This window comes from Phragmites australis, chromosome 10 (assembly GCF_958298935.1).
Source record: "Phragmites australis chromosome 10, lpPhrAust1.1, whole genome shotgun sequence".
Classification (NCBI taxonomy): Eukaryota; Viridiplantae; Streptophyta; class Magnoliopsida; order Poales; family Poaceae; genus Phragmites; species Phragmites australis.
The window spans coordinates 24,695,456-24,839,634 of NC_084930.1; the positions used below are offsets into that span (position 1 = coordinate 24,695,456).

Consider the following 144,179-nt stretch of genomic DNA (forward strand, 5'->3'; position numbering starts at 1 on the left):
CGCCCTCTTAGGGGGCGGGTAGGGCCTGCTGCCCAGTGGGAGGGTAGTTAGCAGCCTTGCCGCCCTCCTAGGGGTGGTTATGATATTTTATTTTTAAAAGTTGCAAAATTTACTGTAAAATGTTGCTCAATATTTGAAATTGGTATTTTGCAAATTTAGAATTAATATGGTTGAAGAGACTGAAAATGGTATATTGGGGAAGCAAAATTTTGGAGTAGTTTACGTATTATTCGGAGGATAAAAAATCAATATTTATGAACAAATTGTATATGTGAAGCATTCGCAGCATATTATGTGGGAATGAGGTTGCGAACGGCGACAAACATAATATTAAACATATGGTGGAAAATATTACATGAGACTGTAACCCCGATGACACGATGAGAAAAAAAAGGTGGCATGTACAGTTCGCACAAAGACCTATTATTAGTGTGCCGCTCCTAATCATAATATGCCTTAGGGAGTGGAAACATGTTGGGTTACATTAGATACTCTCTACTGAGTGCACCTAGGATATTTTCCCTTTCGCAGGGCATCGGGACCTGCCGTCTTAGCACGACGGGCCCTCTCCCGCTTCCTTGCTCTCTCAGCCTCCCGAGCCTGAGCCGCGGTATGGTCGTGTATTTCCTTCCTCATGCGCTCTTCTTCCTGCCGCTTCAGGCGTAGTTCCTCTTGTTGTTGCTCGTACTCCCGACGTGCGTAAGCTTCCCTCCTCCACCTCATGGTCATGTCGACCCACCGCTTCTGGTCCTCATTTTGCTCAATGTCAAGCAATTGAATAAAATCACAGATCGGTGGAGGGGACTGAACAAATAGAACAAGATGAGAGGTTAGTAAAACAAGGTGTGAAATTGAGAAAGATGTGGCTAATATTTGTTGCTATACCGGTGGATACTCATACGGTTCATGTTGAGGCTTGTCGTATTGGTAGTTGGCACACATGAAGAAGCGCAACCCATAGGTGTATGAAATGTCTTGCGACTCGCGAAGCCTGCAACGGTCACCACAGAAGCATATCGGTGGTTCGATCCCTTGAGGGATGAAAATCCCTCGATGTTTCTTGGGTGGGTTTGGTGGAGCTGAGGAAGATATTGCAGTTGAGAGAACTGAGAAATGAGTGGTGCATCAATGTATGGAGGTTGGGTTGTTTATGGTGGGGGAAGGCAGGAGTATTGGATTCTCTCTTGAAGAAATGAGTGGGTGGAAGGGCTTAGAGGGCGGCTGGAGCATTGGATTCCATCTTGAAGAATGGGAAAGTTGTGGCATTTATGCTGGACAGAGATTCCATGTGTCAAGGTACATGTGTTGTCATTAAATTTTTGGTAAAAGCTATCCCGTGTTGTCAGTTCTTGTCGAAAGCCTGCGCAAGGAGAAATGTGTTGTCATTTCATGGTTAAAGTTGATCGGTCAATTCATTTCTGCAGATTTCGCTAGGAAAGAGGTGATGTCATTTAATGGTTAAAGTTCAGTAGTGTGATCACTTCGTCAGTAAAGTTAAACTCCTGATAGAGTTGTCGAGCGGTCACTTCGTGTATAGGTAGCTTTGTAAGATATATTTTTCTAGGTCTGTCGTGAATGGTTCATACATGGCCGAGGACGATAGAAAGTAGCATGTGGTCAACATTGGAATAAGAAATGCAGTTACGACATGTTAAGTGGACCATAAAGATTACACGCGTCCAAATACATAACAATACATCACGAATCGAATATGCATATGTAAGTTACAAAAATAAATGTACAATCCTACTGCTGTCTCCCCCGCTGCCGTCGGTCGTTCCCCCCATCATGATCCCACTGCCGCTGCCGCTAGTTGACCCTCACGTGGCTCCTAGAGTAGGTCAGGGGGCCGGGTGGACCAACCTGCCTGGTAGGTCTAGGTGGGAACACCGGTGTCAAGGCCTCCTCCTGCATGTGCTATGTCCGAAGTGGAGCACTGGGTACCTGAGACTGCTGGAGGATGTCGTAGTCTGGTGTGCCCCCGAAGAAGTCCCGCACGAGATCGTACGGGAGGTCCGGCCCAGGCTCATCCTCCTGACTAGGGTACGAAGACTGCGAAGGATCTACGGGCGTCTGTGTACTGGCTGGAGGGGCCTACGAACAGATAAATGTATTACATATGAAAATGTGAAAATGAAAGTAGTTGTACAAAATGCACTATTGTACCTATGTGGTATGCCGGTGTAGCAAAAGATGGCCAGGCGGGCGTGCCGTAGTAGGGGTCGAACAGTGATGGTGGGATCGGTCGTGGGGCAGCTGAAGACGGCCCGGCCTCATCACCGAAATAACATGTGGACAATATTAGATATACTGTTGAATATATTGAATACGGGAATGTAGTGTCGCCTAGTACCTGAGGGTGGAGGCATAGGACTCGGTCTACGTGGTTGCGTCAAGGCGTGTGTAGGTGCATCTAATATCTGTTTGAAAGCAATGCACCAGTAAGGAACGAATATATTTAAATGCCGTGCAAATAAAAAATCCGTACCTATTGGATCCGGGCATGCATGGCGTGGTAAAAGGGGTCGTGTGGGTGCCGACACCGATGAACGGCGGTGCACATCAGACCTCCTGGATGACTCGGCATGGACCCCACTCGACCTAGGAGGCACTCCTGCGACATCTGCGGTGGACCAGCAAGAGGTAAGCTTCAAGGCCCGTGCGGTCTTGTCGAAAACCCACTTGACGAACCCCGCTACATCCGACACACTGAGGTGCACCCCTTGCCTGAGGCGGTCCATGGTACCATCTGCGTCCCTATGGATATCATAAATGATAACGGCCTGTGGAAACAAATAAGAAATAATAATTTCAATTTATAGTCATTATTACGCAAGTATGGAGTACTGAAATGAGATGTAAATTACACATACCGCCAATGCAACGTCCTCGTCCCAATGGCCCGGGTACGGCTCCGTAGGAGACGCGACGTGGGGCCAGACACACTATGGGGTGTAGGTGACACGTGTACGTGTACGTGGCATGTAACACCGTAGGTAGTCCTCGAAGCTCCGCGCGTCGAAGGGACGCGCCTCCTCCATAACATCTTGAAGGGCTTTGGCCCATGCTGAGACGTACGAGGCCAAGTGATTTGCCCAGAGGTTGCCAGCTGGCTGGACCTTGCGTGTATACCTACAAGTGAACCATGTTAAATAGAATTGATAGTAAGACGAATGTTACGAATTATTCACTTCTTTATATTTACCTGCGGACGTCCACTTGAACAGTGTGAATGTGGTCGAGAGGGAAAGCCTGGTGGCAGGCCAAACTGCCGCATGACGCGGTGCGATGAGTACTCCTCGATATAGATGTCGAAGATAAGCGGTGTCTTTGTAAGCCAGTACTCCTCGTCTCGGGTACACAACAGAGACAGACCCAAGCCCGCACGGCCTTGGACGGCCAAGAAGCTGTATGGCGTCCATACCACGTCGTCCGAACGAAGCCGGTCAAACTGCGACCAAAAATACTCATAAGCGTTGCGAGGCTGCTCATGCGCCTAGTGTGGCTGTGTGACAAACATAGTTAGAATTCATTAGAAATACATGTGAAAAACATTATCTCCATCCATAACAATAACATGTGCCAATTAAAGTATTAAAAAAAGTATGTACCCGGCATCGACACCAAAGCAAGGCCATGGTAGGCGCGTCCTCCTCAGGCTCGCCGTACCATTCCTCAGGGTACGGGGAGCGGTCCACCACTGGCTGGCCTATGGCGAACCGCTCGTAGGACTACAACTGCAGAAGAAGTGGGCACCCAGCAAAAGTGGCAAGTGGCTCCTTCTTCGTGCACGCATCGCACAACACCCAATACGTCGCAGCAAGGACAGCAGATGCCCAACTAAACTACGGTACCTCCTCGCCAACAGTATCCGCTATCAATATAGCGTACGGCACAAGGGTCCTTGCAACTAGGTGGCCTTGGCCGCTAGTGAACATAACCCAGCCAAAGCAGATAGGCATTCAAATGCCTAAACACCGAGTACACGTTGGCCTGCGGGTGCATGTACGCCGACTGCAAGTATGACAAGTGATAATAAAGAACATAACTAGATACTCAAATAGTAAATTAGAGGTTGCATTGTACGGTACCTGGAACTGTAGGATCCACTTCTTCATGGGCCCTCGTGGATTGGATAAGAAGTCAGGAACGTAGGGGGGTGCGTCGTCTGTCCGCTCAACCGGGCCAAAGCGCTGATGCATGACGTTGATCCAGTCAGCATCTATGTCGATGACCCCAACCGCAGCTCCCACGCAAGGTAAGCCTAAGAGGTAGGCTACGTACTACAAGGTCGGGGTCATCTCGCCGCAGGGGAGGTGGAAAGTATGTGTTTCCAGCCTCCATCGATCAACAATGCTGCTATCAGCGAGCGGTCAAAATAGAAATGACGCGCCACTGCCTCAGGGTTCTCCGTCGATCGGGCCTCAACGAAACGACAAAGCGGTAGGAGTCTCGCTGCTGCCAACCTGCACCATTGCGAATAAAAATAAACTGGGGGATGCAATACATAAATGAATTGGCACATGCGTATGAAAGTATCGACTTACTTGTGCCGATCATTGACCGTAAGTAGCTCTCCAGGGCCATGTGGTCGGAATACTCCTAACTCTGTCTGATGCACGGTGGACAAAAAGCTGCGGTGCCTCTTGTACACTGCAGGGTCGAGAAGCTCGGGGGTCACAGGGTCCGTCATATCTGCATTTAAACGACATGTACATTAATATATTGCAACATGTAGACAAGAACAATATATATTGAATGGAAATTCACATTACAACGATATGCAACATGAATATATTGCGACATGTACTTACAAATGAAAGTTTAAAATGCTAGGCAGCGAAGTACAAATAAAATAGCAAGGTACGCTAAATACAATCACACTAGAACGCGCCGCAACACTCACTTACACAACAGGTGCATTTTTAGGAAAATACTTGTACGTGTGACCTGTTTCATTGCATTGGCTGCATCGCTTGACCCTAGGACCTGCCTCGGATTCATCCATATCGTTGCGAATCCGGTGAGTTTGTTGACGGCCCGGTGCGTTCTTCATCTTTTCTAAATCAAGCACATAGATTCGTGAAGGGTCTGGATTACTTGTAAAAGTGTCAACAATGTCGTAACCATACAACTCATGATTCCAGGTGTTCAGTATCTAATCCTTCATGAAATACTTTGAAACATATTGCCTGGAAAGCATATTGTGCTCCGCACACACAGCTATGACGTGTGTACAAGGTTTGTGAAGTAATTGTGGCTTCTGGCAAGTACAAATGCATGTCCTACTCCTAAGCACACACTCTTGCACATGCCACTCACGTCTTCCACCCCTATGACCCTTATCCCGGCACAGGACACTGAACCTATACTCCGCAGTCCCCTCTTGATTAGTGTGATGCATGTGTACCTTCTTTGTGGCCTTCTCCATATACTCACATAGCATCCGTCCATAAAGCACACGATTATCCTCCATTACATTTTTAGAAGCTACGTACCGATCAATAAAGTATTTACAAGTCCCATGCAAAATGTCTTCTACAATTCCAACGAGTTGGAGGGACCTCATTCCTCGCATGACCCAGTTATAAACCTCAGCAAGATTTGTTGTTATTACTCCATACCTTGCCCCACCACTGTCGTACAACAAAGCCCATTTTTCATTTTGCTCATTACATATCCACTGTGAAAAGCTCCTAATAGCTAACCCTAACCTCCTTACTATCTGAGGAGTATCTGTTGGGAGAGGTCCAAGAACTATTAGTTCATCACCAGTGGGTGCAACCTCTGCTGTCTGTTTCAGAGTTAGCTCGTCTAGTCTTGCCCATAGGGCATTGAACTTCCGTTGCTGGTTTTGACTGCACAATTTTTTGAAAAGCTTCATCACCTCTTTGTTTTTGAACTGTCTGTAGAAGTTTGCACCCATATGGCTCATGCACCACCTGCTTTTTAGGTCGGGCCACTGTGCTACAACACCCCATTGAACACTCCCATGTTGCATATCCAGCAAAGCCTGCAACAACCCTGCATGTCTATCATGAATCAGGCACACATTTGGTCGGTCAAGAACAATAGCATGTTTCACCCGCTCAAGGAACCAATACCAGCTGTCCCTATTCTCACTCTCCACGAAGGCAAACCCCAGTGGCAAGAATTGATTGTTACCGTCGACCCTAATTGCAGACAATATCTGTCATTTGTACTTCCTAGTCAGGAATGTCCCGTCCAGGCAAATGATGGGTCGATAGTACAGAAATGCTTTGATGGTTGCAGCGCAAAGAAAGCACGCTACAATACTCATTTCCCGCTATACTCCGTATCAGTGGAGGGGTAATGCTTGATATCATAGTAACTGCATGGGTTCCTTCCACATATTGTGGCTAATTGACGAGATAGATTGTGACATGAATTTTCATATGTTCCGAACCTCATCTCAATAGCCTTCTGTTTTGCCCTCCATGCCTTCGTATAGTTTATTGTATACTGGAACCTTTGCTCAATAATACGGATTATTGATCGTGGCTCATACCTTAGGTTGTCCACAATCTCCCCATACATAACATTAGCAATAAAAACAGATGACAGGTTCCGTTGGGTGAACTCTATTTCCTCAATGTGACAATTATGTTCCTTGACTATTGAGCACTGCCAGTAGTCTACCCATTTCCCTCTGAATGCGTGCACCCGCCAAGGATATTGAGGCACCAAACACTTCACATCATATTCCCTTTTACTGGATTTAACAACCTTAAATTACCTCCGAAGAGACAGCGACCAGAATTTAACTGCATCAATAACAACCTCCTTTGTAGGGTATATAGCACCCTGAGACACCTCGTTCTCATGATACTGCTACTGTGTCCGATCAGCCTCACTAACCACCAACTTTGAAAATTCATGATCCCTCCACTCTGGAGGCACTGGAGCATCACCCTCCTCGTCAGATAAATCCCATCGGCAACGGCTTCCTCCAGCTCTTGATCCTCCAACTCCATCCCTTCAATTATGCTAGGGATATGCTCTCCCTCATCGGCTACATCCATCGGTTGCATCTCAGGAATATCCCCAACATCTGCCCTACTCCTGACATTTACCGAATTTGATTCATTTTCCACTGCCTAACTTGGTCCCGCTACTGCTTCCGCAGAGTTTATCTCTGTTTGATCTTTCTGGTACGCCTCAGCTAACAAAATCAGAGGCATGCCACGTTCACAAGATATATCTATATACTACCTCCAAGTTGATGTGGCTTCGATCGGAACAAGCTCGCCAAAGTATCCCTGACTAGCACGGCTGAGGACAGCTTTCAGCTTAAGATCATGTTGTTCCGGATCCAGTTGGAAAAACTGCATTAGCCATTTGCACACACCCGCAATGGTCCTCTCATTAGCTTTACTAAGACCCTTCATGACATGATAAAACTTAGATAAATCTACACCGTTAGGACCATACCTAATTTCACTCTCACCATAATATATCTGAAAAATTAATTTTTCTGCCATCCCTGAAAACATCCGCAAATGTAACCAATGTTAAGACCGACGAACTGTATTTTTGAGTATCAGAACTAAAAAAATTATCGACAATGATTCATACCTAACAATAGGTTCTTCAATAATACCCCTAACCAAACTAACCTACAATTATTACTCTATACAATCTATATTTAATAGCTATCCTACCATATCAGAATTAATATTGGCAGTATACTATCATTTTCTAAACCCTAAACCCTAGGTCATACCGTTAAATGCTAGGTCATACAGTGCTAATTCCTATGTCACACAATGCTACCCTACAATTATTACTCTGTACAATTTACATATTCAAAACTACCATACTACAAATAATATTATGTATTTAATTGCTATCCTACCATGTCATAATTAATATTGACAATATTATACTAAATACAGCATTTTCTAAACCCTAGGTCATACATGACTAAACCCTATGTCATACAGTGCTACTATATTTATTAACAACAATAAAAGTATACAAGAAATTACCGAAAAGTACTCTTCAAATCCGCGGACCAAATGCAGCAGGGCTTCGCCGCGCTCTCTTCCTCTCCTCTCCTCTCTCCTTCAAAGCTTTCTTTTTTTTCGGATTAAAATGAGAATTTCTCCTCAATTTTCAGCCTTTTATAGAGAAGGGAAGAGATGCAGGTGGGCGGGCAACCTCTTACCACCCCTGAGAGGGTAGCAAGGGCCCCAACCGCTCTCTCAGGGGGCAGTAAGAGTAGCGCATGGGTGGCAAGCCCCTACCCGCTCTTTCAGGGGGCGGTAAGGATGCCTAACCGCTTTTTTAGAGGGCTGTAGCAGTCTCAAGGGACTTCAGGCACTTATTTTTGTAATTTTTGCGACGAGGAATCTATTTATTTAAATTTTTAATGAAAAAATATAAAAATAAGAAAAACTCGTGGAGCCAGCACTGTCGCAGCAGCCGATTTCGGACAACAACATGACACGTCTTCTTCTTCCTCTCTCTCCTCCTCTACCTCCCTCGGTCCGATGTGGGCCGTGGGCGACGGACCCCTCCACCACGCCTCACCCCGGCCACAAGTCCAGCGTCGCCGCCATCTGATCCCAAAAATAGAAAGATAACCCGATTTGCAAAAAACTTCTTATATTTTCAAAGCAAACTTTTGATTCGAAAACTTTCAAACGGATTAAAAAAACTTTCCAACTGATTCTAAGAAACTTTCAAATCAGAAACTTTAGGTCCGATTTACATAAACTTTCAGTCCGATTTACAGAAAGTTTTGATCCGATTTACAAAAACTTTAGAACCTTTCACTCACACACATGCCAACGCACGCACGCTTTATAGCCATTCTGGTCAATACAAAGCGCGGTCAGGCCTAGTTACCACTGTTCGAGACTTCATGTAGCAATAAGTTCATCACCGTCAAACCAAACTAGCTAAGTGTATTTCCAGAAGGAACTATGGTGGAGTTGTGAGAGTACTATTCTGCCCAAGGTTAAGATATTCGTGCCCAACATGTAGAGACGCGTATGGGCGTTTTCATTTGTGACGAGCTCATGCTATGCTTGTTACATTCCTGGGATGTGCGGGTGTAGTATGCATGCGTCTGTAGTGTGGTGTGCATGTATTTTCCTCGTAACCACTAACCAGAAAAACTTCCTTTCGTACATAACGGATTTTCTAACTGCTTAGCCACACGCTCCCATAGTGTGTAGCCTCAAGACATGCAAATAACATTGTATCAAGCGCCAGTTATGCCTCATCCATGTGCTGCCTCCTCTTTGGCGTTGCCTGCTGTCCTCTTTCCCATATCTGGATCCGCCATAGGAGTGCCAATAGGTGAACCTTATGATACTTTTGATCTTTTTTAGTTCATTTGTTTACATAAAGAATCCACATAATAGATAGATGGTCGACACTCTATCCATTTGTAGCAATCTAAAGAGGCTAGAGGGTCGAGCCTCTGGCACCATATTAACCTCTCATTATAGACTCCCACGACCAGCATAGTGCACGACCCACCTTGGAGCCATGGTCAATGGCGTCACCTTGGAGCAATAATTTTGTAAAAGTTATTGATAGTCAAAATTTCTTATATTTGATCAATCTTGTTTAAAACATCAGGTATTTATGACTGGAGGGAATAATACTTTGCTGAGTGGAAAAAAGTTTTCAGTAAAATACTATAGCATGGAAAAAGTTCAGTAAAACTCTCTCTTTTTTTATAATCGTTATCCGCTTTTATGCATTTTCGATGTTTGGTTGATGACCCTGTCGAGCTATTTCAAAATTTTAGCTATAGACAAAACCTAATCACGGCAAGATCCATAGAAAAGAATGTTGCTTATAATGACCAAGACATATGTCGGCGAGCCATTTTATCACCATCGAATGTGCATGCGTGGCATCAGTTTCATAGTATCACTGCTAATTATAACAAGGCTATTACTTCCGCTGAAGAGGTGTGCAGATTTTATGCTTTGAGTTGTGTAGGAGAGGTTCAAGATAATGCAGAACCTTCTAATTATAACAAAACTATGCGATGAAGTCACTTGAAAAAATGATACTTGGATTTAGTCAAATTGCTGCTATGCATGATCATGAACTTGGGCAATTAGATGTTAAAACTAAATTCGTATATGGGGAGTTAGATGGTGATATTTATATGAACCAATCTAAAGATTTTGTTATTTCTGAAAAAGAAAACCTTGTCTGTAGGTTAAAGAAATTTCTTTATGGGTTGCAGCAATTCCCTAGACAATGGTACAATAAATTTGACTCTTTTAAACTCTTTAATGGTTTTAAGTATTCTGATTATAAAAGCTATGTTTATTTGAAGATTGTTAATAGTTTAGCTATTTATTTGCTTTTCTATGTTGATGATATGTTGATTGCTGCAAAAAATAAATTACAAATAGCTAAATTGAAATCACAGTTGAGTAATGAATTTGAGATGAAGAACTTAGGTGCAACCAAAAAAAAAAATTCTTGGCATGGATATTATTATAAAGAAAAAAATTGGCAAGTTATATCTTAGTCAACAAAATTATATTGAGAAAGTCTTTCATCGTTTCAACATGCATGGTTCAAAACTAGTAAGTTCTCATTAGCTGCACATTTTAAATTATCTTCAGTTTTATGTTCTAAGTCAGATTATAATATTGCGTACATGTTTAGACTTTCATATTCTAGTATAATTGGTTCAATTATGTATGTCATGGTTTGTTCTCGTCCTAATTTATCTCATGCTCTGAATATTGTCAATAGATACATGGCGTAGATGATTGGTGAACCACTAATTTAATGAACTTATTGAGAAATTAGGGGATGTTTTGAATAGACGAATCACAAGGGGAACACACCTGTATTTTTAGGTAGATTCGGTCCTCCCTAAGGATAATAACCCTACATCATGTTTGTCTTATATTGATCTGAGCCTGTTACAAGGGGGGTGAGGTAGCTAGCCTAGATGGATCTAAATCTAGTCGGTGATTTCCTCCTTACCTTCTATTGGCTTGAATTGCTTATGTGCTCTCTCATGCCTTCTGTAGGACCCCTAGGCTCCGTATATATTTTGAGGGTGGTGTACGTCCTCTGAACTCCTCCTTCTTGTACTTGTAGATAAACCTTCTCAGGTTCTCTTTCTTTCAGGGATCCCCTTCTCAGAGATAAAGATATACCCCAAGAATTAGAGAAACCCTAAGGTGACCGGATATGATAACTATCCATTATTCACCGTTAAGCCCCCTATCAGTACGTAAAATGAGACTTCGATTGATCAAGTATATGGTCAGTAAAGATAAGATTTTTGACTAACCATGTTATTGAGTAGGACTCGGGTCCCCGATTAGGGTGAAGCTTATAACCGGGTTTTATGATCTTCTACTTGAGATTCCAAACTCCTCCAAATTTCCAAGAGAGTCATCGGAAGGTGTTCCATCTAAGTAGGTTTTCTGTTAGCTTTACCCCTTGGAAGGAAACAATTTGTCATTGGTGAATTTTTAAAACTAAAATATCGCAGTGGAGATTTCGAGTAGTGGTGAGAATCTTTCCATGCCATAGTGTCATGATTACAGTAGCAGCGCGAGAAGCCAAACTCCTCGAGGAATGGCACCAACTACCCCACGTGTGCCTAAAATTAAATGTGACATGATGATCAGAGGGAGATTGTGGCCTCGAGTCATGTCACATCATCCCAAACCGCCATTTCAAGGAGCCCTCGCTCTTCATAAAACAAAGGGAGACCCGCTTCAACATCCATTCTTCCGTCATTGACTACTTTCCTTCTCGCTCATCACTCTCCTTGCACCCTCGCTCTAGAAAAGCCCCAAAAACCCCTCTCCCATCAATCTCTCCACCACCATGAGCTAGAAAAAGATCGAGAAAGAGAGCTCCTCCACCAGCGAGATGGCAAGCGCGATCTCGGATTGGCAAGAATCCAAGATTATCGAGGAGGCCTTAGAGAAAGCCGAGAGCGAGGAGTTGATTCCTCGTTGGGTTCTGAGCCCCTGCACACTGGCGGTAGGACAGACGATCCCGAGCCTGGACACCCACAACTCGGTGACACCCACAACTCGGTGGTCTTGCTCGACTTCTTCTGTTACGGCTTTGGCTTCCCTCCATCTAGCTTCTTCCTTGAGGTGCTGGCTTTCTATGGCATGGAACTCATCCATCTGAATCCCAACTCCATCATTGTGCTGAGCGTCATCTGTGTGAGCAATTCCTCAGCTTCCGTCCATCCCTTGATCTCTTCCACTACTTATATGTCAAGAAGAGGCTCCAAAACAAGGTCGCTGGTGTTGTGAGTTAATCCTGCATGCCATTTTCTTTGCATGTCCATGGCTGTTACCATTTGCATTTGCGTGAGTTAAGTAGGAGTTTAATTCGTTGCATGTTGGCTGTTACTAGTCCTTAATTAGCTGTAATTAGCATGCATGATAGTGTGAGTTACTGGCTCTTGAGCCCATGTCTACATGTTATTCCTTTCATTATAAAAAATCAGAAAATGCTGCAGAGCAAGCCCAGTTCAGCGCAACACAAAAAAAACATTCTGCTCGTGTTCTCGTGTGTGTTCGACTCGGGATTTCCATCATTTGGTACCAGAGTTTGTGTTGTCAATCCAAGTGCAGCTATGTCACCGTGGCCTCCTAAGGGCGAGTAGTCGAGGACTCCTCCGTGCCGAGGCCACTGTAGCTCACTAACACCTCCTCCGCACCGGCCACGGCACCGGTGAGGATCACGAGCCTCACCAATAAACTTCGAGTACTGCGGGATGAAGTCACTGATGTTGAGGTGGTGCAAAAATTTCTGCAGGTCATTCCACAACGTCTCTAGCAGAGGTACAAGCTCGACTCTTCAAGCAGCAATGGCAGGCAGAAGCTACTCCTCATTGAGGAGGAGTGGCTAGCTCACATGAAGAAGCGCAATGGTGAGGGAGGATCCAGTAGCGGCAGCAATGGTGGCTCCTATCATCGTCATGGAAAGAACTGTGAGCGCGGCCGCGGCAACGGGCCGTGTGACGACAATGCCATCACGTCCAGTCCAGGAGGTGGTAGGGACAAATGTCGAAGCTGTGGCAAATTTGGCCATTGGGCCAAGGATTGCTGCAGCAAGCTGAAGCAGGTTGAGGCCCACCTGACACAGGGTGACAACAACGAGCCCATGCTTTTGATGCCCAAGGCTTGTGTCGCATCGCCCACCACATCCACTCCACAGCTGGTTGAGATGAAGGTATTCGCACAGTTGGATCGAGAGGATGACCACAATGATCAAATGTGGTACCTTGAAACCGGTGCTACAAACCATGTGACCGAGTCACGTGCTTCCTTCTCCGAGATTGACTCTAGAATCCGAGGCACCATGAAGTTTGGCAATGGCTCCATCATCGACATCGAGGGCGCACGGCATGATCTTGTTTGCATGCAAGACCGGCGAGCACCGCACGCTCACGGGGGTGTACTTCATTCCTGGCTCACCACCAACATCATCAGGATCGGCTAGCTTGACGAGAACGGCTGCTAGGTGCTGGTTGATGGCGGCGTCCCGTAGATCTGGGACACAGACTAATGACTGCTAGTGAGGGTGAGGCTCTCCCCTTGTAATGAGTCATTGACAAAGTTTAAGTTGAGTTAAGTTTGATTTGTATAAGCATATTTATGTATTACAATGCACGGTTATGATTATGACTAACCAGAGTTGGAAAGAAATGGAGTTGGAGTTTTTATTTTTGAGCCAGGAAAAATGCACTCACTAGATGCTCCGGTGTTTAGAAGAGTTCACACCGAAGCATTTTGAATTCAAAAGCGAAATTTGAAGAGTTCATCGGATGGTCTGGTGTTTGTGTGAAGTGCATACCGGACTATTTTTCAAGAGATGTTTTTCTTAGTGCCAGAATGAAATTGAATGCCGGATGGTTCGATGATGGGTAGTTGTGTACACCGAAGGCTTCACTGGAGCCTTTTCCAGGAGATTTTCTCTCGGCTCAGTAAAGAAAGGTTTTCTACACACCGGATGGTCCGATGCTCAGAAAGAGTATATATCTGATCATCTGGTATTCACGATTTTTCTGTGATGAGCTTTCAACTGAGAATTTTGATTATGACTAATTAGAGATGGAGTTGGGGAATCTTTTTTCATTGTCTTGTCATGTGTAGGTGATGGATGCAACTTGACGGTCGACGATGGGATGATCAGGGCTAAGTGGAGTGCTTGCTGCCAGATGATCAAGGAGACTGGGCAAAGTCAAGGGTGGTCCTAGCTGTACAGGTGGAGAGTGAGCAAAGCTTGATATGGTGAATGACGACAGCATGTTGACAAAGTTAAGGGAAAGGGATACCGGTGCAAGTGACAAGGCAGCTCGAGGGATTGGGAGCAGGAGAGAGTTGCCAGTAGTCGAGATCGCAAGACAGAGTATACACGTCGACATCATGTGGCTTGCTTAAGGTGTAAGCAAGTGGTGGTGAGTCATGCATTAAGAAGAGTGCAAGGCGGTTTTGCGGTTTGTCCTTAAAACCGTGGGGAGTTTGGAAGTGCACATGGCATCATCACAAAGCTTGTGTCGAGACAAAGCTACGTCATGAAAGCAATACAACCGTTCGATGGACGAAGAAAACGTTGAATGAAAATGCCCTCGGTGGTAGGTATGAGTGTATTGGAAAAGAGGGGTATTTTGAAAATCTAAGAAACTTACGGGCTAAGGAACCTCCCTAGACCTATAAATAGAGAGGTATGTCTCTGTGTATTCCTTGAGCTGACTATTTGAGAGTTGTGTGCTAGAGTTTTTGAAGTGACAGAGAAGAGAGCTTAGCCTATGTATTGGTTTAGAGCTTTGTGAGCAAAATACTTTGTAATCTGCCAAAATTAGGGTGTTCCTCTGTAAGTAATGAAGATGTTGTTTACTCTTATACTTGTATTCATCTACTTATAGTTTCTCTCTCTTGGATTCCTTGCTTTGTTTGCAAGTTCTTTGGTTTTTGTTATGATTTTCGTTTTTGTTGAAGACCTGAAATTTTCCATCATGTTGGAGTCATTCTTACTAGAGGCATAAGAATCTCATACAAGTTGATCTTGAACAATCATTTGCCTCTAGATCTATCAACATGGAAAATTTCTTCACCAGGGGCCTAGATCGAAGTATTTCCTATTCAAGTTGCAAGTTTTATGGCTATGACTCTTGAAATGGTGTTTTGTGAAACCTAAGGTTCAATTTCATATATGTGAGCCATGTTTTCTTTAGAGAATTACATTGTGACTAGCTTCTCTTATGTTGTTGCTTCTACTTATTGATTTGAGGCTTGTTGGGTGATTAAGTAAGATAGGCCATTCAAGAATTTGGTGAGGCACTTATTCACACCTGTCTAACTGTCTTTCTTGATCCTACACATATCAATGTAAGGCCCATTTTTTTAGCTCAGGAAAAATAAGTACAATCACTTCAGCCCACTAGCTCGTGAGAACATAGCTAATTAAAGAATTGAGCTGAGTACAGTGCTCAGTGCATAGCTGTTTGTCTTTAAATTGTTCTTTGTAAGTGTTCTACCAATTGAACATGATGCTTAATATCTGCAATGCCGAAATTATGATGTAAATGCAGTGGTCTCTGTCATTTCCAAAAGAATGAAATGTTGTAGCAAGTATATCAATGGTGCTTATGGGTACTCACAATCTTATCAAATTTGCTTGCTAAGCCTTTTACACATTGTGAATCAAGATACCTCATCAATTCAAACAAGCTGTTACTTTACACATCTAATAACCAATTAAAAATCAAAATCCCTAAATGTCAATTAATCTATTCTTCTCTGAATTGCAGTTGCCGGTCTTCTGACTATTACATTTGCAAAAGGAAAAGTAAAATAGAATGCATCAAACTTTATTTAGCAGTCTTATATTTGGTGAGCTCTCACCATCTATACCTGAGTAGTGGCTCAACTTGTTATTTGCTTGCTCCAGTAGATTAATTCCATAATTAATCAAGACCTAAATGTAAGAAACATGTAAAAGGAGATTAATGTGCCTCCTCGCTAGTAAGTAATTTGACTTCTAATATTATTTTTTCAATGATTAAATCTCCTCTCCACTAAACATCTACACCCGAAAACTGCATAGCAAATCACATGCGAAAAGATTTGATAAAGCAAACAATAGTTTAGGTAGAAAGTTGTAATTTTGGCTGTTTCAACTAAGCAAAATGACATGCGCCTTGCTAACATATTATGTCTCTAATACTCTAATACCACATGCAACTAAGCAAACACCAGTGCAATTTTAGTAGTTGGGAAGCTAGCATTGCAAGAATGAGACACGAAAGCTTATCCAAAGCGGCGAGGTTTTCGTATCTGTGAGAGATCCCTGGTGTCTCCAACGCGGGTGATTCTAACAAAGTTCTCGTCGGTGAACAACCTGTAATATGGATCAGCAACTATACATCAGTAAGCAAAAATGTAGAACAGGAATTGACGATGAAGCTGAAAGAAATACTAAAAGCACGATTCTGCACCCAAAGTCAAAAAGGGAAAGAACATCTGCTAACCTGCCTGTTTATTGTTTCATAAAATCAATGCTATTCGAAGATTCAGAACCAGCATGTGCCAAACTCAACTGGCAAATCGTATACAATAGAAATGTCCTGTTTTGAAGAACCGATTGATGGAGCTATTGCTTAATTTTTTTTTTGGGAAACTAGAGGGATAGAGCCCCTACAGATTATATATAAAGCCAAGAATTTACAGTTTGGAGTCTATCCATTGAGAAATATGTCCTATGTAGTTTTGCTTGGTCCTATGAGTTACCAATCTTAACTCATGGAGGAATCTAGACTTGCACCTCATAACAGTAGGGCCAATCTGATTGAAAAGCCAGTCATTTTAAGTGTCCAAATGCTCCAGTAATTGAGAATATAATTTCCCTTCCATGAAGAAGGGTTCATTCACTACGTACGAAACCATCAAAGAAGACACGTCATTAGTGACTGCTCCTCAGTAGCCGTCACTAGTACACTATTAGTGACGGATCCAGTGCTGACCCATCACTAATGTGTGGCTCGGGCCGCGATCCAGTCACGACCCATCACTAATGAGGGTTCATTAGTGACGGCAAGCGAATGGTTCGTCACTAAAGATATTAGTGATGGGTCACATTAATATCCTTCACTAATAATTTAGTCATTAGTAGTGGGTATATGGGGCACACGTCACTAAATGTAGCCTACTCATTAGTGACTGATCGTTATGAGACTCGTCACTAATATTACAGTAATTAGTGACGGGTTGTAGTTATTACCATCACTAATGACTGACTCATTAGTAACGGGAGTCCTTATAACCTGTCACTAATTTCTGCCACTCTTATTTGCTCGACCACTCTTATCTGCTCATTTCTCTCTCTCTCTCTCTCTCTCTCTCTCTCTCTCTCTCTCTCTACCACTCTCATCTCTGCTCACGTTCGCTCGTCTCCTCCACCCGCCGCCGCCGCTGTTCGCACCTCACCGCCGACGCTGCCGCCATCCTCCGCCCTCCACCACAGCCTGACCTACACCGCCGCCCCCTCTACCCGCTAGGGTTAGGGCGATAGATCAAGGTAGTAACGGGGGCCATTGCCATCGCCGTGGCAGACTTGGATGGATCCTGACAACTCCTCCATTGACTCATGCACCAGGTGTACACTACCCTCCAGACGTTCCCCCACTGGCTACGATCGAGACCGATCACAGTAACCTCTTTTTTTTTCTCCCTCATTGTTAGGATCATAGTAACACTCATTAGGACACAACAATTTAATTGACTTTATAGTACATTAGGTTCAATTCATATCATCCTATCATGTAGGTGTTGAAACCGATCTTATGGCTTAAGAGGTAATCCCTGCGATAGGTGGTATTGTACCTTTAGTACAATCCACTCTAGATAGAAGGAATTTTTTGAAGCTATCTATCTCTTTTGACATACGTTAAAGGGGAGAAAGTAGTGGGGATATCACTATTAGGGCATGTGGCAAGACATCACCGATTTCGTTGCATTCCCAAAAAACCGCCATTGAAGAGTGCGTGAAAGTGCTTGAGGAGCACGAGTTCTTTTTGCCTGACTACAACTATTTTCGAATAAAAGTGCTTGAGGAGGGTGAAGACGATTTGGCTTCGATTAGTGAGAGGCTTGCTTAGTTCGATGAATATGATATGGTACAGTAATATGTAATCCGGTTGTTTTGATATACATGATTGTTAGCGTGTATTATTTTCATAATTTTATTTTCTTTGCTTGTAGGATATTTTTGGTGACACCTTTGCGGAAATTAGCTTTCATGCTATCTTAGATCAAGCCATGGAGCATCTTGGGTTAAGCTTTTATGGCCCCGAGTGGACTTCACTGCTGAAGGCAACTTCCAGGCTGATATAAGGTTTCATTTAAGTGGAAATGAATCAACTAATAAGACCTTGTTTACCGTCTATGGTAAAGCATTGGGTCATCCATGCCAAGCGAAAGAGATTGCACTAATTCATGTGCTAATATATACCGATGAAGTACTAGGATACAATATTGTAGATTTCAACTATGTTAAATATCAGAGGTTATGTACTCTGGTAAATGCTCAAGTGTAACGGTATATGGATATTTGCATAAATAGTATGCATAACTATGTTGTATGACTGACTTGAGTTAAATTCAAGTTTCTTGATGTATATCTACATTCTTGAATGTGAAGATGGTTGCCAAATACTAACATTGCTTTAGGATGTCATCCATGGAAGTTCTGTTCTGTTCTGTTGAATGGGATGTTGAAGTACTCTCTATTTGCATGCATGTACTTCTCTTGTTTGTAGAAGTCGATCTCTGCATGTGTCATTAGTGATAGGTATCCTAATTACCTATCATTAATCTTAAATAATTAGTGACGGATGTCCTTATAACCTGTTACTAATATTAAGTCATTAGTGATGGGTGTCTTTATAACCCGTCACTAAATGTAGCATTGGCGGCTCCCTGCCGGGGCTACTCATAGAATATCAACCAACTCTGAAAGTTTCATTCATAAAAAAGGTAAATTACAGGTAAGTCAATTACATTCAATTCTATCAACTACTTGATTACATACTTTTTCTTTTCCATCTAATATGTGTGGCTAGTGCAATGTTGACAGAAAGTATTTGCCTAGCTCTTGCAAGCAGTGCAGGTTCTACTTCCCCTTGAATGAGTCGAGGAACCTTCTATACTCATCCCTCGGATGGTAGCTGATCGCGCCAGGGAGAGTGACCGAGGCGAAGACCCTACTAGAGCTGTTGACCGGCGGTTGTCAACGGAGAAGACGACCATACTCTCTCTGCCACTAGAGGTTCGAGGGCTTCATCACTGAAGACCTCGTCGGTAACCTGGTCGATGATTTCATCTAGATCACCACCATCTTCATCTCCATCCTACACGACTAGTGTCACTGATCCTTGTGTTGATCGTTCCGCGGTGTCGATGTCAAGGAGACTCCGGAGGTGGCAAGTAAAGGGTCGGCGACCTCCTACGGACGTTCTGTTCTTTCTCCTCTTGGGCCTTTCAATCGATTCCTCCTCGTCGGAAGAAACAATGATGATTTCTGGAGAACTATGGCGAGGGGCCTTGGGTGAGAGATCCTATCTCATCACTTTCTGGACCGGGCTTGGGAGACGACAGTGGAGTGGAGGCCATGGCTTCAAGCTCTTCAAGTTCTACTGGGCGTATAAGGAAAAAGGAGGAAGATGGGGTGATAAACAAACAGCCTCAAGTCCCCTCTATTTATAGCAGTGGGATCGGGTCACATTGTACACACATAGCCATCAAGATCCGATATTGCTAGGTGTGATAATGAGGCCACCTCGGTCACGTAGCGTGTCTGGCAAAAGTCGAGGCATCGCTGCGATATTATGACCTATCTAATCTCTGTAAAGAGGAGCGTATAGTCGTGATGATGTGTCAAATCAAGGGTTACGGTGAAAACGAGCACGAGAGGGAGCAAATTTTTAATTCTCACCTACCCACCTATTCGACTTTACTTGATGACTGTGGAATAGTCACAGCCATGAGCTTGGGGACTAGCAATCTCGAGCGTGTGGTTGAGAGTAATTTGTCGATGATAACGCTCTTTTTTCTGTTTTGATTATCATATCGACCAGAAAGCCGAGGGCCACATCACATTTTTTTTTTGTGCTTATGCTCTACTCTCCACTCGTTTCATTCATTGATTAGAGAGCCAAGGGCTACATCATATAATCTCAATTTTGATGCTTCTGGTTAGGTTATCGCACCATTCATAGAGCCGAAAGCCACATTGTGTGAATACTTATGCTCCATTCTATACTCGAATTCAGTCATTGAGCGAAGAGACAGGGGCCATGTCAGGTATATTTTGATGCATATTCTCTACTCTTTGCCTTGATTATCACATCAAGCAGAGAGGCGGCGGCTACATCGCATACTTTCTATGTCGCAGCTTTACTCTTCACTCGATTCCATCATCGAGTAGATAGTCGAGAGTTATATCAACACATATATTCAATGGTACATGTATGTCCTTTTTCTACTCTTAGATCAAGTACTCTTCTCCTTGACCATAGAGTCAGGGGATACATAATAATACCAAACTACCATACTTTTTATAAATTTTGCATATGATTTTTGCATAGTTTTATCTGACTTTGCATCGACTGCTTTGGATAAGAGCCAGTAGAGGCATATGTCGGGTTGATGACTAACAACTACACCTAATAAGGCATAATGACATAAGACATTGTCACACATCTCACGCCTAACGACTAAAAAAGGTTCTAAAGTTCTAGTCGATCCCATGTGTGTCCTATGTCAAGCTCATGTCCGAACGCTGGTTAAACACGTAAGTCAGTGAAAGTTTGCAAAAGGTCATCATGTGTTATGCTTATAGTTTTACACTAGTCTTTTCCTTATTATTACAGTCTTCTCGAGTATTCACTCGAGGGCTGCACATCTAATGGCTTGTTTTATCGAGTTTACATATATTAATGGATATTCGATCAATAAGTCTTAAAGGTGGTTACACCCCTACGGATCAAGATCGCATCTACTCATGCTAACTCTATTTCATCAATAAGGAAATAGTGACAATAGCATGTTAGATGGGCAAAATATCAACAACATTTCATTGCAATCATCAAACCAAGGCATACCAAAAATCCTATTACTCGACTAAGGAGGAAGTTTCGGTGATATCCATTTACAAGAACTCCATTTGAAGTTCCCCTCAAGGGATTTTATGGTCCTAGAAACATTGTTATGATAGGAAACCTCAAGCATATCATCATCGTCCTGGTGGTAAGTTGAGTTCACTCGGTGGAAGCTAAGAATTCGACTAAGGTTGGTAACTCCAGGTACTGATGTTATGGCTTCGGAGGTCATACCCAGCAGAATTGATCTTTCATTCGCCCAAGGAACAACCTCCCATTCTAGTGGCTCCCAAATATAATCACCGAATGCATGGAGAGAAACCGACGTCAATGCATCCTCTGCTGGATCATCAATTTGCTCGCCAACTTTGAGGAAAAACACGCAAGATTCAACCAGGAGCAGTCGAGAACCATTCAGACCAGGTCGTTAGATCACAAACTGAGGCATAGATTGTTCCAATGTCACCATAGCTCCCGATGGATCGTCTTAGGCCATTCCTTTAAGAAAATCAGAAATACACCACCAAAACTTGCCACTATAGATCTAAAACCACCATAGTGGTCTATTGATAAACATGCACTCCCTTCGTCATCTGAAGATAAAAGCACGACATCCTCGGAATAATGATGATGAATAATTTTCTATCTTTGCGCACTGCAAACCCCTCCAGGTTCACCCAGAACACATAATAGGAAAGCAATGGGAGATTACATAACTATGACGTAGGGTATTACTCCAACCAAAGGTCTGGACCTGTATACATTGTGTGCGCCTCGCTTCATGTTTGATCTCTGATTCATGAAGGTAATCCTATTATTTTCTGGACACATTGTTAGGAACAAATTCTTGATAGAATGCTGGCTTTCTTGAACATTTCCCATGCATTTGAAGGGCAAGACAACAGAGGAGGCAGCGAGGCTAAGACAATGACGGCGAAGTTCTCCTCTCAAATAATTAAATAGGCCTTGCTTCGAGATGAGACTCGAAAATTGTTTTCGCTTCGGATAAAAATTGTGACGCTTCGATCGATGTGAAAAGCAACATGATGATGACATGCAAATCTCTGCATGCCTATCTATATTCTATGAGCATTAAGTGCTTTTGTACCTATTATTTCAAATTTTGAAGGTTTTTTAACTTTACTCAGAGACAAATGTCGATAAGTCGATACTACTGGCCCTTATCGAGTCTCGAGTGCGGATAACAACAGGGCATTCGACCAAAAAGTGTTTCCACTCGATGCTCGGAGCGGAGCATCTTCTTGTTCGATTCTTTCAACTGTAAGTTCAGTCTACCTTACTCAACAAAGCTTGAACTTGGCGGTACTCGAGTAGGCGCTTGCAGAAATCCTCCCTGTTGAGTAGAGTTAGGGGGCTACTGTCGACTATCTAACTATGGGGTATATACGCATAAGAAGTGTATCACATATGGATGGGGTGCGCCGTGTGTATACTTGATAACTCCGGATATTACGGAATCGAATCTGTGGTACTTGATACTCCCGAAATCTAGAAGACGTATACTAGGAAAGTCCCGATTGCTTACCCAACTTGAGAAAATTAGTATCCATAACAGATTTATCTACTTAGACGACAAGAAGGAATCTCTATCGACTATGGATAGATAAGAGATGGTACATCATCCTTATATAAGGTGAGGATCTAGATCCCGCAGGGGATAGCTCTCTTTTTTCCCACTACTCAAGACAAGCATCAGGGCCTTGATACAGAAGTAACTCGGCAACTTTAGCCTTAAGTTAGACTAGATCCGAACTACTCCTTATAATATATCAACCATATTGCCTATACTCAAGTGAATACATATACATAATCATCCATACAGGATGTAGTATATTACTCCAACCGAGGGTCCGAAGTTGTATACATCGCGTGTGCCTCGTTTTATGTTTGATCTCTGATTCACGAAGGTAATCTCGTTATTTTCTGGATATATTGTTAAAAATAAATCCTCGACAGACATCATGCAGTAACAGCGAATTTCTACGAACTATCACAAAAACGCAAATAGAAGTCGATGTATCAGCTTCCGTTCAACAAAAAACTGACATCAATGTCAGTTTGATTATAAGTGTATAGCTCAATCAGTATGGGTTCAAAACCCAACACTAATGCTGATTTCGAACCAACACTTACCAGAGATTCTCTGGTAGAGGGCTAGAGGTTGCCGCTGAGACCTATTCTGGGCTTCTAGGGATACTTGAGCCAGTTAATCAAAGGCTCAAACTTTGGAACCCAATTTACACTAGGTGGACAAGAAGCTAGGGAAGTGACTCTAGCAGCTCTAAAAGTCTAAAGGCATGGAGCTTTTGACATTACTCAGAGATATAGAGAAAGAGGTGCAGCGAGTAGCAAAATAGTATATTGCTCTATTTAGGAGTGTAAGCAAGGAATGTGGTCGAACACCCTAAACTTTTTAGCTCAAGGACCGGCTGAAACTAGAGCCTGTGCTAGGGAAAAAGGGCCAAGGATAATTATCTTTGTGGGCTAAATTTTAGTGTGTGTAGGTTTAGATTAACAGAGAGAAAATGCAACTATGTAGCCATATATGTGCACTAGACTTATATAGCAAAATACAACTATTTTTACCTACCCTCGCAATTTCGTGCATGCAATTTCTGCTAGTTGTTACACACAAGACCAAGCTCCAGCTGCATGCCGGCGCTCGGGAAGACGACGTCCGAGCGCCGGAGATCGGCATTGCCGGCGAGAACGTGGTCAAAAACCTCGTTTCGGCGTGATACATGCCAAGTAGTATTAAACTGACGAATGGTCGCTGTGCTGTTTGGCTCGTGTTGGTAGCTGCCACCGACTAATAACGTTTTACATGTGCTTTTAGAAAATGTTCATCTGCTGTCCGATCAAAAAACAAAACGAGAAAATGGTTCTTCTGAGGTAATATATAGCAAGAGCCAAGATATATATTAAAAGATCAGAATACTTTAGGGAGATATAAGGATGCTTCACTGTTAGTTATACCTATGTTTCGATGAGGAATTTCACCGAATTCAGAATTTCAGATGCCAAATTTCAGAAAAGAAAGAAACACTATACTAAAGAAGAAGAAATCAATTAGAAAAGAGAAGCAGCATGTATTTCAGCCCATCATTTACACTGTTACATTACATATACACATTAACATTTGTGAGGGTCACAGTGGATAATACACACTGACAATCTGACATACAAATAACATGTCTGGTGATTGTTACAGACAAGGCCAAGCACCACCGACAGCATGAATACACATACATACAGAAGAACAGTTGTGACTATTACTTGCACGAGCATGCATGCAGTAGAATACAATAAACATGTCTGCTGGCCGGGTTATTACACACAAGAGTAAGCAAGCACAAGCTACAAGGATACAAATTGATGGAGCAGTTCACACGACAGGAGATACATGCAGTTGAACGGAGTGATGTTTCCAAAGGGCTGAAGAATGTCGATGATGATGTGCAGGAGCAAGGGCTGACCTGTTGCGCATTGCCGAGGAGGGAGGCGTCATCGGAGCAGAGGGTGATTGGGGTGTGTGTATACTTCCTCTCGCAACATATTTTTCTTCGCCAACTCAACACGAAAAATTGAAATCTCCCTGAGTTTTGGAAGATGCTTGATACCATTAATCCCTGATGTCAACTTGCAATGTGCAATGCTTATCCTTTCCATGTTAGGTGAGGTGCTCTCCTCAAATGTCACCTCCCTCAGTGCCTCAGCAAAACCAAGCTGTAGGACCCTCAGCTTTGGGAATGCATCCTTGCGGAACACTAATATCTGTGAACTATATGACCAATGATAAAGACGAAGACGCGTCAGGTTGGGCAGTACCGCAATTGCCTCCAACTCCTTGAGCTCACAATATTTGAAGTCAATCTTCACCAAGTTCCCACATTTACCAACCCAAGCAGGTATCTCCAGAAGATGCCCTTTTAGTTTCAACGTCTCAAGACAGGGGAGAGGGCATGAATAAGAAACTAACATATCCAGCGTCTCAGCATCTTTTCCCCGCTCCTTAGTACTCACATTGAGGGAACGGAGGGAAGACAACTTCTCCATAGCCTCACAAAATGTCTTGCACTTCTTCTTGGAGACTCTTCTCCCTCTCACAACTAACTTCCTCAGCTGAGTTAGTTCCCCTAGCTCTTTAATAGCTTTCCTGCTTGTTCGCTTAATATCCACTTTCTCTAGCACTTGTAACTCTTTTAAGCCTCCCACTCCTTTCGGCACTTTAATGCCAGATGAACCAGACCAACAGCTAGAGAAGCCCATGTGCAGGTCGGCAATTGCATAATCAGTATCTATTAAATCTAAGGCATCACACGGCCATTCTCCAAGTTCACTTATACTAAAATATGCACATTGTGTCCTGCTACACTGGAGACTGCGAAGATCTTTAAGTTTAGTGATTGCTGTCGGTAGGGTTGCAAAGTTTGATTTCCGTATGTCCAGAGTTTGCAAGCCATGTAGATTTCCTATGGATCCTGGAAGAGCATAAACACTTGACCTTCCAGGGAAATGCAAGTACTTCAAGTGTAGCAACAATACTATGTTTTGTATGTCTTGTTGCCTTACACTGAATTCAGCATTTTTGAGATCCAGAACCCTCAACATCTTGAATTTGGATGAACAAAGTGAGGCTATTGACTCCAAAGGTTCACTGAACAAAGTAAAAGAGCGAACTCGGTTTAAATCCATGCCAATGTTCCATTTCCTACTAGCAAATAATGATATATGACGGATGCTTTCTTTTGTTCCCATGGTGTTACTAGTTTGCTCATCAACTAGGAATACATGGTTCTCCTGCCTAGAGATTGTCACTGCAATATCACGCACGATATCATGAATTCTGCAGGTCTTTATATTTCCAAGAATATCTATCTTAGATGATTGAATCATGCTTCGACTGATGAGTTCGTAGAAGTAACTCTCAGCAACTTCTTCAAGTGTTCTCCGATCAGTACCACTTGTTATGAACCCTTCAGCTATCCACCTATTTACAAGGTGTTTCCTACTTATTTCAAAATCTTCTGGAAAGAGACTGAGATACAGAAAGCAAGGTTTGAGATGAGATGGCAAGTGGTTGTAGCTCAGGGTCACCACTTGCCTTAGAGCTTCAAGGCTTGCATTGCTGCTTGTAAGTTCGGATGGTAGTTGGTTACGCAAACTCTTCCACTCGTTTATGCCTTTGTTAGCAAGAAGGCCACCAATTGTTACAATAGCTAATGGTAAGCCTCCACATTTCTTCAGTATCTCATCTAATAGTTTATCTTCTTCTGGATCCCTGGGTTTATGTAGCTTTTTTAGGAGCAACTCTCTAGCATCTTCTTTTGCTAGGGCTTTGAGGTGGTGGATTAGTAGGTAAGGGGAACTACACACTTCAGCTACTTCACTATTTCGTGTAGTCACTACTACACAACCATCTTCACTGGAATGCGTTGGGAAAGCAAACCGGATGGAGTTCCATGCTTCAGTTGTCCACAAATCATCAAGAACAACAAAATACCTTTTCCCACGAAGCTTTTTTGTTAGGTGGTCGGTGAAATGTTGCACTTGCAAAATCATCCCTGGATTTTCCTTCAACAGATCTTTCAGGGACTCAGCCCCCAAAAGTTGTTTGATGAGATCCTTGAGGAGCTCCATGATGTTGAAGGACTGTGACACAGAAATCCAAGCACGATTAACAAATCTTTCATGGATCTCATTGCTATCGTATACCCTTTTGGCAAGAGTTGTCTTGCCAAGACCACCCATGCCAACAACTGAGACCACCTTCCGGCCATCAGTCTTGCTGTATATCATCTCTAGGAGCTCAGCCTTTGGCCCCTCAAAACCAACAAGTTGGGCTTCTTCGGTGTACAGAGCTGCAAAATTTCGTGCCATCTGGAAATCTCTTGTCATGTCATCAGAAATGGTGTGTGTGAGCTGGATCAGATTGTACCTCTTCCTTGTTTGGTTTAGCTCTTGGATCCTTTGTTTGACTGACCGTATCTGGACGGCAATATGATGGCGTGCTCGTAAGCTGAGGCACTGCTGCAAAAGGCTTTGATGCTTGATCAAAACCATGAACTCTTCAAGGCAATCTTCAGTGTCATATGCCAACTCACGGATTAGCTCCAGGTAAGCCTTCAACACCTCAGTGTTCCCCTCTGCCACACTGGCTGTCCTAAGAAAAGCTCTCATCATCTTCAGCTCGACATTGATGAACCTAGCAATAACAAATTCATAATTATTGGATTAAAAACAATAATCCTCGATAAGATTGCTATTTTTAAAGCATTTAACTAGGAGGCAGCTTATAATTCAGAATATGTGGTAGCAACGCTGAACAAACAATTTTTTTCTAAAGAAAAGCTGAGAAAAACAATTCCATGTTCTAGATTAATAGATCTTGTGGTTTAATCTTTTAAGCACGTATTTATAGTGAGGATATGGTGCCCTTATTCCCACTAGCACAAAGTTCACCATGCATTCTTCCAAGAAAATACCAAAACATTATGGGTGCAGTAAACGTAAATTTGAATGAACCAGAAAATTTTCCACTGTCAATTTTTTTTCGACTGTCAATAATTTTATAGTTATTTATATGAATAATGCATGATTAACTACTTATCTTCTTCTGGCTCTTGATACCAGGGCCGGACTTCTACATGTCTGTTGTCGCAGATTTAGAAGTGCCTTGCTGCTCTCTAAAGAAAACGATATTATTTTTCAAATCATCTGAAGGGTTCGATTAGTAACTGTATGCTATTACACTACTAATCATGCACACTTCAATTTTTAGGAGATAACAGATACACTACTCCTAGGATTCCTATAATCAAGAAGTAACGATATTTATTGATCTGTTTAAAATAAAGCTTAAATAATGTTGCTAGTTTGTTATTCAGAAGTCATTTCCGTTTTGGCAACGAACTTTATTGTGATACCTGATGTATATTTTTGCTCAATTCGATGGAATGGAGGTTTCACCTGTTTAAAAATGTTTTCCTATATTATAGGGGCTTGTGATTTCTATCGTGCGTCCCCCCTGCTAATTTGATCAATCAAGCACCCCTGAAATCGATTATGATTTTACTGGCCATTTTGGATGATTGATCAAATAGAACGGAAAGCAGTTCCATGCGTAGTCTATTGCCAAAACGAAAACAGTGAAAAACATTAATGTTGGAAAATTTTCCCTTACCTACTGCTGTCAAACAAAGCAATTTTAATCTGTTATGATTTCACAAAATATGGAGGTTGTTTGCAAAATATTTTGTTTTACCGTTATTGTAGTAGGTCCTCTTGATTATATTTGTTGGATTGACGTTAACGTCATTCAATGTATCAAGTTATCAAATGCACGAGTATTTCATATTCGCTCCAATGTGCAATGTACAGATGCACCAGGTTCTTGCACTGCTCTCTGTTCAAAATGACTTATTCTATTCAGCTTTTAATGTATCAGATGCTGAATGGCAAATTGTTTCAGCTTGTGAAGCATCATATTATGAATCAGTGGATGGATTTCCAGAGCAAACCTCGTCAAAACAACTCTTATAATATATATGTAGCATGTACTCTAACTTACGCTTAAATTAACCAATGGGACACAGCATTCTGAAACCCCAAAAAAATTTGGAACATAGCCTAAGACGAACAATGTCGTGTTGCTTTCATGTCTAGGCCATCAGATCAGTGTACGAACCAGATGTCATCCTGCACCCCAAGCAGCAGGCCCATCTCCTCCCTCGCGGCCGACGAGGCGACGCCGAGCGCGCTGCCCACCAGCGTCGTGGCCATGCCCAGCGCGGTCTCCGCCATGGCGCCGCCTTCCCTGCTTATCCTTCTTCACCAATATCTCTCCCTTAGTCCCTTATCTGTGCGAAACATATGCCTACGAGGTGATCGATGCAAGTATGCAGCTGTGCAAATGTAATGTGGTTATATGCTGGTAACAGGTGGGCGGTGGGCCTAAACGATTGGATGCTCCGGCCTCCTTTGCTCGTCCTTGAAGCAAAGCGATCACCAGCTTCCCCTTTGCCTTCGCTAAACATTCTTTGAGTCTCCTGAACCATGGCTACCAGATGCTAAGCCAAGAACCAATTCTTTCTAGCTTGTCGATCTGTGGGCTGTCTTTGGTGTCCGATCTTGGGCTATCAAGATGCCACCCTTCTGTAGCAATTTTTGTGTGCAAAACAGGACTAATTGACAATTTTCAGCCTCTTGCAACGTGCGCATGGAAGTCTTGTGGGTAAGTGGGAATAATGAAAGCAGTACAATGGCTGAAAAAGAAAAAAGAGAACATTTTGTTTATGGCAGCATTTGTACTCAACAGTTGTTGTATTTGCTTTTTTTTGACAATAGAAAATTCATTATTCGGATCTCTGCGGTATGCACTCAACCATTCATTATTACATATATAGTTTCTGCTATTAGCTGCAAAAGAAATGCCAACAAATAGCAAAATGTTCACTTGCTATATATGAAGAAACAATCTTTGTCTCACGGCCTCGTTGCTTACTTCCTGTGGTTCCTTGTTTGCACCATCAGATACTAATTTGGTCAGCTTGGTAATTCCTGCATATTTGTTCTTGTTTCTGCTTTTATCAAATTTACAGATAAAAGAGTTGTAATATTGAGACAAAGGAACGAATCCTACGTTGATTGCCTTGGTCTATCTAAGACGTGGTGGACAAAAACAGCTAAGCTTGCAAATGTTCACAAAGTAACTCATAAACATACTGAATCATGTAAAACAAATTGCAATCCATTCAGTGAAGTTTTATTGTTACGAACGCGAGGTTAGAACCCCAAACACCAAGCTTCTATTAAAAAAAATCTGCTACAAACAGTGGGCGGATCAGCGAAGCCCAGAGGGCACTGGTCTGTAATCAACCGGAAAAGCCCGCACAAAGTTGTAAGTTAGCCACTTATGCAGCATTGATCATCATTCGACTAATTTCTAAAATTATTTTTGTCCCTAGGTTATATGGTGAAAAAATGAGTTCCTTTGTAATGCTCCATTTATATGTATTTTTATAATTTCATGTGATATTCTTCTTTTAACTCTATTTGAATTCAAAAATTTAAAAACCTAGTGCTGAAATTAATTTTAGAAATTAGCTCATCATATAAGAAGAATATTAATGAATTTTTCTAGATTTTTGAGAATTTATTTGATGCCCTAACAATTCTAGAAGTTATAAAAGTACCCTTTTTTAGAGAAATTTAGTTTAAATTATACACATGATTTTTAAGTGAATCCAATTAAAACGGGTTGCACACAGATTATGGAACATGTACAAAAAATTTTAAAATTTTTGGAGTAACAGAAGATCACTATTTTAAACAGAGGAGATGAGAACAGAAAATTGAGCGCTGATTACCGTTCATCACCGTAACAGTATCCTACCCGCTCTCAGTTGGGTGCAAGGGCTAACCGCACTCTGAGAGAGCGGTAAGGTCTGTGTTTTCTACTGTGGTATCTTTACCGCTCTTTCAGAGGGCTGTATCTGAGAGGGCGGTAGGTGTCTATTTTTGTAAATTTTTTCATCCGGAAGTTATTAATTTAATTTTTTAAGTTAGAAAATGTAAAAAAAAAAAAACTCCAGTCGGGTGAGACCAGCCAGGTGGCCTTCATGGCCAAGCCCGTGTGGGCCTTAGGCCAGGTCGGCCTGGTGGCTTGCATGCGGCCTGGCTGGTACGGCTGGGAGACGCAAGGCCCGGGGGTGCGGACGCACGTGATGTGGTGCAGGAGTTCAGCTCAGCCGGAGCAGGTCATGTGCGGGCTGGCCGTACGGCTTGGCAAGCCGGCCTGGTGCGCGTGGGATATGTGGCTCGGCTGACGCGCGGGAGGACTCAGCCCAAGAGGGTCACGTGTCTACGCCCATACGTGCGGACGCGTGGTGCAGTGTCTTGGCAAGTGGCTCGGGCTCGGTCTCGGAGTTGGGCGCGGCAAGCGTGGCTAGGCAGTGAGCCAGTGACTCGTGAGCCGGACCTTGTTTGAGCAGGGCTGTGCGGAAGGGTTGGACAGGCGATGATATGAACCGGAGGATTCCCGCAGGGAAATTCAACGAAGACAGACGGGTTCAGTGAAGGACCTTGACATACAATTAGTGGCGAGTGTGAATAGTTTGATATTCGATAAGGTGAGATTAAGGTTTCAATCGGGTATCAGATGAATCGGCTTATATGTGATAAGACGTGTCGTGCAGGGTAAGTGCACGAGGTACACGGGTGTTGGAGTGCGACAGAAGGTCGCAGATATGAGATGCACATGTGCTGGAGTACGATAGGAGATCGCAGAGACGCTGATGAATATTATAACAGGCAAAGGAGGAGAGACAGTCAACTGGTTGGCCAGACCTCATACTAGTATTGTGTTGCTCGGTGATGAGTATGGGCTGTCGATGGTGTTTGATCATGACACGCATGGCGACTGATAAGAGTTTGACAGTGATGGTAGATAGTTTGGGGAAGGCCAACAAACAGTTCACTTGGAGGGTGAACATACCTTGGTGTAGAGCGAACAGGTTGGTAGCGACAGGTCAGTCATATCCTGGGTAGCAGAGATGAAGAGACTGACAATAACGACATAGGAGCGTGAGGACCGGTGGTGGTTATTCTCTGTGACATGACAACACGTGGCGTGAGCTCAAGATGCAAGATGACATTGGAGAGGGCTTGCGTGTTTCCAAAATAACAAGGGCACTGATGGATTCTAGTTGTACACAAGTTTTGAAGTGTGGATCGATAGGCGTGAAGAAGATTTAAGGGCTTAATTGGAAGAAAGTAGAAATTATGGAGATATTTACTTGCATCTGAAGTAATCTGGTTGGTCTGGGATGTTGAAGAATCGTAACCTAAATAGTCAGGTGAAAGAGCAATGCTAGTGTGGTGATTTCTATGTGTGACTCAAAAAGCAACAGTGAATTTTTTAGTATCAAGAAGCAGTCAATTGGGAGTGTAGATGTCGGATTTAGTTGGGTTTTTTCATGTGACACCTAACAGGGAGCGGTTTTTCTTTATGGAGTCGGATGATTATGATTTCATCTACTTATGTGACAACACAGGCTACCGTACTGTTGGATTAAGGTACTATCAAAATCAAGATTTATTATGGAGTTACGTGCTTCGGGGAGTCAGATATGTGTAAGGCTAAAGAGGAATCTGATTTCGCTCAAGGAGACTGTGTTGACAGAAGAGAAATATGCTCAGTTGCAGGTGGTCATAAAATCTGAAGTTGCAGGGATAGCAGAGTTTCTGGAAGGCGGTGAGTCTGAGTAAAACTCACTGGGTAACTCTCGTTGAGTGGTAAAAGCGACAACTCAAGTTGGGTGTATATGGAGGTTCACGCATGACGGCTTAAAGGTGGCAAATTATTCGTCAAGGTGGAGTTTTATTGAATATGTATCGAATAATTGTACGAAATTGATTATGTATAGGACTTTGTGTTGTATTAGCGATATATGGTAGAATTTCTAATATGACTCTTGTATCCAGACCTCCTTATAAATATGATAGGATGACCGCTGTTTGTAACTATGATGGTATAGCGATAGGTTCACAGAGGTCGGCAGTAAATCTGTTGGGATCCCAGAAAACGACTGGTGTTGCTAGTTGAGGAGGAACATCTGTAGTCATACTCTGGGGATATAGGCTTCGATTGAATCTCATTAACAAATATCGTGTCTCTAGTGTCATTTATAATGATGTACATTATCTCGATAAATCTATCCATTACTTCCGCTCATATTTAATTCTTCCTAACAGTAGACGTAGCCAAACAGATAAGAATCCTTCCACAAGAGGTCATGATCCGTTGGAAGTTGGAATTCCTATGAGAAGTAGGCCTCCCAGAAGAAAAAGAATAACCAAAGTCGCATTAGGAGAAGCGAAGTGGTCATCCGCGCGCCCCTCTGCCTCCGCGGCCAGGAGCCGGCGAACCAAGCCAAGGGACGTCCGGCCGGCTAGTGCTCCCGGCCGGGAGAGGACGACGGCGCGACATGGACGGGGGCAGTGTGGCTCGAAATGGACATACAACGTCAATGTTGTCCAGTGCCTACAAGATTCCTTTCACTTTGCTATGCCGTCCGATTCCATCGGTCCTCTCTCTCTCTCATCCATTGGACTGGACCGAGAATACTTGCACGAGGTAGAGTATCTTGGCGAGTCAATCATCTGCATGGATCCTTCGTTATGAGTGATTAGTTTGCTTACTTCGTTTCTTATTATTTCCCACTAGTGAAATTTTTCCCCACCCACCGCCGCATTGTCATATGTATACGTAGAAATCTCATTATACAAAATAATAGGGTGACACTATATTTCAATCGCTGAAAATAGTGTTAGCTTCAGTCCACAGATTTCCACCATAAGATCAAGATCTAACGAAAGTTGTTCCTTTTTTTCCAACCTTCGTCTTCTTCCTCTCGCTTCCTCCTGACCGACACACCACGGAAGCTCACTTGTTCCCCATTACATCACCCTCCTCTTGTCTTCAGTGGTATCCCTGTAGCTGCCGTCGCGCTAACCATCTTCGTTGGGTGGTCCACGTGCTGGCACCGTCGAACCAATGCTCCCTGCCACCTACGACTAGCACCACCTCTATGCCGACCTACTGCCCTGGCATCCCTCTGAACCTGGGAGCATCAGGCCCCCAAATACTTGCTGGCGTGTCAAAGTGAAGGTCTGTTTGTTTGAGTTTCTGTTTCTAGCTTTTCTGCTGCTAGAAGTTAGAAGACTAAATAAACGGGATTGCTGAAAAGTGACTTCTTGAGAAACTAAAAATCTGTTTCTGAAAAAATAAATTAGAAATTGAGAAGCTAGCTAAGAATAGTTTTTCTGAGAAGTGGTGTGTTGAGAAGTTAAAAATTTGTTATAAAATTCAACAACTAAAATTTAAAAATAGGTTTTCAGAAAAACTAAAAACATAATTTTTTAAAAAGGCTAAAAGAAAAACCCAAACAAACCGTTCTGAAATCGCTAGGAGGCGGGAAATTAATATGAGATCTGCTATTGGCCACTCAACTGAAATTTTCCTCCAAGATACGTTTCGTACTGCCGGATTTGTTGATTGCCATTGCATGGACTGAGTCGATCGAATGAAAATTATTTCGTTTTCGGTTGAGTGTGCTAAAGACAGTCTCAAGCAAATGTTTATCTTATGATTTCCAGTAATTCGCAAAAACCAAGCATTAATATTTTGCAAACGGACAAGTTCTTTTTTGTCCGGCAATTTTAGTTCCTTGGTAGGAGTTACCGGAGAATAACTTTCACATACTATGATTTGAAATTTCGGATCGACACATTATTGGCACATAAAAGAAAAGGATCTTCAAATCCGTAATAATGCGGGCTGACTTTTTACCTGACTAGTTGAGTGTTTGTATATTGTAACGAAAATAAAAATTACACAAGCAAGCATATGCAAAAGATACTGTTTACATCAACGAATCTAAGAGTAATTCTCTATTGTAACTACCTCACCACTCAGTAATTGATAATTTGGCATGAAATGAAACAAGAAACAAAAGATAAATTGGCAAACTTGTTCTATTGTGGTGTGATTGGGGCAGCAAGGGCAGATTTGCAGCGTCTCGGGTGACCTGGCATATTGATTCGTCATTGTCAGGACTCACCGGCAGTTCAAGGTGGCCCCAAACTGAATTCCTAAAGTGTGCTTCCAAGAGAAATGCATCTGTTACATCAATGCAGAGTAATCGCAGGTAAGGAAGAATTTGAGGAGGAAGGGGTTCATCGAGGACAACATTGAAATATGCAGTCTCCCCTAGCCCGTTTAGCTCTGCAATGTCAAGCTTGTCTCCATAAAATGAATCAGATGCAGAGATCTCCAGGGTCACAGTATATGAATCCCTTAGTGGATTTGATTCAATGAACCCGTAGTCAAGCGCTAATTCGGCATTACTCTTGTCCAGGTCGTACTGAATATATATCTGTCAAAGCAGAGGCAAAATTTCTCCTCCCTCCTCTCCCCTCTTCTCCTCCCTCTCTCGGCTGGGTTGAAAACAAATGAACAGCTGACGTCAACAGGGCCCGCGCGGCCGATTTAAATACCCAAAATGTCTTGTCCACTGTTCGGGTAACACTTTTTGGGTGGGACCGCCCGGCGTCGCAGCGAGGAAGATCTCACTCGTTCAATGGACGAGAGCAATGTCTCGCCCGCTAGCAAGACCCGTCAACACATTTAATATTTTCTGACCACCGCGGCCCACAAGGTGTCGCCTATTTATCAGGCCAAAGGTCTCGCTCGATGAACGAACGACGGTAGCCTATTATTAGAATTTTTTGAAACGGCCGTGTAATTTTGCAAATATTAATATATATGTAGGAAGCATGTTTGGTACTCCCGAGAGTATATACTCACATATACGTATTTCATAACATAGGGAGTATCTCATATGATAAATGATATGTATATGGAGCATGTGAGTATATAAGATTATTCAAGTAATATGTATTTTTTTTTTAGTGGTTTGCACATATTTTTTTAGTATATTACATTTTATATACAAATATAAAGGTATTATCAAAATCTATTAAAATTGATGAAATTATTTTCAATTTTTCATATAATTCACATCGGAGTATCTTAAAACGAGTATATAAGTATACTTATAGTGATAAAAAGGAGTATATCTAGTTTATTTATATGATATATTATAGTAGAGAGTATGTACTCCGAAGTATAAACTAGTTTATATATATATATATATATATATATATATATATATAGGAAAACTAGTATGTACTCCTGGGTGTATGTACTCCCACCTCTCATATACCACTTTTACACGTGTGTTATACTTCTTTATCACTTTAAATATACTTTATTAGTAATTATAAGATACTACAATACAAATCCCACGAAATTTTTTATGAAATTCCATGATTTTTATCATAATTTACGTATATACTTCTTTTATGTATAAAAAAGAGTATATAGCAAAAATGAAAGGCTAACATTAATTTTTTTTTCATACAACTTATATTGGAGTATCTTAGAATTAGTATTAGAGTATACTAAAAATGATAAAAGAGTATAAAGTGTTTGTTTAGGTGGTATATTGCATGTGGGAGTACATACTCTTAGGAGTATAGAATAGGTGTCCTATAGGAAAACTAGTATGTACTCCTGGGTGTATGTACTCCCACCTCTCATATACCACTTTTATTCAAGACATACCTGCCTCTGGTACGAATTGGTGCACCCAAAACCGACCATGGGTCCGTAGTCCAAGTGCCTTGCCACGGCCTGGGCTAAGCTCTCTTCGCGGCCTGCACCATGGTTCTAGATCAGATCGGCGATACGGCCACTGGGAGACGAGACGCAGCCGTGCAAGAAAATCTCTGGGCTTTATAGAAGACCGTTATAGTCTCATCAGAGCACCGGGCCCGGAAGAGGAGAGTGAATCCATGCCAATCCTCACCTGCGGGCGTATCTGCCTTGAACGCAATCGCCCGATATTCAAGGACGAACATCTTCACTCACACAAGGTTCCGAAAAAGGATCCAAGATGAAGAGTACGCTGAACAGTGGTGGACTCAGGAATTTTGGGTTAGGTATGCAAAATTACGACGGAGTAATTGGGCTAGTGAGTGACTAGTTGCGTGCGTGCGTGAGCCGTTGGCCGATGGGAGCATGTGAAAGTAAGTATAGGCCGACAACAGACGTCCGATAGAAGGCTAAGGTTGCGAGTTTTAGATCTAATTAGTTGTATACTATATGTATGTCTAATATATACTATATATAATCGATTTTTTCCCGAAAATTTGAGAATGCAACTGCATACCCATGGACCAATGTAGGTCCGTCACTGACGCTAAAACACTCATATAACATAGAGGCTCATATCAGACACCTAATAACAAGTAGCTTAGATATGAAGGTTCATATTACAGATCATAAATGCTCCATTCGTCCAAGAATACAAGACGTGTTTTATTATAGCTCGATCTTCAAAATTAGATTTTGATTATGGTTTTATTTTAAAATATATATTTTATAACAACAAAACTAATATGGTATAAAAGTATTTTGAAATATGAATCTAATTGTATAATTTTCATATACTAGACATATTTATAATTTAACTAATTGATGATCTAAACATACACAATTTGACTTTTCAAAATGAAACACGTCCTGTATTCTTAGACAGAGGGAGTAGTATATAACTTGATTACAACTAAGTCACACAAAATATATATATGTGTAAATATAAGATAGTTTGACTCTTCTTGATAGATCCTGGTGACCATGGGCAGATCCACCGCTGGGGTAGGGCCTTGAGCCCCCTAGCCTCGGAAATACTTAAGAGCCCTCTTATAATTTTTGGGTACGGAAGAGGAGGAAGAAGAAGAAGAAGAAGAGGAGGAGAAGAAAAGAAGAATGAAGAAGAGGAGAAAAAGAGAAGAGAAAGAAGGAAGAAGAAGTTGAGCATCCTAATTCTTAGCTCTGGATCCGCCACTTCTAGTGGCAATATGTCAGCAGTTTTGTCTAAATAACTCCTGATGTTGAACCCACGTCCAGCATCCTCAGTCTCTTCATAGAAGTAGTTTGCAACAAGGGAAAATATCACCGTATCTTCATCACAAGTGAACAAATGCCCTTGGAAAAATTTAGCAACAGCAGAATAAGGGCTGTGAGCATAACAAGTGTTCTAGGGATCAGATAGATGCAGTCTGCACGTTGGCATCGGGGCCCAAAGCACACTCACGTCCAGAAACAACCAGAAAGCGCTCCTGAGGACCACGAACGATTCTAAGGTAACGGGCAACAAAATGGATCACTCTAACACGTCTCCTTGTGAAAACCATATGACAAAATTAAGGAAAATGAGATAAGTACTAAGACAAAAATAAAAAATAGAATCATATAGAACAAACTGAAGCATCAATTACAGATGGATTACTTATAAATTACAGTCAAATTATCATAGTACTTTTTTATTTTCATAGTTCAAAATGATCTTTTTCGATACAAGTTCATGAACCAAATTAGAACACAAGGTAAACACTAGAACTCAAAAAATACGAAGACAACATCTAGAATACTTCAACTCAATTGCACACTCTATACTAATGTTTAAAACAACACTGCATTGAGGAATATACAAAAGGTTTATAATGAAATGAAGAAATAATTAAAAAATAATTGTAGATGGAATACATAAAAACTACATTCAAATTATCACTCTAACTTGGTATAGGGAAGTATAGCTGTAACTAGCAGAACTTATCAGAATTACTGTAACAAGTGACAACTTTTGACATTACTTGCAATTAATAATCTATTTTAAAACAATCACGAGCAACAACTCCGTAACAGGAAGGGACACAGAACATTAACGAGAAATCTAGATTATATGAACACACGGAACATTATATGAACAACATCCACACAGAAGTGGATTGTAACAAACATAATATTCATAATGAACTAGTAAAAAAATTTCTTCTTGTCTCGCAAAAAGCTGCAGATCTGATTGCACACAGTTCAGTATGCATCTAGACAACAGAGCAGAATAAGAACCAACAAGACTGAGATGAAGGGATCAAAGAAATCGATCAACAAAGGTAATCAGATGAAGGAGGGATCAAAACAATACAATATAGAAGATGAATTCGATCAAGGATTGACAAATCAGATGACTCTAGAGGAAGGAGGAAACAAAAATCAGACTCAAATCAACAACAAAGCACAGGTGAGACTTAAACTTGCCCCATCTGAATACTTGATCTACATGTCTTGTTCCATACATGAGTGCAAGTAATTTTTTGTTAGAGCATACATTGATTCTGGACAAGAACCAAACAGAATAATATGTTAGAATGTAGCCATATGTGAGAAATCAGTGTTCAGATCTATTTGATGCAAATCACATTTTTCAAGAAGATAGAAAAACAGGGTAGCATGAAGACGAGGTTGACATCTAATCCGATCAAATTTCAGTATTACAATCTATTCATGAATAGACTCTGCAAATTAAGGTTATCGTGGTGGTGCTGTATAAAGCACCGTAGTTGTATCGCTGCTTGAAATCAGCATGGCAACCAAAAAAAGAAAATAAGAAGCAACAGAGCAAAGAAAAATGCAGAGGTAGTGCAAGGCTACCCCAGAGTCACCTTGACCAGCACGCACTCATAGTTAGACTAAATACTATGTTATTCTAGCTATACTGATCAAATGGAAAACAACCAACAATGCAGAATGCTTGAATGGATTACAGAATTACATATTCGGAGCACTCAGTTTCAATTAAGAAAACATATTGTATATTGGTCAGTATGAAAAAAGTAATGGTTGTTGGATTTTTTAGTTGATTACAGTCTATCTGGTCCCAAATTTCAGTCAAATGATAATTGTAACCTCAAATAATATGAACTGTAAATAAAGTAAGACTAAAGGGTAACTGCAAAAGGATTTACTAATATCTCGATGTCTATTTTGGGTGGATCAGTTGAACCCCACAAAAAACAGAGAATCAAATTTTCCAAAATGTTTCTATATGCATTACATTATTAAAGAATTGGGGTGATCAGTTGAACCCCACAAAAGATTATCAAAGTTCTCAAAAATTTTACTATGAATTCAGATTTGGGAGATCAGTTGAACCCCACAAAGTAAGATAATCAAATTTTCCAAAATATTTCTATGTATTACAAAATTACAGATTTGGGAGATCAGTTGAACCCCAGAAAATCAGATAATCAAAATTTCCAAAATGTTTCTAAATTACTTATTTGGGGGGATCAGTTGAACCCCACAAAATCAAAGAAAATGACAACTGTTACATGGAGGAACATCAGGCATACAAGACCTTTTTAGGCATGAGCACAAATAGAAAGGTAACAACAATCTGACATATATAGGTACAATTGTCTTAGATAACAATTACATTACAAAGCGAAATGTAATCTCAATTAGAATTTAATGTAACAACAATATAAATCTTATTTACTGATTTGCGCTTTGTGGGGACGTGAAGCAGCAGCATATCAGGTGTATGGAAGTACCGATTTTAAGAATCGGATCCAAAGCAAAGAAGATGAATCAAACATGCAAGGATAAAAAAATAATCATGTAACACATGGTTACTAATTTGACTAAACAAACTGTATCAGACAAGTAACAAGTACCTAGACTTCTCAGAAGAAAAAATAATCTTCTATGTGAATCATGAAAATAAAATAGATACAAAACAATAAATGCATCGAAGTTCATTGTTGCAGGTAGCACAATGCACAACTAAATAGAAATCAAGACATGACAAATGATTATCAGCAATATCTGCAAGGAAAGTTTAGTACTCGCTGTGAGAGCTGTCCAAATCCCTTGCGGCTCAATAGAATATGCCGATCGATTATAAAGATGAGAGCTAGCACACGTCCGATATCCAACGTGCCATGTGCTAATACACATCTAAACTGCGGGGAGGTTGGGCGAGGGCGGGGAGTTTGGGTTGACAGGCAGGGCCCACGGATCAGAAGGAGGGAGGCGGGGATCATGGGGACGATCGGCACGGAGAGAATAGGCAACACAGCTGGTGAACGGGACCAGGTGGCCCATGCCGGCGCTGGGGAGGACGATAATGTGTGGCGTGATTGTCGGTCCCTGGCAGTCGCCGGAAGTTGGCAGTAGCGCCGGTGAGGACATGGTCGAGCACTTGAACTCTGTGCGGCGCGCGCCGATGAGCATGAGGTGTTTGGTGTTCTTCACTCTAAGTCTAAATGCCTAGAGCGCATCGACTCTGGTCAAAATTACTTGACGTTCAAGTGCAGGAGTATCTGACTTCTTACAGTGTGGAACAACGATCTGTAGTTGTTTGGCCATGAATAAGGCAGGTTTCAGCAAAACTGTAGCAATTAGGAAATTATCGATGAACAGTAAGCTGAAGCAAGCAGGGAATACTTATAAACAGTCAGCAGTTTTTTTTTTTTTTTTAAAAAAGGAGGAGGCAAGCATCCCAGCCATCTTTGGAGGCCTACAGGGGACCAGGGATCATCTCTGACCCAGCTCGCTCCACCATTTGGAGCTTTGACAACTGACCTACGGACAGTTCCTCATGAACAGTCAGCAGTTCGATAGTGGTTCTTTGTTGTATCATCCAGTGATATGTGCGACATAAAATTTTTGCACCACTAATGAGGCAGGATTATGAACTTTTCTGTACATATTATTTTGTACATATTAGCACATTTCTTGAGCTTGAACACCAGATGATCTGTGTCCTCACACTATTCTGACCATTAAAAATCACTCGAATTATCAAATCGTGATGCTTTCATCTCCAAAATTGCAGATGCAATCAAGATTGTGTGCTAATATCAGCACGGAAACAACTCTTCCCTGGGCTGACAAAAGAGATCAAGTAGGATCAGAATTCTTGTAAGTACACACTAGTCATTGGTCTCTTTCATAACCATTACATCCACAAGAACAAAAGAGATCAATTCTTAGTGATTGATCAATCAATGACGAGGACATGAAAAGAATATTACGCCAAAACAGCATATTAGTGACGGGTGATAACCGTCATTAGTGACGGCTATTGCACCAGTTACTCTTATTGCCTCACTAGTAATAAAACATTAGTGACAAGTTGGGACCGTCACTAATAACAATCACCAGTGACGGCTTCACTACGTGAAAAACAAACAAAAGAGACACGAGAAGTAGTGACGGGTCGTAACATGACTTGTCACTAATGATAATAGTAACGGGTCATAACATGACCCGTTACTAATGATAATAGTCATAGCTACCTAGTTCACTAATATTTTTTATTTTTCTTTTATTTTTTTTTCTTATTTTTTATCACCTAAGCAGCATTAGAATAGGAAATATATATAATTTCTGCTCAAGTTTGATGTAAAAGGTGACAGCTATGGACACAAATGCGTGTTCCAAAAACGACGCAGAAATTTCAGAGGGCGAGAACTCAATCTTCCAAGCCGTCTTTGGCCTCGAAAAATTCATTGAACCTGACGAAGTGGGGGAGAAACGGGTGTAACTTTTTCTATAGATGTCCGTAGAGTAAAAAAATTCGAAATCAGAATTCGTATGCAAAAGTTATACCCGTTTTACCAGATGCGCTCCGAGGCACCTATCAAATTGCGATTGTTTGCATGAGATATTCATAAATTCATAAAATATTAATACAATTTTATATGTAAATATTAATACAAATTTTATATGTAAAATAAAAAATTAGTCATTAGTGACAGGTCAAGATTACAATCCGTCACCTATAACCTTCATAAGTGATGGGTCTGACCCGTCACTTATGACCTTCAGCAAAGAAGGTAAGAGGATAAAATATCCGATGTCCCTCACAAACACACGATAGCTGAGGTGGTAATAAGCGTGCGAGGGGAGGTGGCGGGTTTGATTCCCGCTTGACGCAAAGACTGAAAATTGTGTTGACAAAATAGAAGTGACCTGTGGCCAGTGGTGATAGGCATGCGTTGGGATGGCTCGGTGAAAAAATATTTTTTTTCTATCCAAAAAACTTGAAAAACGTAAATCATGACTCGTCACTTATGACCTGTCACTTATGACCCGTCACTTATGACATTAATATTAGACGGGTCAAGTTTTGACCCATCATCAATAATCTTATTGATGATGGATCCTTACCCGTCACTTATGACGAGTCATCAATGACGCGTTTAGGGTGACGGGTGCAGCACTCGTCGCCCATAACGATTATGAACCATCACTTTTGAGCTTTTTTCACGTAGTGATCATAATTAAGACCCGTCACTAAAATGTGTCTCCTATGACCTTAACAGACATGTTGGTCATCATTGTGGCCGTCATTAATAACGGGTGTATGTACCACCTGTCACTAATTATCGATCCCCAGTGAAAGGTAGCTTTGTAACCCGTCTCTAGGACTCGGTTAGTGACGGGTGGTACATACACCCATCACTAATGACCGAGTCATCAGTGATGGGTTGTTACCACCCGTCATTGGATACTGTGTCATTAGTGACAGGTAGATTTCTAACCCGTCTCTGAGACTCTGTCATTAGTGACGGGTGCTAAAAATGACCCGTCACTAGTGATCGAGTCATTAGTGACGGGTGTATTTACTACCTGTTACTAATTATCTAGAACCAGTGACGAGTAGTTACAACCCGTCACTGGCGACCGAGTCATCAGCGACGAGGTGTTATGAGTCATTAGTGACAGGTATTTTCAACCTGTCTCTAATGACTGAGTTCCAGAGACGGGTTGAAAAACTACCCGTCACTAGAACTCAGTCATCAGTGACAAATGAATTTACCACCCGTCATTAATATTCTCATCCCCCAAAGGGATTTACCTTTTTCCCTGACTGCATCCTGAAGCAATGTCAGGATTTTGCAGTCGTCTTCTCATGCAAATAAGACACATCCAGATACATTCATGCCATAATCACTATTTATTTCAAGATATATACCCACATTGTAGGAACTAAGTCATGAGATATGTAACCACAAATTACATAATCAAAAGTTCTCGAAACGTAAAATGATGCAAGTCCACATCAAGATAGTTACAAATTACATAAGTCAGAGCCCTGTCTCCCTACAATAGAACTCGCATTTCGAAGAGACGACTTCGGTCATTAAAAACGAGGCGATCCGTGCTCGAATGTTGAAGAATGTAGACTCCTCAATGTTGCCATCTGGTAAGCTGAATTCCTGCTGAATGAAAGTAGTTATGGAAAAAGTATGCAATTAGCATTAGCAAAATCATTTTATCATCGGATATTTGTAATGAATAAAAGCAGCTATGAAAAGACTATGCAATTATCTTACATCTAGGAATTTCATATCCTTTGATGCCATGAATAGCAGCATGTGACACGTAACATAGAATCCGCAAGAGTTGTTTAGTGGTTGTTAGTGACACTAGAGGGAAAAAATCGTCAGTTCGAAAGGAAAAATGTAGTAGTAGAGTATTTGCAAATATGTCTGCTGGCACTTACCATGAAGACAGTCTTATGTGTCAGTGTGCGGGGCTCCTTCGGACCGTACTTTGGATCACAGTGCATATACATATCAAAAGCCCTACATACGAAGAGGGATCCAATAGTCAACATTTGGTGTAAGTTTGAAAAGTTCAATATGTAATAGTCATGAAGAGCTTACTCGCCGAGAATTTGTTTGAACAGGACACTGCGTAATAGGATACGCAACCTAAATTCATTTTTAGGATTTTTCTTACAAATTTAATTTTAACCATCATAAACTTGTTGTGCTATATGCATACATTAGTGACAAGAATATACAACGGCAGATAAACAAGAATAAGACGTTCTTCATGAAGTCTAATTGAAATGATCTTCTTTTTGGAATGACCTTCGTTATGATTAACCCAAGCATTCCATGAATCTTCATTGTACCTAAAAACTCATTCAATTACAATTTGGTCCCCAAACTCATTGGGTCCAAAGAGTTTAGCCAAAAAAAACTCAACACATAGAGTAAACTCTCCCATAAATGGTGTATATTGATTTGATATGGAATTGGTACCAATTGAAATTTGTATCAATTGATCGATTGAAAGCATATACCAATTAAAGTCAAAGAAAAATTTATGCATATTTTAGCCATTAAGAGCTTTTGAGAGAGGCTTACTCTATATGTTGCATCAAAGAAAACAAACATGCTATGGATATTAACAATTAAATTTAACAAGCATTCTTATCACTTTTAAGATCCAATAAAGATATAACTTGGACAAAATAGCATATAGGACATAAAAATACCAATTGAGAGATAGATATCATAAATAATGTCCAAATCATATCTAAGACAAAAGATCAACAAATGATCACTCACAAAGTTCAACAAATAAACTAAATGAAAAGTTTGAGCAAATGAAGAGATAAATAAGTTACAAATAAGCTCAAAAACTTATCTCAAGTAAGTATATTAAAAATAATTCAAACATTGAGATAGCAAGCTTCCATAAATTTCAAAAGGTAAGTTTTCTTGATGAAACCAATTTTCCTAACATAAAAGTTAAAGAAAGTCTTTCACAAAGAAAGAAATCACTAGAAGCAAAAAAAGAAAAGTTTATCAATAAATATTACTACTTGTATCTCTACCGGTTGTAAGAACAAGGGCATATGGAGATATCGCAATTTGTATTTGCAAAATGGCATAGATCAACTTTCTTTCAAATAAGCATGTGAAGAAAGGTTTAGAAATTAAGCATTATGCTTCAAATACATTCTTCATAAAATCAACTATCACAAGTAAACATATAAAAATATAGTTGATTTGATCTAAATGAGAAAATGATTCAAATTAAATCTTTAGATTAAATAGATTACTAAAGAAGTAACAAGAATCTCAAGTTTCAATTAAAACCATATGTGGATCAATTAATAGATATTTGCAAATTTGAGCTTTATATGAGCTTGACATACCACATAGATGCTAGATAAACAATTATATCAATTCTAAATGGTATTACTAAAACATTCACAATTTATGGGTATTTGATATGTACAAAGCAAAATACTCTCCTATAATATGATAATCCATTAATTTCTCCAAAGTACCAAATAGAATTTTAATGAAACGATTAAAATCAAATAAGGCTCCAAAACCACATAATCAACAAATAAATGTGCAATGCATCATACCCATATTAGATATATGGCCTACACATGCTAGTGGACAAGCAAAGCTAAACATGCTAGAAACAAAATTATAGCGCATTTAGCAAGTAATCAAGACATGCATGGATAAGAAAATGCAAGATTGCAATAAAGTCTACACATGCTAGTATAAACCCAAACCCTAAAACATGGCATAGATACAAACCTACGCGTGCAAAGAGCTAGGAACCTTCAATAATTTCAGGGCACATCCGATGTTCCGATTTTTCAATCGAAAGTTTTGATATGTGTAAAATACCATGTTTTCAGAAGATCGATGTTCCGATAGGTGTAAAAAAACTAGGTTTTAGAACATCCCAAAACTACATCGGATGTTCCGATCCATATGATCGGATGTTCTGATATTTCAATCGGATGTTTCGATCTATGAAAAGTTCCAAAAATCCTAATGGATTGTGTGACTATCAATAAGATGGAAATATGAATTTAAAATATTTTTATAGAATGTTACATTCATAGAGTGACATTGGGTAGATGATAATTATATTTTTCACATAACTTGGATCTTTAATCAATTAGATAAATATTCAAATAATTTGCTAAGTCTCCGATGCCCTCTATTTCACCTATTGATCAATTTTGAGATTTTTGGTCCCCAACATTGCTGGGTCCTAAGACATTAGTCACAATAGGCTTGGTAACCCAAATGGTATTTTTATTCTTCAAGCCACATTGAGCACCAATTGATTTGACAAACACATTGCCAATTCTATCCTTCCTATGCAAATAATCATTATTGATAATTTGAGGCTTAGGATGAATACATTGGGGACATGATAAAGATAAATGTCCCTTATTATGGCATATACAACATATTTTGTCGCCTAGCCTCTTCACTTGAGGCTTCTCATCTTAATGACCATTTGTTTGGCCCCTTGTCAACTATGACCTTCACTTGGCTTGGGGCTTCTTCTTTTGGTGTTGGTCATTTTGATGAGGACTTCCTGATCTCTCGAAGATGAAGGAGCTTCTTCCTTCATAGACCTCTTTTCTTTTTATTTCTTAATCAAGTCTCTCTTCTTCTTAAAAGAGCAATCCCGAACATGATGACCCTCTTTCTTGCACTTGAAGCAAGTGATGAGTGCAGTGGTCTTCTTTTGACCTTGACCCTTTTTCTTGGTATTGTTGGACTTGCTCTTCTTGTTGTAATTAAATCCAAGTCTACTTTTGTCTTTTGGATGCCTTCGGATTTTAAGCATCTCATCTCGAGTGATTTTTCCTTTGAAGCACATTGTCAAATCTTTCTTCAAAGAATTAACTTGATCCTTGAGATCCTTAATTTCCTCTACACTGTTAGTTTCACAGATAACACTAGAGAAGACAATTTTGTTAGAGCAACAAGTAATAAAGGATAATTCATTATTATATATAGAATTTTATAATAGATGAATTGCTAGGACTAACACATGTTAAATATATATTACGCAAAGAATGTGTGGTATTGTCCATACGATGTTCATATGATTTTACCGTTATGAGAATAACCTCGTGAGCTATTTCTAGCTTTGTATGAGAAGCTACAAGATTTTTATGAGTGCATGAAAGCTCATCGTAATCTTCTTGTAGTTCCACATACTTACTAATAATCTTTTCAAGTTGAGCTCTTAGCTCAATATTTTGTTTCTCCATAGATGCTACATGGGAAACCAAGTTAGAAGCACAAGCATCATCAATAGAAGAAATAGTGGATTTGTCCTTCGATAAAGTATTGCAATTAGGACATAGTATTTCTAAATCCATTAGAGACATAGCATATAATTTATCAATTAGATTAGTATGTTTAACTAGAAGATTTCCATATAGATCGGATAATGAACTATAGGATTCTTTAAGTTTTTCATATTTCTTATTTAAGGCCTTAAGTTCTTCTATTTTCACAATGACGAATTCATCTTGACTCTCAAGGTTTTTCTTTTGCAATTCTATTATACTCATGAGTTTGATTATTTTAGGCATATCCTTTTTTTCCAAAAGATCAAACCCAAGCTCATAACTATCACTAACATCATTACTAGCAATACTATTATCCTCACTTACCAATTTTTTTACCCTTTGCCATAAGGCACAATAGAGCATCGGAGTGAGAGGATGAGCACCTTGGAGAAGTGGATGCTTCACTTACAAGTTGAGCACAATTCATGCTATGATGCCCATATTCTCGACATGTATAGCAAATCTTGTTTTTCCTTGGCCTTCTCTTAGGTAGACTTCTCTTTTTTATTTTCCTTGAGGCTTTTTGATCTAAGCTTTGTCTCAAGTAAGCTTCTATTTCCTTTAAAATATTTGTTTTACAAATACTAAAGGAAATAGATGCATTATAATGAGGACAATTAACCATATCATCATGATATATAGACAATTTTGCACTAAATGATATGCAAGGGTTAACAACACTAGTAGATATACAAATTTCATTGCAAGTGTTGTTAAAGTCCAAAGAGATAATTGAACACTAACTAATCTCACTCACCATATTATTACCTTGCTCAAATTTATTAATTGGTGAGGTGGATGACAAAGTGACATCCGCTAGAACAAAAGAGAAAGTCATTTGGTGCCCTTGATGATGTGATGATGAAGTATAGCACTCTCCAAATAACATCTCCGGAAGAAGACTTTCTTCATCCTATTTGTGCTTGTCATATCTTTATTTAAGCGTTGTCCAAATGAGATAAGTATCTTCAAGCAGCATGATCATGTCAAATATATCTTCGCTCAAAGCATTGAATAAAGTATTAGTAGCTTGAGCATTGAGATATATGCATTTTTTTTCCTCGTCAAATGATATGAATTTATCACTAGGAGGAGAAATGCTCATATCTACAACTCGCTCTATTTGATGACCCAAAGTCCTAAAAATAGTAAGCATGCGAGTACTACACTTAAAATAATCCAAGCCATCTAATAAGAGTGGTTCTATGTGCACTAATCCACTATTCGACATCTTTACTCTCTAGGTGGTAAAGCCCTAAAAGAGAGACTGGATTTGATACCAATTGAAATAACAACAATGTCGCCTAGAGGGGAGTGAATAGGTGTTTTTGCAAAAGTTCATTATCTTTTGAAATTTGGCCTAAACTTGCAACGGAAATAAACTAATGGATTTTTCATGAGTGAAAAACCTAAATATGCTAGGCTCAACTAGTGCACAAACACCCTAAACAAATGTGAAGGTTACAATCCTAGGGTGATAAAGATTGTTCAAATCTAGCAAGATATGCAAGAAACTCTAATCGGATGTTATGATTTTACTGTTCATCAGATGTTCCAATATTGTTTATTGAAACTTTCGATCAGTTTAAAATAATAGAGTTCAATCTCACGAAATTAACTCAATGCACATACAGATAAGCATACAAGCAATTACATCAATGTAATGTACAATTGTAAGGATATACAGAGATAAATGATTTCTTACCGAAGTTCGGATATCTACCGATATCCTCCACTCCGAAGATGGTACTACTAACACTTCCGGGGCTCCTCACAATCTTCACTTGAGGAGATCGTCAGTAATCCACCACTGAGCCGTCTAGGAGACAGTGGTCTCCAAGAGTAATGAACTCGCTCACGATCAACGCCAAGTGCTCAAACACACGCAACTAATGGTACACGTGCGAGTAACCCAAGCTCTATACATCTCACTCTATCCTCACTAAGCCACAAAGTCTTGATTCTCACAAATTCTTGAAGGAGAGGGGAGGGGAGAACTCAAAGGTAGAACACTAAGTTCTAACATGTCTTCTCAGCAACACAAAGCCAACCAAAAAGCCCCCAACGCTAGGAGGACAAGGGGTATAAATATCACAGTCTAAAAAACTAGCTGTTGGAAAGATTCTACACATATCGGAACTTCCGATCCTATAAATCCTAACGGTCGAATTCGGACGAAACTCACTCCCGGACCTGGTAAAAACAACACATCGAAACTTCCGGTGTTTGGATCAAAGCATCCGATCCGGAAAAAAAACTCAAACCCGAAAGCCCCAACTTTCTGAAAATCATAGGTACTAACACATCGGAACTTCCTATCTACCCATCAGAACATCCGACACATCAAAACTAGGATGGAAACTTCCTATTTCACATTGGAACTTCCGAAATCAGCATAGTGACACTCTGAAAAATGGCAATAACTTTTTATCCCGATTTCTGATTTAGGTGATTTTGGACTCTACGGAAACCTTATTCAGAGCGCTACATGTCCCTACTGAATTCATGATCTCAACTACATTGGATTAAAACTAGGAACACTCTGAAAGTTAATTCAGACACTTTCACCCATTGTACAAAGCTTAATCCTACAAGATTAAACTAGGTACCACGTGGAACATGCCAAACACCACTAAGGCTTGGTCACAACCACTTTTCGCCACTAAGGCTGACAACAACAAAGGGTTAAATCTAAAACACCTTTTAGATATCCCGGACTCCTAAAAAGAATGCTCAGCATAAACACATCCCGCGCTAAGCACATAGTTTGAGTACTCAACACAACAATTGAGTAACGCTTTCAATGGCCCCTCTTTATAGTATGGCTATTAATCCTATAACCTGGTCTCCCACAAAACTCCTTGAGACCGGCAAAACTAGAAAATAGATTCTAGTTATACCTTTGCCTTGAGCAATCCCATTAGACTTGACGAACACATCATCCAAGCTCAGACGCCTCTCATAGCTCTTCAAGGCTTGTCATCAATCATCTTCTCTTGATGACAATGATTATCCTCACTTCCATCTTGATCATCTCTTGATCTTCCAAAAGCTTGATGAAGTTGAATTGATTGTTTCCCATGAACCAAGTGTAGAAGACTTCTCTTTTCACATCATCTTCATTTGATTCACCACCAAGACATAAACCGCAATCATCATGCATATAAGTTGTCCATTAAGCTTATCTTGATCTTGCTCTTCCAACTTAGCATATTGAATATCTCAATTTAATTCATCCCTTCTTATAGAACCTAACCCCAACTCACTCTCAAACACAAAGCGCATGGATTAGTCCATAAAACCTAATTTACAACTTTATTCCTTAAGTCACTTGATCTTCACAAGTAACTTGTCATTCACTCCTTATTGTCAATCTTCGTATGGAATCTAACCCCACTCACTCAAGCACATAGCAATTTGGTTAGTCTATAAAAACTTTATTGTAATCTCATATTTTTAGTCACTTAATCTTCAGTGACTTAGCCTTCATGCTTATCGTAAATCTTCTTGAGCTTCTCCTTTATCTCATGAGCATCACCTAAAGTTCATTCATCTTGATGCATCTCTCTTGATCAAATGGCACTCTTAAATGAATCCATGATTAATCTTCCATGCATCACATATGGAATAATCTACTAATAATTCTTAACACAATTGTTAGTCTATAGGTATTACCATTAATTACCAAAACACTTTAGGGCTAGATAAACCTTCAGGATGCTAAGGCTATTCAGGATCTGCAGAATGGGATGGACGATTGCATGATGGGACATGTATGGCCAGATATGCAGAGTAGGTGGTGCATGAGGCATTTTGGTGCCAACTTCTTTTGCTAATTTAAGAACAAGAACCTCATGAATAAGAGGTTGTGCGGTCAGAATCAGTAACAAAAGTTTGATGCTCTTTGCAAGACACTAGATGAGCTGACAAAGAAGTAAACACATGAGCGCGCACAGAGACCAATGAAGGGACTAGAGGACGAACAAGTACCTCTTGACTCCTTACCAACGGACAATGAAGCTGGCATAACGCGAAGGACACAGTCATCTACCAGGTCATTTACCAAGTGGATTGAGAATGAGCCAAAGGAGAAGTGGTTCTGCTCTACGACATAAATAGGGCTATGTATGGTATTATGACTATAAAGTTAGCAGAGGTTTACAGCTAGGTGATGAAAGTTGTGAGAGGATTGCCGTTGGTGGGGATTGTGGAGTTCATACTTCAAGAGACCTACAAGTATTTCAGGGAGCATTATTCAATAGCGCGCCCGGCGCTAAATGATGCTCGTCTGATTTATGGTACAAAGATGACTAAGTACATGAAAGACAAGACGGAGAAGAAAAAGATGCATCGGGTTAACATGAGAATTGCACAGCATATATACGAAGTTCTATGCAGGGATAAAGGAAGGAGGGGGGCAAGCATGAGAGAGTTATCCAAGACTACACCCTCTTCGATGACAGGTGCATTTGCAGCTACTACAAGCCGATGCTACTGCACAAGCCATGCTCACATGTGATTGTCGTGTGTGGTGTGACGGGGATGAGGACTCGGAGGTATGTCTCTGACTACTTCAAGAAGAAAGCTCTGTTCAACACCTGGAATCATGAGGTCTATGATTTTAGGATTTATGCTTCTTTCACAAAGGAACCTAGACCTGATTGTGTGTTCATCCTTGATCCCGACAAAATGAAGTGAAAGAAGGGACGGCGTAGGACTACGAGGCTCTGTAATGACATGGACGAAGCAGAAGCCGGTCGCCGCATGAAATGATGCAGCAAGTGCAACGAAACAGAGCGCACTTACAAGAAATATCTCACTGGTTTTCCAAGTGTGAACCCTACAGAAGCATGTCCTTCTGTCTCAACTGCAGATGGGAGACATCATCGTCGATCGTCAGCTTCATCAACTCATTGAGTTCGATTAATGTTGTAATTCGTGATGTCATGGATATTCGTGTGCACAACACTGTAGTTTGTTGTTGTAGTACTGGGCATGTCACTATGTTTGAGGTTACAATGTGTTAAGTTGTGATTCGTTAACATATTTATGGACACTTTGAACAATCTATTATCTCATATTTGTGTACACTTTGAACAATCTACTATCTTATGTTATATGTTGCACAATTATAATGTATAATGAATAGGCGACGGTAGCCTATTGTTGAAATTTTTTAAAATGGCTGTGTAATTTTGCAAACATTATATATATACACGCACGGAAGCACTATTCTTCACCCTAGATATTCTACACCTCAAGCTCAACCGAGCACATCCGACTGAACCAACCACGTGTCCCCCACGTACCCCAGCCACGCGCACTTGCCTATGTAGCCCACCCGCCAGGCGCGCCTGCCGCCCAACCGCGCGCGTTCCAGCAGCTCGTGGCTCGCCTGCCTTCCCTAGAGTGCACCACGTGGACACGTGGCCTAACCGACCTAGTGCACCACGTCAGGAAGGAGAGAGGAGAGAATGAGGAGGGGTTCACGTGAAAAGGTTAGTGCATCCTATCTAGCTTATCTTGCACTATCACATCATACATGAACGAGAAGTGACAGGGAAAGAGAAGTGGCATGGAAAGGAAAGCAACAAAGAAGTGGCGTGTGTAATATATACACCATGAGTTTCGGTTGTGCATGCCACACCTCCTCTCATCTAACGCGTATGTGCATGCAGTAGTTCTCCTCTTATCTGGCACATGCAGTATTTATATATATTATAATAGATATATAATATTGGGTATTTGGGTACAACTGAAATATACGTGCATGCACGTCTTCTCTCATCCCATCATCATCAGTAATTCTCATGGTGTCAATAGTTCTCAATTGTGAAAAAAAGTTCAGTAGTCCTTAATATATTCACTAGTTTAAAGTAGTTCTAGGTTAATTAGTGGTCCTTAGGTATTTAGTAGTTATAGGTTAGTCGGTAGTCGAGTATTCAATAGTTTTAAGTTAGTTAGTAGTCATGTATTTAGTAGAGTATTTTTTGGTTAGTCAGGTATGAAAAATTGTTCAATAGTTCTTGCGTGTTCAATAGTTCTTGGTTTAGTCAGTAGTTAGGTATTCAGTAGTTTTAGTAGTTCTAGGTTAGTTAGTAGTTAGGTATTCGGTAGCTTCAATAGTTTCAGTAGTTCTAGATTTGTTAGTATTCGGTTATTCAGTAGTTCTAAATTAGTCAGTAATCCTCATGTGTCTAGTAGTTTAAGTAGTTTTACTAGTTCTAGGTTAGTCAGTAGTCCTCAGGTGTAGGTGTCCAGTAGTTTTACTAATTCTAGGTTAGTTAATAGTCAGGTATCCAGTAGTTTCAGTACTTCTAGGTTAGTTAGTAGTCAGGTATATAGTAGTTTCAGTGGCTCTAAATTATTCAGTAGTCTTTAGGTGTCCAACAGTCTAGTAGTTTCAGTAGTTCTAGATTAGTGAGTAATTCTTAGATATTCAGTAATTTCGTCAACCAACCAACTGCACCTGCCGATTGTAGCACATGGGTGACGTCTAACCTGCAATCTAGGCCATCATGCATGCATGCAAAAAAAAAAAAGCCATGCATACACGCTTGCATGCAACCACTAATGAAGGATCAACTCACAACCACAAATAATTATTCTATATTCGGTGTAAAATAGCATATATATATATATATATATGTATATGTATATGTATATCTTATTATATAGGGAGTATCTCATGTGATAAATGGTAATGGTATATACATGAAGCATATGAGTCTATAAGATCATCTAAGTAGTATGTATATTTTTTAGTGGTTTGCACATATTTTTTAGTATATTATATTTTATGTATAAATATAAAGGTATTATCAAAATTTATTAAAATTGATGGACTTCTTTTCAATTTTTAATGTAGTTCACATTAGAGTATTTTAAAATGAGTATATAAGTAAACTGGTATCATAGTAGAAAGATATACATAACTTGTAATAATGAGCTAATACAAAAAAGAAAGAAAAAAAATATTATCGCATAGCACGAGATAAAAATACAACATGGTGTAGTGTGGTGAAGATAAAATGGTCATAAGTTGCTCCGTGAATGAAGAGACCCAGAGCATGAGAAAAATCGATATGAAGATTCTCAGAACAAGAAAGAATAAAAAAAAAGTAAAGAACTCTTACGGATCAAGCATCCAATATATCCGCCTCTGAAATGATGGTCTTTGGTCTTTGCTAAAAGAAAAAATAAAGACACGGAAGCTGCAAGGAGTTCATACATAAAAATTTAGACACTATAAAAACATAGGAAAATAAGATCAGCATAATGCAAGAAACATATGTAAAGAAGAAAATTAGATGACAGGTACAAATTGTGAATTGATGAGGACCACACCTTTTTAGCTATGAGCATATTTGATATGAATCATCGAGCGATCCACTATACAGTTATAGCTGTAGGCACACAAATCCTATCTGAATATCGGATTAACATTGGAAATTTGGAATCCGATGAACCATTAAAGTAGCAAAGAAACGAATCTTGAGTGTGAACCTGAATCTTGCAAGCATCTAAATGAGCTACGAAGCATGAGCTAAAACAGAGATCAAACAAGCATGAGCTAAGAAGTTAATTTCACATTTCAGTCCTAATGCTGGCGTCATGTTGACATGGACCCAAATTGGCCTTCCAAAGTTAAAAACAGACCTACACGACCACATCGAGATAACTGACACACAACATTGTTCATCCAGATTGGCATGAAAAGAAAGACACACAACTAATAGTGCATGAGGAAATTGTAAGCTAGAAGGTGGAAATGAAGAGCTTCAGCTCATAGCCGCATTTGTAGATGTCTGCTGGCTTTTTAGTTCAGCTGAGCTTACTTCTTGGGCTTCACAGATTATAAAGACAAAACAGAACAAGTAAATTCGTCAGCCATGTGGTTGGATTAACAATCGCTGACTAAAGGGGTGTAGCAGTGCAAAGTCCAAACCTGTATTGGTTTGCTTGTTGGAGGAAAGAGCCGATGATTTTCATTCATTGTATGCTTGTTTTCTCCATCTGCTTGTCCAAACCTGGTCTATTTCAACATCGAATCCACATGCTATTATGTTTTTTTGCATTTTCACGGGCAAGCCTTTTACTTTCCTCAACAGTCAAGTTCTTCCACAAGAAAATGATAGCCTCTACTTGCAGGAATTACAATAGCTTTCAATGAAGTCCCTTGCACAACACAGCAATATAATAGAATTACTATAAACTGTGAGTCTATGGCTGTTCAGTACTTCAGATCAGTTAAGCAAAAGCATGAGTAAAGAATTCTTTAAACAATACAAGCATAATGTTTCACAGGATAAAACCATACTTGATTGCAGAGTACAACATTTACATATTAGGCACAAACATGTACAAGAAAATGAGTCGATGGTTCATTCTTAGTTCAATATCTAGTTCTCTAGTACAAAACTGAAGACTAACGAACAACTTGTTTGCTCGGGTTCTTGCCTTCAAAAATTTTAAGCAAGCCAAATTAGCAGAACACAAAACCAAACTAAAGTAAATAGATCAATCATACCTGTAAAGTGGAACTTTTTTCCCTCCTCTAACTATCAAATACTGAAATCTTGTGAATTTTAGAATAAGCCCCACTATAGTACTAAAAGGATATATCATGAAAGACTGGCTCCATGTCTCACCTGAGTAAAAATTGCCTTTGCTTTTGAGACATTCATTCGAGTACCGATCTCCTGAGGAGCAAAACTATCTGAGATTGGTACAACAACAAAACCACCAAGGATGATTGCCAAATATATGATGATTGCATTGCATGTCATAGGCATGTCTATTGCAACCCGATCCCCTTTTTGGAACATGGTATCAAGAGCATTTGCAACAATCCCGAAAACATTGATGCAATAAAACCATAATGCGGACTAATTCACACACAAAAAACATATTTTTGTTTGCTTGAACTCTTAGTTCGGGTAAAAGGAAAAGCATACATCACTTGACTGCGAAGCTCCTTCAATGATATACGGTTCACTGGATAATCATCAAGGCCTTCATCCCTCCAAACAATTGTTGTGGTTTCATCTGTCCTCTGCAGTGAAGGACAAGGTAGCAGAAAACATTCGGCAATGTTGAGCACTAGAGAGCAGAGGTGCGGGGAGCCAGTGTGGAGCAATGGGCCGGCCAAGACGCAGATGAGCCGAGGCAGCGTTGGAGGAGATCAGCACCCGCGGTGGCCTCGGCGGAGCAGCACAAGCTGGCGACGGCGACAAGAGAGGCGGCGGCCACGCGTGAGAGCCAGCCGACACAGGGAGGATCCAGGTATAGCCACTGCAGCGGGGGATCGACCGGGCCGGCAGCGAATCGACCGATCCAGGCGGAGCCACAGCGACGGCAGATCGAGGAGCCACGCAGACGGACCAGGACGGGGTCGATCCGGCACGGATCCGACTGGTGGAGCAGCGGCGGTGCAAGAAGCCGGGGCGAGATGGACGAGCAAGCGTACCGGAGACCGGCGGTGTGGGTGGAAGACCGGGATCCAACTTGATCTGCCCCGCCGGCGAACTTAATATCTTGATGCGGCAACAGATAAGGTGGTGGGGGGAGAGGCGGGGAGGGGATGGGGCGCAGCGGCAGGGAGGGATAAATGGCGAGCGTGCATCTGTTCTTCCGACTTGGCTGACGATACATCGATTACTGCTTTTTTAAGTAGGAGAGATATATTCTGGGCTTGTTCTCCACTGCATCCAGCGACACCGGGTCAGCACGTGCACGTTCAACGCCACTCTGCCAGAGCTCCAACTTCTCAGCCCCAACCGTCGCCCCCGTGGACCAAACCGCATCCCTGATCAAATCGCGCGCGCCGTCCAACCCCTACCCTCGCCACCTTCGACGGCCTCCAACGCAGCCACGTTGCCCTCGCGCGGCCCACTGTCTCCCGCTTTACCGGCACCACTCCCTCACTCCTCTACATAAACTCCTCCCGCGGAGAGCTCGGAAGAGAGGCTGATCCGATCACAATCAGGAGAAGCTACGAGCAGTGGTAGTCCTTACATCGATCGAGGGGCAGCGGGCAGGCGTCCAGCGATGGCCATCGCTGCGTTCCCGGCTTCTGCCTGCGTTCTCCTCACCGCCGCCGCCGTTGTAGCCGTGTCCGCGTCGGCGGGCCGAGGGGGTGGAGGAAGCCAATTCCCAACGAGGAGACGTACAACCACTGGGCCGCCAGGAACCGCTTCCACGTCGGGGATTTCCTCCGTAAGTGTATAACCACACATGCATGCATGCATCGAACACGTTCATGTTACGACACGTAGCAAGATGTCGGTACATATGTTTACGATGCATCCGCACGTTGATTCATTCGTTGCAGATTTCAAGTACGAGAGGAACGACTCGGTGCTGGTGGTGTCTCGTGACGACTACAAGCTCTGCGGCGCCGCGAAGCCCACGCAGCGGTTCGACGGCGGCGACACCAGGTTCCGCCTCGACCACAGCGGTTTCATCTATTTCATCAGCGGCGCGCCGGGCCACTGCGGCGCCGGCCAGAGGATGACCGCGCGTGTCATGGCGCAGCACGAGGGCAGGACCGCCCCGGCGGAGGCGCCCGCAATGTCGCCCGGTGGTGAGGACGGCGAGGGCGGGTCGTACGGCGGCCCAAGTTCCGGCGCACGCTCCAGTGGCGGGTTGAAGCCGGGGTCAGGGGCCGGTTCGGTGTCCGGATCGACGACGACGCCGCGCTACGCCGGCGCCGACCGGAAGGCCAGTGGCGCCGCGCCCATGCCTGCGTCATCGTCGTTTGGTGGTTACCACGTCGTCGTTGGATTTGTTCTTGGTGCCGTGCTGCTGGTCATGACCGCTTGAGATGATCCATGCATGCATGGATTTTCATGGTAATGCAATGGTTGGCGCACTAGTGACTAATGGCAATATTTTTTATTTGGTAGAGGGTTTAGTGTTTGTTCGTTCGATTGGTTGTTGTGTGTTAGGTACTGAATGTTATAAGATCGTGGTGTAATTCGCTATATGTTTTTAGACATGTCAAATCTATACTTTGTTGCTTTTATCGTTGATTCTAATTCTAGACTACCGATATATAAAAGATGGTTTAGCTAGATCTCAATCAGTTTTTTTTCATATTCCATTCACTTAAAAATGTATGTCACTCGGATTAGAATTGAAATATGTGAGTCTATGCGCGTACTAAGTGTTATATGCGTGTGTCCTCTTGTAATCAGAAAACAAATTAGAATGAACAATAAAAAGTAATTTTAGGGTAATGTAATTGCAGTTTAAGTTAGAATTCCTCTTGTCTTTTTATTTTTCTTGGGTTACAAAACTTGAAATTTATTATTTGCATGTTAGAAACCGTTGTTTTAATCTTTTTCCTATATAACAAGAAAAGAAACCGTGATTTAGAGACAAACTAGTGTCATTGGAACATAAACAGAAATCCCAGTAACTTTGGCATTCGCCTATAGACAGAAAACGGGAAATCAAGAACATGCAAATGCGCGTCTTGATGACTATGCCTCTGTCTCCGTACTCCGTTTACGTAAAGTGAAACCCGTCTTCGTGGCTCGTTTACGTAGACAGCGCTCGTTCCTCCTTCACAGTCTTTCTCTAACCGTTCCGTCCACCCCCTCCCCGTCCAGCCGCACCACCAATGGCTTCGCGCCTCCGCCTCGTCGGCCCAACCCAAGACCGGGACCCCCTCCCCGTTCCAAACCCCAACGACTCCGCCGAGGCTAGTCGGGAGGGAGAGGGAGAGGCGAAGAGGCCGGAGCCGCCGCGGCGGGAGGTGACGGACCTGGGCGGCGGCAGCGAGGTGGTGCACGTCCCGCGGTTCGTGTCCCGGGAGACGGCGTGGGGATGGTTCGACTACCTCGACAAGACCATACCCTGGACGCGCCCCGTCATCCGCGTCTTCGGCCGCACCGCCGTCCAGGTCCGCGCCATCCGCATGTCCCATTTAGCCATTTCTTGCGCGGCGCGTTCGTTTAGGTTGATTAAGCCTTGGGGGATCTTGGCGTTGGGATGATGGATTCTGGTTCTCTGAGCAAAAATCGGTAGGCCTGCTGTTGTTTTAAAAGGGCAAAATTAGGGGTTAATCTTGTCAGAAATTCGCTTAGCTGGTGCGCATTGGTGTTTCTTCGAAGGGGAAAAGTAGGATCTTCCGATGGTGAGCTTGGTCATTGGTGAGGTTTTGCCGTTTTAGCATCAGGTTCGTGCTTTGGGTTGTGAATGTGTGTCGTTTATGCATTATGTTGTGGGTTAAGCACTTAAGTTGTAGAAATCTGATCTCGTAGGGGGATCAAGGTTGTGCAAATGTGCACTGTGGTCTTACCGTGTTAGTATGGTTTAGCTTTGACTTTGAGAGTTAGGGATTTGACATATTTGCTGCAAACAATTAGTTTAGTATGTACACAATTGCAATGGTTGTGAGCTGGATTGACGTTCTGTTGATATTTTGGTTAAGCAAACCAGAAACACCTAGAAATAGCTTGAGATGGCATCATACAAGTATTCCATTGTCATACCGTACTTTATTGAATCAAAGTGTATGTCAGTGGACTGCACATAAGCCAGCGCGATGCACTTGTGGACTGTGAGCTATGGTGGAGAGGTAAAGAAGCTGAAGGGAAAACGGGGTTGCCACTAACTGGAGAAAGAATTTTTTTTCTCTAATGTAAACATGTAATCCTTGTGGAACCTGGTAATCCAAGTATCTTTTGTTCTTGTTATTCTGCAGCCTAGAGATACATGTTATGTTGCAGATGATGGCCTTACAGATTTAAAGTATAGCGGTCATCAGCCTCATGCACATTCTTGGGATGAATTCCCTGTGCTCAAGGATATCTTGAAAGCGGTAAGAAGTGTACTTAAATGATTCTTTATATTGTTATATGAATGGGCAAAACCCGGCTTGCGTTGGTATGTGAGAAGTATCCACTTGTTTGTCTTTGATAACCAGGCTGACAGGGCAGTGCTAATTATCTGTGTTCATAATTTCTAGTGATTTGCTAATTCATATATGTTAATTAGGTGCATGAAGCCGTTCCCGGGAGCTATTTTAACAGCTTGCTCCTGAACAGATACAAGACCGGTTCAGACTACGTTTCATGGCATGCTGATGACGAGCCACTCTATGGACCGACTCCGGAAATAGCATCTGTCACCTTTGGATGCGAACGTGAGTTCTTACTAAGAAAGAAGCCTACCAAATCGCAAGGTACACAACATCGTATCTGAAAGCCAGTTCTGAACCAGCATTGCTATTTTCTTGCTGTAGAACATCACTAAACAAATATTCATTCATACTAAACATCTGCCAGCTACTTCTGGATCCGGAGAAGCTTCTCGAAAGCGGCTTAAGGTCACTGCTCCTCAACAGCAGCATTCGTTTCTTCTGAAGCATGGATCGTTGCTTGTGATGAGAGGGTACACTCAGCGAGACTGGCAGCACTCGTTACCAAAGCGAGCTAAAGCAAGCTCATCAAGGATCAATCTGACTTTCCGCCATGTGCTGACCTGAACAGATCTTGTTGCAGCGAAGTTCACTGGTTTTTTGCTTGCTGATACCCGCATCCTGTCACAAGTTTTGTGGTGGTCATGTAAATGTATGATATGTATCACCCATTTTGCTCGTGAGCTTGTGTCTGTATTGTGTTTTATCAGGTAGCTTTAGCACTGGACCGGACAGTGATGTCTAACAAGTTGCTTAAGCTTTTCTTGCAACATATCTATCTGCAAAATGGAAAGTGGAAACCCGGTTGGGAGTTTGGGGGGGGGGGGGGGGGGGGGATGTTGCAGCTGTAGCTGTCGATTACCTGCACACCAGGTCTCAAATGGATACCAGTTTGTCATATGGTATGCATATCTTGTTAGGTTCAAGCTCGCATCGTCTCAAGAAAAGATTTACGACTAAAAATAGGTTTTAAGCTAACGTTATAGCCAATCGATGAAACAAGCAATGCAGTAGTATGTCGTACATTTTTTATTTTTTATCTTGCTTTAATTGAGGATACGAACATGGCCAAATCATGATCACTCCGAGCAAAAATTGAATTTAAGCTTTAAAATCGGTTAACACAACGCGTGGAAATATTGCAAGACAGCCTTAATATCACATGTCGTCCCATGTCCAGCAACTTTGAAAAGCTAGCCACTAAATATAATATAGAAAAATGTTAACATTACAAAACAAAACTATACTGACGATCTCCTTATTTAGTCCAAATACTACTCGAGCGTGACATTCTACAACCAAAATATGGTTCTTTGGAACGAGGGCCAAAATTGGATGCCCGCTGCTAGTTTTACAACACAAACAGCCATTTGATTATTGCCTACAACATTTCTACATGAGTATAACACAGCTCCTGCGAAAGAACTAACAGATATGTTGCACCGCCTCCGACCCTCTCAAGGATATACAAGACAGGGAACCCAGGGACGCCATGACATAGCTAATGGGCAACAAGTGCCGGCTTCTAATTAACATTACAAGCAAATCCTATTCCACTGCTCTTCTATACTAATCTGTTGCTATTGAAAAGAACATTTTCTACATTACAACTGCCAATTGCAAAGGGTCAATCAATCAAGATATCCACACTCCCGAACGGCTGCCTGTGAAATCTGCATCCTACTAAGAATGGTCAACTGAGAAGGCAGAACTATGTTGCTTTTGCTGTGCGTTTTCTCCACAGGCTCTGCACATTCAACACAAAACAATTGAAGAGAATCAGAAATCATAAGATGAGAAGACTGAGTCCAGTATCAAAACATAGGCTCAGAGCACAGGGAGTATCAAAACATAGGCTCAGAGCACAGGGATGCACTTACAAGAGTTTCATTGTCAGATTCCTCCTTGCTGTTCAAACTACAATCCGGCTTTTTCTCCTCTTTCATTTCCACATCTTTGGATTCTTTCCCTGCCTTCTCTTTCTCAGCTGGGTTAACTGCTACTTCTTCCTCCATGTGCCCATCTGCTACAATAGAACAGTCACAGATGAAGCTCATTTATGAACAAAGCATGCATATTATGCATAAACAAACATATAATCAACCATAAGCAATCGTACCAGAGTTTACATCTTTGTCAACATCTGAGTGAGCAAGAGAAATGGATGAATCTGAATCATTAACACCAGCTCCACTGCTCTCTTTGACAGACTTTTTACCCCCTGCAGTAGTCTTTCTACGTTTGTTCTTTGGCTGCCCTTTCCTCTTTGGAGGCGAGGACCTTCAAAGATGGATTAATCAGATGAATTGCATCAGGGTCCCGAGGTTGAGTAGTTAGATACGATCCATATGGACTTACCTCTTTTTTGACTTCTGTTGGTTAGGCAGAGTTTGCTTGCTGCTGCTAGTTCTCTCTTGTGCTCTGCAAGGTGTAATTACAGATCAAGAATGTACGGAAGACACCGCATGGTGGTATGAATATACAAATATCTTCAATATTTCTTGCTAAAAAGAATAATTTGTCTTTAGTTTATTTTGGTTATTCTGATGCTGCGTGCCTCAATTAACAAGCCTGTTTCGCCAGAGGTTCCACTGCAGTTTACTAAATAGTAGATTCTAAGCGGACTAAATATCAGCTTACCGTCCTTGGTTTGCCCCTGGATGGTCCTTTTGCTTCTGCAATATTTAATAAACTGAAGTGAATCAAACATTATCATTTATGTTGAAGACAGACTAGGAAAGATCCGAATACTTTACCTTCACTGAAGAATCATTAGTTTCAATTATACTCCACTTTTCTTTAGCTAAGTTAAGCACTTCAACATCACCATCATCGTATAGCACCTATGCATGGAAGCAAAATTATATTAGCACATCCAATACAATTACAAACTTCTACCAGTCAGGACTAAAATTATCATTGATACAACTTTTGCAAGTCGAACTGTTGATTAGTTGATAATTGACACTATGCAGAACTGAAAATCGCTATTGAGCACCAAGCACTGTATAAACCAGTGGTATAAATAGCAGGCTGTAGTGCAGTTACACCGGTGATATAGCATTGGCAACCTTTGGAAATCTAAGGTATAGCATAAATACACAATGTTATAGATACAGTTGCTACAATGGTATTAGTGGTTTGCACATAGCAAAACTATCAACAGCTAATTTCATTTTATACTTGCCTAGTATTGTGGACAATTATCAACATGTCAGTCCCAGGTATTGGACCAACTAAACACTTTTCACACACAAAAAATGTAAAAAAATATATTTTTGCATATTCATTTTCAGATTTGAGTTTGATTTTTTTTTTTTTTTTTTGCAGATTTGAGTTTAAAAATAAAAAATACATTATGCTACTTAAGTAAAGAACTTATTTTAAAACTTCAAAATGTATGACTATGCACACTTGGGAGTTCCATTTTAAAACTTTAGTGATGTTTTTACATCTAAATTGTTATATTCTGTTGAAGAGATTAAAATTTTTTATTTAGTGTTACATAAACAAGTAAACAACAAAGATGCTACATGGAAACCCGATATTTGCAACAGCTGTATTTGTCATGTCACCATGATAATTCATAATTGCGCTTTAAAACATTGGTGAAACAAGTCCAAGATAATAACTTTTTCAGTACCCTCAAACAAATGTTTTTCAGTAAACAGTAGGACCTCCCCGAATCTTTTGTAACAACGGTTCACAAACAATGTAAGGCAGAATGAGAAAAGGTCAGAACATCACAAAACGCTCAGTTATATTCATAGAATAGCCAAAGTGATCAAGTCAGAAAACACAAAGCAATCCACTGCTCTTTATGCTTGTACTTACAATAGTAATAATGAATCAAACAAATTACACATTAACAATTAATACATAGTTTGAGGGAGCATACCGTATGTTTTTTCTTCGATGAATCGTATGATTGCACGACACCTTCATAAAATCTAGTAAAAAACAATCTATTAAAATCTACACGACCTTCAGAAATTGAATAATAGCAATAATTCAGAATTACACAAACTAGAGAACATACTTCTTATCCAAAGGCCACCAAACTTTTATTCGGTTTCCTACCAAGTCTGCGCTGCTTGAGTCATGGGTTGTGCACTGCAAGCATTAATTAATTCTTAGCAGACAAAATACTAGAACGAAACTTCCACTGGAGCTTGCACGAATTTGAATTTCACCAAGAACACATAACTTCTTTTCAGTGACTTATATGATTTGCAGTGCAGCACAAAGCTAGCGACTAGTTCAGTGTTGCTTACAGCATACAAGAAAGACATAATAATTACCTTTGCTAGACCATAAACCAATTTTGGCTTCTGCCTTTTGAGTGACCCATTTAGACTTCCCAATTCAGTGGCTCTCTTACTACTGTCTTCATCAGCAGACTTCTGGAAAAAAGTCAGCAAGAATTGAAAAATTAGAAACTGAATTCTAACCATAAGTTTTGTACATACTTACCATCGAGATGGAATAAATTACCTTTGAGCCACTATTTAAGATGTCAGTATGGCGTTTCTTTGCGCCCTTATTTCCTTTGGATACAGGGGTTTTACTACTAGTCGGAGATACTAATAACTCTGTATCAGTTGATTCATCTCTGTGTTTCTCCTTCAAGTTACTTTCCAAGGAGTTCCTGGTCCCATCTGTGTTTGGAGTATGCAGTTGAAGTTCATCACTGTTTTTACTGCCCTTTGCTGAATGTGGTCTATTATTCGAAACAGATCTTTTGCGTTTTGGTGTAGAAAAAACTACTGGCTTCTCGTTGCTCTCTTTTATATCTGCCCGACGCTTCTTAGGTTTGCTCTTCTCCGATTCCCCTGAATTTCCTTGGTTGTCTAAGTTAATTTCTCTTACCAACCCAAGGACATCATCGTCGTTGCCTGCATTTACTGAACCAGATGCTGTCTTCTGCTTTCTTCCCATCTTCTTGTCTCCTTGAGATTTAAGAAGTTTGACAATTTTCCCAAGAGGAACTTCATTACCAAATTCATCAGTCTCATCTATAAGCATCTTTTGTTTGGGAGATTCAACCTGGAAAAACAGGCAGAAAATCGTAGCAGTTAAGGACCAGCAGACAATTGAAGATGAAATATAATGTGGACAGGTAAATATGCATTACATACCTCATCATTGTTTTCAGTCATAAGAGCCTCAAAATGGGCTAGTACTTTCTCACATCCCAACCACATCTGCTCATCAGTCTCCTATACAATATCAGATAAACTATCAATATAAGAAGCCTGGCAGAGATAATGTGAGAACTTAATTGTTTAGATAAACTATCAAGCATTTCTTTCAAAAGTAGGTTGTTTCATGCTTTGTACGAGCACATACCACAGAATTGTTATTTTGGCTATCCTGAGATGGCATGTAAAGTTGAGCAGGCAATGGAACCGTTTGGCTTTCTGATATATTTTGGTCTTGGCATAACTTCTTTGCAATAAGAGTGCCAAGATCACATATAGCATGCAGAGTCTGCAAACAGCATATCAGAAAAGTAATAGCAAACAAGTTGATTATGTACAGCATCACAAATGTCAAAACAATACACTCAAACACTTTCCTACCTTGGTTTTGTTTACATCAACCACATCTTGTGAACATTTTATGCTTTTGAATATAGATATTATTGTTGTGAAGCTCTCCTTTTTCATGCCTGGAACACTAAGTTGCAAACCTTCTTCTCCCAGGAGAGTTGAAAGAATCAGATGCAATCGCCTGGAAAGAGCTTTTTTGATAAATATATGCATGTGCAAGCATGCGATTATTTCAGCTAGAAAGGAAATTCGGTAAGAAAAATTACTGATCTATGCAGTCCCAGAACATGACATGTTACAAAATAAACTAGAGTCAGTTAGGAATTAGGAGACCCTACATTAACAGCTAAAGGTGCCCAATTGGAAATAAACCACTAAAACTCACAAGTTTTTAGCAAATATGTGGGCTCTAAGTGACCTTTGCCATATCAAATCCCTCACAACTTTGAAGCCCATTTTGGGCTGACTAACTAGTTTCCAAGTATATAGTTAGAATGTAAAATATGTCAACATCAACATACCGCTTCGTGTACAAGCAATGCTATCAACATTGAAAAGGTGTGCAATGTTCAAATAGTGCAATCAAGTAAAATAGAGCGGAGCAATATTACAATGGTAACAAGCTAGACCAATATGTTGGGGCTTATCGTCAGATACCAGTGCAATGCACCAAATGCTTCAATATCCTAATATACTTCAATGTGAGGGTATGAATCAAATATGAAATAATGTTTTGTGGATAAGACAAGCAAATTTATGGCAACAAGAGAGCAGTATAGAAAGAAGTATATACCAGTAAATTGGACCAAATGCCTTGACATTCTCATGTTCCTCAATGTCTGGGCATGAAGGATCATGAGCGAGGGCATGAACCAAATAGGAAATTATATACTCTGGGTAAGCTGTCAGCGAATTCCTGTCTGCTTGGACAGAAAGTTGACGCATCCTAACTTGTTGGCATATCTGAGCCACTTCAATCAGGTTGTGCTTGAACTGACAAATTAAAGGAAACAAGAGAAACAGTGAACTAGTGAGACTCGATTATATTTCAAGAAAAAAAAAGGAGAGCCAATTGGTTAGCGAGTTTAGAGTATGAACGGACCTCTTCGTACTGCGGGGCACGATAATCGTCGATGCCTAGCAAGAAGGCACAAGCATATTTTGCATCCAGTGCCCTCTCCTTGATATATTGATGTACCTTACTAAGAAATAATTTCCTAACCTGAGGAAAATCATCCTGGAAATGGAAGGAAATATGAATCTCTAAAGAAGATGGCCTAGTACAAAAGAACAGAACAATGAGGAAGCCTGCTAAGCTGCATTATCCCCAATAAATACCTCTGAAATCCTCATAGTCAAAGAAAACACATCAACAGGCACTTTGTTTTCCCATTGTCTTGATAAGCGCAGAACAGCTTTCGCAGCTGCAAGCCTCAAATGTGCCTTATCAACAGCACTGCAGCTTGAGTAGTGAGATAAGATACTATATACTGCAGAATGTCTACATTCTGCAACATCCATGATTATAGAACGATAGATGGATTGTAGAAAGATACTATATACTGCAGAATGTCTACATTAAAATAAAAAGGCATGAATCTGTCGGTACCTTGAAACCATATTTGGAGATATATCACCATAGGTAAGAATATTCTTAAGAATACCCATTAAATTTTCTATTCCTGGGTGTGCTTGAGCATCTTTGCAAGATAGGTAGCTCTTCACCAAAGTTTTAATGCCACAAATCTACATAAGAAAATACCACAAGAGAATAACTAGCAGTCAAGGATCATTGATGATTATATTGTATGTCAGACCTTAAATACTATAATTTCACTAACCTTTAACAAACAATTATGTGTACTATCGCCCCATTCAGATTTGTGAGAAGAATCTTCAGCCATATCCTGCTGACACTTGGAATTGTAATTACAATGGTATAAAAGGGGAAATAGAAGTGAGATTTAAAGAGAGTAAGTCTTACATCATTGCACTCAAGAATTTTTTTAGTTATGAAACTTATTATTTCTTCCTCCCGTGTTTCAAAAATTGGCATCGCTATCTGAGCTATACATCCCAAAGATTGCAGAATAGATGGTAAATGCACTTTCTTCTCCTCTAACAAATCCACAAGCCTCTGCAATGTTTCAAATGTAACACATAATGTACCAGAACTCTCAAATATATAGTACCAGAAAGAAATAACTGAAGCAAATTGATACCTTGTAAAGAACAGATAGTGACATAAGACCATCATCCTTTGTAATGGCAGCAAGTGCATGAACAGAGTATTTAGCCTGTCTCCGCGTGCCTTCTAAGCATAACCGCTCTAATAGAAGATCAAGGGAGCTGAAAATAGAAGCCACATCAACTTAGTTTTGTATTCTCAGTATTAGAAAAAATCATAGGGTCACAAAACAAGAGGCTCTCGAGCAGCTCACCTTGATGAGGCTAGCTGTTCACGAATATTGCCACCAGCCTTCGACAAAACATGAGCAATACCCTCTTTAAGCAGTTCATTATCCTCCTTCAGGAGTTCAACAATGTCTTCTTCAAGACCAGACAACAGCGAAGGAAAGAAACTAGATATTGCCTGTAGAGTACACAGAGTGGGAACTGTATGCATGAGTCTGACCGAGTAAAATGCACACAGAAAGGATTAAGTTAAAAGAAGAAGATTCAATAACAATATCTGAACTAAAGGACGTCAGGCATAACTTTGGAAGCACGGAGGCACTTCCACTCAAAGAAAATCATTGATTACCCAACCAGGGAGACAACATCAGCATTGCTACAATGTTTAATCATTCATCAGCTATTGCCATTACCAAGCCATCCATCTATGTTTACTGTTAGAGGTTGTATGTTGAATGTGTCACGAGACACTTCAATTAATGTCAGTCCTCGGTAAACCAAATAGCAGGCAGGCAAGACAATCCTTAGACCAAATAGGAAGACCTTTAACCTGGAAAATGGCATCTAAATCATTAAAATCACACCAGATCCTCACCTTCTGTGCTTATCAAATCCTTTTGTGCAAATTTATAAATTTATGATCAATCCAATTTTCTAGGCTTTCGCCATCAGTAAACATAACGCATCAGTGCAAGTTTTTTCTGTAGTGCCAACACAGGTTCTTGAACAATGGAAAGCTAGAACTATGGTTAATTCTGAACTTCAATGATTTATCATACCGTGTACCCTATCTTTCTATAATCATGGATGTTGCATGTTGCATGTGTACCGTTGTATCCTATGTTATAAAGCTAGTAGCTGTCCAACAAATTAAGTGCCTGCCTTGTAGTTGCATTAACTCTAAACCATCAGATTGAGACAAATAAATGGACCCCAAGATTTTAAGCATTCAAAAAATCTCCTGAAAGAAACAATGTTCAATCTGAGACATACAGGCAACTCCTGAAGGTATCAATCTACAAAACAGCTTGGCCAATATGTTGCGTCAAAAACACAAACAGTGATTCAGGAAGATATATTACCGTTAGAAGATCCATGCATGCTGAGATGAGTTTTGTATTCTCAGCAGTCTTTTGTTCAGAAGCTTCAGAGAGAATATCTTTGGCATACTCCTTGTTTACAAGTAAATATGAACATCTCATTGTTAATGAGCCCACAAAATCATATAGTGCATGTTTTTCACCAAGAATCTTAAGCAAGTCAGCCTGCAGATTACAGATAAATTCAAATTGTTCAGTTATAGCATATTCAGAAAACAATTCAAATAGGATTATTTACTGTAAACATTTTCAACCAAATGGAGAATGTATACGGGTGGTGAATCAGGTACCAACTATACTTAGCTACCTAGAAAACATCTCATCCATATGTAGCAACCGGTGAAACACATGGAATCAAAAACAGCAAAAGTCCACGTCAAGAACAGGCCACAGGCATCTTTTCTCAGTTTTTTTGTTTCCATTTATTATCTCAACTTACAAACAAAATAACTATAGAGAAATAGAAACAGTAGGTAACCCGGTACCCGAAGAGACCAAGCTTTCTCGAATGTAGCTGAACAATCAAGCAAGCTAGTGAATATTTTCCAGATATTGTCATCTTTTAGTTGATGAAGCATGTTCAAGTGCTCCTCGCACTTTGCAGGGTCACTGAATAAGCGAGACATGCTCCGGAAACATCCCAGAATTCTTTTCTGCAGATCAGGGGCATCTTCCTGCATTACTAAAGGAATCAGCCAGGTAAATGAATTAATCAGACAGTGACTCTGCACTACATTCAAGATTCACAAGAACCTGGCTTAGTTGCCGAAGGGACATGTATTTCAGCATTTCTTGTTGCAGTCTGAAATTGGAGGGAAAACGATCAAAATATTTTTAAAAAGAGTTCAATAGTCAAACTACACATTATCTCAACAGACTCAGACCTTTGCTTTTGCAGAAGAATTTGCTCAAGAGCTTTCAACTCAACTTTATCAAAGTGTGCAACAGCTGTTACCCAATGTTTAACTCTTCCTTTTGTTGGAAACTCTGGTGGGAACAACGAACCACATAAAATTGATTCGATTGACTCCGGTCTGCACGCAATAAATAAAGCAATCACATAACACTCTCTCATAGGCTCGCAGTATAACTATGTTAATCACTGTTCATGTCAAAATTCACCTAATAAAAATTATATTTGCCTCAGGAAAAAAGCAATACTAAGGAGCAAATTTTCATGCAGGACAGCACACATCAGTTTATATCTGTGACTGACAAAATCGGATGCTCACACTGGACAAAATATGAGCAGATAAACGACAGAAATATTGTACTTAAGTGTTTTATGCATCTTTATCCAACTTGTATCTCACACGCCAGAAAGAGGAAAGTAACCACCACTGTTAGGCAGACCTCAAGAAAAATGGAAACTAAAATCAGCAGTTAACATACAAAAGAAGTTATTTAAAGAGCATATATTACAGGTAAGAAAAGACAAGCAAGACTTTCCACATATAAAGCGAGGTAGTATAACAACACTAGAACTAGTGTATCTAGGCATATATACTAAACAACTTGCAGGCTGTTTGAATGGTTATCACACTTTTCCACGCCCAATCATGGCAAGTGTGGAAGCTACACACCCACAGCTTAACACAACTAATTTTTTTTTCTAAAAAACCACAATTAGAATTATTGAACTAGTGTATCTAGGTCCTAAATGGACCTGTTTGAATGCCTATCACACTTTGCCGCACTATTGTGGCAAGGTGTGGAAGAGACAACTTTTGCAGTGACCAAATCGGTCACAAGTTAGGCAAAGTTCAGTTGGAAAATGTATCTATGACAGATGGACTGGGTGCTACAACACCATGGCATGCCACAATTCAGTTGTTGCTACAGAATATGGGAAAAGTGCAAAACATGGCTAACTTTCATTTCACAGTGTGTGGCAATGAACCATACACCCACCCCACCCCAGACACACACCTTAGATGTTGCATAGCCGCGATGCAAAATAAAAAAAGGGGTATGCCCCGAGTCTTTGTGTTCTTACCTAAAATCTTTGTCATAAAGGCATCTTAATATTTTTCCAGGTATCCACTCAGAATCATCAGATTCTGTTGAGCTATCAGAACCCCTCTGGCAGTACAGCTTATAAATATCTGCCAATCTCTCCATTGTATAGCACTTCACAACCAGCTGCATTTTTTCAAGAACACACGTACTTTGAAGTAAATCATATAGATCAAATAAAATGAAAGACAAAAATCAAATGATACAGGGAAGAGAAAAGAACAGCTAACCGATTTATCACGGACACGTTCCGCTACTACTTTGATAGTGTCAACTGGAATAGCACCAGGTGAGTGGCAAGCAACATCACAAAGTGCACCCACCACTCCCTTTCGCACATTTTCTTCATAATCCAGCAATCTATCACAAAGTGCTTCTGCAGGGAGCCAACCATCAGGACAAGAACAATTTATTGATCAGTCAAATTAAATGGCCAGCTATTTAGGTAAAAATTCCTTACTGATAATTTCTGGAGCTTCAGGTTTGGAAGGGTTTGATAATAGACATCTCTTCAAATGTTCGATCACAGAAACACGGATTTCAACTACTCTATCAGTCAGTCTCTTCAGGAACTCAGCAAAAAGAGACTTGAAAGATTCCAAGATAGGGGCTCCAGGTAAGGAAAAAATTTCCCCAAGTAATTCAACTGCTTTAGATCGTATATCTACTTGATCTGCCTAGAAAATATCAAATACAAACTTTAATTAACAAGGCAGGACCATCTAAAAAGATCAAGTCACTTAAACTAAGATGTATGGCACTTTAATTATAATTAATTTTTGAGAAAAATGTGGAAGACATATTCTGTTCCGAAAGCATTATTCTATGTTGATCACTGTCAGTGTATAGGTATTTCCATTTACGTTATTAATTCAGAGTAAAATCATACCAGTAGTTCCCCAGTTATATAAGGCACCACCACCTTAAGAACCTTTGGAGCACACTGATACAAATCAAATATGATTCCGTGATGATCAATTCGATCATTTGAAGAACTGACATCCCCATCCAAGGATGATGTGAGAAACTTCTTTATGTATGATTCAAGTTTTCCTGCAGAATGCCCAATAACATTGCGAGCGAGCTTACGTGCAGCCGTTGCAGCACCCTAGTAATCAAAAGATGCAAGGGCCAATATACATAATTTAATTATTTAGATAAAGTAATTAAATACAAGAATCGGTTAGAACAGTACATGAAGAAGTTGACAGCAATTTTCTAACAAATTAAAAAATATCACCAAAACCACCTCAAAAGGAAAGGTACTCACAGTTTTCCTCTGCCCTAAAGCTGATAGCAGTACACGTAGAAGGCTCTCCTGTATATATTCACTCTCATCTATAATGAGGGCCATTATTGTCTCCATTGACTTCACAATATTTTGTTCATGACTGTCACTGCATCACAGGAAAAAGTTAAACACAAGGGACACAAAATGCGGCCTATTTTGTGGATTTTACTAAGAACTACAAAAATGTTGTATAGAGAAGTAATCTGGCAATATTTCCCCATTAATAATCAATCATATGGCAGCAAATAAATGTTGGGGAAATATTCGGTGCAAACCCCATACTCGGTGTAATCGTGAAACCCCCCTGAGAATACATGTTTTAGGAGTTTTGGAAGATTCTCATAAAACTTGCACATGTAGAGGAGTTGGTGATAAACAAGCATATAAAAATTTCAAGGTTAAACTCAACTTCTTTTGTGAGATATGAAACTAACAAAAAGCCAAGAAAGAGTAAACAAAAAGACAAAAACATTGTTTGTGGTGTATTTTTACCTTTTTCTTAGCTCTTTGCTAATTTCATCTCTCTCAAACAAAGTAGTTTGGACTTAAAATTTTATATGCTTGTATATCACCACCTCCTCTATACGTGCGAGTTTTTTTGAGAATTTTTTAAAACTTCCAAATATGTTTTTTAGGGTAGGTTTCACGATTCCACCGAGTAGGGGGTTTGCATCAAATATTTTCCCATAAAGGTTTGTGTTTCCATTGGAACACAATACAATATGTCAACCATTTTAGGTTTCACAAAAAGTATAATCCTCCTGGAACTGCAAGAAATCATGTTCCAGTTTGTTAGCGCGTTTTAATTGTTGGGATTTCCTTCCTTAAACTACTCCCGCATATAAGGTTAGCCAAAATTCTGTAATCCCATATTTAGGAAACTAATATCCTGTATTTAGGAAACTAATCCCATGAGGATCAACATATGGCACCCTGCGGCACCTTTGGTTGTGTCCCTCTCTCAATTCTTTCATGTATCAGTTTGGATCTCATGATCCTGAGCTTCTTCCACTGCAATGTCCACCGAGAACTTTGTTGGGTTCGATCCTGCGAGAGGTGGGTTGGAAGAACACACGCGAGCACACACTGGGCACAGGAGTTTTCTTGCTACTAACAGCTTTTCATGGATTTAGAAGTTCTAAAAGCTTACTTTACAACCAGGGGGTCAGCCCAATATATAGACACAAAACCGGCTTACAATTGCCATAGCAACCGATATACTGTTGATACAGTAACCAACATATTGTTACTACAGCAACCGACATACTGTCACTACAGCAACCGACATAGCAAAAAGATTAAAGTAACACATACCGACACAAGGATTAACTAACATTACTCCCCCTAAGCCTTGTGTGTTTGCTTAATTTTAATTTCGACCATTCCAATCCTAGCTCTAAGCTTCTAGAATTGAACTCACCCTAATGCATTTGTTAAGATGTCTGCGACCTAGTCTTTGGTGCCAATGAAGTCTGCACTAACACTCATGTTGTCTGAGCACTCCCTGATAAAGTGGCAGCGCACATCGATGTGATTCTTCCGCTCATGGAAAACAGAGTTTATGCTCAATGCTAGAGCTAATTTGTTGTTAACCTTGAGCTCGACTGTGTCGGCAGGCTTCCCCTTGAAGTCATTGAGCAGACGAGTCAGCCATGCACTTTGTGTAGTTGCAGTGGTGGCAGCGACATTCTCTGCTTCACAGGACGATAAGGCCACCACCCTCTGTTTGAAAGAAAGCCAACTCACCAGGCTATCGTCGTACAAGAACAGAGTGCCAAAAGTGCTCTTCCGCGTACCAATGTCGCCAGCGAGGTCATTGTCGTTGTAGCCAACTAGCCGTCCCTCCTCTGCTTTCCTATAGTGGCAGCTATAGTTGATCATCCCGGCAACATAGCGTCAGACCCTCTTCACCCTCGTCATATGCTCCTGAGTTGGCCGCTCCATGAAGCGGCTCACAAACCCGACGCTGAAGGCGAGATATGGCCACGTGTGGACGAGATAGCGGAGGCTGCCGACAAGCCTCCTATACTCTGTCGCATCCACTTCTGTCGCCATGCTCTCGCGGCTGAGCTTGAGCCGTTCCTCCATCGGAGTGTGAGCAAGATTGTAGTCTCTCATCCCCGCCATCTCCAGGATTCGAGCAGCATAGTGCGCTTGGCATAGCGTGATGCCACCGCCGCTGCTGCTCTGCTGAACCTCGATCCCAAGGTAAACGGAGAGCAAACAGAGGTCGCTCATCCTAAATTAAGTCTTCATTTCCGCCTTGAATCGATCGATCTCCCCCTTTGCCAATCTCGTGACGATCAGATCATCCATGTAGACCCCAAGGAGCAACAACGTGTTGCCAAGGCCGCGCCAGTACGTCGCATGTTCGTGCACGCTTGCTCGAAGTCGAGAGCCCTCAAAGTGTTGTCGGACTTCGCATTCCATGCACACGGTGCTTGTTGCAGGCCCTAGAGCGCCTTCCGCAACCTCAAGACCTTGTGCTCTTCTCCGGCGACGACAAACCCCAACGACTGTGCAACATACACTTCCTCCTCCAATTCACGGTTGAGAAAGGCCGATTTCACATCCATGTGATGGACTGGCCAATCCTCTTGGGCAGCTAGCGCCAAAAGAGGCAGGCGCACGGACTCCAAACGAGCAACAGGTGCGAATATCTCGTCAAAGTCCACATCCGACTGCTGCACATAGCCCTTGGCGACGAGACAGGCTTTGTGCTTGATCACAACCCCAGCTTCGTCTTTCTTGAGTTTGAACACCCATTTGAGCCTGATTGGATGGTGTCCTCGCAGCAGCTCCACAAGCATCCATGTCTCATTCTCCGTGATGGACTTCATCTCTTCCAGCATCGCTGCTCGCCACGCCACGTCATGTTCCGCCTCGACGAAGGAGCACGGCTCTCCTGCGCTCACCAGGTGCAGCTCGGCATAGTCCAAGACGCGGGTAGCATATCTCACTGGAGCTCCCCAGCTGCCAAGCAGCTTGTCAATGATACGGTAGAGAATTGGGTTGTCGCCGTGGTGTGCGTCGAGCCTAGCGCTGTCATTCAGCTGTGGCGTGACAGAGTATGCCTCCTAGGTAGATTCGTCGCTCGGCGTTCTGGGCGACGCATGGTTCCGTGTTCCATCATCGGTGTTCCTCCGGCTGAGGTTGGCTCATCAGCTGCCGGGAGATGGACTTGACTCACCATGAACTCCACGGCAAAGTCGCTCGATGTAGCCACACTGGCAGCTACATCCGCATCCCAGCTCCTTGCAGCATCCTCGCTGAAGATCACATCTCGTGACACACGGACACGCTTGGTGCTTCGGTCGTAGAGGCGGTACACCTTCGCGACACACTCATAGCTGATGAAGACACAGGGCATGCTCATGTCATCAAGCTTCCGCGTATGCGATCGCGCCTCCTTGACGTACGCCAGACAATCGAAGGTGCACAAGTTCACCACCGACTTCCAACCATACCACACCTTGATCCTGCGAGAGATGAGTTGGAAGAACACACGCGAGCACACACTGGGTACAGTCTGCTAATAGCTTTTCATAGATTTAGAAGCTCTAAAAGCTTACTTTACAACCAGGGGGCCAGCCCAATAATTACTATTGCTACAATAACCGACATACTGCTACTCATGTACACTGTTGCAAACCGCCATACTGTTACAACAGTAACCAACATAGCAAAAAGATTAAACTAACACAAACCGACACACAAAGATTAACTAACAAACTCCCCCCACAGCACCTCTCTTGGCGTTGATACACCGCCCATCCCACCTCCAGCCTACCTACTACTGCAACCCTAGCCAACTCCTCGTTTGCGTAAGTCCCTATCCTCCTGGAACTTGACGCTGCCAACTTCTCCAAGTGGAGCATCTTCTTCCAAGATCTACTCAGACGCCATAGTCTGCTCCACCACGTCAACGGCTCTGTTCCTGCATAGCCCGACAGCGCCACATGGGTGCAAAACGACTACTCCATCTGATATGTCATGTACGGGTCCATCATTAGCGACGTCCTCGACATCATCCTTGAGCAGGACCAAACCGCGCGTGACCTCTACGCCACGGTTGAGGCTCTCTTCTATGGCAACAAGGAGAGTCGTGCCATCATTCTGTTGAACGAGTTCCACGGTCTCCAACAAGGTGACCTCTCCATCACCGCCTATTGCAAGGAGCAGAAGCGACTCGCCGACGCTCGCCACGATACCAACTCCCCGTCACCGACCACACGCTCGTTCTCAACATCTTCCGTGGCCTCAACAAAACCATGGTAGGTGTCGCTACGGCGATCGCCATGTCCTCGCCTCTTCCCAACTTCCCCACCGCCCGCAATAAGCTTCTCGTGGAGATGCGCCTCGCCAACACCACCAAAGTCGAAGCTGTGTCAGCTCCCCTCTCCACCGCCAACAAGTCCTCTGGCAAACGATGACTACTGCAACGGCAATTCTTTCAGCGGCAACTCCAACAAGAAGCAGCACAAGGGCAGGAAGAAGGGCGGAGGGGGCTACGGTGGTGACCCAGGCAATGGCTCTACCCCTCGCTTCGCGCCGCCGACTGTCCCTTGGTTCTACATCAACCCCAGCCAAGGCCAGTGGCTGACGCCCTATGGTAGGGTCCCTCAAGGCAGGCCTGCTCATCCCAACGGCAGCCCTGGCATCCTCGGTTCTCGCCCACCACACGCCTACAACACCACTACGGCCTATGTACCAGTCTCAACTGCCAACACCCGCGGACGCATAGGCATCTTAGGACAACGCCAATCTCGTCCCGCCATGAACAACCTTCAGCTCACCCCAGGCATCTGGGTTGTGGACTCCAACACCTCTAAGCACATGACCCCAGATGATGGTATCTTACACGTATTTCTCCTCCCATTCCTTACTTTGTCACGGTCGGGAACGGGAATTTCGTCCGTGTGTCCCGCTCCGGCCATTTTTTTTTTTTTTTTTTTTTGCATACACCGTCAATGACATCTTTTCATCTAAATAATATCCTTCATGTCCCTTCCGTTGTTCTCAATCTTTTGTCCGTTCACAAATTTACTTGTGATAATTCTTGCTCTATAGAATTTGACCCTTACACCTTTAACTGTTGGGATTTCCTTCCTTAAACTACTCATGCATATATGGTTGGCCAATAGTCTATAATCCCGTATATTTAGGAAACCAATATCCTATAATTACTAATCCCATGAGGATCAATATATGGCACCTTGCGGCACCTTTGGCCATGTGTGGTATTGCTATCCCTTCTTGCTTTCTCAATTCTGTCACGGTTCTAAGTCAAACTCACTGGAACCGCATATTGCTAAAGTGTTCATGAAAGTCCATCTGCTATGGATACCAAGACTGCTAACCCATATATCGATGCCACCACGCAGCAATGAGTCGCTCACTAACATATATTCAAGACACAAACATGTCCATAGATGTACCATAATTCCCCACAAAGAAAATAACTCCTTCATATGGTTTAAATTTTTAAAGAGGTCCATTGTACAAATCAAAGCAAACATCCATGAATTAAAACAAATTCAATAAGTTCTATACAATTTACTTTCCTCCAAATATCATTCACTTCAGTCCTTACGAGTCCAATTTTCAACCAAGTCCGTATAATTGACGTTTAAAAGGAGCACTGCATACACAAGTTAACTTTTTCAACTAAGTCCTTTGCACCATTTGTCTTCCTCCAAATGTCATCCAAACCAATCCTTTTTTATGATTATAGTTTCCAAACATTTCCTTCAGAAATTTATACACTAAAATAGCAATAAGAGTTAATACTTATGCTTTCAAGAGTACTAGCTTCAAACCAGCCCTTTCTACAATTAATTTTCCAATAAAATACTAATAAATATATCTAACTACCTACAAAAATGATAGAAATTCACAACAAGATCCAAACCATGCAAATTGTTCAGTATGATGGCAAAGATTATCAAGTTGTAAAATGCCATCCTATGTGTCAAAGATGTGGCATCATGTGTCACACCACGTCTCATCCTAACTTTGACTGGAATTTTCCTATTTATACTTCTCTGAGATGGTAGAGCTACTTTTTCCAATATATGGGAATACTTTTAAGTGCAGCAGTTCCTCTAGCAGTGAGGATTTACAAATGCAGGCCTCAATCAAATTAATATACGCTTATAGATCTTAGAAATAAACATGATCCAAAAGGAATTTAAAACTATTCCTTGTGAAATAGCAGAAATCATGTTCAAAGAAGGACAAAACGTACAATTTGTTGTGGAGAATTTTTTTTGTGACTTTTTTACCACACACAACTAACAGTGAGAAACTAAACATAGCAGTAATACTTGAGCCATTATGCTCTAGCACAAGTCATTGACCTAGTTGACATGGTAAAAATGTAGAATTACCTGACAACTTGTAAGAACATCCGAAACATGTCTGTGATGAGATCATCACATTCAAGGTCTAACATCACAACACATGCTCGGTATCTTGCAACTGTTTCAAGAATAGCAACTCTCCTGCCAAAGGATTGGCTACTAACATCACTGAGTCCACTGAATGTACCAACTATCAGATAAAATATGTCCTGCAAGAGAGAGAAAATACTCAAACACCAAATAAACATGGTAAACTCAGTCCAAGTTAAAAGCTTCAGTAATTCAGTGCCTTCTATAACCATTTTGTATGATAATTACCCTTAAAACATCATCACTGTATGGAGCATCAGGTGCAGTTATTCTTGTAATTTCACAGAAGCATGTTGCCAAGAGAACTTTGACATCTTCATCCTCATGTTTCAATAATTCTTCTCTGGTGACAGCTTTTAAAATTGGTTGGATAGCTTCCATCACCGAGGACCCTGGCGACTGCTCTACTCCATGTAAGCATTCCGCAGCTTGCTGCAGTATAATTAGCATTAATAGTGTATCCAGGGCTTACTTACCAATAAGGAAAGATTTCAAGCAAACAAGTAACATGGCCAAACCATTTAATACTAAAATAAGACATAACAGTGCCTGATTTTGAGAGATCGTGTCAACGTTAAGCAGCCCTGGTGGTACAGTAATACTATCCTTACACCCCATGTGCTAGGACCAAGAATAAAACGCAGAAAACTAATTATCAAGACATCTAACTGTTTCATTTATGACAGTGACCAAAATTCCAGCTCTCCCAACCCACAGCTATGTCCAATCGTTCCAGCTAAATAAACCACCACGGACAATTGCAAAAAGGAAAGATAAGAAAAGGTTTAAATTATAACAACATCATGGCACAGAGCATGAGCTTATAACCTACTAAGTCCTGTCATGGAACCACTATTCCAAAGCTGTGGGTACAGAATGCACAACTGGAAATAATGTTAAAATGCAAGACCATACTATGATTTAAGTACTAATTGCTAGACACTCATCCTAAAAAGATTTTGCTAGTTTTTCAACTGTGACACCTGCAATCAAATGCTTACAGTTCGCAACTACAAGTTCAAAAGTTTCAGTTTCCCAAGTCTTCAACTTTTCAAATTCAGATGATAGCTGAAAAGTCCAATATCCAAGCTAACAACACTGCAGGAGAATGATCCACTCAATTAACTCTGAATAACAAGATTTGCGCCCACTAAACACCAGAAAAGAATTAGATGGATCTGCATACAATCCTGCAAAAGATGCCTCTAAACCCCCAAAAAAATGCCCTATCCAATACACAGCTGTCCATCAAAGCACCCAAATCCCTATTAGCAAGCATAAACAATTCCTAACTCAAGTTTTCTATTTATAGCTAAAAAACTTAAGTGACAAAAGGCAGCCTTTGATTAGGATAGTCATGGTTGTGTGCAACTGCAAACTCCTTTAGGTGCACAAGATATAAGTATATAACAAAGGACCCACAAATTATGTTATCTACTACCAAAAGTTCAAACCATGGAGCTTCGTTCACTGATTAAGCTATTTACTACAGAAAACTTGGAAAGCAGCAAAAGGGAAGTGAATAACCAGAATCGATCCACATCGTAAACAGCTAAACCCTAACATCAAACTATCAATATCAGAACACATTAAGCCAAAATAGTGACTCCAAGGTACAAGATTCACTTCCCAGTTTCCCTCGCTGACCAGTCCAAACTAAAGAACAAAAAAAAAAGTTAACTTAGGAGCACATAGTTGGATCACATTTGGAAAGCAGCAAAAGGAAAGTGAATAACCAGAAACGATGCACAAGTGTCGGATCTAGGTAGTTCTAAAAAGTACAATTCAAAGGAAACACTAACAAAATAATTTATTCAATATATACTGTCGACAAATTACCAAAACAAAAACTACCAAAAAAACATAGCATTCAAGGTACTACAAAATGAAGCTACGCGTAGACACTATCTTCATCGCAGCACTTCCATGCAGCATGCCCTAGGTATAGCAAAGGTGACAACTGAAGCAACCACCAACCACCAGAAAGGTGACGCCTCTTACACAGCTTAAATCGCATAAACCCTAATCTACAGCAATCCCTCTTTCAGAACAACCGAAACTGAACTAATGGGCGCCCCTAATGCAACTGCACAATTCGACGCACAAAACCACCACACGCACAAGAATTCAAGCTGCAGTCAGCACTTCCCCCAAACGCAAACCGAGCAATTCCGGCCAGGACATGCGAAACCCACCGAGCATACCACCAATTCACGAGCTACAACAGCCTCCAGAGCACAATCTCTCCAAAACCTAACCATTTGCCTCTTAGTTACCCAACCCCCGCAAACAAAGCCAGCGCCTTTCGGACCCTCCTCGCTGCTGATTGAAGCCAAACCAGCCAAACCAAGCACTCAAGCCCCTAATTGGCACGCGAAACCCCAGCACCAACCCCCCCCCCCCCAGACCACCACCACCACCCTAAACCCTAAACCTGCCGAATTGTCGCGCCTCGGCCGCAGATCCACCCAAACCCACTTCGTATCACCCTCTCAGGACGGAGGGTTGCAGCCAACCCAAGCGAACAAACTTTCCGGAGTCTCCCCCCGTCTCACCTCGAGGAGCTTGGCAAGCTCGTCCGCGGGCGCCGGCAAGGCCGCCTGCAGCTTCTCCCCGAGCTCCCTCAGCTGCTCCGCGGCCGCCATCCCCAGCCACCGCGCCGGATCGACACCGAATTCGCGCTCCAAGCGCTCCCAGCTTTCACCTCCACGCTCTCCCTCCCTAGCTAGGTTCTTAATCTGTGAAGGCTCGGCTTTTGGCTGCTCTCGCTGTTTCGAAATTGGCGTGGAGAGGGGGGAGAGGCCGTGAGCGAGCGGAAAGCGAGGGTTGGGATCGGGTTTGGTTTGGGTCGGTCCTCGGAGACTAGCGGCCCAGCCAGTTGTGCCATGCTCGTATATTGCCATGCTCTTACCGATTTAGAAATCGCGTCCATTTGTCACGCCGCGAGATTCTGCTTGTGCGACTGAGGTGTGGGTCCAACGTTGTGTGTAGCCCACATGTCGGTTGCGATATTGGTGTGGAGAATGTGGAGAGGGATTTCCGTAGAGACGTGCGACGATGGGGCTCCGGGTTAAGGTAGGCCCCGTTGTTTTTTTATTTGAGTATGGATTCTAGCCTCAAAATTAAAAACAAAAATAAATATTATTTCGCGCCAAATAAAATACCATGCCTTCAGTTCTGCAGACTATATCTAAACTTCGTATAAATTATATACCTCATATCACTCAATCTCTACTACTTCTCTCGCATATGTTTCGCTCCCGAAAATTCTGCTCCCACGTTTCGCCTCTGGCTCACGCGCCCGCCTACCTAGCGCGTTGCGCGGCATGCACGTCAGCCGCCACCCGTAACTCTTAGCTGACACCCCATATAGACGGGTCCAATGACTAGTATAATATAAAAGTTGATTTTTACTATTCACAAATCAAGTTATAGTATAAAATATTACTATTTATAATTTGGTGGAAAGAAACATGAATATGATGGAAAGAAGCTTCTAAGTATTTACAAACTAGATTAAATTCTTATAATATAAAGTTCAAAAAACAAACCCTTAAATTACGATGATGTCATATAGTATGGATTTCTAAGTACTACTTTGCAGAGTCCTACTATGGTCCAGGAGCTCCCAAGGCGAGGCATGTCATGTCATTAACATAGCCTAGCTCATGTATTGTCCAAAGCTAATCCAAGGCTCTAGTCCATCAAATTGTTTAACCAAATTTCATTCAATTAAAGATGTTGGTTTCTCTTGGGCACTACTCTAAATAAAAAAAAATATTGTGCACCTTACTATGAAAAAGTTTTATGAGAAGCATTTACTGATCATAGCAGACCAGCCCACTCGCGTCGCTCAAAGAGCAGCACAACATCAACTCTTCGATCATCATGAATTATAATTGTCACGAAAAGTTCCAATTGAAACCTAGAGTCATGCAAGCTTGAACTTGGTGGTAAATGAACCGTGAGTAAGACCAGTATTACATGCTTGATGCATATATTTGATCATATGTTCTGTATTCTGGATTGCAAACAACAGACTGACAAAGCTTTAAAATTCAAATAGACACAAAAAAGTTTATATCTCTTATCTCGGTTTTGGATGCGGAAATTTTGTTTGAAGTGAAAGGATGAAGCAACAAATTGGTGAAAGAAGAAGATAAGGGTTGTCTCCCAAGTAGCGAAACTAGAGAAAGAAAATAAAGTATGTGAAAAAGATGGAGAGAAGGAAAGAGGAGCCTTGTATTAGGTACGAAGTTCTATAGATTAGGCATTATCACATCATAATAGTCTCTTGGAAGTTTAAGGAATCACTTTAAGGTCATGATACTATATATAGTTGTATCAAAGTTTAATTAATATGGCTTTTTTTTTATACGAATCATTGATGTATGGACATTTGATGACTACTAATTTGATATCCTAAAATAGCAAACACGATTGTAGGTGATCAAATAGATTGAATTGGCAACAAAATGTCCTACATTTATGGTCCTTATCCATTTTTCCGTTTCTAATACCCAAATATGACATGATCGCCTTGGTCATTCCAGCATCAGAAAAATGCAGAAAATTATCAACAATTTAATTGGTCGTGGAATAAATGCTGCCAAATTTCCACAATCCTCGAATTTTGTGTGTGTTACATGTGCCACAAGAAAATTGATTTTAAGATTCTCTTACCTTAAAATCCAAGCTGAACTACTCAAATTCTTTAAACGCATTCAAGACGATATATGTGGTCTAGTCCAACCATTATCCAAACCATTTAGGTATTTTATGGTTCTTATTGACACATCTACACGATGGTCACATGTGTATCTTTTGCCCGCACAAAATCATGCATTTGCCAAAAATAATTGCACAAATTATTAAATTATGAGCACATCATCCTAAACACAGGATACAAACTATTCAAATGGACCATGCGACTGAATTCACCTCACGTGGTTTCAATGATTCTTGTATGGCCCTAGAATTCAGTTCAACATTAAGTACCATACATCCATACTCAAAATGGTTTGGCTGAATCTCTCATCAAGAGAGTCAAGCTCATCACATGACCATTATTATATAATTGTAACTTACTAACTTTATGATGGGTTCATGCAGTCTTACACGCTGTTGACTTAATTCAATTGCGACCAACTGCATATCACACAGCTTCCCTGCTACAGTTAGTATGTGGAAATCCTCCTAGCATTTTCTATCTGTGAAAGTTTATTTGTGTTGTATATGTTCTGATCTCACCACCACAGCATACATTAATGGGTCTACACAGAAAATTGAGGATCTACGTAGGGTATAACTCTTCATCGATCAAAAAATACCTTGAGCCCTCACAGGGGACCTATATACAGACCAGTACACCGACTACATATTTGATGAGGAGCATTTCCCGGTATTAAGGGGAGATTTTAAATACCAGAAAAAATGTCAGGAAATCAATTGGAATGGCACAAACATTTTCTCCTCAGATCCATATACTCTAGAATCTAAACCCCAAGTTTAGAGAATCATAAATTTGTAGTATATTACAAATAACCTGCCAGATGTATTTACTGACAACAAATGTGTCATTAAATCCTACATTCCTGCTAGAAATGTGCCCAAAAGAGTGTAAGTACCAAACAAAACCGCTCAACTCCCAAATCAAAGGAGGATAAAGCTTCCTACAAGCAACCGCGGAAACAAAAGAATCCCTCCTCTAAAACCGTAAACGCAAATCAACGTCAAGTTGAAAAACGCCCAAAGCCTATGGATATTATACATACAGTGGATGATCAACATCCACATAATAGCTCAACCGTGCACACAAATATTGATGCTGGGACATCAGAACATCCCGACTCTATCGTAACGGAAAATCACGATGGGTCAGAAAGGGTAGATGAAATTTCCATCAATTATATTGATTCTGTAGAATCATTTGACCCAAATACTACAATTATCGACACTTGCTTATCCTCAAAGATTGCAAACAAACTTCACAATGATCCAGATCCCATGACTATGGTAGAGTGCCATAAGCGCTCGGATTGGGCACAATGGAAGGATGCAGTCTAGGTAGAATTGCGCTTGCTCTCCAAAAGGGAGGTATTCACTTCAGTAATACATACTCCTCGTAACATCTTTCTTGTGGGATACAAGTGGGTTTTCATTCGCAAACGGAACGAAAACAATAAGGTGGTGAGATATAAAGAGAGGCTTATAACATAAGGGCATAAGGGTTCGCGCAGAGACCCGACATTGATTTCAGTGAGACTTATTCTCTAGTAATGAATGGAATCACGTTCTGAAATCTAATTTTATTAGCTGTTCAAAATCATCTATCTATGCAGTTGATGGATGTAGTGACCGTATACCTATATGAGTCACTTGATTCGGACATATATATGAAAGTGGCTGAAGGACTAGACATTCTGAATCCAAACGCAAACCGCAACATGTATTATGTAAAGCTTAAAAAGTCACTATATGACTTAAAGAAGTCGGGAAGAATGTGGTACAATTTACTGAAAAATGTGGTAAAACCAAATTTCGCTCAAGTCTACAACTTAAGCATATTTCTTCAGAAATATTTATTCATTAGTCCACCAATATCCATAATGATATTGAACAATCATATCCATCAAAACATTTATAGTCATTCAATACCTAAATATGAATTAAGATCCATTCACTACCTTGGAACGATAATGAAAAGATATTGAACTTAAAGTTCTATATCTTAGCGCCATCAAAGCGTTAATGCATCTTGCAAATCGCAATAGGTTTAATATTGCATTTGTAGATAACTTGTTATCTCAAAATAGCGCGGGTCAAACAATATCATTAGGTGAGAGTCAAAGAGCATATCCACAGATACCTTTATGGCATCAAAAATCTAGGTTCATTCTATCAGAAAAATCAAGATATGATCATAGTGGGATATTCAAACACTCGCTATATAACTAATTCCCATAACGCTATATCACATACTGATTTTATAGTGATATAGCCTTCTCATAGGAATCATCAAAATAGATTCTAGTGGCTACATCCAAAAATTATTCTGAAATAATTGCATTATATGAAGCATCATGTGAATTTGTATTGCTTTGCAGAATAATAAACCACATACAACAATCATATGGTATTGATTCCATTGAATCACCAACCATTATCTATAAAGTTAATTCTGCATACAATACTCAAATGCAAACAGGTACATAAAGAGCAATATAACTAAACATGTTGCCTCTAAATTATTCTATCATCATGAATTAAAAAATAATGGAAGATATAAATCTTGCAAACTAAATCATGTGATAATCTCACTGATTATTCACTATGTCCTTACCAACTTCCGCATTCCAAAAATATATTCACGGTATTGGTATGTGACGACGATTACAAGATTTACAAGGTTCAAGGGGAGTTGATCCCTGAATAATAACCTATTCATATTATATTGCATTTTTCCTGAGTTTTTTCTATATGGTTTCTCATATAAGATTTTTACTGAAGCAATATCTATGTTATTTATCCTATTTTTCTCAAGTGGTTTTCTAGAGGTTTTAATATGATACATATATCATAGTTATTGTTCTCTAGCTCACAAATTACTTTTTCCTATCTAGGTTTCTCATATAAGCTTATAATGAGGCAATAATCAATATGTGTCTTATCATTTTCTCCTTATTTTTTTCATTAGATTTTAAAGGAGTTTTAATGGCATATCAACATATTATTTTCTACTCATATTTTTTCCACAGGGTTTTGGAGGAGTTTCAACAAGAAGTTTGCATTATGAATAATTTATCAGGGGGGGGGGGTGTTAAGAATAGACAACTTTGGATGTTAGTCATGTGATCAATTATAAAAGCAACTAATTAGCAGTTACTAATCCCAACAGTCACAAACATGACTATTCATATACTATATAATGTAAACATTATTCATCAATGAATACAAGCAATCATTCTCTCGACTCTACTTTCTATCTCTGCTCTTCTACTTTCTTCTTGCAATAGATCTGTTAGCTGCTTAGCTCAGGTTGGAAGATTTCTGGTCTCTGGAGTCTGTCCATCTAGATAAGAAAGTGGGCCTTCGATTCCCAACGAACAAAGGATGTCCATCCCGGTGCTAGGGTAGGGGTCTAGGCTGACCTATCAGATTCAACTAGACTCATTCTCATTTGTGAGAATGAGCCATAGATCGTTTGGTAAGTCGCTAGGTGAGCGATGAACCCGCCTATGTTAGAGCTCTGCTCGACACATGTGCTCATCCGCATCCGGGTTGAGCCCAGGTTAAACTAGGTAGGGTACATATGCGTGCGCGTATGTGTGCGTGTGGTGTGTGTGGTTAGTGTGTGTCTCTATGTACCTAAAAAATTCATGCCTCCCCACTGATGCGGCAGCTCCATGCTCGAACAGAGCACCATGTCAGACCGCGACACTAGTTACAGGAACGAACAAAAGGTAGACACTGCTAGGGACGGCAATGGTTCCAGAACCACCGGGTTTTACCACCCCATACTCGTACTCATCCCAAACAAACACGCCCGCTACAATACCCATACCCACCCACGGGTACAATTTTTGCCCATACCCATACCCATACCCGAGTGGGTAAAGGGTACTTGATGGGTTACCCACACCCATTTCATGGGGCAACCAAAGGAAGCACACACCATGACCTTGCCCGACAAAAGAGGGGCATACGAGGCTTCAATAGTGGCAAAAAGGTCAGGCTCAAACAAAGAGCACGATGACATGATATCTGGGCATCACACAGAGAACGAACAAGAGCATGCAACACGATCAGAGCAGCACCTACAATGGCACGGCTAGGCTAAGCTTGAGGGCGTGGTGACATACCTTGATGATGTCAGTGATAAGGGTTACAGCCATGCACAGTAGGGCCACGGCGCTATAGGTGTTCCGCCTACTATTTTCTTTCCTCGAGCGATGGAGGCAGCAGCAAGGACGGGCGGCATTAGAGGCACATCGACGCGTAACAGGGGCGCGCGTAGGGCAGTGGCGGCCAACAATAAGGGGTGGCACGGCTCAAGGCCACCGCCTATATAAGAGGAGGATCGATCCAGAAGAGAGGAGACCAATTCGAGGGAGGAGGGTAGAACCATGCCGCGCCACACCTTGTTGCCTACTGCCGCCATGGCACGACAGGGCTCCATCCCTCATCCCCAAATTGGTCCCCTTTCTTCTGGATCGATCCTCCTCCTATATAGGCGCCTATATCGGTTAGGATTCGAAGGGGGTTTTGATAGAGGTAGGATGGGGATTCGGTTTTGAGTGGCTTTTATATGATTTGTTATAGACTTGGTTGGAGATTGGAAATAGAGAGGGGTGCTTGATGGGTTACCCTCAATGACTAGGAGGGGCGGCAGAGGGGGGCGATGGAAGAGGATGTGATGGCGGCGGCCGGGAAGGTTGATGGAAGAGGAGGAGTTGGCAGCCGCTGAGGGGGGTGATAGAAGAGGATGCAGCATCGGCAGCCGGGAAGGTCAAGGGAGGAGGCGGCGACCGGGAGGGGCGGTAGAAGAGGCAGCGACAGTGGCCGGCATGGTCGATGGAGGAGGCGATGGCAAGGAGGGGCGATAGAAGAGGTAGCGGCGGCAGACAGGATGGTCCATGGAGGAGGAGGAGATGGTAGCCAAGAGGGATGGTAGATGGGGCAGTGGCTGAGAAGGGTGATGGAAGAGGCGGCATTGATGGCCAAGAGGGGCGACGATGGCTATGGCCAGGAGGGGCGACAAGGTGGCGTTTGGGAGAGACGATGACCGAGAGAGGTGGTTGGGAGGGGTGGGCAACAGGCAAGGGGTGATAGAGGTGACTGGGAGGAGTGGGTGAAAGTATATCTAGCTCTTATGTGTAGTTTTGGTAATTAATGAAAATATCTATAGACTAACGATTATGTTAAGAATTGTTAGTAGGTTGTTCTATAGGTGATGCATAGAGAAGAGATATGTGTTAATATGCATGGGCTTTAAGTGATGCTCGGGTAAATCAAGGACAATACCTATGGACTAACAATTATATTAAGAATTGTTATTAGGTTATTTCATATGAGATAAATGATGAAGCATGAATTAGTTAAGAAATGCCATGAATTCAAATAATTGCATTAAAGTAACCGAGATTTTAGTGGTGCTCATAAGAAGCAGAAGCTTGAAGAATGAAGGCTAAGTTACTTGTGGAGATCAAGCAAAATAAATATATGCCATTGTCAATAGAGTTTTATAGACTAACCCGTGTGATATATGCTTGAAAATGAGTGGAGTTAGGTTCCATATTAGGAATGACAATAAGTAAGAAGGCTACTTGTTGAGATTAAGTAACTTAAGGTATAAAATTATTAATTATGTTTTATAGACTAACACATATGCTTTGTGCTTGAGAGTGAGTTAGGGTTAGGATACATAAGAAGGCATAAGTTGAATTGAAATCCAATATGCCAAGAGTGAAGAACAAAGATTGGACTCCATATTTGATATAGTGAATTCATTGAAGATGTGGGATACAAAGTTGTTTTCTATGGCCAAACGGTAAAGGGCAAGCAAGACTCAACTGCAATGGACCATTCGGTGGTGAAGGGTAAGAAAATGGCTTGGCGCCGACAGACCAAGGCGGTGGTGAAGTGCGAGTGAAGGCTCTGCGTCAATACCGTGCGAGGCCATGGGAAGCTACGAGTGATTCACATTAATCATATGAAGAATCAAGAAGAGATGGAGTGGATATGATATAAAAGCTGGCAACCCTCAAAGTTTAAAGGAAAAAAGCGATACTCGAAGGTATTCAAAGGCTCAAAGTAGTTCAAATGAGTTTTATCTTTGAATTTAATTATAGGTTTGCTGCACTATTAAGAGGGATGCAACGTAGAGTTATTCGTCGTGTCTCAGTGCTTAAGAGTTTCTAACCAACCTGAAGTGAAAGTTTGCTTTAGGAGTCCAATACGGAAAGTATGGTAGTGTCCGAATCGGATTTTGAAGTGTTCCTAATTTTGATCCAATATGTTTGAGATCATGAATTTATTAGGGATGTGTAGCCCTCCGAATAAGTTTTTTGTAGAGTTTAAAATCCTCAAAATCAGACATTAGGATCAAAAGTTATCGCTTTTTTTAGATGACGTGTTGTGCTGAACTCGGAAGTTCCGGGTTGTCTGGAAGTACTGGGTTAATTCTGAGTTGGGTTCTTGGTTTGGGCCTTTTTAGTTTACCTGGAACTTCCAGATTGGGGTACTCTATTGTGTTTAGCACATATAACTCCAAAATTTCGAGTGAATAAGGAAGTTCTAGATTGTACTGATTTTTGGGCATAACAGCTAGTTTTTAGGGTTGTGTATAAATACCCCCTCACCCCTTCTGAGGGGGCTACTGCTTGGGGCATAAAAGAAAAATATTATATGGCCAAAAGAACTTGTTCCCACTTTCGATTTAGTGTGAGATTTAAGAAAAAAAGTGAGTTGGGTTGAGATATTAAAATATTAAGTGTAAGTGAGATGAACTCTATTCTTGAGCACTTAAATTTATCGACAAGAAGTTTATCATCGCGTTTGTTACTCTTAGAGTTTGAAGCTCCTATGCTGCTAGATATCGCCGATGACCACCAAGGTAGTGATGTGCCGCGGAAAGTTTGTGAATGTTTCGATTTCGCCTACATAAGGAAAGAAATCAAGAGTGTAAGCTTAGAGAGGAAAAGAGTTGAGAGAGATCTGGCTCAAGTATGACCGAACCCCTCAATGGAGATATAGGAATCTCTAGAAGAGGTGTCCAAACTTGGGGAAACAAATCTTGTATCTCTTTTCTTATTTCCTTATTTTTTGAGTTATTGCTTTCTATTTGTGCATATTTGCTCAATCTACTTGTTCATGTGAATTTTTTTTATAGGTTTTCCTCGTATCTACTTGAAATAATCATTTAAAACATATGACTTCATTTGGTGAGCTAGAACTCATTAGGTATACTTTAATTTCAGTTTTGAGCTCTTTTTGCTGTCTGAACTTAGAACTTTCAGTGAACAGTATTTTTAGGATTTTAAATTAGAGTTTTCTCGCATATCTTTTTGCTAGATTTGAATAATCTTTGTCATCTTAGGATTGTAACCTTCACACTTATTTAAGGTGATTGTGCACTAGTTAAGCCTAGCATATTTAATTTTTTTTAATTATGAAAAATCTGTTGATTTTATTTTCGCTGTAAGTTTATGCTAAATAGTAAGAGGGATTGAAGTTTTATAAAAACACCTATTTACCTCTCTAAGTGACACCATTATCCTTTCAGTGGACAACAGGTGAGAGAGGCTCAGAGGCGGCTAGGAGGGGTGGCCGGGAGGGTAGTGTCAAGGTTCACGGTGTGAGGCTATGGGCTAATGGGGTTAGCTGGGTTTAGATGGGTCAAATTTGTTTGTGACCTGAGAGACTGAGGACTCATGGGTACACGAGTATAGGTAGTAGGAGAAGAGATCTGTTTCTGTCCCACTTGATGGGTAACGATTTTATCCATTAAAAAACCCGTATGTATGAAAAATGATCTATATCGGATTTTATCTATCGATTATATCCAGCCCTTAATAGAATAATTATCTATCGGGTATCGGATTTTAAGATCCATTGCCATCTCTAGACACCGCTAGCCAGGGGCGGGCACATGTAGGGACATGGGTGTACAGATGTACACCCAAATTTTTGTGCAAAAAATTTCTACATGTATTCTCTAGGTATCAAGTATTCAAGCATGTCTGGTGGCTCTTGATGCGTCCAAGCCCAAGCCAACACAGCCATGACCAGCGTTGATGCGGCCCAAGCCCACACCCTAGTCCCACAACCTGACAGCCCACACCATGGTGTTGATGCGCACTGAGTCTTGACCCAGAACCCGCGACCTTACGACCTAAGTCACCTGACTACGCGCGTGAGACGGAGCGGGGGGGGGGGGGGGGGCGGCAGCAGCACCAGCACGGGCGTGAGCCAGGCAGAGGCGGGACGCGGCACCAGCGCGAGCGTGAGACATGCAATCGATGGCAGCTGCGGCACGGGCGTGAGCCAAGTGGAGGCGAGGCGCGGCGCCGGCGCGAGCCAAGCCCAGGCGGGGTGCGGCGGCGGCGGCTGCGTTGCGGGCACGAGCGAGGCAACGGCCGTGGGGCGCGAGTGCTGCGGCAGCAAGAGCGCGGCTACAGGCTGCAGCGACACGAGCACGGCTGGGCAGGGTAAATCACTGATTCACTGTTATTCAATGTTCTGAACTTCTGATTCAAGATTGTCTATGTGCAATAGAGCATACATGATACTTCTGAGTTCTGAATTTTGATTCAAAAGTTGTTCAATGCAAGGGGATGGTCGTATGATTTGGTTGTTATTAATTTATAACTAATCAGATATGAAATGAGCATGGACAAGTTAATAGCTTCCTCCTTGTTTTGAAGGATGGAAGGAAATGGCAAGTTTTTGTGAACCATTTACTTACCATGTTATGCACAAACATCAACACATCCCTTAACAGGAAGTAGCTCACAGTCACACCAGTAAGTTTCATACAAGCCATTGGATAGCCCAACTAGAACCTTCGATTCTTGGTTGAATGATCAAATGGTTGAAAGAACTGAAATTGAAATGAAGCTTAGAAAATTCCAGGAAGGTAACTACTTTCCTTGTGGATTTGAAGTTTTGAACCCCACGTCACTAATCTAAAGGCGTGTAAACAATGTGCCTTGAATATCATCAGTATTTATTCATATGTTTAATACTACCTAATCACCATCATAGCTACGTTTTAAAAGATGAAGAACTGTAAAGTTGTATTCTAATTTCAAATTTTTTAGTTCCTTTATAATACCTGCGATGTTGTCATTATTATGAATAATTTTTAATCTGAATATTATCATTGTTTAATATTTATGGTTATAAAAAAATTAACTATATATAATATACTATGTACACCCAAATTCAAAAACCTGGGCCCGCCACTGCCGCTAGCTGCGCGCCGTGTATTGGTTCAAAGGGCTTTCCCGGGAGAATGGAACACATATCTGTCTTTTGGCCCATTTGGGGCCTGTTTGGATGTAGACCAAAGTACGCCAAGCTAATTTTTGGTCTTGTTCATCGATTTTTCTACCAGTTGATTGGTGGCCAAATTTTAGCCAACCCAAGAAAATTTTGGCCAACCCGCGCACGGTAAACAACGAAGCTACCAAATTTTCGGGCGCCCGATTCGCTCTCCCACGAATTGGCTGGGCTAGACAGGCGTCTGTGCTGACGTGTCAACTATTGATTGGTACATTGTTTTTGGATTATCAAGTTTGTAATGATAATATTTGCTAAACTGTATATCCAATTACAAATCCGTTCCAACCATGGTACTCTTGCAAATAAATCTACAAATTAAGATCCATATTGAATATTTTTTACACTAAAAAAAATAGTTACATATGAATCTCACATGCCATACTAGCAGTTTTAATACTAGCAGCTTTAAGAGATTTTGACATAGCTTCTATCCAAACACTTATTTCTAGACTTAATTTTGACACTATCTTAATATTAGCTTGGTCACGAACCAAACATTATTTTTTACCAAATTTTAGTATTACCTTGATTTTAATCATGATCAATATTTAATCAGATTTTTTTAGTACGCAACTAAACACTCTATGCAACTAAATACGCCCTTGGTTCTTTGTTACTAGTTGCGACGGGTGGGTGACGTGCACGTTGCTGCTCGCTCTAGAATCGAGACAAGTCAACACTCAACAACTGAAGCATAACGATAACGTGCCGTTTGTCTTACTCCAGACCTGACGGGGATCGATATTTTAGGCCGTGGGGAAACGGGTGTGAACGGGCAGTCTGAACGCACGACGTTGGATGTATTTTGGTTCTGACTTTTTTTAAAATAAAAAAGAGAAAAATCGCCACGGAGCTTTGTCCTGCTGCTTCAAGCGCATTGTTTTTCCTGAGATATACCAAGTTGTCATATCATGTCACGCCCATGAGAACATCACACACAGTTGACATTCGACACACGGGTATCCATTTGCCCGAGCTAACCGTGTCAAAGTAGCGCCTAACAAAAAGCGTGGGAAAAATAGCGTGTGCGAAACATCGGCGGCGTAACAAAATATTGGGTTGAGAACGAGCTCGTAGCTCGGTGGTTGGAGCGACGGTGACCGCTTCCCCCGCTAACTTGGCTCGACCAGGTGTCTTATTGGAAATTTCTTACCGAGGATTTATTATCTTAAAATAATTTTTAAACTTTATAAGCGTGGAGCAACATCAAGATTGTGATGTGTCTGCCGTTTATGAAGCCTGTGCGACTTCATCGATTTTCTTAGAAATATGTGATGTGTATATATTATAAATTTAGCATGCGTCTTAGATACGTATTGATATGTGTATATGATATGATATATGTTTGAACGTGCATTCAGATGATATAACAGTTTAAATTTTTTTTTAAGCTCTAGTGTTGAGGTTTAAAAAAAGAAATACAAGGTTTTAGGGGTTTTCAGGATCTAGAGTCTATTTGGATTATAACTATATTTGTTACACATAAGCTTATATAGTTTTAATTTTATTAGGCAATATTTGTTTGCAGTCATCATTTTAATTTGCCTAACTTTTTAGCCTCCTAACTATTTGCCTAATGTTAATTACTCAATTTTCTTACCATAAAAATATGGCAAGACTAATCTTTGACAATAATGTATAGTAAAATTAGCCATAAATTAAGCATGCTCTTAGTTCAATCTTGTACTAAATTCAAGGATTTCGGATACCTACAGTGACAGGCACAAATATAAAATGCAGGAGACTTTACTCTTCTTACTCTCCTCTACTTCCTCCCTCTCTCCTACCTCTTTTTCCTCCTCTACCTCTTTTATGCAATAACGTGCTGTCCAGCCCCTCCGCCGCTGGATAGCCAAACATCCTCTCCAACATTAAAAATCATGTTGCTGAGCGGCTTCCTGAAAGTCCTCAAAATTTAGGCTCATAGAATGCGACTTTAGAGTTTCTATCTAGCTGAGAAAATAATAATAACTATTGAATTTTGATTATTAATTTTTACAATAAATTTTTAGCTTCTTAGCATACTAAAAGTCAAAAAAACTCATCGCAGCCTATTTCTCAACTTCTAATTCATTTAAGTCACAATCACTTTTAAAAAACTAGAGAAAAAACAACAACTTAAATAACTTCCAACATTTTTCATAAAAAAGCTAGAAAAAAACCCTATTCAAATAGGCCTCGGAGCCTCACCCTAAACACAAAAGAAATCAAACAAACAAAGCTGATTTTCCGCTCAAGCAGGAGTAAACAATCTCCCTCCACAGCCTACACAAGTACAGATTCCGATCCCTCCTTTTTTTTAAATAATATTATTTTACTAAAGAATTATAAAAATAATACTAAAATTCGATATTTATAGAAATAGGTATCTGTCGACACATAAAGTTATTGACACTTCACGTGCCGATATGTTACGTGGCAGTGGGCTCTAATACCGATAAGTCTGGTGTCTCATAGATAATATTTAATTTTTTTATAATTCTTTCATATAATTTTAGATGAAGATGATCTTTATATAAAAATTATATTTATCAACTATATCTATATCTTTGCAATTAAACACTTTTCTATTTGAATCTACTTAGATTCCAAACAAATAGTTATAAATTTCAGATCTGAAAATTTAGATATGTAATTTCTAGTTACTTTTTTTATAGATTGGTTCAAATAAAAGATATTTAATTACAAAGTTGTAGATATTATTAATAAATATAATTTTTATATAGATCATCTCTATACAAAATTATATAAAAAATTATAAATTTTTTAATATCGTCCAGAGGATACAATACTATTGGCATTCGAAATATCAATAGGAACGGGGCTCACCGCTAAGTAGCATATCGGCACGCGAAACATTATACCTATTTATACCAATATCAAAATTTAGATATTATTTTTTCAAATGTTCAATAAAACAATATATTATTTTAAAAAGCTCCATCGTCGTGCATCCCTCTCCCTCGCGTATCCAGCCTGTGCGCGTCGCCACCCCACCGGTCAAACCCCGGCCAGGCCGTCCGCCACTGCCCAGTTCGTCACCTTCCGGTCTCCCCCACCCACCCGCACTGCCCGCCGGACCCCACCCACGCCCCGCGCCGGCCGACCAGCGGACCCCACGGCTCACATGCGCGCCTCACGCCCGGACTCCGAGAACGAGCGCCTAGCTACTCGAAAAAGAAACGATTTTTAGGCGCCTTTTCTTTTTTCTGTTTTACGGGGAGGAGAGAATACTCCGCTCTCCGCCACTCGAGGTATAAGTCCATCAACCGCTTTTCCACCTCGATTAGTCTCCTCTCCTCTTATCTCCGTTCCTTTCCTCTTCCTCCGAAACTTTCCCCAACACTCTCTGCCCGCCGGATCGAAGGCTCGAAGCTCGCCGCAATCCATCCATGTCGGTAAGTGCGAGCTCTTTGCAATCTTCGGTGTTGTTTTCCGGTGTCTGTGGCCTATCTAGTTGGTGTTTGTTGTCTGGATCGAGGTGACGTCGCCTTGTCTTGAATTTTGGTAGGACTAGTTTGGAACCGAGATTTATTAGTCCTGTTGGTTGATAGGGAGAGTTGTGTTGGAGTGGGGGAGAAGGAGCGCTTGCGCAGGATGTAGGATTAGGACTACTGGTGTGATGATTCTTTCTCGTGGAATTGCACTGGGTTGAGATGATGATTCTAGGCACTCTTAAGGGGACCTAGTTGTAGATGATGACCATGGTGCCGTGGTTATTGATTTCGAGGATGGTGATTGTCAGTGTAAGTTAGGCTCTGGTTTGTGCTGGATGTGTGGATGAGCATGATATGGGAGTAACGCAGAATGTAAGGTTCGCGAACTGAAACACAACCAACTTCCATACTAGAATGGACTTTTGTTGCGTAGATGCAGAAAAGGATGTTCAGGCTAAGCGGTTTGAATTTGTTGTCTGGCTATTGATATGGGCTGGAGTTTTATTGATCGAACATGAGAGTAGCTTGTTAAAAGCTATGGAGAGTTGCAATGCTAATGTAGATGCCAAGTTGTAAGTTGGAATTGATGGATATGAGTAGACGACTTGGAAGGGACTTCCTCATTTCCACTTGAGGTGAAGGGAATTTCATCTCTTGTCTCAATTGATTTTAATTGCTTACCAATCTTGTTGTTCAATTTCTCGGCGCATAGCAACTATTGTTGATTGAACATGCAGATGCAGGTTTCCAAGTCAGATGGTGAACCATGTAAGTAGAACTGTAGTCTCATGGTCATACAAGAGGTCTAATGCACTTAGAGACTTGTCCCTTCAATTTGAATAGCATGCTTGGCGATTATGGTTTAGAATTTTTTGGGCCTTGTTTATCGATTTCATTAAAGAATAGTGGTTGTCCTTGACAAAGGTGCTGGTTGAATCTTGCTTTTGTAATAATATAGCTACTGTATTGAGACAGTGAGACTCAACTATAGCTTTCTATATGTATGAAGTAGTTCAACAATCAGTTTTCTTTGCTAGGAAACATGATGCTGCATCCTATCCTTCATATAAAGCACGAACTCAATTCTTGTTTTAGATGTTTTCAAGTGAATCATGCCAGGAACTAGCAGCAAGGCAGCTGAAATCTTCACCAAACCTTCATTGTCTGTTCAACAGCTCTTGGTGTAAATTTCTGTATTAAGTTTCGGATACTATTGTCTGTTGCTAGTTGGGTCTCTATATTCTTTTTGTATGTACTATCAGCTGTCAAGAATTTTTCTTTGTGTAACTATGTTACATGCTTCATCCTCGGTTGCAATTAAATTGTGAGCTTGCTCATACTGAAATACTATGTTTGTAATCTGTATACAAAATCCATGATTCCTGCAATGGTGCTCCACTATTCTCTGAACCCTTTGCTTTGTCTGCATCATGTTGCCCCGTATTAGGTCCTGGTTGCAAATGGAACCCAGTCACAAAAGTTTGCTCGTGAAATATTTGATTTACTTGCTGTTTTTCTTCTCATGGTAGCTTTTGATATAGTAATTACCTTTAGCTATTTGCAAAAGCCTGTATTTCACTATATTTGATACGGCAGTCACACTTGATTTATTTTGCATGCCGACATAAGATACCCGATAAAGTTGACATTTCTGGTTTTATTTACTGAAGTTGCTATTATTTTTGTCATAGAATCATTTGTACAAAGTAAACCAGTAGATTCACTGTTTAACATGGATAATGGTGCCTTTTCTAGGAGGAATCAGGTCGCCCTTTACCTAAGTTTGGTGAATGGGATGTCAACGACCCAGCTTCTGCTGATGGATTCACAGTGATATTCAACAAAGCCAGAGATGAGAAGAAGGGTGGGAATGGACAAGACACTGAGTCTCCTTCCAAAGACACCAGAACCGAGAGGGTGGAATCTTATGCCGCCAAGCCAAACTCGGTATGTTTCTTCATGACAAGTATCAATGCCCTTCTTTGAATTTCACCTGATGACAACACAACACTGTTTTCATCTCTTATGCTCGTTACCTTTCCATTTGTCAGTAATCGTACTCTTTGTGTATGCAGAAGAAATGGTTCTGCTGTGTGACGTCCAGCCCTACACAATCTTGAGGAAGACAATTGCCGTCACGGAAATTATGCCCTTTAATTTTTCTATACATACTATCGATAAGACCTTGTAGAGATACCCAGGGCCTCAGGCTCTCTGGGCTCCAGGATGGTATCTCGTAAAACCCTGAAGTGCTTGTATGTATGTGTGCTGGTTATCGACACATATTTGGAAAGTGGACCTTCTGGTTGTAATTCTAATCTTCCATCTGTCTTATTTTTCTTGTTGTCGTACTTGGGTGATACGAATGGATTGGTAGAAACGGTAGCCATGCAGTAGGGAGCGTCAATTCTACCAACAGGCACATTGCATGGCCTTAACGTCGGGAATGGTTTCCATGGACCTAAGGGCAGGGTGACATGAACTGTCTGTAATAGATGCAGTTGTGTCCAAGGGAAGTACGCTAACCAAGAATAAAACGGCTAACTTCGTGCTGACCTTACCTGGCTCAACGGTATAGGCGTGGCCCATTTGGTTTGTGCCCCAAACAAGTAAATTTAGAACTTCAATAGCCAAAACCTAGGCAAAAGCAAAAGTTGAAAAAGAGAGAGTGCCATTTGATCGTGGCCACGCTAAATTTTGGTGGCGTTACCGAATTTTCATGGGCATTCCCTAAAATTTAGTATGAAACCAATCCCGGCCAAATTTCATTGTCTTTACTAGTATTTAGCTTGGTTTATATTGGCAACTAACCAAACAAGACCGTAAGAGGGGGGGGGGGGGGGTTGGTCTTTTTCGAAGTTTGAACATATTTCCTTTCAAATCTGTGTCAATTGAGCGTTTGGTTTGAAAGCTATTTGAACTATGATGCTGTTCACAATTGATGCGATAAATAGGAACCATACTAAATATATTATATCTAATTTTATGTTTTTAAAAACTCAACAAGTCAGATATGTTATCCCAATAATGATTCTAGTATATGTCTAATTCGCATATAAAATGTTTGGCATGCCTTTGAAAGTTGTCAGGTTTAGTCTCACAAATTGATGTACATGTATTTTCATAAGAAAATGCTGCATTTGGACAAAAAAGTTGGCTAAGCTTTTTTTTTTCAATTGATTAATTAGGTTCACCAATTTGTTGCCAATTATTTAAAAATATTAAGTAGGTATACAATAAAAATTCTCGTTATTCATGTTTGCTAGTTTAGCTAATATCAACAAAAAAAAGTTTTGTAAAAAATCTCTACTATATAAAACACGAGTTAATTCTCGCATCACTTCTTCCTCTTACTCTCCTCACATCTAATAAAAAAGCTCTAAAATTCGAATAATTCACCAATTTTTGTCATTCATCCTTATCCTCCAACCTCCCTAACTCGTTACCAGCTATAGATATGTGACTCATTTTACTAATCAAAATGAAAATAAATGAAGAAATTAGGAGGAAAATTAGTGGATAATCTCCTCCTCCTTTTTTGGATCTCATCTAAAATCAAACTATGGCATCCTCCCAATGTATTAATTCACGACACTTCCTTAGCACATCCACATCTTCATACATTGACTTTGTGTTTGATGTTATCACGTTCAATGTTTATATTTTTGTTGCAACGCATAAATAATTAGCTAGTGGTGAAAGAAAAAAGGGGGCTTCTATTACGAGATCACCCTTTAGCATCTGTTGGAGCAAGAGTTCGTCTTGCTCCAGCAAATACGGCGAGAGTTCCTTCTAAAGAGGAGATTTAAGCTTGGAGACGAAGTTTGAGAGGAAGGAACACCACGAGTATATTGATGGTAGGAAAATGGATCGATCTGGGGGAGAATCACAGGTTTGCTGTGATTCGTGCTCTATGTCCGTCTCTTTCCCGCGCGCCCTTTCCAGACGACTATGGCCCCCTATTTATAGGGCCGTATGTAACTTGGCGTACAAGTTATCATAATGTACGAATATCTGGGACCTGACCGAATTACTAGGCTTTATCCTGGATAACTACTTTCTATCCTATTGGGGACGTAAATATCCACCGTGGTAACTATCGTGGTGCCTGCCCCCTCCAGTGCGGCGAGCCGGTCGCCAATTGCGGCCCGGCGCCTCACTGTCAGGGGTGTCAGGATAGCCTCTATTACGCCAAGGTGTCAGAGTGGTGCCCATCAGCCTAGGCCTTTAATGCCAGTCACTTCTTGACAGGCAAAGCACGACCGGCGCTCTCCTTTCGGTAGATCTTCTAAGGGACTACTGAATTGATGAGGACATCACTCTTTCGGATACACACACACACCGAGTATTCCTCCAACAATAGGTCCATTGACACGAGCTCGTGCACGTCAACTAAATCATGAGGTGAGTTCGTTCCTTAGTATTCCTTTATATTTTGATAAGGATAGGATGCTACTGAATAATTGTGATGTATTGTTACTTAGGAACACAGGAGAAGACCAGCAAGGGCGCCCAAGCCAAGGTGGAGGTCCAATCAAGTTCGAGTTCGTTTTGGAGTCCAGGACCAGACTGCACTAAAATCGTCGTCCAGGACGCATACGGACTCCGTTTTCGACGTTCTACACATGGTTGGAAAGCTAAGGAGATAGGCTTTCCAACGGGACTGGTCCCATGTCCAAATTCTTTCTGAGTCAATAGGAATCATCGAAATAAATAGACGTCCAGAATCTGTCAGGGTGCTGCGCCACCATCTTTTGGCCTATTGGGCCGTGTAACGTGTTGGAGTCCATTAGGAACGCATCCAGGGGTCCTTGGCCAACCCTATTCTCTTATATACAGTAGCCGCCGCCCCAATTAGGGTTGAATTTTGCTTAGATATTGATCTACACACAGATTGTGAGATATTCGCTCTTGTTCCGGACCGACTAGGCCGTCGCAAGTGTTTGTGGAACCCCAACTTCGAGTGCTTGAATTCTATTCGTAATATTTTAGATTGCATCTTCTACATTTTTGCTTGTGTTCTCGGTACGCTTGCAGGGATTGAGCCTTCTTGGCGAGGTCAACTGCGCGACACGGTTGATAACCAACGGAGCTGTGGTGTAGTGATTGCAAGGGAGACGATCTGTTCGGCTCGAAGCCTTTGGATCATCAATGTCGAGTTCTCCACCTACCGACTTATCGCTACCTATCGGAAGATCAGGCCAACAATCCCATCATGAATCACCCTGCTGTCTTCGGGAAGGTGGCTCGATCATCCTGAGGCAGGGGGCCTCGGGAGGCATGGATCCGGGATGTGAATGCTTCGGGAAGCAGGGATCCGGGAGGTGAATGCTTCGGGAAGCAGGGCTCCGAAAGACTAGGGCTTCAGGGAGACCAAGCCTTCAGGAGGCTGAGGCTTCGGGGGATCGAGGCTTCGGAAGGCTGAGCCAGTTAAGCCAAAGGAAGGCTTCGTAGGTACGAAGAGGTACCGTGAAGGGACCTGACGACCTCGGAGGTCGAGCCTTTAGCTGGGGATTCGTAGATCAAGGCTCCGGGGGGACTTGGATGGTACTCTTCAACTATTATCCTTAGGCTGGCTTATTTCCCCCCAACAGCATCCCAACCCTCATGCCCATCATCGTCTTCCTCCCTTTAGCTTCGTCTCTTCATCGCTCTTAGCTTATCCCTTCAGCTTGGTCTCTTCATCGCCCATAGCCAATGCCAGCCATCGCCCCTCCACCTCATCCCGTCCTCGCTCCATGTGCCACATCCCATCGTAGTCATAGCCGCTGCATCTCCATCCCATCGCCTCACTGCTCCACCCAACACTCTCCGTTACTGCTACCTACACCTCGCCCTACCCTAATTACAAAAGCTCCTTGCCTCGCTGCCGACCCTACCCATTGCCCTTTTCTAGCCCATCGTCTCAGCTACCCACCATCTCCACCACCCTATGCTGGATCGCAGCAACCCCGACATTCCTCTAAATCCCATTGGTTGGGGAACGCCGACCACTCTTGAAATCCTAACCCTAACCCAACCAGCGCTGTCAGCCTTCGACAATGGCAACTCTTTGCAAGGAGGAAGAGGAGCACAACAGCAACACGCCGTGCAACCGCCATGTGTCGTGCAATGCGGGATGCAGGAGCTTGGCCTGGGACACATATCCAGCTACTGGCGTGTCCGTGAGATGAGGCTCCAGAGGGTGCCCTCGAAGTAAGAATTCAGAAAGAAAAATGCACAAAGAAAAATTCTCATGACAGGCTCGTACGGACCTGGTCTTGGGCCCTCCTTGCTCCTGAGCTGCACTTTCCTCCTCGAGTCCTTTCCCGGTGACACGAAGCAAAACCTCTCTCGGCCACAAGATTTTTCTCAATGTAGTACACACGTTAGTAAATTCTCTACAGTGTGCTTCCGATCGAGGTCGACTGCTCTGGTCGTGAAGGGGGAGGGCATCGACCGATGGTGGAGACGGTGGTGAGCTTGGCGAGGTCATTGGTGGGTAGCACCGTCAGCAAGTCCGCCTTCGCCGAGGCAAGCCTACTGATCGGCGTCCAGAAGGAAATCCTGTACGTCTGCACGCTGTCCCCCACCCCTCCACGTCCTCCTCCTACCCCCGCCATGCACTGCAGCGGCCGCGTCCTTCTCTAAGCTGCCCCCACCATGGATTGGTGTAGAGACTGTTAGAAAAATAACACTTTCAAATTTAGTTTCTAAATATGACATGAATATAAACAAATACAAACAACAAGGTCCGACTAACTCTGATGAATCTCGACTACACCTGACTAGCTTTCCGAGAAGGATCCAAATAAATTTCAACAAGCATCGATAAGGTCTCAATAAACTCGGCAAGGTATATAATAGATCATAGTGTACGCACCCAATGATAACGTGAGATGCAGATACCTCTATGATGGTGATGCAACAGACGACAACGAAGAGGACGTAGAGGAAGTAGATCGCGAGGACGTAGAGGAAGCAGATTATGAGCGGTGACGATGAGCGTTTCCCAAATACTTTATTCGTCCTCTCCCGATGCAGGATCCCAAGAACGACGAGTTCCAGAGGCTTGCTCTCTCATTCTTCAGTGCACTCTAGCACAACGGGATGGACTACGTGCGATGGTACAACAGAGAGAAAATAGGCAAAACCCTAATTGTGTATATGTTTTGTGGTGGCGGCTGATAGATATATATAGAGAGAATCACGTGGTTAAGATGCACCATGATTGGACTCGGTTACACGTCATGATCAGATTCTTAAATGACATGATTTTCATATATATATGTTTGCTCACACAATAAAAAGAATAAAACTGCAAAAGAAGGCAACGCCTGCGTAAGCTACTGGATCCGATTTCAGCGGACCATTCACATAGGTGCCATACACACGCGCCATTCTCCCCTGCCCGGCGCGGTGAGGCGAGATGAGCTAGCATGAGTGTGTTCTCCTATTCCTCTCATCCACATATGCTAAGTGGGTGGAAAGAATTCCTTTTAAGTTGGTCTCACTCCACCTCTACTAGCAAGGTGGGACTAAAAGATACATCCTCACCTCTACTTAATTGGACATTTGAGATTTATTTGGAATTACTTAAATATAATAGGCCAAGTCCATATATTCTAACAATCCCCCACCATATCTCAAAGTCCCAAGGAGATTTGCCTTTTTTTTAAAATACTGTTTTATATACCAATGTTTCGATAGAGACATGTTAGGGTTGAACATTCACCTAGAACATTAAGTTACACTCATTCACAACTTGGACAATGGAGTATGCATTGAATTGCAAGTTTTGTGCAAACAAGTTTGACTTAAAGTCAAAACTGATACTTGGCTACCAGTAGGCTACCCCTTTGGTGGAGTATATAAGTCGTACTCCCTGGTCTATTCATGAGTTTATTAGAGATCATCCAAGTCTCATAGTCTACGACCAATAATCAGGCTCATATAAGTGTGTTCTTTCCAGAATGCCGTCTACGATAGCATCTTCTCTAATTAAAGCCAACATAACATATTAAGGCAATAATTAATCTATCTTACAGACTTTGAGAGTATTGCATCTTCACTCGAGTGGGTTGTGTGGTACTCTCATTTAGTTAATCAATAGCTTGTTCTTTTCAGGTCCTAATTCACATGATCTCTGATCACACAGGTTTGATTAATACTATGGTATAACTCACATGGGTCTCATATCCATCTCCTTTGATGAATTATCTATCACATTTCTTGATAGCCCCTTTGTAAATTGATTTGCCAGATTTTTAGCTGTTTGGATATAATCTTATGTTATCACTCCAGAGTTTCTCAGTTTTCTGACAGGTTTCAATCTTCTCTTTATATGTCTTAAGGATTTCATGTTATTCTTAGAACTGTTCACTTTGACAATAACCATTTGCTTATCACAGTCCATAAGGATAGTTGGTATTGGTTTTTCAATCACTGGTAAATCCATCAAGAGCTCATGCAACCATTCTTCCTCAATAGTGGCCGCATCTAACGATGTGAGTTATGCTTCAATAGTTGATCTCATCAATATGATCTGTTTGTGAGACCTCTATGAGACAGCAGCAGCGCCAAGAGTGAACACATGTCCACTTGTGGCCTTGATTTCATTAACATCGGATATTGATGCGCGTTTGCCCGATCTTCTGAAGGTAATATGATAAGTAGATTAGTGGAGTTTCGACGTTGATGATCCAAAGGCTCCGATCAGAACAGATCACGAACCCTCGCAACCACTATACCACTACTCCATAGTTATCAACTGTGTTAAGACGCGGTTGACCTCTCCAAGAAGGCTTTTCCTGCAAGTGAATCGAGAAACATAAGTAAGAACAGGTAGATGCAATCTGAATATTGCTAATTATCAATGAAGCACTCGAGTTTGGGGTTTAACAAACTGATAAACGGCGAAACTGTATTAAACAGAATAATCTAAGCTAAACCCAAGCCTAAACTACGATGTCTACTGTATATATATGGGGGGGGGGTGAAGAGGTCGACTTAGTGTTGTGCAACTATGGAGAGAGGCGTGCACAACCTGGACTCCGATTCCGACATGATTACAAAACCCGACAGGGTTTAAAACGGTGATGCATCACCTTATTCCTTTGACTCTGACTAAACTACAAGGAATATTTGGTGAAGCTCATATCCATTGGAAAGGTCTCGTCGTAAGCTTTCCAGAATGTCCAAGATTGCCTAAAACAGACTTCTATGAGAGAGTTATACCCGTTTTACTGATGTGTTGTCCTGGAACTTGACTTCGACCACGACCACGACTAGAGATCAGCATTGACTCCGAGTAGACTTGGTCGAGGAGTGACATCCGAGTAAGGTTGCAGTACTTCTCTCACGTTCCTATGTAATAAAATATCACAAGAATTTAGTAGTAATCCATCCAAGGAAACATGAACATCAATGAACGAGTTCACCTGGTGGTCTAATTGTCATGCACGTGCTCTTGTAATAGGATCTTGTATGATTTGAGAATTATTGGTGGAATTGATCGTATCTGAAGGAGCCATGGGCTCATCAGATATCTATTTTGAATCACTCTAACACTCCAGTACTGATGGGTACCCAATATAGCGAAGTCCATAATTTATAGTACCTACCAGGTAGCGCATGACTCATTTAAGTGCATGCCAATGATCATCACTCGGGTTACAAGTAAAATGGCTCAATTTGCTCACATCAAATGAGATATCAGGCCTTATAGCATTAGCTATGTACATGATTAATCCGATATTTTGGGAGTATCTTAGTTGATCCCTTGTAATCCTTTTATTCTTTCGAAGTATTAAGCTAGGATCATAAGGTGTTGGGGCTATCTTACTGCCCATGTAGCTAAAGTGGCTCAAGATCTTTTCACATAATGGGATTGCGAATGTGTAATCTTATTCTCACCTCTGATCAACTTGATGTTTAAGATCACATCAGCCTCTCCTAGATCTTTTATATCATTTTTTAAAAAAAATATGACTTAACCTTATTAATTATATCAAGATTTGTTTAAAAAATCAGTATGTCATTAATATACAGGCACAAAATAACCCCTCACCCCCACTATAGAGATAATACAAATATCTATTAGCTTCATTAACTACAAATACCGCATATGTTAAAGTTCTATCGAACTTATCACGTCATTGCTTATGAGCTTATTTGAGGCCATACAAAGATTTCAATAGCTTACATACCTTATCCTCCTGACTTTCTATTACAAACCCATTAGACTGATCCATATAAATTTTCTCATCCAATTCTCTATTAAGGAAATCTATCTTAACGTCCATCTGATGAACTAGAAGACCATGTGAGGTATCTATCAAAAGTAGTACTCTTATCGTGGTTAGTCTAGCGATAGGTGAATAAGTATTAAAGAAATCTTTGCCTTCTTTTTGGTATAACCCTTGGTCACAAGTCGAGCCTTATACTTTTCGATAATACCATCAGACCTAAGCTTCTTTTTGAACACCCACTTGCAACCCATAGGTTTGTACCCATTAGGTCGATATGTGACTTCCTAAGTTCCGTTGGCGAGAATAAAATCCATCTCGCTACAAACTGTTTCAGCCTCCTTCCAGTAGTCTGCATCTAGAGATGAATATGCTTCCGAAATAGATTTGGGAGTATCATTCATAAGGTACATAGTTAAATCATCACTAAAGGATCTTATTGTCCTTTGTCTCGTACTCCTTCTTGGAACCTCATTGTCATCCTCCTCCGGAAATAGCTCATGTGTTTGTTTAGAATACTCAAGTGATATGGTAGGTTCAAGAATTATCTCAGATGTTTGACTAGAAGTGTTATGTATATCCTTCATGGGAAAAATATTCTAAAAAAAAGTAGCATCTGTAGACTCCATAATTGTATCGACAATCATGTCAGGTACATCAAATTTAACTACTAAAAATCTATAGACAATGTTGCGATGAGCATATCCCAGAAAGACACAATCCACTGTTTTAGGTCCCAACTTATGATTTTTAATTATTGATACATTGACTTTTGCTAAGCATTCCCAATTGCGCAAATAAGAAAGCGATGGTTTTCTCTTTTCCCATTCTTCATATGGGATTTTCTCCTTATTCTTAGTATGAACTCTATTTAGAACATGACATAAAAGTCAACAAGATCTTCGCCATCATGCCTTAGATAATCCTGCAGTGTCTAACATGACATTAACCAAGTCAGTAAGCAGTTCTTCCTCTTGTCTACTCTGTTTGATTGGGGTGAATAGGGAGGCGTTCTATCATGAATAATTACATGTTCCTTACATAATAAGCTAAAATCACTAGAGAAATACTCACCACTATGATCCAACCTAAGTCTTTTTTTTTTCCAATTGATTTTCAACTTCTACCTTATAGATTTTAAAGTATTCTAGAGTCCCATCTTTAGATTTAACAGATACATATAACATAATCTATACACATTATCAATTAAGTCATGAAATATCTTTTTTACCATTCGTAACACACCATTTATTTCGCAAAGATCTAAATGTATGAGTTCCAATGGTGTGAGGAACCGTCCTATTCAGATTAATGATTAAGACGATCATTTAATAAGATGAGAGATAGCACACGCCTGTCTTTCGACATGCCATGTGCTAACCCACATATCACCATAATGATCGCGACCAACAACGATTAACCAAAATCCAACTTTGGTTGTCCTGACATGTGTTTTATGCCTAAGATCAAAACACACATCTTTACAACATGATTCATCACATCAAGGCATAATAAAGAGTAAGTAATGTAAATATATTACAAGTCCTTAGGTCATTACAATTTTTAACAATTTACAGAATAACGAATGCTAGGAGAATGAAATATAATAGTTTTATCTCCTAGCCGGTTAGAGTTACTACACAGTAAAAATAAAGTTTATAAACAGTAAAAGATGAGTGACACAATTTTCCCTGAGGCACCACCCCAAAACAACATGAGTAGCTCGCACTACTCTTGTTCATCACCAACATCAGTGGGCATGAAGTAACCATACACTACTTCTTCCTCACCTACAAAACTCAACAAAAACAAAGTGAGTACAAAGCTACTTGCAAGACTTATTCCATATTAGGTATATATAATAACCTGACTCTAAGTATTATGCATTTGGGAATGCATAGCAAGAAATCAACCATAAAGTTAAATGAATTTATTCGCAAAGGCCATTTATCGACTCAAGAGTGTGAAAATCTACACATCTTAATAACTCGTACCCTCCTATCATGAGATCATAACCATAACATATCTGTCACTTGATCATACTCCTCTCAACATAACCAACAAAACCACTTTCCAACATATCACATACATCCCAAAATCGGAAGTCTATGATTGATGCGGATGGACATAAACATGCTTATAATCGAGAGCGCATCAATTCGAATTGATCTTACACCCTGCAGAAGGGTACATTTTTACCCATATGACTCGGGTCCATCCTCTTGGTACCTGATAAACCCTTTCTCATACCCAAAACTACCCACTTGCACATGCCCTAAGGTACTAGGGTTACCACGAGCGTGTCCCAAACACCTCTGGCTCCTCGCCACCTTGCTTCTCCTCATTCTTTTTCTCTTACGCATCATAGGGTCGCAAGTCAAGCATTAGAACAACGTATAATAATCGGCTCATTCGTACATTTATTGAATATGTGGAAGTATAGAAAGTGCTTAAGGCAATGAAAATCAATGATGAGTGCTTAATCGATGTAAGCGGTCTATGACATTCAGGTTCCTCTCTTAACCTATCCCTAGGACTGCTTATATCTCTTCTCATTCTCACAAATCCTCCATCCCAGCTTCATTTCATCGTGAAACAATAATTAAGCCCTATAGCTCGGGAACGATGGTCGAACCACCGCTTGACTTCTATCGATGACCTATGCATTGCTAAACATCTTGGATAACTTTTAAGTTATATATTAACATTGACTCAGGTTACAAGGATGGGGATCATCAATAATTCAAGGTAGGAACAATGCATCAACATAGGTTCTACCCACAAATCCCGATATGACTCGCTAACATGCACAACATATATAAAGCGAGAACTTATCAAATTAGACACCACAAGATCCAAAGTAACAAGTGAAATATGCTTAGATGCTTACCTTGCTGCTCCAGCGCTTCGCTCACGTACAGTTCCAGTTCGGCATCGGCCTCAATCGCTTGAACTGTCAATGCATCACTCTCTAAACAATTTCAGAATGCATCAAGTGATCAGATGAATAAACGGAAATGTATGCTTCTAATGCATGATCGTGAACGAGATGAAATGCGCCATGTTACAAAAGCATTTACAAAAGAACACCTAAGCAATTGGGTTAAACAAGATTTGAACCTTGCATGAGACAACATAAGGTCACAGGGTACTGAGCAACTGGCGGTCAGACCAGCCCAGGCGACGGTCAAACTATGGGTCTGTTGGCTAGACTGGCCTTAGTTGCAGTCTGACCCCCTGACTATGGAGTTTGACTAGAAGTTTGACCGGCCAAGTCACAACTAGGCAATCAGATCGCTGGGCCTGGTCGATGACACCTCGGCGAGATCACCGACGAAGGCTCCGGCGATGCCTTCGACCATGAAGGGTACCAAAACACTCTACAAGACTAGAGAGGTGTTTCTTGGGGTGTTTGTGCAACATGCACAGGGCCAAACTCGAGGACCCCATGGATAAAGTCCACTGCTAGGGTGGATCTTTGGTCTAAACAAAATAGGGACTGGTTAGAGCTTGAAAACGACGAGACAATTGTAGGGGAATTCTCACCTCAGAGCGGGGAAGCTTTCTAGGGGCTTGGCCAACTCCGGGGAAGCTTTTGTTTGAAGATCAAGCTCCGAGGTGGTGATTGGCCTCGAGGTGGAAGAAGTTGTGTGGAAGCATCTTCAGCAAAGAAGACAGTTGGAAGGAGCTTGGGGAAGCATCCGGGGAACTCAGGAAAGTCCTCTCCATCGATCTCCGACCATCGAGGTGGTCGAGGTGATCTTCTCTCTCTCTCTCTCTCTCTCTCTCTCTCTCTCGGTTGGTGAAGGGGAGTGAGTCAGGGAGTGAATGCACGAGAGACAGCAAGTGAGAGTTGGTTGATGGCTTTGGCGCCTCTGTGCTTTGATGGTCAAATCGCGGGGAGTCCCGATCAGACCGCGGGGCAGGGGCCACCTATTGAAAGCCTTCGTTCTTTTCCCTGTTTCTTCCTTTTCTTTTTCTTCCCATTCCTAAATGGCTTTGGGGTCTTCCTAACTATTTCTAACAATTTATACACATCAATATATATGGTTGCAACACATATTGACCAATTACGTAATGTTTTCTAAACATGTTAAATACTTAAAACAAAACCAATAACATGAAGCATGATGTCATGATGCGTATACATACTTAATGACTATATTAGGGTGTTGGGCTATGACAAGTGGTGCCAAATTTCTCTCCTTAGTAGCCTCAAGAGGCTTACGAGGTTGCTAGATTGCTCACAACTTTGGCACTTTGAATCTTTGACAATGGAAAAATTTAGAATTAAATTCAAGTTGGAAAACCGAGACATACAACCAAAATTTATGTGACATAACCGTGAGTGCCAAACACTAGCCTCATCTCCATTAATATTGCCACAAATATTGTTAACAGATTTATTGTAGAAATCAGAAAGGGAAAAACAGAACAAGCCTCCGCACTCATAGCTTTCCCAATAAAAAATCTATGTTTCGACACGACTACTTTATTAGACTCAAATACCACTTTAAACCTATCTCTACAGAGAAGAGAACTGTTAATTAGATTCTTGTTTATTGAAGGGACATGATGCACGTTTCTCAGTTGCATGATCTTTCCTGAAGTAAACTTTTTGATGTACCTTGCCAACACCATGAACAGAAGCATGAAATACATTCCTCATTAGGACGGAAGAATCCTGAGTGACCTGATAAGAAGAGAACATTGAAATATCAGCACACACGTGTACATTAGTCCAGTATCAATCCACCCACTAGTAGACTGACTCACTGAAGAAACAATAGGTAAATTAGGATACCCAGTAGTTCCATCTCCAGTGTTGCCATTGGTCACATTGATGATAGACTTGGTGTTCTTTCCTTGATTAAGATTTTTTCCTATGCGGTGTTGTCAATCTATGGCCAACCTCACTGCACATGAAACAAGGTTTATCATCTTTGTTTCTCATCTTCTTCTTGAAATTGGTGGTTTGTTTGACCTTGTTATTTTTCCCTTTGAAGTTGTAGTCAGATGACTATTGCACCACATTTGCACTAGACTGTCTATCGCCTCCATTGTTATGCACATACTTAGCTTGAACTTTCTCCTCAACATCTACAGACGTGATCAGACTCTCAATAGAGATTTCTTGTCTCTTGTGTTTCAGAGTAGTGGCAAAATTCCTTCACAGGGGAGGCAATTTGGCAATGATGCCCCTAACCACAAACTTTTTGGGTAATACACATTTAGGAGTTAAAATTTCTTTACAATGCATTGAATCTCATGAGCCTGCTCGACCATCGACCGATTATCGGCCATCTTCTAATCATGATATTGCTCCATGACATACAATTCACTGTGTGCATCTGACGCACCAAATTTTGCATTCAGTGCGTTCCACAACTCTGTTGTGTCCTTTATGTGCATGTACACACCACAAAGATGATCGATAAGAGCGCTAAGAACAAATCATACAAAGATCATGTTGGCTTCCTCGAACTTCTTCTCTTCATCAGAGAGAAGAGTTCTTTCAGACCTGCTAGACGGAGCCCAGTAGCAGTTCATAACAGTAAGCCACATAGTGATTTTGACCTACAATCTCTTACCGCGCACATCGGTAAACTTGTCCAGCCTCAGTGCATCAGTAAAATCAGCCATCGTTAAATCAAGGTGCCTACAATAAGGTTTTTGGATTGTTGAAAAAATAGCACTTTCAGATTTAATTTAATTCAACTCCTAAATATAACATGAACAGGAACAGATGCAAACAACAAGATCTAACTAGCTCTGATGAGTCCCAACTAGCTTTCCGAGAAGGATTCTGATAAAATCCGACAAGCCCTGATAAGGTCTCGACAAACACGACAATCTTTTGAAAAGCTCCGACAAGGTACATAATAGATCGCAGTGTATGTACCCGACGACAACATGAGATGCAAAGACCCCCATGATGGCGATGTTGCAGACGATGATGAACATGACGTAGAAGAAGTAGATCGTGATGACGTAGAGGAAATAGATTGCGATGATATAGAGGAAGCAGATTATGAGCAGTTGTGATGATCGCTTCCCAAAAACCTTATTCGCCCTCTCTCGGCACAAGATCCCAAGAGCGACGGGTTCCAGAGACCTACTCTACCGTTCGTCAGTGCATGCTGGCGCAGCGGGATAGAGTAGACTACATGCGATAACACATAAGAGAAAAAATAGGCAAAACCCTAATTGTGTATATGTTTTGTGGCGGTGGCTGACAGATATATATAGAGAGAGAATTACGCGGTTGAGACATACCACGATCGGATTCTTAACTGACATGAACATATATATATATCCTACTTAAAAAAGCAGTAAGGTGTGTTCTGTCCTCCCTTTGCCGATTCCTCTGCCATCGTCCGTCTTCGATCGATGTTCGTTCCTCTGATTGGACGTCCGTGCCCGCGGTCCGCACGCCAGCATGACCACCCCACCCCTCTCTCCCTGCCTCTGGCTTCTCCGCTCGTGCCGAATCCTCCTCGCCTCGCTTCCGAAATCGTCGCCCCATCCCCATCCTCATCACCACCCACCCCATCCTCATCCGCTGCCCCGGCTTCTCCGCTGTCATGTGATCCCAAGGAGGAGAGCCCGCTCCTATCGCAACCTGCGCTGATGCATCTGGAACCCCCGCCACCTCCTACGCCCCGCCACCGCCGCCTCCCTCGACGCTCACCTTCATCCCACCCCCTGCTCCCCCGTGCTCCTCCACCTTCGCGCCTGCGTCCGCGCCGCTCCCCCTCCGTATCGGATTGGCGTGGAGTGGAGGTCCATCTGCTGGATCGATTTGCGCGGCGGGGATCAATTGATTCGACGAGTGGCGGTGGCAAGCGGAGAAGATGGAGTGCAACTTCTCGTTCCGGGAGATGAAGCCGGCGCAGATCGCGGAGGCGCTACACAGCTACGGCATCACGCCCAATGCCAACCTCCGCTCCGAAGACATCGCCAGCCCTAGCTCGACCTCCTCCCCGCCATCCTCTCCCTCTTCCTCACCACCATTGCTGGGTATGTCGCTCGCTGCTTCCACCCCCAATTTCCTTCCCCCACACCGCTGTGGGTGTGACCTGGATTGGGCCTTTCAGTGGGGATTTTGCAGCGAAGACCTTGACCAGCAGCTAGGTATCGAGGAGCTAGAGGCGCTCGACAACCCGGAGCGCCACCTCGATGGCCTACTGGTGATGCGCCTCTACCAAAGGGCGCGGGAATTCCTCGATTATTGAACGGGAATTCCTCGAGTATCCTTCCAATCCCTCGCTCCCATCCATGGCGAATATCAAGCAGGGCAAGGACATCGATTCATACACCGTCACCCGTATGCGGTCACAAGCTCAAACTGTTATTGCAACCATGTGGAGGTACAATTTGATGGTTTTCCTCAAAAATGGAAAATGGTATAATTTAATCCATAGTTAGAGATGGAACATAGTTTTCTGGGAAATTTGACTGTAGCAAGGAGTAAAAATCAGGTGGAAATCAAATGCTTATTTTGCAGTCCTGAATGAACTTCATTCTCAAGGTTAAATCTATAGAACTTCTGTTTTACTGAGACTCTGGAATCGGAAAGTTTAACATCGCAAGCCATTAAAAACCTATTTTCAGGCTTGAATATTCCAAGCAAGATATCTGATCCAGATTCCAAACAATGTTGCTCTAAAATCGAACTTTGTTCAGCTAAAGAGAAATTAAATAATCTCTTTCTTCTTGCAAATGAGTAATTGAACAAGAATTCATTTTACCATACTGATCAGAGATTGTTCAACTTAGGCATTTTCCAAGACGTAGACATTTTGATGTATTCCCATTTCTCAGGCATTCATTTTTTTTATGTTCCTGGAAAACTACATTTTTGTTGGATGACCATAAACTGTATTGATATGTTGAGTACGAGAAACATGATAAAGAATGTAAGTGTTGGAGCCGTACACAAAGTTACACAACCAGACAAGCAATCTTATAGATCATGTAAGACATTTGACCATTGTTTGAGCTCATCGTCAAGAAACAATATTTGCTTTAGCTGACAAAAACTCTTCCTACTGCTGAGCACCAATACACAAACTGTAGCAACATAACCTGTTATGATTGAATAAAATAGTAATCACCATGCAAAATATCCGAGGAGAATTTGTTAAGTGGCATGATTTCCAATTCAATCACCGGTTAAGAAATCTGCAGTTAAAAAGTTCCCATACATAAACAAATAGCCGTAAACTGTCTGGTTCCTGTTCCTGGTCTTTTCTTTTTCGTTGTTAGTTCTCGGTCTATTTTTTTGAGAGGATGTTTCTTTCATATGTTAAGCATATACATCATTGAAAAGGGCATGAAACCCCCAGTCTGTAGCTAATACAATACCAGGCTCCACAAAAGTCACGGGTAACTGGCTAACTGCTCCATTGTTATAGTGAAATAAATATTCTCTAAAAAAAGTAGGGACTTTATGCTCTCCTCTCTAATATCTGCAGTGAATTCTGTGTTTACATTTCCACCCCTAAGTGTCATGATGACAATCGTAGCAACTGATAGATTTCTGTTCGTCTTTTTCCTTTCTTAATATGATGTCACATACTGATATTCCCGATGTACATTCTTGCTATTGCATCTTCAGTGAACAAAGGAGACAACGGTGCAAGCTACCTCCGCTCCCGTCGCTGCCGTGTGCGTGTGTCTGTGTTTGCGGCGAGGAATCTGATGCTGAAGCTGATGCCGATGCAATGTCCTTGCCGACAGTTCCACGGCGCCAAGGAGCTCTTCCTCTCCGATCACTTCGACTTGCAGAGCGCCCACACCATCGAGGGCAAGTGCATCGTCCACACCAAGCTCGACAATGTCAGGCCCGAGGACTTCTTCTGCCGATTTGAGTACAAAGCGGCCACCGGCTCGTTCACCCCTGACCGCGTCGCTGTGTACAGAGTTCCTCAAGCCGTTTGTCATTGATGGTTCCTTCCTGTGAGTGCATTGTGAGCTTGCTAGCCTAATAATTTGGGTGTGTTTTTCTGTTTCAAGGCATTGCTAATGTGAAATGCCGTACAACCCAGATGATCTCATGGTACAGTGTGATGCCTACAAAGACTGTTAAATTTGTCTCATACATTTGCAATTCACATTTTACTGATGATTGCTTGTGTTGTGCCTATTTAGTGCTTGTAGAATGCAGTAATTTCACATTAGTTTTGCAGACAACCACTTTGCAAAAAATGTTTGGCATAAGCACATGGCTATGGTTTTGGGGAATCCATGCTGTCACTGCTTGGTCCTAAAGTTAAAATGGATAATGATCACAATATGTTTGTTATTTTATCATCCATGCATCTTTAGAAAGCACATATTAGGATGCATTATGATTTGAACCGCCAAGGATGTTAAGAGAGGTGTCTCTAGCTCTACATAGTCTCAAATTGGACACAATCTAGGAATTAAACTTTCCCTTTTGTCGCAAGGATAACTCCATTTAATCTTAAATGCATATTATATGCAACACTGTATAGAAAGTGATGCTAAAATATTCAGGATTGTATGCTGGAATATTTTGATTTTTGTAGCAGTATCAAGAGAACTGTTATAGCCTATAGCTAAGGTTGTTTTGGTCCTGGCAGCTTCTTCATTTGTTTAGGCCATAGTCTGTTTCCATGTTCAGGATATTCATGACCCATTTTGTTTCGAATCTTCGTTTCACCAAGGACAATGTTCAATTTCTCTATTGCTTTAAGAGTTGCTTTTAACTTATAAAAAACTTATTGAGATCTTATGGGACTCATATATGCTTATTGCCAAAGAAGTGCAAAATGTGGATGCATGCTTTTGAGATGAGTATGTGGTCGCATAATTGGAAGATATATATTTTTTATCGGCCATTTACTGTTGACATTTCTTCCTAACTTATTGGTATTCAGCTGCATCAGCTTTACTTCATAATGCTGATGTTAAATTAAACCAGAATTTTGATATTCTATAAAAAGCAACACTTGCTTAATAATGTTGTATTTACTCATTGTATTTTCCCTTGTGCAGATCTCCCAAGCCGATTTTGAGTTGATGAAACAGACGCAAGAAGATTCTAAGCTATTGTCCAAAGTCGTTCAGTCCCCAGAAAAGCTTCAGGTAGGACCTTTCCTTTTTTTCGAGTTGTTCGCTAGCACACAAGTAATATTCTCCTGTTGAATTAGTCGAATTATCTAACCTCTTTTGGTTGTCCTCCCTTACCCATCTCCACATATGTTTCTAGCAATAAACACTATCACTGCCACGTGAAGTAAATAGCATGCAAGTGTTATTTTTTTTTTAGCACAGGTTATATCAGTTGTATTGTGATGTATGGGTGTTACAGTTTATCAGCTTCGCGGATTTATTCTCTGAATAAGTGCCGATTCTGCGATGACAATTAATTTCTTCAAAACCTTTTACCTGATTTTGCAAAGTTCTCCAGATGAAATTGACTTACAGTGCAGAGATTGGTTATGCCACATAGGTTGCGCATGCAGGCAGAAACAAGTAGGCCTTTTCAGTGTCCCAAATCAATCAAGCACGTAGCAGCATCCATTTTTCTTTCTTTCATATTTAGATTATGTCTGCAAATCAACCCTGTTTCCAATTGTTTGTTTGGTTAGAAAACATTAGGATATTCTACACAAGATGATGGTTGGTAAGCTTTAGCTCTGTACACAAACAATTTTGTTTGGTTCATAATATTCTATTACTGCCTTCCACAGCAAATGAAAATAAATAAAAAAATGTTATGTTTCAACTATGCAACTTGAATGGTTCGATAGAGGGTGTTAGCAAGTGTATGACCTAGGTGATTAATTTTTAGTTATTGACCTACATGTCTAACGGTCATCGTCTCAATGAGTGTTCATATCTCCAGTTAACTTATTCCCATGTGTTGCACGAGCTAAAATATCACCTTAATTGATCAATACACGTAGCGTCATTATCACTATGACTTTCTTTCTTCGTCACAAAGCCGCTAAAATAACAAATCTCTAAATCTGTATCTTTATCTTAGTTTGTTAACCAACATTCATAAAACCTTATATAATAGTAGTCGCTCCTCTAGAGATGGAGCATTATGTTTAAACCTTCAGTTATGAATATGACTTGGTCGGTCCTCTACTTTTGTATAACAGTGTTTGCGTTGGCACTAACTTTGTCCTTTGAGGAAGCTCTAGATTAGATACATGGTTCAGTAGTTTGTATGAATTATATATATATATATATATATATACTACAAAAGTAGGTTGCATCTGTGCAAGCTACTAGATTCGATTTCGGCAAACCATTCACGCAGGTGCCGTGTGTCCGAGCCCTTCGTCCCAGCCTTGGCCCCATCCTAGTCCTCTCATCTACACTTGCTAAGTGGGTAAATGAGAGAATTTATTTTAATATGGTCTTCCTCTATCTTCACTAAGAAAGTAAGACTAAAAGATACACCCTACCTCCATTTAGTTTGGCCTTTAAAAATTATTTAAAATTACTCACGTATAATGGGCCAATCCCATATATTATAACAAAGACTTAACTGTACAATAGCAGAGCCAGCCAATGCCTCTAAACGATTTTAGAGGAACTGCGAACTAATTAAGGAAACAATTACGAATTGACTCAACGAGTCTTCATTGAAAGAGAATTGCCAAAACGCACCGATCCTCTCTGGGATCGTGTTCTATTTATAGCACAAAGGATTACAACGTCGTGATCCGGGTAAGTAGGATCGTGACCTGCATGACCGCAAACTCCTAACGATCTAGCCGATGGATGCGGTCACCACGCTCAGCGCAAGGTGCACGACGCGCTGGACCACGACTTACAGAAATACAGGAGCGCATACAGGAGTGCTTACATGAATATAGGAGAGGCATACGCATACGAATTACAAACTCTAACACTCCTCCTCAATCACAACGTGATTCTTTCATGTTGAGATTGCGACATATGGCGTCAAATGGAGCTCTTGACAATGGCCTGGTGAACACATCCACGAGTTGGTCCTTTGAAGAGATGAACAGTACCTCCATTGCCTTCCGCGCCACTTGTTCTCGGACAAAATGGAAGTCCACTTCTATATGTTTTGTTCGGGCATAAAACATCGGGTTAGCAGTGAGATAAGTGGCGCCAAGGTTATCACACCATAACAATGGCGACCTGCACTGAAAGATGCCAAGTTCCTTCAGTAGCGATTGCAGCCATATTACCTCTCTTGTCACATTGGCTATTGCCTTGTATTCAGCTTCAGTTGATGATCTGGAGACGGTAGGCTGTTTGCGTGAACTCCAGGACACCAAATTAGTCCCAAGGAATACGGCAAATCCACTAGTTGACCATCGATCATCAAGGCACCTGGCCCAATCAACGTCCAAAAAGGCACTGACAGTGGTTGTTGCTGATTTCAGCAGCTTCAGTCCATAGCACATAGTCCCTTTGATGTATTGAAGAACTCGTTTCACTACTACCCAATGCATATCTGTAGGAGACTGAATGTACTGACATACTCTATTGACCGCAAATGACAGGTCTGGTCGAGTAATTGTCAGGTATCGTAATCCCCTGACAATGCTTCTGTACCGAAATTGTTGTTCTTCTTTCAGTGCTACCCCTTGTTCTCTGGTCAACTTCTCACTAGCGGACATTGGTGTAGAAATTGGATTGCATTTCTCCATATGTGCTCTTCTGAGTAGATCAAGAGCATACTGCCTTTGTGACAACACAACTCCATCCCTTTCAGGTTTCACTTCAATACCTAGAAAATAATCCAGCTGACCAAGGTCCTTAACTGCAAATTCAGATCTGAGTTGCTGAATCAACTTACTTGTAGCACTTGATGAGGAGTTGACAATAATTATGTCATCCACGTAAATCAACATATAGATTGTAACTTCTCCTTGACTGAAAATAAAGAGGGAGGCATCAGCTTTAGATGACCTGAAACCGAGTTTTTGCAATTTGCTTATCAATCTTGAATGCCAAGCCTGTGGAGCTTGTTTCAATCCATACAATGGCTTCTTGAGGTGACACACGTAATTTTGTGGTTGATTAGGATCCTCATATCCGGGTGGTTGCTTCATATAAACTTCTTCCTGCAGCACACCATGCAGAAATGCATTTTGGATGTCGATTTGATGCATCGTCCACCCTTTGCTGACTGCTAGTGATAGAATGACTCGAACTGTTGTAGGCTTCACAACTGGTGAGTATGTGTCAAGGTAATCAATCCTATAACGTTGCTTGAATCCCTTTGCAACGAGTCATGCTTTGAATCTGTCCATTGAACCATCCGATTTCCTTTTAATTCTGAACACCCAACGACTATCGATCAGATTCATGCCTCTCTTTGGTGGCACGAGATCCCATGCGTCATTCTTGATCAATGCTAAGTACTCATCATCCGTGGCATGCCTCCACTCTGAGTGCTTCATCGCTTCTCAAAAATCACTGTGTTCAGACAGCTTTGAAGCTTCAATTATTCCTGTTGCCGGACGACCAACAGTTACTAAACCTGTGAACCGCGTCAGACCTTCCGAATATCTCACTGTCCCGTCTGTGAATTTCTTTGGTCATGTGATGTTATCACGAAGTCTGGTGTGCATTGGGTGCTGTCTGATCACTGAATTTGGTTGATCTTCGGATGTAACATTATGATGCTCACTGGAATCAGGTTGTTCAGGTTGCTGGATCTCAGTGCGCTGTGCTAAACTCTCTGAACTTTCAGAGCCATTGGCTGATGAACCTGACAAACCTGCATGAGTAACACTAGTACCAGAGACATCAACATTAGCAATAGGGTTAGGTGAGTCATTACTCAAATGAGGACTGTCTAGAGCTGGATCAATTTGCGGATTTTGGTGGTGGCCAATAAGGTCTTTCTCACGGTACAGAGGTTGTTTGACAGGAGTGGGTAGGACAGTAGGATGATGAGAGACTTTTGGTGAGTGTGTTTCATTGTTTGGCTGAGTTGCAAAGGGAAAAATTCTTTCATCAAACACAACATCACGAGAGATGTACACTCAGCCAGATGACTTATCAAAGCATTTATACCCTTTGTGAGAGGCACTGTAACCTAAGAACACACATTGCTTTGTTCGAAGATTCAATTTTCTTGAATTGTATGCACGCAAATTAGGCCAGCAAGCACAATCGAAAACACGGAGGAAAGAGTAATCAGGTTGAGCACCAAGAAGACAATGAATGGGTGTGTTATATTCTATAATGCGACTAGGCATTCGGTTGATCAATAAACAGGCAGTTTGAAAAGCTTCATCCCAAAACCTGAGGGGCATGCTAGCTTGGGCTAGGAGTGCAAGGCTGGTTTTGACAATATGCATGTGTTTCCTTTCTACCGTTCCATTTTGCTGGTGAGTGTGTGGGCAAGAGATGTGATGAGTAATTCCTGTTCGAGCAAAATAGATATGCAATCGATTGTATTCACCCCACAATCGGACTGAACAACTCTGATTTTCAAATTCAGCAGAGTTTCTACATGCTTTTGGAACTGAAGAAAGGTGTGCTCAACTTAACCCACTTAAATTTCAGAAAGTAAATCCAAACGAATCTGCTATAGTCATCGACAAATGAAACATAAAATTTGGAATTGTGTACTGATAGGAGAGCTGGTCCCCAAACATCAATATGGATTATTTGTAAGGGAGTAGTGGATACATGTAGACAAGAACTGAAAGGTAATTGACGTGCCTTTCCTTGTTGGCAGGCATCACAAACTAAAGGAGAATTGTCTGAAGCTACAACATGTTTATTGTTTTGCAGAATTCTGCAAACAATTGAAGGAGTTGGATCCCATAGTCTTTGATGCCACTGCTCTTGAAAAGTCTTGGCAGAGAGTAAGGCTTGACTGGGTTTGTTATTTGGAAGCATGTAGAGGCCACCCTTACATTTTCCTTTGAGGAGTGTGGCTTTCGTGTCCTGATCCTTGACAAAGAATGAAGAGGGGTGAAATACGACAAATGCATTATTATCTAAGGCCAATTTACGGACAGAAATCAAGTGTCTGTTAATTTTGGGAGCATGTAGGATGTGATTTAGGTAAAGTGGACGACTTGAACCAGTAATAAAAGAATTCCCAACATGAGTAATGGACAAACCTTTGCCATTTGCAACCCGAACTTGATCTCCTTCGGTGTAGCGTGTTCTGGTTGTCAGTCGATCGAGATCGTTGGTGAGGTGGTCTGTTGCTCCGGTGTCGACGTACCAGTTGGGGTCGATTGCGTAGGAGGTTGAGGTAGCTGCAACAACTTTGTTTGCATCATCGGCCTGGTAGCTGTGGTCAAATCGGTACCAGCAACGAAGTGCATCATGGCCAGTCTTATGACAGACTTGACACAAGACATCACGATCGCTGCTGGGCCTCGGAGTCTGACCGCAACCACCATGGCCGCCACCACCTCCTGGCGATCTTCCACCATTTCGGTTATGGCCACGATTGTTGCGGCCACCACCTCGTCCTTGGTTCATGCTTACGCTGTTAGCTGAGGATACTTGAATTTCAGAGTTGTTTTGTTCGATGCGCAGCTCGTGGCCTACCATGTGAGCATCTCTTCATCTTCAAGGGGCTTGCCGATGGCAGTGAGAGTGTCGGTGAGATGCTTGACCTTGCGGAAATAATTAACAATGGTCATGTCCTTCTTTTGAATCGTGGCGAGCTGCATGCGTATCTGCATCACTCGCGCACGAGAGCTCGACGAATACATCTTCTTCAGAATAAGCCATGCATCGTGCGATGTCGTCGCGCCCACCACGTTCCTGAGCACCTCCTCGGTGAGAGAGGAGATGATGGCGCTCAGGACAAGCTGGTCTTGATAGTACCAGGTGGTGAAGTCAGGATTGACGGCGATCCGACGGGAACCACCCTCTGCATCAGGCGGCAGAGCGATGGCTTGGCTTGGCCGCGGAGTTGAACCATCAATGTATCCGAGGAGCCCTTGACCCTGGAGGTATGGAAGCATCTGGGTTTTCCACAATAGATGATTCTCTTGTGTGAGTTTCACATTGATCATGTGATTGAAGGATGGCGTGGGGCAGCAGGCCGGATTGAGCAGAGGCGGAAGCAGAGTGATTTGTGGTAGAGGAGTTTGTGGATTCGGCCATGGTGAGGTCTCGATGTTTTGGATTGTGGCAAGAGCTTGGTTCGGTGTGGTTTAGATCGCCGCTCTGGATACCATGAAAGAGAATTGCCAAAATGCATCGATCCTCTCTGGGATCGTGTTCTATTTATAGTACAAAGAATTACAACATCGTGATCCGGGTAAGCAGGATCGTGACCTGCATGACCGCAAGCTCCTAACGCTCTAACCGATGGACGCGGTCACCACGCTCAGCGCAAGGCGCGCTGGACTACGACTTACAGAAATACAGGAGCGCATACAGGAGTGCTTACATGAATACAGGAGAGGCATACGCATACGAATTACAAACTCTAACATTCATGACGTGGAAGGGAGATATTACAGCTTCATCTGGCCTCGCCCCACCGCGTGGCGGAGCTATTTTTGTTAATGTGGGTTCAGTTGAACAATCACAATTTTTTCTTTTGAGAATAAACTGTTAGTACTAGTTCTTCGACTAGTATGCACAAGCCTATCTTACATTTGCACCTTTAAATAGTTAGGGACTTACCCATCTTCTGTTTGTATGATTGTATCCCCATCACAAAATTTCAGGCACCGCCTTAATTTTGGATGACTCAACCATTTTCAGCATCAAAGATGAAAGATTGCGGGGGACATGTTTCCATGATCGTGTTCACCGCCCTCAGTGTCCATTCCCTGCAAGGTTAATTGGAATGCTCCCGTGTTGCTATTTGTGACCTCGCCAAATACATTCTCTTTTTCCCCCCCTCAAATTTCCTTTTGCTCTGAGCCTCAGAGACCGAAATTTGCTTATCTCTGCTACCTTTACCAATCACAATACATGTCCTGACATTATTTTCATATGACTTGTACCGGTCCTTTTACCGATGTAGTTAGCAAAATTTGATCCCAAGCTACGCCTAGAAGGAAGGAGTACTGCATCATATCCAGGACTATTAGGTTCCTGACGGAACCTTATCCCTCAGCTGTTGCAGTATTACGGCACCAGCGTGCCTTAGTGCCATCAAACTCTTTGTTTTGAATAAATGGATCTAAATGTTTAGCTCTCTGAATATTTCTCTCTCTTATGACCCTTCCTCTTCAACAGAACAAAATGGCTAGAAATTAATCTGTTTGTGTTTTACAATTCCACAATCTCATAGAGTTCCTTGGCAATCTAGCATCTATGATGTATCATTGCATTGCCTGGTTACCATGGCTGAGGTGTTTTCTTATGCCATCTCCGTGATGTGCAGCCACCCCAGCTATTTTGCAGTCATTGCTTAGTTGACAGATCAACCAACGACCTTGTATGTTTCACACAGTTTACGAGTTAATTGCATGACACATATGGTCATTTGCTGCGTCAATTTTTGAGAGAGATGGTGCAGCCCCGGGCGATGTCGAAGCTGTAGGTTCTTCCCTTCAAGCCACCAGTAGCCTTGACGTCGGGGAGGACGTAAGAGCTCAGGGACATTTCTTCAAACACCTGTTGTGCACTGATGTTGGCACACAACAGGGACTCCAGGCTCGATGGCACGGGGCTCTTGGTGTTAATGTTGAACAGCATGCGAGTCAAAGGTGATGCCAGAGCAGCGTCTGGAACACATGCGCACGGCCGGATGCAGATATCAGAGCTCTGGCATTGCGTCGAGCACCTGGTGAGCATCACCATGGGGAAGCCGGTGGCGAGAGCAGCTTCGTGATCATTTCTCAGCTCAGTGGAGGACGTGACGGTGATGTTGAGACGCTGGTACGGTGCAGCCACAGCGAGGTCCGCGATGGCGACCTTGGGAACGCCAACATCGATGGTCACTGGTACAACAACTAGCGGAGTAGGATGGCTGAAGACGATGTCGAGTGTAGAGGCATGCATGGTGGAGGCTGGAACCATGGCTAGAACATCCACGGACATCGGCTCGCCACCGAGGCATTTCGTCGAACACTTTGTGCGTGTGTCAACAGGGAGGCCTTCATCTGCACTTAGCTCAGCAGCACCCACGGTGCAGTCCGTAGGAGCGACGAGAGAGGCCGTCGGCGCTGTCGAATAGGACATCAGGGCTCCTAGGGTTTTCAAAGCATCAGCCGTGTCCTTCACCCCCGCGAGAATCGCCGCGTTGGAGGCTTGCAATGCCGCCAACACCTTGGTGATCTCCGCCATCCGCTTCTCCGTCTCAACCTTATTTCGCTTGTAATTAGGAATCTCCCAGGACAGTAACTGCTCTAATACCATAATATCACATACCCACTCGATTCAATCCCCAAAATCAGCACGAATTCCACAGATCACTTTGATAACCACATGCAGATACATGTCTTTAGTGGATTGGGGTAGGGAAAAGGAGGGGACCGGATAACCACAGAGCCATTTCGTTTCTTCTCTATTCGTTCCCTGTCTTTGGTCACACGGCTTGTTTTGTAGTGTCACTGCATCCCATCTATTTGGGCCTAGAGGCGGTCCATTGATCCAGCCTGCAGTCTAGCCTCATAGATCTACATCCGTGACATACTGCTTCCTTACATGAAAACCTACTGTACCACCATAGGTAATCCAAAAATCCTAAGCTTCATCCACACTATTAAATTACACGTCTATCCGTGGCATCCAACGTGGTGGCTTCCCCATCCTACAGAACATGAAGAAAACCCAATTCTCAGGAGATTAAATGAAAGCAAAATGATCTAGCTTGTCTTCGGTAGGTTTTGCACCAAATTACAATTGCCAAACGAAACTTAATGATTCAATGAAAGCAAAATGACCTTACTTGTGTGACTCACAATCCATAGCACTTGTTTACTTTCTTCACATGAATCTTCACATGATGAGAGCAGCGGGGAGAAAAGCAAGAAGAGACGAAGAGACTGAGGAAGCCACGGAGCGACCAGGGAGAGTTTGGCGCCAAAAAGGGTGCGCTTGGCGCTCTTTACTTCCCTGGCCTACTGCTGCATTTTTTATGCGAAAAAGATCACAGCCATTCAGCTGAGGTAGATGGCCAGGATTGGAGCTAATGCCACCTCTGCAATAATAGTAGCAACTGCAGAGGATCCGAGTCCCTGGCCAGTGGAGACGGAGAGGAGAAGAGCTGCGCGTGCCTTGCTCTGTCGGCATCGCGGCCACGGTGTCCCAGCCCACAGCCGAGAGGTGGAAGAAGAGGCATGACGTGCGGGTCCTGGCTGTCAGCCATAGAAGGAACGAAGAAGCTAGCCGGCTGCTGGCTGTGCTGCCTTGTACGTGTGTGTGGCTTTCCCATTTAAACAACGAATTTTCCAAAGGTCCAATACACATCCAAAAATTCTAGAAAAATTATCAAACATACTAGGGACTGTAAGGAGTCTATGATCCAATTTTGGTGATTTTATCAACCACCATGTGTTGCCAGAAAATCTCGAAAGTTGACAGCTTTTAAACTTTCCAAAATTTTTTTTGAGCTACGATTTGGTTCCTAAAAATTTAGGGGGAGTCACTAATATTCATGAGAATTGTTCTAGTGATTTATAAAATTAATACCTGGCATATGTTGCATAGTGATTTTCCATGTTTCTTGATAATGCTTCTTATTTCATTTATTTGATATCCATTTCCTTTTAAATTCAAATGAAATTCATTGAGGGCCAATAAGTACAGAGAGAAAATTCATAATGCATGTAAATGCTAGTAATGCCCACGACATGAATTTGGGGATGCGACAAACCTTATGTATGTCTTTGGTCGAATTCTTGTTAGTCTTTTCCATAATCGATTTCTCAAATCGGATCAAAGCCTACTTGTTGTTCAAACTAGTTAGAAGATCTTTCTCACACTTAACTTGTATGGGTTTAAATTGGTTGTAAGACTTTCGAATTTCTACCTCTTCCTATTCCAACCCATGACTTGATTGTAGTTGTTAGGGACTGGAGTTGTAAGTTGACACCTGATGCCTGTCCACGCATTCAAGATTTCAAGAAACACCAACATTCAAGGTTTACCTCCTAGGTCCACTTCAAGACCATTTTCCAAGCATGTTAGTTAGAGCAAGTTCCTACCAAAATATCAATTGTGGCTCATGGTGTTTAAGTGGGGTTTGGTTCAACGTTGAGGTTCATCCTACCCCCTTACAAAGGCTTACACTTAGCACTCAAGAAAAAGCCTTAGGGCTTAAGGTGCTACTAGCTAAGTTCTTTTGGGTAAGTTCAGGGATCATACTCTTAACATCTTGAACCTCCACCATATACATGTTCTTTAATTATTGCTCAAAAAAATTAATTTCTCCCAAATTTAAGCTAGTAAACTATGAACTTACTAAACGTACTTTAGGAAATTTGGGATGTCACATTTCATATCCTGTACGCTGCAAACTGAGCCACAAAAGATGCCAAAGAATCCAAATGATCGGTAACCAGCTTCTTCTCTGGAATCACAGGCTCGGTAGCAACAGTAGGGCAGGGCGGACAAGGTAGCTCCTCAGTAAGGAAATCCCAAAGTCGCAGACTGCACATGTGCAAGCGTATGTGAAGATCCCAATCAGGATGTTGAGACCATAAAAAATCACTGAACAACGAGCAACAGAAACAAAGCCCGACGAAGGAACAATAGAGGACGCCATCTTGAATAAGTAGCAGGATATGATCTATGGCAAGAGTGCAAAGAAGCAATGGTAGTGACATAAGAGCGCAAAGAAGCAACGACGGCAATGCAAGAGTGCAAAAAAGAGCGGTAGCTACATTAACAATTTTTTAAACACTTTTTTTTTCTCAATTGACCTACTACTTCTCTCTTGTAACCTCACGACTCTGTTCATAACAAAGAACAGAGGATAGACCCTGTTTGTTTATGCTTATCAGCATCATGTGCTTCTCATAAAAGCTATAAGCTAAAACAAACGTCAAACTTATTGCTAGGTTATGACTTTTTTGATAAGCTGGTTTCTAGTGAAATGAATTGAAAGCTAATAAGCTGGTTGAGATCAACTTTTCTGAAAAACTGGTGTGCTAAAAGCCTAAAAATTAAGCTCATAAGCTAACCGCTTTTCTCAGAAATCATAAACAGCTTTTTAGAAAAAGCCCATAAGTTTCAGTTGTGCCAAACAGGGCCATAGTGGAGAGGCGAGTGGCGGTAGGAGCCAGGGACCCACCAATGACAACAAGCGTATGACGATGCCTGCATGGAAAAGTGAGCGGCGACGAGAAGAGCGGCCGATGGTAGGATGAGTGATCTGTGACAAGACTTGAAGGGACGAGCGACCGACAGCTCCTGTGGAGGTGAAATCGACCAGCGGCCGATCCAATCTGGGACCACCGGATCGATCCAATCTGATGGCGCTCCAATCCATTCGAGGGTATCCTGGAGTCTGGCAGTGGTGACCCTCCAGAAAGAAGAGGACAAGCGCGATGAGTTGCTGCTCAGAGGTGTGCCTGAAATATGTGTGTATTTGTTGCTCAAAACACCAGAGTTATCCAGGTTCAAACCCTCCGTGGGGTAATAGCCCTACATCCTGTGTATTCTTCTCCATCCTGTCACATCCGGTTTTTCAAAAGAATAACCAGGTACATTCCACATATATACTAGGATCAGTTTTATCATACATGCGATGGCATATAAGTGATATACAGTTCTATATCGAACAAAACAACTTTATTGAAATAAATACCATAATTTATGAGGCAGCGGTGGGAGAATAGAAGAGGACTTTTATGGATCTTCTGGGAACACCACAGGTAATCGACTGGGGGCAACGCGACCTGTAATGCTTGATCTCCTTGTAGTCTTTTCCAACTGAGCAGCATTTATTATTGAAAATAGCAAGTATGAGTACATATCGTACTCCGCAAGTGTGAAAAAGTATGACATGAGGCCAATATCAAGAATGGCTTAACTCAGAGGTTTGTTTGCATAAATGCCATTTTAATAGTAAAATAGTTATAAAAGCAACATATTTACTATGTGAAAAATCTTTTAAAACTTGAGCCAAGGTTCCAACCATCTTACTCCTCATCTGAGGTTCCATCCACCTCTATCCAAAAACCTAAGGTCGAATCACAGTTCCCACCACTGTGATCCACTAATTCCATCCCAAGACCAACCCGAAGAACCACCTGACTAATCATGTGAGGGTCCATACCGCTCATAACCGTGAGCACTACTGAATATTCAGTTTTCACTCTACAGAGTTTGTACACTTTACCCACAAGATGTGTCTTCCTATTTTGCCGAGTACCCGTTGGCCGATGGATGACTCTTACAAACTTCCGAGGTGCGTGCTAGGAATCCACTACAAAGCCTTTCCAACACCTCTCTCAGCACGCGCCGATCCGCTGAGGTTTCACCGCCGTACATAAGTGGAGTACACCCTCCACCCCAGAAGCCCCCTCTCGCACCTTACGATTCTAGAAAGTACACCCTTCCATTCCCATACCACTAAATGACCTTCAGAATGCTGAGAGGATAACGAATTACTCGGCTAGGCCCTTTCCATATTAGGCTTATGGTTGTACTATTTTCATGGGTGGTCGCTCCACGAACCGGTTCTTAATATGGTCTGGGCAAGACCACCATCAACAAGCACAGGGAGATAACCAATATCCATCAAATCCCACCATCTGCCTGGAACACATCCACAGGCCAACCAACATGCCAACTTGCCCAAACCCTATTATCTTAGGCTAAGCACTTTTACCAAGGTTCATTAATATCAACATAATTCGACTATACTACCCATGAGTAAGCGACACTAAGCATTTTTCTACCCAAACCATGATCACCATTCTACGGCTACAAGGAAAATGGGGAAAAACTAGTAAACCCTATTCATGGGATAACATGTTTGACGAGCATGCAAATTGTAAAGAAAAACTTTATAAAAGTAGGCGCAAAATGTTCAATGACACTTGCCTTCATGATGTTGCTCAATTATCTCGAACTGTTGTTACTGGAGATCCTCGTATTGCTTCAGAACATAGTCGTCTACTCGCAGTACTAACCGACAAAAGAGAAAATACAAACAACTAAGAATAGTACATCAAACAAAGGCATCACATCATAAGAAAATGCTATGGTTGGATATGGTGCGAGATTTAGGTGAATTCATAGAGTGTTGCTTGGATTTGAATGAAATTCGCTGAACAAGATTTGAATAGATGAATTCTATTTGAATAATAAGAGCTGGAACAGAATTAACTATAGAAGGCTACTCGCAGTACTAACCGACAAAAGAGAAAATACAAACAACTAAGAATAGTACATCAAACAAAGGCATCACATCATAAGAAAATGCTATGGTTGGATATGGTGTGAGATTTAGGTGAATTCATAGAGTGTTGCTTGGATTTGAATGAAATTCGCTGAACAAGATTTGAATAGATGAATTCTATTTGAATAATAAGAGCTGGAACAGAATTAACTATAGAAGGCAGGGGCTAAACATCCTAAACAGGAGATAAGGACAAAAATAAAGGATCTCTGGAGGGTTATTTAGGATTCTCACCAAGAGAGAGAGAGAGAGAGATCAAAGAGCAGAACAGTCAGCCAGAAGTGGGCTCTCGGCGTCGATGGTGAGGGAAAAGGCCCGAGGTTGATGAAGATGGTGTAGATGAGGTCGCATCATAGCCATGAACTCATTGAGGGCTCAGCTTGACCCGGGGTACAGAAGGACACGTACACCGGTGAGCTGAAGATGGGGAGGTGCACGATTGGATGGAGACGGTGGTGGCGATCATTGACGTCGATGTTGGGAAGCAATTATGTATCACAAATTAAGGGGTGCACGGTGTAGAACGCAAGAAGACAAGCTCGGTTTTATGGTTGGTTTTGGTAGAGAGGTTCCGAGATAGCGACAAAACAACGACGAACGCCGCTAGGTTTGGTGGTGACTGCGAACAGATGCAGCAACGAAGACGCTCACGTTCCTAGAGATAGATTATGAATTCAAGGAAAGCACTTGAACACAGAGCTTTAGATGTATAAGGAACACAATGCTAGGGTGGATAGAAATTCACCTGAAAAGGAGATTGATGTGTTGGAACTTTTGGCAAGATTGTGCAAAGATATTGGAAGTTGGGATTGCGTTCTTAGTGGCGTCGCTGCAGATTCGAGGGACCCTCATAGAAGATGTGATGTAACACACCGTGACGCGATCAGTGCATCAGAAGCACTATTGGATTGACCGGAATGCGAATGAATTCCGGGTGCACGCGCCGAACACACCCAGATAAGGGGGCAGCGACGCAGAGACAACAACATCGTCGGTGTTGATGTTGTTCTCGTTGAACCACTTTTAGGAATTGTAGAGGACCACCAGGGGCACATCTCAGTGAAAGGGATCGGTGATTCGAGCTACGGTCTGCCGGGAAACGCGGATGACGTTCTAGGTTCGCAGGACTTGTGCGACACTAGGTAGCAGGGATTGAGATGTCGATAATGAGAGCTCTGTTGCAGGTATGGACAAACCGATTTGGCAGGATGTACAAGACTAGCGGAGGTAGGTCTCGGACAAAGAACTCATGGATTGGAGTGCTAGATCACTGGGGAACACGATCTGAACCCACGCTGCACGCGCAGAATTCCAGACTGGGGTAGCGGCACGACGATCGTGATCCCGACGGCGTCGGTGCTCTAATAGCCAAACGGTTTGGTGAGGGCATGGGGAACATCTAGGGGCACGTGTTAGTCAAAGGGCATGGTCTGGGATCCTCACCTTGCTGCGATGATCGGAGAAGAAGGATTCACGGAGATGAGACGACACCAACGGCAGTGGCATAGCTTCGTAGTCCAGCGGGGCACGGTTGTGGAGAGGATCCTCGGCGGCGGTTGACGAAGAGGCTCAGCGTGGTGCTTCGTCGGAGGATGGGGAGCGGAGGCGAGGCCATAGGGTAGTGTCTCACCTTGCTTCGATGCTCTGGAAGTGAGGACGCGGTGCGAGGGTCACCAGTGTACGAGCATGGGCGGCGCTCTGCCGGACTTGAGGTAGATGGTGTTGGGGCGGTATTTTGGTAGCCTTTCGGCATGGGGGAGGAGGTGTGCTGCTTGCAGCTACCTAGAGGGTGCCTTTTATAGGTGCTGGGAGGGAGAGGGACAGCCATGAGGGGATGTGAAAGGATGGTGATGGTGGAAGACGAAACAAACGGGTGCAGGAAGATGAAACGAATGGGTGCAGGAAGATGAAACGGACAGCACAGGTTCAAGGATGATAACGTCACTGTCATAACTCCAAATTGAACGTTTCTTGACTCTATCTTGTAGTACTCGAAAAGATCTACAACTTTGGTATTCATTTGAACTTCTGAAAATTCCATCTTGATTTCCAAACGTGAGCCACAATAAAAACTGTTTGAATTTAGTCTTAACTGCGCAGCACTGATATCAGGGGCAATAACTCCTAGATCCGTTATCCAAATAGGGACTTTCATATGTGCAAATCGAAGCTCTCGATGAGACCTACAACTTTGGTATTGTCAAGATTTGCATTTGAGGCCGTCTTGAACTCTGAATCTGAGTGAGAAGATGAGGCTGGCGGCGAGGAGTAATTGGCAGCTGGAGTAATGGCCATTAGAGAAAATTAAAGCATCGGTTGTGACCTTGAATTGAGGGAAATAAAGAGATAATTGATGAGAGGATTGAGTGAGGACAACAGCATATTCAATTTTGGCAATTAAGCGACATGTGTGCTCAATGAATTTATCGTTTTTGGGAGCTCCAATGAGCAGTCATAGAGTCGGGAAGGTGAATGGCTTTGTTCATGTCCTCCTCTCGATCTGGAGAATGAAGAAGGGACATGGCAGCTTGAGCCATCTTTAGTATGTGAAGGAATTAGGGAGAAATAAAGATAAGAAACTTCGGAGTTTTGGAGAAATGAAGATAAGATATAAAATGAAAGAAATTGATATAGGGATTTTGGATAATATTGGAAAAAGTAGCAAGGAGTTATCCAACCTTGAAATTCCTTAACCTATTCTAAATTTTATAAATACATTTTTCATCATATAAAACAAATCTTTTTTAAACCCTAAACAAAATTTCGGAAAAGCTTTCAAATTTCAGAAAAAATTATTTTATTGTTTTAAAATGGTCACAACCCAAAATCGAAATTTTGAGGTGTGACACCTCCTCCTCGTTTACAGAAGATATCACCCCTTTATATTCCAGAGGGGTAGAATTCTTACAGGTGGACCCAAGAAAAAGACCCATGCCTGCCTAGAAAATCGATATAAATAACATTACAAGTATACATGCGCTGTGCCTATCCTGGATCCTTGCGGCGCCCGTCCCATCTATCGGTCGTACCCCCATTTGTCACGCCCGAAATGCCCGGCCTGCCCTGTCCTATCGCAGGTTTCCCACACGCGCCTGCCGCACCTCTTGTCATGTCTGCGAGCCCGTCCCGCAACAATTAATGGTTGCGGGACGGGATACGGTAACTCAGTCGGAGTGAACTGCCGTTGCAAGCCATCCCGGTGGAGGACCCTATATTCTTTACATCGACAATTATGATTCTTGATCAAATGCATTTTTTGTTATCATCATCATGACTCCACTCATATGCTTCACTTTGTACTTTTTCAGATTCTACAGGATTACCATTGCTTCACTCTGCGACGGCTTTAAAGAGATATATTTTGGATGTATTAGTTTTATTTTGTCTAATTTTATTATTTAGTGTCACCTCTTTCAAATACAATATTATTGTATACATCTTACATTCGAGAGAGGTGTTAAAATATTATGGTAATCTCCTAGTTTAAGATTTTTCTCATATACTCTATATACATTACCCTATAAGTTTCCATTAAATAGAAACTGCTATTCCTAACCGAAACATCGCGGGCATACAAGGAATCATTCTGTTTTTTCTTCGAAGTTAGGCACTGTCCTGCTTTCATTCATGAAGCCAGAAATGGCCCAGGTGCAGAGAAGGTCACAGAACCACCTTAGAGGCTTGGAGACAGTTGTTAAATGGCACAGGAAAGTTTCTACTGGGCGGGAGCGTATGCACGCGAGATGTCTGAATTTTGATCGTTATCTAGTGACGCCGAGCAGCTGTTGGATGACCTCGGCCGAGAATAAAAGCAATTATAAACAGCAGCCGGCAGTCATGCTGAATAGTGTAGCGAAAATGGTTTTATTAAGTTTTGATTAGGATTTTAGTGATTAATGATAATATAGTTAATAAGACTAACATGTTTGTCAAAATATATGTTAGTATGTCTTATAGATGTATTATATGAAGAGCCACCGTAACCGGAATAATATTTAATTGAATTGAAAAAGTCCTAAGATAAATGAACTCACCGGATATAACACCCTTATTTTTAATTTTTGTCAATTTATAAATTTGCTAGAATTTATTTTTGACCGTAAACAACTTCAAAAGATTAAATGCTATTTTCATAAAAAGAGAATCCAATTTGACATAGGAAATATTTGTTTGAGTGCATTCATGTTGAAATAGACATGTAGGGTTTCCTTTGTTTTATTTAGTTTTCATTTGTGGCTTTTGATTTGAATTTGCTTGCTTTGATTTCAATTCAAAAGCTTTTGAAAATGATTTGAAAAAAAAGAAAAAGTTAAAACTCTTCCTGGGCTGCCCTCTCCTCTTTTCGGCCCATCTTCCCCGCGCCGGCCCGCTTTCCCCGCTCCGCCTGGGCCGCGCCCTCACGCCGAGCTGGCCAAGTCGCGCCGCGCCGTGCCCGCTCTCTGTTGAAAGCGCCAGCCGCATTTCCGCCTTTGCCTTGTTTCACTGATAGGTGGGCCTGCTCGTCAGACTCGTTGTCTCTGAAGAGGACTTCCCCATTGCGTCGTCCGAGTCCGAATTCACCGCTGCTAGGGAGTCCTAAGCTTCCTCGAGATCTCCTGAGCCCCTATATAGGTAGCCCACCTCTCCCTGGTCAGATCCCATCCAAAAGTCGCTGAGTTCCCCGTGAATCCATCGAGATCAGATGCTCGCCGTCGCCATAGTCGCGCCGCTCCAGTGCTGCCGAACCTCAACCGAAGCCCTCAACAGAAGCACCCACGTTCGTTGATGCCTCTCCTCCACTCGCCAACACTGTTTGGTCGCCGGGGACCCTTCTCCGACGAAGATCCGCCCCCTTCACTGCCCCTCGTCGTCGCCAAGCTCCTATAGTGCCGCATCGTCGTCGGTAAGCCCTCAATCGAGTTTCCTGTGAGCATCTCTTCACGTTCTGCCGCTCGTCATCCCTCCCCAAGGCCGGCGACGAGGTCAGAGCCCTTCTCCGACAAGTCCGCCGCTGTGAAACTTTCGGCACCGTCGTCTTGCTCTCCCTCTGGCCGTTCAAACTCCCCCAAGCCATCGGATCTGTGATCAAGCGCCCATATTAGATCTTAAACACACATGTTCAGCAACCAACCAGAACGTGCCATGTGCCAACCACATAATCCTAGTCAGCCTTTGCCAACTCACCTGCCCTGTCAGTCTACCAGTTCAGCTGCCATCTCAGCCACCCAGCACATGTGTCAGCCACCTGTTGCACAGTCAGCAGCCACGCATTAAATAGGGTTTTTCAATAAAAAAATAAATCTAATAATTCCCATAAATTGGCAATTTTGAAAATAGATCCTTGAACTTTTCTGTAATTACAAAAAAGGTCCCTAAACTTTTCCAAAATAACATATAGGTCCCTCTGTTTTTACAAAAACGTCTCTAATACTTTTTAAAATACAAATTAGTCATTTCTTTTATAAATAAACTTAATTTTGTTTTTAGTATATCTTTTTTTTGTCGTAGCTCCGTTTTAAACGATTCTTGCGCCGTTAGATTCGTTTCTCTGAGCTCTGTCTTTCTAGATAGGTTTTGTCTTGTTGTTCTTTTGTTTTGTGCTTTGTTCTTAGTATATTTTGTTGTGTGCTTTGCCGGTAATTGTGCGATTAGTCAAGAATGTCCCGGATCAGTTTGAGGAACGTCAAGACCAAGAACAAGAATACAGTGAGCAGCAGTAAGGAGAAGGCAAGTGTCCTTGATCATATTGAACCTATGATTTAAACTGTTTTATTTTACAAAATTGCATGCAGTGTCTGTCAATATGATGGGTAGTCACCTATGTTAGGGTTTTCCCTATATTTTCCCTTATCATCCCTTGGAACCTAGATGGTTTATGGTTAGGTATTTTTAGTGGGTAGAATGCTTATCCATGCTTTTGGGATGTAGGAAAGTGTCATATACTTGATTAATGAACTTATGCAATAATGATCATTAATTTGTTAATGGTCTAGCAACATAGAACCTTAGGCCTTGAGCAAAGTGATTTTTGATGGTTGTCATGGTTATGATGTTGGTTTAGTGTTTGCTCAAATAGCCTAAGTAAGGACTGGTTCGTGGAGCGATAATCCAAGAAGTAACATACTAACCACGAGGTTGATATGGGTAAGGCGTGACATACTAGTTGGAGTCTATCCAGAGTGTGTTGTGTCAGCACAAAAAAGAGCTTCTAGGTAGGAGTTGGACTCGTGTAAACCCTAGCGGTGAAGCCTAATGGGCAGATGCATACTGGATTAATCTCTGGTTAGTGGAAAATTTCATTTAGTGATTTCTTGGTGGCACACCACTGGCGTGTGTTAAGTGTCTTATAAACATGGCAACATGGGATTCACTGACTCGTGGGAAAAGCTGGACAACCTCTGCAGAATGTAAAACTATTATAACAGTCGTGCCCACGGTTATGGAAAATTTGGATCCTCACATGATTAGTGGGTTGTGGTTATGGGTTTGATTGTTGTTATGGTTATAGTACAGGGAGTACTAGACAGTTATGGTATGTAAGGTGGGGTGCCTTGTATGCTGGATGTTGGACTGTATGGGTTACATTCACTTAATAATTGTTTAATGCTTTTGAGTTCAAATATCTTTTCTTTACTTGCATTTACACAAATATACCATGTGTTAGACTTTTCTTGTCGTAAGCCTACATATTATTATTCTCAGACACTTTTTGAGTACTCCATGTGCTCATCCTTGCTATCTCTCACAATACATATGCTGTTCAGTGGAGGACTTTGAAGATTTTCAGGACGACGACCTGGTGTTCTAGGAACATGTCTTCCGGTCGTTGCCTATGAAGTGCTTGGTCGCCGATGCTTTTGTCCCGTTGCCATCGATTAGATGTTGTCGTTTAGTTATTATAGTTGTTTAGGTGAAGTCTTTTTGTAAAAAGTAAACGATTGTAAGTTAAAGTATTACTTTTGTTACTTCACCTGTGATGTCCTTATGTGTGTTAAACTTCCTGGGTACACATAAATCACATCTGGTTTTATCCATTAAAATCGGGTGTGACACCGGAGCATATCTGACAAAGGGGAAAGAAGGCTGAAGATCTCACCGGCAGGTCCGATGATTAGCAAATGTGCACGCCAGAGCAATTCCTCCAAAGAAGGGTGCTGTGCTGAAGAATAAATATAAGCTGACCAGATAGTCCGGTGATGAAGGGTATAAAATACCGGACTAATTCTTGCAGAGAAGAATCCAAGCACATAAGAATGAATATCATCTCACTGGAAGGTCCGATGCATGTGTTGTACACACCAGATGCTTCACACCAGAGTATTTCCTGCAGAAACATTTACAAGAGTTGAAGATCAAAGAATACCTCATCGGATGGTCCGGTGATAGGTGTTGTGTACACCAGAGGCTTACACCGGAATAATTTACACAAAGAAGTTGTAAAGGCACGGTATGGCTTAGGATAACTCATCGGATAGTCCACTGATAGGGATGAAGTATACACGAGAGTGTTTGGTATTCACGATGACTGTGAGTGGAAGTCCAACAGCTAGTTTCTAAAGATGTACTCACCGGATGATTCAGTATTAGTACCACTGTTCTCACCAGATCATCGAGTGTTAACAACTTTTCTGAGCTGTTGGGTTAACGGCTAGTGCGTGTATTTGAGGCTATAAATACCTCTTCACTAAGTCATTTGAAGGTGTGACATGCTTCTAGAGTCTTGAGAAATTCATGTGCACCTGAGAAGATATTAAAGCCATTAAAGTGCTTAAAGTGATCATCCAAGGCAATTAAGCATAAGATTAGTGAGTGATTAGTGATTATAGGCGTAGAGAGAGTGTTGCTAGGTGATTGCTGCCTAGAAAGTGGATCAAGAAGTGATCCAAGCTTGTACCTCTTGGTATGCCTGCATCTTAGAGTCTTAGTGACTCACCGATAAGCTTATTGACCCTCTGACTTGGTGTGTAGCGACGACAAGGCGATTGTGTGGGGATGCGGAGACTCTTGCCTTTGTGGCTCAAGCTCTAAAGTGATCACAACGATAAGGGACCAGAAAAGAGGCTTGTGGTGAGGTCTTGTCTTGGTGGCTTCGTGGCTCATCCGAGTTGAGGCATTGTCTTTATAACTTGGTGGCTCAATGGCCGTGACCGAGTGCCGACCGGGATCATATCCTTAGTGGAACTCCAACGTGGACTAGGAGTGGCATTCATGCCATCGATACCATAGAAAAAAATTCTTGTGCCAAGTTTGCTCTCTCTACCTTATTTACGTTTCCGCATTTACTTACTTGCAATTACCTTATTAGATAGGTTGCAAGCACTTTGATCGATAGAGTAGACATACTAGATAAACCTAGAGTACTTTTGGATAGAAATTGATATAGGTTTATCTTGTGTTATTTTTTGGAGCCAAATAGATTCTAAGTGTCATAATTCACCCCCTCTTAGGACATCATCGATCTCTTCAATTGGTATCAGAGTTAGAGCTCACATCTATCTCTTCAATTTGTGTTAGAGCTTCACACCTTTCACATGGTTTCACCAATTCAAATGGCATTTGAGCCTTAGTCTCATTGTGATCGGTTAGGCTTCACCGTCTCGTGAGTTGTGACGTCCGGGGTTGGGATGGATTCCACTAGCGCTCCACTTTTTGATAGTACAAACTTTTCCTAGTGAAAAATTCTAATGACTTGTTATTTACAAGCCCGATGGTTAGATGCTTGGAGAGTCACTGAGGAACGGATGAGGCAACGCATCACCAATAAAGAGAGACAATTAGATGCATTGACAAAGAATATCCTTTTACCATCTATATGTGTTAATACATTTAATCGTGTTTATTCTCTCACTAATGCACATGATATTTGGACTAGTCTCATTAAAATATATGAAGGCACAAATGATGTGCGCAATGAGAAATATCATATGCTTGTTACTAAGCTCAATGGCATCAAGCAACTACCACATGAAAGTGCTAATGACATATACTCACGTTTTAATATTCTTATCAATGAGATTAATAGGGTAGGTTTGACGCCAATTGAAGATGATCAAGTGATAAGAAGAATACTTTAAGCTCTTCTTCCAAAGTACAGGTTGATAGTCTCTATCATCTACAACATCAATGACATCAAGATGATGACTCCAAGTCAAGTGCTTGGTATGATCACCGCTAATGAGATGACAATAAACATGGGGATGAAAGCTTCTTCCTCATCTGATACTGTCGGTGAATCAGGAACCAGGGGTCCCCGAATCCCGAGGCCAGGCCAGCAATCCGCCATGTGACGCCATCCTGCGGGGTCACCTCCGCGAGGTAAAAAAGACTAAGTCCCGAGAAAGGGCGCTCGGGGCCACAGTCAGTGGTCCCTGAGTACTCGGGTTCCCCGATGATCTGCGAAGACTAGAGTGACCGGGAAGAAAGTGCTCGGGGAGGGGAACAGTGACCCCCGAGCACCCAAGTCCCCCGACGACCAGGAGAACCAAGTATCGGGAGGGGTGTGCCCGGGGCTGCGAGCAGTGGCCCCCCGGGCACCCGAGTATCCCGAGGACTCAAGGAAGGTAGTTCCGGGAGAGAGTGCTCGGGGCTGCGGGAAGCGGCCCCCGAGCACTCGGTTCCCCGAGGATCCGTACAGTCAAGACCGGGAGAGAGTGCTCGGGCCGTGAATAGTGGCCCCCGAGCACTCGGTTCCCCGAGGACCAAGAAAAGTGCTTTTTCGGGAGAGAGTGCTCTGGGAGGTGAATAGTAACCCCCGAGCACTCGGTTCCCTGACTACCCAGGAAGCCCCTCCATTAGTGGCCCCCACAGGGATCCAGCGATGAGGTGTCAGCCGGCGAAAGGCCCGAGGCCGCATTTAAGAGCGCGCGTGGCCTGTCACCTCCAACTGCTCCTGCCATGCTCGGTGTCAGTTCCTGCCATATTTTGGCAGAAGGGCGTGGGGACATTAAACGCACGGGTCCCATCCCGCGCTATCCGGCGCGCCTCGGGATAGCATCGCGAGGCCCGAGGCGTTCTGTCTGCCAGGCGAACAAGACCGGGCGGGCACGCCGGGCCGCTCTGCGGCTGCCCGGTGGGCCCTCTCCACAGTGCCCGTTGCCAGCGCCATCATGACGACTGAAGACCGGACGCGGGGCGCGTTTTCAACCCCCATCACTTCGCACAGAGGCCATGATAACGCCTTTTCCATTTATGGCACCTTGGAACTCGTGCCCTCCCATTCGGGGCATGCTACCGCCGACGGGTATTTAAAGTGGCCGGCAGCACAGACAAAGTCTTGAAAGGCTCAAAAAAAGAAAAGCTCGGCAAGCTCTGCAAGGTTGAAGAAGTTAAGGAAGTAGAGAAGATCGAGAAGTCCAAGCGCACCCAGAGCCAACAGGCACACACAGATCGAAGAACACCTTCGTACGAGTATAGAAGCCGAAGAACAAGGAGCCCCAGGCTCTAGGATAGACATATATTCTTGTAACTAGCACATTCCTGGGAGACATTCCCAGGGCATTTATAGCATCCACACAGGAGTAGGGTGTTACGCCTCCGTGCGGCCCGAACCTGTCTAAACCCCCAGTGCATTTACTCTTTTCCGCACTAGATCATTCCACCCCACCAGCCATCGCATTCATATCCATTTATTTCTCCGGCAAACATATTCAGAATCATCCCCCCGGCCGAATCTCTAAAAAGAGGTCCCTCAGGATCCCTGCGATAGGAGTTAACCCTCCGACAGATACCAAGAACCTTACTCTGACAAGCAAACAAGCTCAATGCCAACGTATGAAGGCAAGGATGAGGAAACAAGAGCAAGAGTCAACCTCAAGTGAAGATGACGGAGATGAAGATGAAGAGAGCTATGAAGAAGATGAGTAAAACTCCTCAAGTGATGAATAGATAGATCCTGAAGTCGCCAAGCTCATCTCACATGTGGAAAAGAACATCAAAAAGATCCATGCCAAGGTTGATCACCCAATCTCCATGAAGGACTTGATCAAAACAATTGATCATATCAAGAAAGAGAAGAAGAAGACTAAGAACAAGAGGAAGATAAGGAGAAGAGCTAAAGTATTTGCAAGAATAGAAAGATAGGTGAGTGAAAATTAAGAGTCAAGCTCAAGTGATGAGAACCTCACCATCCTCCCCTCTAAGAGAAGCTTTTCCTCAAGGTCATCATCACATAAGACATCGCACAAGTCATCACATTTGCCTCATGGCCAAAGGTATGAATATCGATATAAGTGATGATAAATCTAATGAGGATTCTCCCTCCTATAATGGACTCCTTCATTTAATCAATAAGCAACAAAGGGCCCTTAAGAAACAATCTAAAGAGCTTAAGAAATTCGATGCATTTAATGACTTTCATGCTACTTTTGTTTCTAATTATGAACAATTATTGTGCAAATTTAATTTGCTAAACAAGGAGCATTAAGAGATTAAATCTAACTTTGAGTGCATTGAACTTCAAACTAAGGACCCTTTGAAGCAATCTACCTCTTTATTTAATTTCAATCCTAAGGTAGATGCTTCTACTTCTTGTGATGATTTAATTATTTTATCTAACTTATCATTTTGCAATGAGATTTGTATTGAGAATGTTGTTGTAGAATCATCTAACAACTTCATTGCACAATAGAATTATGAGCTTAAACAAGAAGTAGAGAAGCTTATGAAGGACTTGGCTAGACTAAAGGGCAAAGAACATGTCCAACCTCCTCAAGATAACCGTGCTACCATGGTGAAAAAGTTTGTGGAGGGATCCATCGTGACATACTTCAAAATGCCATCAAGAAGGCCACAGGTCCTTCGAATGCAAGCAAGCAAAGAAGGAGACAAATTACAAGAAGAAGATGACGAACTTCTCCAACAAAACCTTCAACCTCTACACCAAACTCAACTATAAGAACAAGATCAAACGCAACCACTACAAGATCAAGAAGAAGAACAATGACAAGATGGTTGCACACATGGTTGGGAGAAAGGATTGAAGGTGGAACCAATCCATTTGGGTACCTAAGGAAGTCATCACCAATATGAAGGGGCTCCAATCAGTTTAGGTTCCAAAGAAGACTTGAAACCTGAGACGACCATGAAATTTAGAGACTTGACTCACAAAATGAAGTGACGGTTTAAGTAAAGAAGCCAAGTGTATAAGATGGGGTACTTTGATGAAGATTATGATCATCACATACCCAAATCGCCATCTAAAGGTAAAAGAGGTAATGAAGGTAGATGCAAAATCCTTTCATTTGATGTAGCTCATTTACCTCGTCTAGTATTGCATATGCATATTTCAATTTATTGCAATACCTAGTATAGTTTTTCATATGGTAGATTTCTTGTGTTTTTCTCTAATCCATGATCAACCTACATGGTTTATTAGTTGTAGGTTACTTATATGACACTAGTTTTATATTTGGTATCTTTTATGTACCATGATCCAATCTATAGGATAAATCTCCATTGTTATCGATAACAAGTGCATATGCCTCACAAGTATTCAAGACTTATATGCACATATTTAGGGGGAGTATGTCTTATAGATTATGATTTTAAGACTAACATATGTTGTAAGTTATATCTTTTGTAGTCTTATGGAGCAAACTACATGTCCCTGGAGGTATGCAATGCTTAAACACTTTAATTGGTATCATTGTCAAATCTTTTATTCATTTAAGCTACCTCCATGCATAATATAGTTTAAACTTTCTATCTTGACATATTGTCTAGTTGTGCATATATTTATTTCTCATTATATATATACACATAAAGAGGGAGTTTAGACTATATTATATGAGTTTTATAAATTGTGATCTATGTGCTTTCATAGTCAACAACTAGTATCATTTATTTATAGTGATATCTATACAATTGGTATCTTTTTAGGGGCAATTCCTTATATACCATCGCTAAAACTCACAAATTCCTTATATGCCATCATGTGTCTATGACACATGGGACCACCTCAGTCGATAACACGTGGGGCCTAATGGCATATAAGGTATTTAAGTTTTAACCAACGGCATATAAGGAATTATCCCGTCTTTTTAATTGGATCATGATTTGTGAAGTTCTCTCCCATGTGCTCTAATATTTTTTCCTTTGAGTTTAGCATGTACATATAACCTTTTTGGGAGACTGATAAAGGAGAAGAATTTATGACCAAAGCAAGATACAAGTTTGCAAGATGAACGTGGAGGAGATTGTAGCAACTAGCAAGATATCTAGGAATGCCGAAGTTGACAAGGAGGAGAAGCAGAAGAAGCACTTGCATGGATCGATCAAGGTAGATAGTGACGACTGAGAAAGGGGGATCCATAACAAAAGGGGACTAAGTGGTAAGAACATGCATTCAAGTAATGTGGTAAGATTTTGTGCTCACTTATAATCTTTACATTTGGTATCATTTATTAGTTGTCACTTGCTTTGGTTGTGTTGTCATCAATCACGAAAAAGAGGAGATTGTAGTAAAAATGGTTGTATTAGACCATGATTGTGATTTTGGTGATTAATTATAACATAGTCAATAGGACTAATATGTTTGTTAAGAATATATGTTAGTAGGTCTCATGGATGCATTACATGAAGAAGCCACCGCAATCGGAACAAAGTTTAATTGAATTGAAAAAGTCCCAAGAGAAATGAACTCACCGGATGAACCGTTGTTCAGGGCATTGAACTCACCGGAGCATATCTGACAAAGGGGAAGAGAGAGCTTAAGACCTCATCGAAAGGTCCATGATTAGCAAATATGCTCACTGAAGCAATTCTTCCAAAGAAGGGTGTTATGCTAAAGAATAAAGATAAGCTAACCGCGTAGTCCAGTGATGAAGAGTATAAAGTACTAGAC

At 41.7% G+C, this 144,179-nt stretch overlaps 5 protein-coding genes and 1 long non-coding RNA gene across 7 annotated transcripts; 3 read left to right on the plus strand and 3 right to left on the minus strand.

Annotated features, from left to right (window-relative positions):
• Positions 1-24,328: 24,328 nt before the first annotated feature.
• Positions 24,329-29,021, minus strand: LOC133930448 (putative disease resistance RPP13-like protein 3). The gene is made up of 2 exons (XM_062377099.1): positions 28,854-29,021; positions 24,329-27,371 (listed from the first exon to the last, which is right to left on the minus strand). The coding sequence occupies exons 1-2, from the start codon at positions 28,967-28,969 to the stop codon at positions 24,671-24,673; spliced, it is 2,817 nt and encodes a 938-aa protein (XP_062233083.1). The 5' UTR covers positions 28,970-29,021; the 3' UTR covers positions 24,329-24,670.
• Positions 29,022-54,471: 25,450 nt separating this feature from the next.
• Positions 54,472-57,188, minus strand: LOC133930425 (uncharacterized). 2 transcript variants are annotated; one of them, XR_009911763.1, is made up of 3 exons: positions 55,514-57,166; positions 54,913-55,411; positions 54,472-54,779 (listed from the first exon to the last, which is right to left on the minus strand). It is a non-coding gene; the product is annotated as an uncharacterized LOC133930425 (long non-coding RNA). The 2 variants fall into 2 exon arrangements; XR_009911762.1 differs by lacking the exon at positions 54,472-54,779 and having other exon boundaries at positions 55,135-55,411; positions 55,514-57,188.
• Positions 57,189-57,615: 427 nt separating this feature from the next.
• Positions 57,616-58,389, plus strand: LOC133930176 (early nodulin-like protein 21). The gene is made up of 3 exons (XM_062376856.1): positions 57,616-57,629; positions 57,677-57,783; positions 57,899-58,389. Exons 1-3 carry the CDS (start codon positions 57,616-57,618, stop codon positions 58,387-58,389), a joined length of 612 nt encoding a protein of 203 aa, XP_062232840.1.
• A 743-nt stretch (positions 58,390-59,132) lies between these two features.
• LOC133930428 (DNA oxidative demethylase ALKBH2-like) lies at positions 59,133-61,263 on the plus strand. The gene is made up of 4 exons (XM_062377069.1): positions 59,133-59,473; positions 60,278-60,394; positions 60,571-60,757; positions 60,861-61,263. The coding sequence occupies exons 1-4, from the start codon at positions 59,192-59,194 to the stop codon at positions 61,058-61,060; spliced, it is 786 nt and encodes a 261-aa protein (XP_062233053.1). The 5' UTR covers positions 59,133-59,191; the 3' UTR covers positions 61,061-61,263.
• Positions 61,264-61,666: 403 nt separating this feature from the next.
• Positions 61,667-82,176, minus strand: LOC133930427 (sister chromatid cohesion protein PDS5 homolog A-like). The gene is made up of 33 exons (XM_062377068.1): positions 81,875-82,176; positions 79,548-79,751; positions 79,257-79,438; positions 72,847-72,973; positions 72,466-72,684; positions 72,037-72,253; positions 71,807-71,952; positions 71,557-71,702; positions 70,445-70,594; positions 70,314-70,362; positions 70,046-70,234; positions 69,543-69,725; positions 68,487-68,638; positions 68,268-68,394; positions 68,030-68,182; positions 67,887-67,952; positions 67,655-67,791; positions 67,384-67,501; positions 67,148-67,282; positions 66,839-67,038; positions 66,076-66,226; positions 65,843-65,983; positions 65,632-65,712; positions 64,988-65,539; positions 64,795-64,896; positions 64,533-64,606; positions 64,392-64,443; positions 63,250-63,336; positions 63,134-63,168; positions 62,852-62,914; positions 62,613-62,773; positions 62,374-62,516; positions 61,667-62,240 (listed from the first exon to the last, which is right to left on the minus strand). The coding sequence occupies exons 1-33, from the start codon at positions 81,962-81,964 to the stop codon at positions 62,205-62,207; spliced, it is 4,668 nt and encodes a 1,555-aa protein (XP_062233052.1). The 5' UTR covers positions 81,965-82,176; the 3' UTR covers positions 61,667-62,204.
• A 14,430-nt stretch (positions 82,177-96,606) lies between these two features.
• LOC133930429 (protein NOI4-like) lies at positions 96,607-99,132 on the plus strand. The gene is made up of 3 exons (XM_062377070.1): positions 96,607-96,781; positions 98,576-98,767; positions 98,896-99,132. The coding sequence occupies exons 1-3, from the start codon at positions 96,776-96,778 to the stop codon at positions 98,938-98,940; spliced, it is 243 nt and encodes an 80-aa protein (XP_062233054.1). The 5' UTR covers positions 96,607-96,775; the 3' UTR covers positions 98,941-99,132.
• The last annotated feature ends 45,047 nt before the right edge of the window (positions 99,133-144,179 follow it).

Bases quoted from the DNA above. Each gene is read 5' to 3' on its own strand.
- LOC133930448 (XM_062377099.1), bottom strand. From the start codon at position 28,969: ATGGCGGAGACCGCGCTGGGCATGGCCACGACGCTGGTGGGCAGCGCG. The intron at 27,372-28,853 runs GTTCGTACACTG...TGTTATTGCTAG, and splicing joins GGGGTGCAGGATGACATCTG to GTTCATCAATGTCGAGCTGA.
- LOC133930176 (XM_062376856.1), top strand. The intron at 57,784-57,898 runs GTAAGTGTATAA...CATTCGTTGCAG, and splicing joins CCACGTCGGGGATTTCCTCC to ATTTCAAGTACGAGAGGAAC.
- LOC133930428 (XM_062377069.1), top strand. From the start codon at position 59,192: ATGGCTTCGCGCCTCCGCCTCGTCGGCCCAACCCAAGACCGGGACCCC. The intron at 60,395-60,570 runs GTAAGAAGTGTA...TATGTTAATTAG, and splicing joins TCAAGGATATCTTGAAAGCG to GTGCATGAAGCCGTTCCCGG. The intron at 60,758-60,860 runs GTACACAACATC...AACATCTGCCAG, and splicing joins GAAGCCTACCAAATCGCAAG to CTACTTCTGGATCCGGAGAA.
- LOC133930427 (XM_062377068.1), bottom strand. From the start codon at position 81,964: ATGGCGGCCGCGGAGCAGCTGAGGGAGCTCGGGGAGAAGCTGCAGGCG. The intron at 69,726-70,045 runs GTACCGGGTTAC...TGTAATCTGCAG, and splicing joins AGAAAGCTTGGTCTCTTCGG to GCTGACTTGCTTAAGATTCT. The intron at 67,039-67,147 runs GTCCGTTCATAC...TTAATTTGTCAG, and splicing joins GTGCCCCGCAGTACGAAGAG to TTCAAGCACAACCTGATTGA.
- LOC133930429 (XM_062377070.1), top strand. The intron at 98,768-98,895 runs GTATGTTTCTTC...TTGTGTATGCAG, and splicing joins ATGCCGCCAAGCCAAACTCG to AAGAAATGGTTCTGCTGTGT.